The sequence below is a fragment of the Eumetopias jubatus genome, unplaced genomic scaffold, assembly GCF_037043125.1.
Source record: "Eumetopias jubatus isolate StellerSeaLion01/CBP00866 unplaced genomic scaffold, mEumJub1_p1.0 scaffold_8, whole genome shotgun sequence".
Lineage (NCBI taxonomy): Eukaryota > Metazoa > Chordata > Mammalia > Carnivora > Otariidae > Eumetopias > Eumetopias jubatus.
Genome location: NW_028274814.1, coordinates 76,840,587 through 76,943,330, shown reverse-complemented (window position 1 = coordinate 76,943,330; position 102,744 = coordinate 76,840,587). Strand labels below are relative to the sequence as shown.

At 57.3% G+C, this 102,744-nt stretch overlaps 4 protein-coding genes across 9 annotated transcripts in view; 3 read left to right on the top strand and 1 right to left on the bottom strand.

The window, feature by feature from the left end:
* The first annotated feature begins 7,940 nt into the window (after window positions 1-7,940).
* Window positions 7,941-43,795, top strand: HDAC7 (histone deacetylase 7). Of its 3 annotated transcripts, none has more exons than XM_088026024.1 (26): window positions 7,941-8,053; window positions 24,002-24,052; window positions 26,980-27,164; window positions 27,292-27,382; window positions 27,651-27,762; window positions 28,399-28,514; window positions 28,707-28,832; window positions 29,187-29,278; window positions 29,471-29,581; window positions 29,736-29,916; window positions 30,136-30,332; window positions 30,580-30,753; window positions 31,931-32,150; window positions 33,518-33,651; window positions 33,804-33,924; window positions 34,133-34,182; window positions 35,400-35,507; window positions 36,525-36,580; window positions 36,748-36,835; window positions 37,923-38,042; window positions 38,251-38,348; window positions 39,587-39,705; window positions 40,406-40,539; window positions 40,860-40,944; window positions 42,244-42,382; window positions 42,514-43,795. In XM_088026024.1, exons 1-26 carry the CDS (start codon window positions 8,035-8,037, stop codon window positions 42,557-42,559), a joined length of 2,973 nt encoding a protein of 990 aa, XP_087882150.1. In that variant the 5' UTR covers window positions 7,941-8,034; the 3' UTR covers window positions 42,560-43,795. The 3 variants fall into 3 exon arrangements, with proteins under 3 accessions (XP_087882150.1, XP_027978893.1, XP_087882151.1); XM_028123092.2 differs by lacking the exon at window positions 7,941-8,053 and adding an exon at window positions 17,977-18,219; XM_088026025.1 differs by lacking the exons at window positions 7,941-8,053; window positions 29,471-29,581 and adding an exon at window positions 17,977-18,219.
* A 1,041-nt stretch (window positions 43,796-44,836) lies between these two features.
* SLC48A1 (solute carrier family 48 member 1) lies at window positions 44,837-52,772 on the bottom strand. The gene is made up of 3 exons (XM_028123172.2): window positions 52,521-52,772; window positions 46,680-46,847; window positions 44,837-46,062 (listed from the first exon to the last, which is right to left on the bottom strand). Exons 1-3 carry the CDS (start codon window positions 52,654-52,656, stop codon window positions 45,926-45,928), a joined length of 441 nt encoding a protein of 146 aa, XP_027978973.1. The 5' UTR covers window positions 52,657-52,772; the 3' UTR covers window positions 44,837-45,925.
* A 6,522-nt stretch (window positions 52,773-59,294) lies between these two features.
* On the top strand, window positions 59,295-87,954 carry RAPGEF3 (Rap guanine nucleotide exchange factor 3). 4 transcript variants are annotated; one of them, XM_028123139.2, is made up of 30 exons: window positions 59,295-59,399; window positions 65,263-65,310; window positions 66,416-66,575; window positions 67,045-67,257; window positions 72,924-72,977; window positions 73,063-73,169; window positions 73,361-73,482; window positions 73,634-73,802; window positions 74,351-74,435; window positions 74,793-74,853; window positions 74,959-75,035; window positions 75,231-75,377; window positions 75,918-76,030; window positions 76,304-76,392; window positions 76,696-76,774; window positions 76,982-77,132; window positions 77,217-77,299; window positions 78,123-78,162; window positions 80,521-80,602; window positions 80,936-81,082; window positions 83,031-83,128; window positions 83,598-83,723; window positions 83,813-83,994; window positions 84,266-84,356; window positions 84,459-84,509; window positions 85,444-85,531; window positions 85,880-85,944; window positions 86,334-86,388; window positions 86,467-86,538; window positions 87,532-87,954. In XM_028123139.2, exons 3-30 carry the CDS (start codon window positions 66,570-66,572, stop codon window positions 87,648-87,650), a joined length of 2,772 nt encoding a protein of 923 aa, XP_027978940.1. In that variant the 5' UTR covers window positions 59,295-59,399; window positions 65,263-65,310; window positions 66,416-66,569; the 3' UTR covers window positions 87,651-87,954. The 4 variants fall into 4 exon arrangements, with proteins under 4 accessions (XP_027978940.1, XP_027978941.1, XP_087882149.1 ...); XM_088026023.1 differs by lacking the exon at window positions 59,295-59,399 and having other exon boundaries at window positions 65,062-65,310; XM_028123140.2 differs by lacking the exons at window positions 65,263-65,310; window positions 66,416-66,575.
* A 13,591-nt stretch (window positions 87,955-101,545) lies between these two features.
* The window catches only part of ENDOU (endonuclease, poly(U) specific), a 12,470-nt gene continuing 11,271 nt past the window's right edge, over window positions 101,546-102,744 (top strand). Inside the window, exon 1 of the mRNA XM_088025715.1 lies at window positions 101,546-101,666. Coding sequence (XP_087881841.1) covers window positions 101,546-101,666 — 121 coding nt within the window. The remainder of the gene's footprint in view (window positions 101,667-102,744) is intronic.

The window sequence follows — 102,744 nt, the reverse complement described above, 5'->3', positions numbered from 1 at the left end:
CCTCTTCCTGTTTTGCTAAAACTCTGGCTCTGGACCCAAAGGGGTGGGGGAAGTCGCCGGCCGCTCCCGCCCCCCAAAGGTCAACCTCATCCCCCTGGTCTTCTTAGCTAGTTATTTATAGCCCCCTAGGCCCTGGCTGAGGAGCTGGATCTCTCCTCCCTCAAATGTCAGCAGCTGTGAACATTGCCCCAGGGATGCAGCCAGATGTGCCGATCACTCCAGATGCGTGGTGCCAGGATTTGAGAGAGGCAGCAGGGCCTTTTCTGCGGTCTGTTTGGCTGTTCTCTGCAGCCCAGCCCATCCAGATGTCCCTCAACTGAGTCAAGTCGGAGCCCACACCTGTACCTCGGGAGGGTCAGGACAGCTTCCCCAGAGTTCCCCATTCCCACAGCCCTGCCAAGCTACTCTGTGCGCCCCAGAACCGTCAGCTGCTCGAGACTATCTGGATTTCTTTGCATAAATTAGGACAGTATTTATTTTGAGACTGAGTCTGTAGGGGAAAACTGTGGCTTAGAGGGGCAGAGGGGACGGGACACTGTCTTCTATTACTAATGTCCGCATCGGGCTCTGCCCCGAACAGAGCGCAGAGTGGGCAGGCTCTGCACGAAGCGCTTCACTCTCCATGCAGACGGTCCTCACAGGACCCTAAGGAGGCAGGCACGTCGCACCCCTGTTTGAGGATGAGGAAATGAGCTTCCCAGAGGTCAAGTAGCATGCTGAAGGTCACACAGAGGGTAAGCAACAAACTCCAGCCCAAGCCGACTGACTCCAAACTCTTGCCTTGAACCACAATACGACACACCCTCTCTTTAGCTGTTCCTTTACAGGTTTTTAAATGTTTCCTTGGGAAGTTCAGTGTAGAGAAGCGTGGAGCCCAGCGTCCGGGGCCGCCCAAGGGGAGAGGGGCGTCTTCTCTGCCTCCCGTGCCCTCCTACCCCTAGCCGCTCTGGCAGAGCTGGAGTAAGGGATGCGACGGGGGCGGAGACTTCTAGAATCACTGTTTCAGGCACAGTAGGCAGCAGGTCAGAGCAAGACCACTGCCCTAGCCTACCAAGACCCCGTGGCCCATCAGGTCCCTTCAAACACGGAACTTCTGCGACTCTGAACCCAGTGTGTCCTCGACGGCATGGGTGTTGAACACGCAAAGGGGCTCTTGTTCTCTGGCCATACCTTGCTCTCCAGGAGATGATGAATTCCTCAGGGATGGGGATTGTGGCTTCTTCGGCCTCTGTGCCCAAGAACCTGGCACAGAGTAGAGGCGCAATAAATCCAAAATTACGCCGGATGAAAAAGAGGGTAGTGGTGGTCATCTGTGAGCGGGGTACTTCAAGGTCCTAGCAAGGACACCCCGTTCACATCCTGGGGAGCCAGCCTCACCCCATTCACCCCCCCCCTCCGCTCCTCACTTCTTTCTTGCCTCCACTCCCCTGACCTACAGAGACATCATCTAAACCCACCCTGAAAGACACCTCTGGGGAAGATTGGTACAAGCCCCTAGGCCAGGACCTCCTCAAGGTCTTTCTGGAGATTCTGGGGCCAGAGGTAAGTGCTTCCAAAAAGGAATCGTTAAGACCTGTAACCAGGTCAGACCCTGCCCTCCAGCCAATTCAGCCACTGGGGCTACAGAGGGTCCTCCTGGGGGCATGTAGCATGGCTGAAGCCCCCAGCCCACCAGAGGGTGGACCGCAGCGTCCCTGCAGGGGCCCACTGGAGCCAGTAATGTTGAGCTGGCTGCAGAAAGGCATTTTGCAACTCAGACGGATTTCTTCTTGCTCATGATTAGAGTATGGCCCAGTGGCTGCCTCCCTGACCATAATCTCTGCTGGCACAGGCATCTCCAGGGCTGGGCGGTGTAGGCTGTTAGAAGGAGGGCTGATCTAGAAGCTGGGACACCTGAGTTCTCTGCCTGCTCCCCGCCACTGATTAACCATGCCATCTCTGGCAAGTTATTTGCCCCTTGGGCCCCCAGGTTCCTTATCTGTAAAAGGAGTGGTTTGGATTGGATCAGAGCATCCTAAACCCGAGATTACTGTGTATCCCCCCCACTCCCCGCCCCAGAGAGTCTGACTGAGTCTGTGAGAGGGCCCAGAAATCTGTTTTTCACAGATCTTTCTAAGTGATTTTGATATAATGTCAGGTTTGGGGGATCCTACAGATGAGATAATCTTATAAATCTACTTGCAGCTCTTAAAGAGCCAAGATTCTGGTAAACAGAACAATGGTATCAAGATGTTTCAGTGCTGTGGGGTTTATCAGAGGGCAGGTGGGGGGTAGTTTACCTCCCCAGTCCTCCTAGTCATCATCATTACTATTATGGTGATTTTGCCTCTGGTGTTATTGTTATGCAGGAACGTGCCAGGGCCCCCATCTGTTTGTTCCCATCCCTAATGGAAGCTCTGGCTCCAAGGTCCCTGGCTTACCTCAAGGTTGGGAGTGGGCTGGGAGAGAAGGGAAGGGTGGATGGGGCCTCTTGGCAAGGGAACCTTTCTTCCCTTCTCTCCTGGGTGGAGTTTGGCTGGTCGGGCTCTGGCACCGACCTCTGGGGCTTAGCAAGTGTCTTCCCACCCATATCCCTCCCCGACTTTCTGTCTCAGCTGCCGCAGCCCGGCGACTGCCCCCTCTCCTCCTCCTGTCGGGACTTCCTCTCCAGATTCCCTGAGTCCTTACCAACCTCACTCCTGAGCCTCGCTAATCTGTTTGCCACCCCCTCTGCTTCCTTGCCTTGCCTTGCACATGCCATTCTCCCCACCTGGAATGTCACCCCCCTCACCCCACACTGATTCACATTTCTGGGCTCCTCCAAAACCCAGCTCAAAACTCCCTACTTCATTCGGCCCGGATCGGCTCAGTTCATTCCTGTTTGCTGTCTACTCACTGACGCTTGGAATAACAGGATCAGAAAAACTGCTTTAGACTCAGAAAACTAAGTCGACATGGCCTAAACCAGCTCCCTCATTCGATAGACGAGAAAACTGAAGCCCCAGAGAGGTTGTGCCATGGTCAAGGTCACACAGTAGTGAGATGTTCAAAAGAGTTGGCTTCTTCGCAAGAGGCTTTCAAGTATTTTATGTTTTTGTTTCCTCAACACACTGTGATCAATAGGAGGGCAGAGGCTGTGTTTTTGCTTTTGTCTTTAACGTCCTTTATCTTCACTGTGGTATGTGCGCACGCGTGTGCGTGCTCTGTGTATCCAGGGGCTATCAGGACGAGGATTCTAAAACTCACAGTGGTACAGATGTTTGACTATGTACTTCACGTGACCTCAGATCAGCCCTGTGAAGAGGGAGCCCAGACACTGCTATTTTACAGAGCAGAAAACTGAGACTTAGAAAGGTGTGGCCTGGGAAGTTAATGGCCGAACGAGGTCTAGAACTCCAGCCCGCTGCCTCCCAGCCCAGAGCCCTGATTCCCCACAACGTCTTTCTTCTAGCTCTCTCCTGATGGTCCGGGCTGGGGCCCTGGACTAGTCGACGGGGTGACCTCTGCCATCTTTTGCATTCATTCTGCTTTCTTCATCTTGGGCTGAAGGAGACCCCGTCTTTGGCTTCCTGCCCCCCTCCCCATCCTGTCCCACCGCTTTCTCCTTGTGCCCCCCCCCATGTCATTGCTGGTACATAGACACATACACATATACGTAGAACTGCAGGTGTCTAGGGCAACAGACCACAGGGGAAACCACATCACCTTTGTTGACACTGGAGGGAGGCAGGGGCACGGGGTGAGGGACTTGCTTCGTCCCCTCCCCCTGCCTTAGTCCCCACAGTCATCTGGCCTACCAACCTGAGCCACCTGGACTTGTAGCCATGCCCCGGCCTCTTCTGGACTTAGCCATCCAACTCTGGCCCAGGAGGATGTATCCCCTCTTCCCTTACATCTTGAAATCCAAAGCGGGGGTCTGGCTGGCTGCCCCCCCCCAGTCCTAACTGGAATACTTACATAACTCCTCTAATCCTGCCTTGCGATGCCAAGAGAAAGGTGGGAACCAGGGATGAGAGCACATGGTTGGGGCCAGTTAGGAGGTACACTTGGCATCTAGAACATCACACGTAGATCAGCTGAGACCTCAAGCAGCCAGGTTTACACGAGGGCAGCAGCTTCTCCATCGTTCTGACCTGCCACAAGATACTGCAAAGGCTCGGAATCAGACATTCGGGATTAAGTCACTTACTGGCTTTGTGGATTTAGGCAAATCATTTTGCCTTTCTGAGCTTAAGTTTGCTCCCTAAAACAATGGGGATAATAATGAGATATAAGTGAAGGCGCCTTGGGCAGCACATGATACAGAGGAGACGCTCAATAAATCCAAATTATCTTCCCTCCTTCCTTCCTGCCTTCCACGTGTTATATCTGGTCCCACGAGACCCTTTATTTGGAGGTGGAGACCTACCTCCCCTATCAATCTGCAAATCCCGAGCCCTGTGAATTGGCATTTGATCCCAGGTTCAGAAACTGCAGTGCAAGGCCCAACCCAACCCAATGAAAATGGCTGTCCTCCGAGATCTCACGGAGGCCTTAGGGAATGAGCACTTTCTGATTGGCTTTGTGGGGAGTGTGTGGGAAGTGTGGGTTAGGGAGGGATTTTGGCGTCGGCTACCGAATCTAAAAGGCAGGGACAGGAGCCCTGAGTGTCGACCGGTTGACTTTCTGGAGCTTTGAATCCTGGCACAGGGTGGGCACTCAATAATATTTGTTGAATGAGTGAATGGCCCCATCACTTACTAGTTGGGTAACTTTGATCAGATTTCTTAACCTTCGTGGGTCATACTTTAATTGTGAGCATAAGCATAACAAGAATTATTAAGAATAAATGACCTAATGTTTGCCAAGGGGATAGCATAGGGCTGCTACATGGTATATAGTCAGTGAAAAGTAGCCAGGTAAGGGAAGGAGAGGAGAAAGAGAAGGTCAGGTAGGCCCAGAAGCCCAAAGAGAAGCAGAAGGAGTGTGCCCTGGGGCTTGGGACTGGCCAGAGACTCCAGCAAGACTTGAGGGAGTCAAGGCAGGTCCTGCGGGGCTAATGTCTTCTGCAACGTGCTTGGCTGAGTAGCCTGGGAGAGAGGCCTGACTCCAGAGCCTTGCAGAGAAACTTCCCATGGTAGCCAGGATAGAGGAGAGACAGGCAGCCTGCACTTTCCTGCCTCATGTCTCTCAGGGTTCCTGGAGGCTCTTTGACATATCCCAACAAGGGGCACGGGACTTAGAAACTGGCTTAAGACCCTGCCTCGGGTGGGAGGGTGGCGGTGCTGGAGTGAGAAGTTCAGCTGTCCAGGGAAGGAGGGACACTATCCAGCTTCCCGGGTGCAGGTCTCACATGTTGTCTTTCTGTCTATACTTTGGGGACAGGGAGTCCTGGTGTGTGTACAAAGTGCTGGATACTTGGGGGACAGACAGAGGCAGGCGGAGATACCCCTTTTTGCTCCAATCTCTTAGAACTCAGTGATTAGGTCAAAAAGAAAAAGAAGGCTCAGAAACAAATACATGAATGATGCACATGGCAGAAATGAGCCAACAAGTGCCTGATTTCAGTCCAGAAATAACTATAGGAGTCCTGGGGTGTATTGGGGGGGCAGACATTGCAGGGTTAAAAGAGAGAGACAATGTGAGGGAGGGGAGAGGCTAGGAGCCTGACGTAGCCAAGCAATTTTTCTGGAAGCCATGGGCACAGAGGAGGGATCTGGAAGGAGAGTCATCTGGTTTGGAGGTGAGAGCTGGGAAGAATGCACCTGAGGTAGAAGAACATGCGTCTTGCAGAGTCGTCATGGGAAAAATGGGTGTCCAGGTTGGGGGGGGGGATGTCCTTGAAGGCCATGAACATCTGTCTCACTTCAGCAAATAACTCATAGAGAACTTCAGCTCTGTGCAAGCTACTTAGCAAGACACTACAAGAAATGCACCCATGACTAAAGGGCTCGAGGGATGTCCGCTCTTGAACATTCTTGGCAAGGAGAGTTGAGACACGTCGACTAGGTGGATGAAGGTCAAGACTGACAAAGTGCTGGGGTGGGGTCCTTTAAGGGAGGGAGAGAATCCCTCTGGCTATGGGAATCCTGGAGAGGCTGCTGGAGAAGGTGGTTCTAGACCCCAAGGATTGGAAAGATTTCAACAGGAGCAGCAAGGGACTGGAAGGGCATCACATGTGGAGGAAACATGATGAGCCAAAGAAAGGGAGTAGGAAGGCACGGGGGCATGTTGGGGAGCAGACAGCAGCCCAGTTTAGCTGAAATAATCCAAGAAATAACAGCAACTAATATTGAGCACTGCGTACCAGGAGCCACTGGGCAGAATAGCGAGAAAAAAAAAAGGGAGACGGGGGGGGGGGCGGGGGATGTTTGCGAAGTGTGCTGCCATGTTGTAGAAGGGCTTGGATGCCAGGCAAGGAGCTTGTGAGGGTAAGTTAACAAGAGCAGAGGGGTTGGATCTGCCTGCTACGTGGGCCCTGGGACAAGGAAAGGAACTATGGTAGGAAGGCAGCTTCTAAAAATCCCAGGTAGTAACAAGTGGTGAGGCCCGAGCTGTGCTTGTGGGAACAAGGGTCTGTGGTCAGAAGCTGGACCTTGCCATGGCTAAGCCCTCCTAGGCCATTGTGGACTCTTGCTTCCCATGTGGCTCTGCCTCAGTTTCTCCTTCTGTAGAATCGTGAGGCTCTTGGGGTTCCTAGGATAGAGGGAGGGAGGATGGGTAGGAAGTCAGAGGGAAGCTGCATCCTGCCTTCCAGAGGTGATGCCTCCCACCACAGGAGAGTCTAGTGTTTCGGGTTGTGGACCTCTCCCCTTCCCAGAGCCAGCCGCTGTGTCTCCCACCCAGCAGACTGCCAGAGGCCACAGGGCTGATAGGCTAGGCAGGGAAGCACAATGGGGAGGTCCTCAGCCCCTGACCCCTGAGTCTGACCTTCTGGTCCTGTTAAGGGGGGTAGGGGGCGCAGAGAGAACTGCTGGGCAGAGCTGGCCCAGAGCTGAGTTTATTAGCTGAGGGAGGGCTGGAGGCGGCTGCATTCCGACTCACAGACTGGAACATTTCTGTGATCCGCTGTAATGCACTGGGAGACACTGGGCACATTGCTGAAGTTTGACTCATAGGGACCGGGAGGGGGAAAGAAGGGGGGAGGGTTGTGGGGGGGAGAGGAATGGGAGGAAGAGAGGAAGAGGAGAGGAGGGAAGGAAATCCCTTGAGAAATTTCTTTAAAAAAAGAAAACTTTCAAAATCAGCACCACCCCCACCCCCTTTTTCTTTTAATAGGAACAGGCTGGACCCTTCTGTTCCCCTCAGCAGGCGTGGGGGGGGGCAGGGGGGAGGGCTGGGCAGTGATTCAAATCAGATCCTGGAACTTTCCTCAGGCAAGTCGTGTTGGTGAGGGGTATGCGGGGGGGGGGGGCGCGGCGGGGGTGTCCGTCTGGGATTCCTTGCCCGGGACTTGGGACTCCACGAGTGTCCCACGTCCCTATGTGCGGCTGTTGGCCGGTGGGCTGTACGCGCACGCCCTTGCCAGCGCGGGGGTCCCTCCCAGAAGTGTGTCTGTGTGAACGATTCTGCCCCTGTGTAAACAGGGCTGTGCGCTCGTGTACGCTGTGTGTGCAAGGCTGCGTGCGCTCAGGTATCGGGGTTTCCGGGAATTGTGCGCCGGTCGGCGCGCCGCGCCTCGGGCTGGGCGGCAGCGCGGCGGCCGCGCGCGGGTCGGGGCCGCGTCCCGCGTTCCGGGCTCGGCGCTGCCTCCCGGGCCGCGCGGGGTGTCCGCTGGCCGCCCGTGCGCCGCGCCGGGCAGTGTCTGCCGCGGTGGTGTGTCCCCGGGCCGCGAGCGCCTGCCCCCTCCCTCCCCTCCCCCTTGGCCCGCTCTCAGACTCAGATAAAGCATTTCCTTCCATTGTCATCCTACCCGGCCGGCCGGGCTGCCAGGGCCCTCCCCCTCCCGGCCCCCTCCCTTCCTCTCGCCGTCTCTCAGTCGCTCTGCAGCCGCCGGCGACTGGGGGGATGTGAGGCCGGCGCCCCAGCCCCCCCGCCCCGCCATGAGCCCCCCGCTCTGAGGGCCCCGGCCCCTGGATGCACAGCCCCGGCGCTGGTGAGTACTGGGCTGCCGCCCCCCGCCCCGCCCGCCCCGCCCCGCGCGCTGCACCCAGCGCCGCCCGCCCGGGCTCGGGCTCGGCTCCGGCTCCGGCTCGGGCTCCGCGCGGCCCGCGGGCCCGGCCTGGAGGGCGCCCCCCGACCGCGCCCGCCCCGCCCGGCTCCGCAGGGGGTGCGGGGGGTCTCTGGCAGGGCCCCCGGTCGGGGCCGGTTCCGGGGCCGGAGGGCTCGGGCCTCCCGCGGGGCGCCCACATCCGCCCGCCCCGGGGCAGCGACAGGCCCGAGGGAGGGAGTTGGAGGCCCCGGGCCGCTGGCGCGCAGGCCGGGGCGTCCCATCACCCCCAAGCCCGGGGAGGACCGACCGGCGGACCCGGGAGGGAGGGACGGCCGCCGCGGGGCCCGGGAGGGGGCGGTGCTCCGGGGCGGAAGGTTTGGAAGCGCGAGGGCAAAGGGCAGGACCCGCTGAGTTGGGGCCGGCCTCTTGGCGCTGGACATCAGCGCCCCCATCCCGCGGGTCCCGGGAGGGCCGAACTCCGACCCCTCGGCATGGGGGGGGCGGGAAGTGATCCCCTGGAGGGAGGCTCCCGGACCGTGAGGTTTCTCTGAGGACCGTCCCCCGCCCTCGCTCACCCATCAGGACGAAGAGACACCTGTGCCCAAGTGAACTGCTGAGGTGCGGGCAGCGGCGCGGGAGGGTGGGGACCGCAAGACTGTGTACTGAGGGGTGGGGGACGGGATGTGCGCCCCCCAGGCCTCGGGTCTGTTGGTGCTGGGAAACGTGAGCAGGGGGCGAATCCGGCAGCTGGGCCGGGCTCTGATGCCCTGAGTTCCTAGGCCTGTACAGGGCTAGGAGAGAGCCCTCTGGAACTTGCAGGCCACCCAGTTCCCCCAGCCCCATTTCCTTCTCTCTGGCTACCCATTCGGATCTGACCTCTCCAGCCACCGCTGCTACCCTCCTACCCACCCCACCCCCACCACAGTCCTGGCCATTCCCTTGTCTCTGCTGGCTGTCCTGCATACCGAGGCCTCCTGCAGCATCTGGACACTGGCTGTCTTGCTGCTGCCCATCCCTCCCCACACCCAGAGTCAACATCTGCTTGAGGCCCAGCTCTGCCTGCCAGTTTTTAGGTTGAGAATGAGACATTGGCCCTCAACATCTGGACTCAGCCTGTTTCCGAGACTTGCAGCAGGACCCATGGGGACCTTCCTCAAGACCACTGCCCAGCCACTGGGCTGAAGGAAAGGAGACTGTGACTTAGTTCCCTACCCCCTAAAGGGGTATTTTGGCAGCCCATATCTCCCCAACAAGGACCCCATAGGCCAGGTCCCTAAAGTGGTTTGGCTGCCACACACACTTCTCACTCCTCACCCCAGCCCTCTTACACTTCCCAGGCTCCTTTTCTGGCTTCTGCAAACCACTGTCAGCTCCTCATTGCTTATCAGCTCATCCTCCTTACTCTCTGCTCTGTGTTCCCTCTATCCACCTCAGTTTGTAAGTGATTTTCTTCTTCTTCTGTAGTCACTTTAGAGGGAAACTAAGGTACAAAGCAGTCACTGTGTTGTACCCGGTGAACCTAGACTGGAACCGGCTCTGGACGACATACCAGGCCTCCTTCCCTGCCTTTAGTCCCCTGATGTTCCTCCACCCAGGAGGGACAGGCTCAGAGCTGCCTCTTGGTGTTACATGTAGAATGGCCCTGGGGCAGTGTTCTCCTGAGGCCTCTGTGTTCTTTGCTTCGGCCCCTGGGTGGGTGTTTCTCTGGCCACTTGGTCTTAAGCTGGGATCCTGAAGCTGGCAAGGTTGCATTTGGGTCTTGCATTGACCTTCCCAAGAATCTAAACTGGTCACTCTGCTTTGACACTGAAGCTCAGTTTCCCCCTCAATAAAATGGGGACAACATTTCAGGTGCACTTCCCAGAGCACAGAGGAAGAGAGGTTGACTCGAAAGAAATGGACCGGCGTCCACCATAGGGGCTATCATGCTGCCCCCAACTTCCTTCAGGGATGCTGGACAGACCCCAGCTTTCGTCCGTGATGGCTTCTGGGAATGAGCGTTTGGAACTCTTTCTTTCTCCATTCTCTCCCCAACCCTCATTTAAAACACTTGGGAGTGATGAACGCATGTGTGATGGGGTTGGGGACCCTCCTATAGTTGTAGGCATCTTGGCCCAAGGACCTGGAAGGCAGAAGCTGGTGTAACCCCAGCCTCCTGTTGTCTTTCTCCGGGCCTTTCATTAAGAGCTAGTAATTTTGAAGTTGCGGGGGCCCGAAAGAAGATGAGCTAAGGCAAGGTTCAGGGTCACCCAGCCAGGGAATGGTAGGCTGAGTGGGGCCAGAACCAGACCCTCTAACTCTCCTGGTGCCCATTCCCCTGGCCTTCCCCTCCTCTGGCGTGGCTGAGGTCCTGCCCATGCCCACCTTTCACACGTTGGCTCTGGCCTGTCCTTAGTCAGACTTAAGACTGGCTGGGAGGTATTGCTAGAAGCAGGGGCCAGAGTAAGGCCTGGGAGCTGGGGGGAAGGGCATCTGTCCAGGACTATGCATTTGTGTGTGTTGGATTTGTTCACTAGATGGGGCACTTCCTCTGGGGCAGGAAGCTTTGATTTCCTGTGGTGGGGGCGTTGGTAGGATTAGGAGTGGGGGGCTCAGCTCTGGGCCATCCCTGATGTTGTTTAGAACCACAGAGGGGCACTTTCTGTCTAAGGCTGCTTCCCCCAAGCCAGGGGAGGCAGGAGGAAGAGCACTGGTGAGGAGGCCCAAGCTGAGGCCAGAGAAGGAGGCCACGAGGGCAACGAGATGGTGTGTGTGTGTGGGGGGGGGGTAGTGGTGGGCAACACAGCAGGAAGCCTGGTCAGCAGGTGACCCTGCCGGCTATTGTGTTTCCCTGTGCTATTTCCCCCCTGTTTCTGTGGTAACCTTCCCCGGGGGACCCTGGCCTTCGGGCCGCAGGAAGGTGCCCCCAGACAGCCCTTTCCTTAGAAGCCTAAGTATTAGGAGGAGTCCTTAGATCGGGCCACCTCCCTAGCCCTTTTGGCTCCTGAGGACCAGGGCCTGGGAATCCAGGCAAGTGGTTTGAGCGAGTACTGATGGGGGTGGTACCTGGGTGTAGGCCCTCTTGAATCTCCTGGGTGGGGGGTGGGGGGCGGGCAGGGGAAGAGGAGGGTCTGCTGGACTTTGGGGAGGACTCTATCTCCCCTCATTCCATCTCTCCACTGTCGTCCTCCAGCAGCCCGCCCTCTACCAGGGGAAGGTGGACAGCCTGCTGCCTGGCGCACGGGGGCTGGGTGGGGGTGGCGGAGGCGGGAGGGATGTTTTCATCAGCAGAGCATAGCACCTTTGGTCCTGGACCAGTTCCCAGAGGCAAAATACATTCAGGGGAGCGTCTGTTTAGTGGGGGTCACCATGTGATGAGTGTGTGTGCACCCTGGGTTTGTGGCGGGGGTCTGTTTGTGTGCCCCCTGGGCTCGGTATGTACATGTGGTGTTTCCGTGGCAGTTTTTGACCCGTGTGGTGGCTCTGTGTTGGGTGTTTGGAGAGTATGCACACGTGTGCTACAGATGTACGACACCCGTATCGTTGTGTACCTTTGCAGTTTATTGCTCTGTGTGGGATATATGGACATGTTTTGGGAGAACGTATACCTGTGTAAGAGTGGCTTTTTTTTTTTTTAATTTTTTATTTATTTGACAGAGAGAGACACAGCGAGAGAGGGAACACAAGCAGGGGGAGTGGGAGAGGGAGAAGCAGGCTTCCCGCTGAGCAGGGAGCCTGATGCGGGGCTGGATCCCAGGACCCTGGGATCATGACCGGAGCCGAAGGCAGCCGCTTAACGACTGAGCCACCCAGGCGCCCCAAGAGTGGCTTTTTAATAGAAGTCCAGATGTTTGCTGAAAAGCACTGTCTTCCAGTGCCAGTTCCTGCACCATTTGCTTCACCTGGGAGGGTGTTAAAAATAAAGATCCTTGGGCCCCATTCCAGACCAACTCAGAATCTGCAGGGTTGGGGCCTAGGAATCTGGATTATAATACATGCTTCAGGTGATTCTGGTGCAAAGCCGTGTTTGAGGACCACTGATCGGGGCCAGTCTTTTCGTTTTTTTCTTTTGAGAAGACTGAGACCCATAAAGGTGTGTGGTTTGTCCAAGGACACAGGGCTATGAAGAGGAAGATCTAGGAAAACTCAACCCTTTCAAGACCAGTCCTGGACCTACCCAAGCACCGTCTCTGTGTGCATGTGTACACGTGTCCACACTGGGCCAGATGGGGCTGGTGTATACACTAACTGGGCCTTGACCTTTCCCCCCGGGGTGCCAGGCTTCCTGACCTTGCTCTTCCTGTTACATCCTTGCTTTCTCCCCCCTGAGGAAATCCTGGAACTGTTGAGCATCTACTGTAAAGGTGATGTTGGCAGCCGGGAGGCCCCATTTACTGAGCCGGTCGGCCCCATTTACTGAGCCGGTCATTCAGCTAGTCATCCATTCATTGGAGGCTTACTGGCCCTGCCGTGTGCCAGGCACCAGGCACAGATACGCAGTGAACCCATAGGCAGAGCTTCTGACCTCAGGGAACTTCCACTTTAGTGGAGGAGACAGAAACAAGTAGGCAAGTAAAGAAATGAGTGTATATATCTAGTTACACACTGTGATAAGCCCTAAGGAGGAAATGAACTGGGTGCAGCAATAGAGAATAGCAAGGTCGGACTTCCTTCGATAGGGTGGCCAGGGGAGGCCTGCTTGAGAAAGTGACATTGCTGCCTTCTCTCACCTCCCCAGACCAGAAGTGGGCCCTCAGCGCTTCTGAGCATGCTTGGGAACTGCCTGGCTCCCGGTGGGGGCCCTGGGCTGAGTGCTGGCTGAGGACTGGAGCCTCTTTCCTGGCATGGCAGGTAGCAGGGTCTCTGCTCCCCAAGCAGGCCCCCTGAGGTTGGCTGAGGGGGAGAGGAGAAAGGGGAGCTGGACAGGGCTGAAACTGAGGCTGCTCCGTTGCTCTGAGGAGCGGCAACCTTTTCCCTGTGCCAGGCTGAGTCCGGGGCCAGGCTGAGTCCGGGCCCGACGCAGGCATGGTGTGGGGAAGGCAGCAGCCTCTCCCCAGCAGCTCTCAAGCACCACCCCATTCCTGCCGCTCCAGCCTCACCTTCCTCCCGCCTCATCCCCTTCCTCCTCATCTCCCCACCTGGGAACTCCTGTGCCAAGTCCCTCCTCTCTGGGTCCAGCCTGGCTGCCTCGGTAGCCACGGGGGATTTATTTGCCTGGCTCAGGAACCACTGTGGACAGGGTCAAGACTTAGAGAGGACCTGGCCCTGGAAGAGAGGACAGACCAGAGAGAGGCTCTGGGGCAGGAGCCGGAGAAGACCTGGCAAAGGAGAGAGCCGAGGCCGGCCGATCCGGGGTCCCAGCAGGAGAGAAGGCATGAAGGAGTCCTTTGGCTGGGTGCCCCAGAGCCTCTCCTGGGCCCTTGGAGTCTGCTTCCCAAACTGGGTGAGCCTCGCAGCCCAGGGGGCAGACATCAGCTAGTCCCCCTGCAGTCCTACCCCTTCTGCCTCTCAGGAGGCTAACTTTCACATCGGGCAAGGAGCCCTCAGACCCTCTCACCTCCAACCTCTTCTGCAGTGGGGGAGAGGGGGGTGTGTTCCCTGGGCGACATAGAGCTGAGGCTGCGGGGAGCTGCAGCCCTTTCCTTAGAGACCGAAGCATCAGGGGAGCCCCCCCAAGTACGAGAAGAGCCCTCTTCTGCCCCCTCCCCCTACTGCCTCGGCTGGCATTCTACCCGGGGCCTCCTTTAGGCTGCTCAGTGCCCAAGCCCCCTGGACTCCACTCCCAAGCTTAATCCCAGCCCCTCCATAACCCCTGCAGTAGGATGGGGAGGGGACTTTTAGTAAGGAGGGCACAGGGCTAATCTCACCATCCCTACCCCGCCTCCTTCCCACTTCCTATTTTCCCCCATGTTGCCTGCAGGGATTGGAAACCCTGGTGGTCAGAGACCTTGGGCCTGCAGGGAGAGCCTCGGCCCTGGGAAGAGCGAGGACTACCCCATTCCCGCTCAGGAGTACAGCCCAGCTCCCTGCAGAGCCCGTTCCAAGGAGCCCAGCGCTGGCTCCTGCTGTCACTCCCAGCCCAGGAAGTCTCATTCCTGCCTCCTCTCCAGCTCCCAGGAAGGCTGGGAAAGGCGGGGCCGGCTGGGAGCCGCAGGTTCGGAAAGAGTCCGGGGTGGGGGAATTCGGCAACTGGGCTGTAACCGTCCTGTTTTGTTTGCCCCACAAAGCTGCCCGGGCATCCGCTGCGCCGCCGGGGCGTTCAGGTTGGAGAACTGCTCTCAGAATGACAGGCTGGTGGCACCCGGTTGGGGCAGGGGGTGGGGGTGGGGTGCAGGGGGGAGCCCCCAGCGAGGGGGAGCTGGAGGGTTAAAAATAGCAGCAGCCGGGTTTCGGTTAGCAAATGTGGAGGCGGGGAGCTGGAGGCGGGGCAGGAGGCGGGCAATGTTTGCCCGCCGCGCAGGGCTGTGTTTCCCCTGGGTCCCAGGAGTGAGTCACGGTGGAGACGCTGAGGAGGTGCCGGCCCTGCACCCCCACCCCCACCGGGGCGAGGGGCTGAGAGCAGCCTCGTCGCTGTGGTTCTAGAGGATGTGCATCCCCCTTCCAGGCCTTGAGGGCCGTCTCGAGAGTTGGGCCACCGGGATTGTAGGATGGGCGGGGGGGGGGGGGGGGGGTGAGAAGAAACGTACCCTTCTGAGGCCAGACACCTGGCTTGGATTCCGGGTGGCCCTGTGTGAAGCCGCGGAAGGGCCCTGAGTCTTGGTTTCCCAGTCTTTCAAGTGGGAATTTTCTCAGATGCGGAGGCAAACACGGGGTGGACTCTAAAGCACCCTACAGATGTTAATTATCACCTTTGGACCCTCCTGTGCCCCTTGCAAAGCCTGGCATCAGAGCCTTCCAGTAAGGACACAGAGGGAGGGATGGGATGGCCTTGGCAGAGTCCCTGTTTCTCTTCCAGACAGCTAAGTGTAACCTCGGGCACGTGGCTCTCGGTGCCTCAGTTTCTCCATGTCTGTAACCCAAAGAGAACAACAGTTTCAGCCCCATGGAGCTGCTATAAAGATGAAAGTAAATAATGTCAGCGCCAAGCCTGGCATGAAGCCGGTGCACACAGAATATTCATGATTATCGATGTTATTGTTCATATTTTTGAAGGTCAGGGATAGGGACCGTTGAAGACATGAAGAACAGAAACTGGGCCCAGCCCCAGTTCACAGACAAAACCAGGCCAAATTCACTGTTCCAGATTCCTCCACCCATAAGGGCCTGGGATAGCAGGAGTCTGCAGCCAGAAGTCACAGGGTGGACCCTTTCTTCTCTCTTGTAGTCTGCTGCCCCCGGGCTCCCCCAGCGAGGCAGGCTGCCAGCCGACCTCAGGGCCTCCCAGCCAGCTGGCACTGGGGAAGGGTCTGGGATGGGGCCGCCCTGATGGGCCTCATGTGGGGTACCTTACCAGTATCTGCTGGGGTGACCTTTATTTTAGCCCCTCCCTGGCAGCTCTTAAGAGGAGCATAAGGCAGAGGAGGGCTGGGAAGGTCAGTGATGTCAGCAGTGAGTATTCCCAGCACTGTGGCCCTGGAAGAGGCAGGAGGCATTTCTTTCAGGAAATGACCATTATTCAGCCTACAGGCATTCATTAAGTCAGTCCTGATGTGGTGCCCAGCCCTGTGCTAGGCCCTCTGTGTGATTGAGGAGAGGCAGGGGTTGCGAGGTTGTAAATAACGCAGAACCTCAGAGGCTGTCAGCATCCAAGAATACGGTGCATGGAGTCCACGAAAGCCTGCTGTCTTAGTTCTCGTGGGAACCAGAAGCTGAACCTTGACTTCGCGGCCCATTGTGACATCTTTATCCGTGGGGGGTGTGTGTGTGTGTGTGTGTGTGTGTGTGTGTGTGTGTACGTGTGTACATATACATATGTATTCTGTTTTATTATTACAGAGGCAGTTCTTGTGCATTGTAGATGATCAGACAGCACAGACAAGCAAAAATTCAAAAATTGAGAAGCATTCCACTCCCAGCGGTCAGAGGCCACTGCCACAATACCTCTTCGCATCTCCCTGTTTCCCAACATGCCTTTCTAGGTCATAGTTTTTACGAAAATGAGATTACACTGCACATGCTGGTTTTTCAGTGCTTGCCACCTTCCACAACAGTAAATTTTAATCTCATCGAATTCCCACTTGGTCAGAGATCGTCCGTCCCAGCTGGTTTGTCCAAATCAGTACCCGGGACCATGCGTCTGTTTACTGAGTTCCCTGAAGGCTGTGCGAACACGCTGGCTGCGTTTGTGGTCCGGAAAAACCCTGGCCCACCAAATCCCAAGGGCAGCCGCAGAACCCTGGCCGCAGAAGGGAATCCTGTCACCGGGAGAATCTGCCTAGCAGACCTCTGCCATCTTCCAAAAATAATAGGCAAAAGGAGGGGGATGCCCAGGCACAAATGGGATGGGGATCTCTGGGTACTTACTGTCATTAATATTAATGTGGCACCCCGTGAGTGCCAGCATTCATAGCTTATTGCTATTAATGGCCTCCTGTATCTGTGATGGCCTCCTCTATCTGTGATGCCCCCAGGCCTGGGAGCAGGCCCTGGTCTCCACAGTGGCCTCTGCCTTCCCCTGCCCCAGCTCCAAGGGCACTGATGGTCTTTGGCTGTGTTCTTGGTCCCCAGGAGTCTGCCCTCAAGGAGGGTGCTCTCTTCTGCACTGGGGGGTGCCTCCGTCTCTTCCACCTGCCCAAGATCTGCCTGTGTGTCTGAGTCCTGGGGGGAGAGAAGGAGGTGGGGGGGGAGAGGGAGGGAGTGCGAGCTTCTCTTCCCAAGGGAATTCACTCCCAAGTAGCTGCTCCATGGGTGACTTGCTCTGGTTATGCAACCTGCATTTTCTCCAGTGCTTGACAGTTTCCAGAATGCCTGCACACAGCATCTGATCCTCCCTGGCAGCCCTGGGAGGGTTGCTTGTTTGCTTATATCCTGCTGGAGCCTGCTTACAGGAAACAATGAAATAGTAACATGTATGTTTAAAAAACAGGGAAAACAGAAGATGAAAAAGGAAGTGAAGATGGGTTTGGGAGTGCCTCCTGGAGACAAAAGGCCTGTGAAGGACACAGGCGGAGATGACTATCTCTGCTGTTATTTTTGTAGCCGTGGATGTTTTCTGGGTGGAATACTAGCGCGCTGTGGGAACACACCGCCCTTGGGGGGCACACCCAGGCCTTCAGATGCTGAGATTCACTGTGTCCTCTGGCCCCTCGGTGACCTCACCTCACCACCTGGGGAGGTGGGTGGACCTGGGTGCCAGGGTCACGATTGTGAGCTTAGGTCCTGGGGCCCCAGGAGCCCACTTACGAGCTGTGTGGCCTCTGCAAGCTTCTTAAAAACCCCACACCTCAGTTTCTCCCTTTGTATAAGGAGGATGCTTGGAGCATCTACCAGACAGGGTTTTTGCGAGGACGAGGACCAAGTGAGATAGTGCGAGTAAGATGCTTAGCACGGTAACAGGCACACAGTGGGCATTTGGTACAGAGTTGTGGATTGTCACTAATCTCATTCGTTAATAATTATAAGTTACTAATTATTAATAGTACTAATCTGATGGCTTGAACTTCTCCCTGGCAAGTCTCTGGAGTGGGCTGAGTGGCCTCCCGGTGGTACAGGTGGGAGGAGCCAGGGAAGGCACATCTTGTGGCTCATGCGGTTGGCAGAGGGTGGGGGGCGAGCGGGATTGGGGGACGTGGGAGGCAGGACCTGGCTAAGGGGGGCCCAGAAGCCGAGGGAACAAGGAGCAGTGCGAGGGAAGGGATATGAGACCTTGGAGGGGAGAAGGAGCGGCTCGGAGAGGCAGCCCCGGGGCGGGGACTGTGCTTCCTGTTGGGGCAAGCGCTGGCCCTTGAGAAAGACTGTCTGGGGCTGGCTGCTAAGAGGGAGCAGCTGGTCTAAGTGGGGCAGCAGGGGCTGGGGGAGGGGAGAGACAAAGGCAGAAGCTGACGGAACCTCCACTCCTCTCCCCACATTACAGATGGGGCCCCCATCTTGACTGCTCAGGATGTTTTGCTTACGATAGGAAAGATGGTGGTTAGATACCATGGTGAACTTCCTATCTCAGGGATTGGAGCTCCTGGAGCAGGGGAGTGAGGGTAAGTGGGCTCTTAGCCTTTGAGGGCTTTCAGGACCTGAGAAACCCTGGGGCAGTCTGACCAGGGGGCTGGGAGTTGGGGGGAAACGTGCCGGCTCAGGAATTCCCTAGCGCTCAGGGCCGGCCTGGCTGTCCGGAGAGGGTGGTGGGTGACAGGAAGTGGATGCAGGCTCTCTGAGGCCAGCCACCCTGAGCAAGAGGCTCTCTGCCTGCCCCTTTGCACCTCTACCGAGGACAGGCAGGGAAGACGGAGTGGTGGTCTGGGAGGCCCCCGGAGGTGGGCAGGGCTTGGACGAGCCCCTGTTTCTCTTTGCCAGAGGATGGCGAGGCTCCGCCGAGAGTGCCAGTCCCAGGCACCGACAGCTGCACACGACTCGGGATGGCTTGGTTCCCTGGGCCTCAGCGTCCAGCGGGTCCCTGGCTGGGAGGAGAGGCCACGGGCGCCCGGGGGGGGGGCGGGGGAGAGGACCTGGGTTGGGGGGCAAGGAGCCAGGAAGGACGCTTTCCCACCCCCAGAGAGCGCGAGCTGCCGCTGCCATGGTTACATCTGCTTCCTGTTTGATTCATCTCAAACAGCAGAAGGAGGGGTGCCGGCCCCCAGCTCGGGCCACCGCTGCGTGGGGCTGTTTACAACAGCCGCATGTGGGATTCCCAGAAAGAGACTCCAAACCGGACATCCTGCGGCTGCAAAATACCCAGGTGTCAAGAGCTAAAAATAGCTGCCCTAGGGCCCCAGGCAAGGGGCAAGGGGCATGCTCACCGCAGGGGCGGAGAGCCGGCCTGTGGCCTCCCATCCAGGCTGTGTGAGCTGCAGGGCTTCAGTCCCCTCGCTGCTCCCCCTGTCGCCACCCCCCCCCCCCCGAACTTGGGCTGACAGGGGGCCTTTGTCTGGGTGGCCGTGGCCCAGGCCACTCACCTGTGAGGCAGGCCTCTGCCCCAAGGGCAGCTAGCCCCTCTGCCTGCGAGCAGCCCAGCTTGCTTTGGGACGCTAATGAGAGTCTCAGAGGGACTTGGGAGCTTCTAGAGAGGGGACATACGTAGCAGGCAGTGGAGAGCAGGGAGAATGAAGCCGATGCTCTTCCAAGACCACAACCTGTCACCAGCCCCTTGCTCCCACATGCAGTCTGAAATCATTGCTTGGGATCTTCGAAGTCAGCAGTTGCTGTCCATAAGTGATTCTTCAGGACAGTCTTCCTGGGGACCCGGAGATGAAATAGGCAGCTTTTGCTCTCTAACCTCCAGCAGGCCTGGCATCTGCCGCTGAGACTGGTCTCTGCAGGGCTGGGTGCTCTTTCCATCTTTCCCTGTGCTGAGCCAAGTCCTGCATTTGCTCCCTACCTGCCGGCCTGTGGGAGCAGACGCGCCTGGGAGGAGCAGGGGAGGGTATTGGTTGAGAACATGGATTCTGGAGCCCGGGTGCCTGGCTCAAGTCCCAGCTGAGCCACTCCCACGTTATGGGACTTGAGACAAGTTATTTAATCCCGCTGGGCCTCAGTCTACAGATCTATGTAATGGGGATAAAAACTAACTGCCTCTTCTGGTGAGGGTGAGATGACTTAGCACATGTAAGGCACTCAGAACAACTGGCCCACAGTGAAGTGTTTGTTTACAAAAGTTCCGATGGAAGAGAAAGGGAGGGAGTACCGTCATAAGAGGTGGGGCAGGGAATGCATCGGGGAGAAAATGCACTGGGGCAGAAGAGGAGAGGGTGCAGCTGGGACCAGACGCTGAAATGCGTATGCCAGAAGGGAGGCCGCAGCCCAGTTCAGGGACAAATGGTAGTAATGGAGACGATTGAGGGAGCACCTACCGTGTGCTAGGAGCTTCACTCACAGCGTTGCTAATCTCAGATGATCTCTTCCAAGTGCATGTTATTCTTGCCCCTTGGGGCAGCCAAGGCTTGACCAGGTTACACTGTGTCCCTGGCTCTCCCTGTGGGTCACCAGGGGAGCCAGAGTTTGGACCCACGTCCATCTGACCTCAAAGCCAACGTCCTCTATGCTGTGGACCCTCGCTTCCATTACTCTGTGTGGCAGGAGTTTCTAGCCAGCTTGCAGCCCCCTGGGTTCTGGAGAAATCTGAGCAATAAGCAGCTTTGTGCCAAGATAATGAGCAATAGAATTAATAATGAGCAAGAGAATTTCTGGAAGGTGAGGGAGAGATAAGAAACCGTTAGAAAAAGGGTTGATTCTAGGGAAGTTCTTGGGAGTTGGATGACTGAGAAAGTTTTTGTCTTACACTTTTCGAGACTCTGAACTTTTTAGTATCTGCAAGTCGTCTACTTTTTAATTTTTTTAAAAAATTGTGGGCTCTATGTGAAACTCGTTGAAAGTGAGAAGCGATTTCGTTCATATGCCCATGTCTTCAAGGCCTGGAGCAGTGACCTCACATGGGAGTACTGGATGCCTGCATTTGGGATTGCCTTCTTGGCTTTCCCCTGCCCTGGCCTGGCCAGGCGGCTCCCCCGCTGGGGGACCGTGACCTAGCCCCTTTCCCTCGCTCTTGCCTCCTCTTGAAGTGAGAGGGTTGGCCAGAATAGGCACTCGAGCCCCATCAGCTCCTAAGGTTCTCAGATTCTGTGACCGGAATGAGAGAAGAGAAGAGCCTCTCCTTGGTGCTCAGTGCTCAGTCTGTGTCAGGAGGGCCTGGCAACCGTGATTTCTTTCTTTCTCGTGTTTATTTATTCTTGGATCTTCCTGAAGCCGTTTCAGCCCCAGCTTTCATCTTCTCTGCCAGCCCCCATGCAGAGTCAAGCTTTGTCCTGCTTGTGTCAGGGAAACAGAACCAGAGCCGCAATGTGGGGTGTGGAGGGAGCCAGCCCTGAACCCGGGACCTGGCCTCCTGCCGTTGCCTTCTTTCCTCTTGCCCGCTGGGGCCCAGGCCTTCCTGCTACTCTTCTACAGCTGGTTGGGAGATCAGGGAGGTGGGGACAGCCTCAGAAAAGACATCAGAGGCGTGGGCAGGGGGCTTCTGCTCCTAGGGAAGCCCTCTTCCTGACAAAAGGCCTGAAACACCTGGGAGAGCAGGTGAGCAGGCCGGGCTCAGGTCTCCCGCCACCTTGCGCCTGCCTTGGGGCCAAGTCCCATCTGTGGGGGAGGTGAGGCCCAGGCCCACAAAGTAGGAGTGGGAGACCAGCTTGCACAGGGGCTTGGGGGGCCTTCGTGTCTGCTCTGGGGGCTTCTGAGGGCTGCAGTGGACCCACTGGGGCAGTATTTCTGGGGCTCTTTGGTTCTGTGTGAGGTCAGGTACGCTGGCTTGGGAAGGTAACTTGGTAGGCCCAGGTGCCTCGGTGCCAAGTAAACCACCTCTTCAGTCTGACTGTGGCGACTTCCGAAGGTAGAGATCAGGGAGGGAGCCAGGATTCCAAAATGGAGAGCTCTCCACCCTGGCGGGGAGCTGTGTGGAGAAGGGTCCAGGCCTAGGCACGGTTCAGGCCCTCAGGTCCATTCACTCCTGATTTTATTGGTCTGGTCCCAGAGTAGTGGTAACAGCACCCCAAGAGGGGCCAATGAGAAGAAGTGTCCCCCAGATCATGGCCAAGCCTGGTTTGCAGAATGTTCGCTTTCTGGTTTTAGTTCAGCCAGCAGCTGGGTCCCCTTAGACACCTCTCCTCTCTCTGGGACACGGGGGAGCTGTTGCACAGGTCTTACCTTTGTTGCTTTGGGCTCTTCTGAACTTAAAGGCTGTCAGCACAGAACCAGGGCACTGGGGAAGAAGCAGAACTTTTTCCAGGAATTGCTTCTGGAAGCAGCCCCTGTTGGCAACCCGCACACACACAGGCGTGCCTGCTCCCAGCTTTTCCGAACAGAGTTTCTATCATAGATCATCATCACAAAACATCCCTTTGGGCTCAGTAACAAACACTACGGAGTTCAGGGCCATTAGGTTGTCTCCTATCCAGAGAGTGCATGGTGTCCTGACTCCATGGTTACCAGGGGAGCAAGGTTTGGCTCTGCTCCCAAGCGTGATTGCTGCTGACCAGCCCGCGGGCAGGGGCTGAGGGGAGGTAGGGGAGAATTCCCACTAGGCAGGGGCTGGAGGCCCCGGACTGACACACAGGCCTGACTCAGCCTCTGGGAGTATACCTGGGAGCCCAGTTCAGAAACCTCTCTTGGGAGACCAGCAGAAGAAAGAGGAGGTCCTAAGAGAGCCTAGAGAGGGGGTTACCGCATCCTGGGGAGGGGATGCTGCCTGCCGCACCAGTGTTCCTTGGGGCTCACAGAGCTTGAGAAATCTTCATGCCACATCCTAGCCAGGGGGCTGGGGGGGGGGTGCGCGGGGAGCACCATGGCATTTGAGTCACTCCTTCCTGATGGAGCCTGGCATGCGTGCAGCAAGGTGGTAGGTGCAGACGGGCGCAGCTTCCAAATGACACCATGGAGACCACGATTAGTGGAGTGTTGAGGGGGCGGATGCAGAGTGGGTGCTCTGGGGCGGGGAGCGGGAGGGAGGTCGGGGTGAGCTTCATGAGGAAGCCCGTGGGCCTGGGCTGCGCTGACTTTGGGGAGGTAGGGCCGCCCTTCCCTACCCGACGTCAGCAGCTGGAGCATGGAGCACTGGTGTGTGAGGGCAGCCGGCCCGAGGCTCTCTGGGCCTAGAGCTGCCCCCTCCCGTGATGCCTGCCTGCAGGGAGTTCGCCTTTCTTTAGCTTCTGCCCCTTTAACACAGACCCAAAAGAACAGCGCCCAACAGTTGCTCTTCAGAAAATATCCCTTCTGCCCCAAGGTTGGCCTAGGGACGTCTTTGTGTGTCCCTCAGGGCCCCTTCCACGTGGCCTTCCAGTCTCCTGGACTCTTGTCCCCTGGGCCCTGAGCGGGGACAGCAGAAGGGAAAGGGGTCCATCTGGGACAGGTGACCTCAGATTCATCTCCGTCTTTCCCTACCCCAGTGGGCCTCTGGGCAACTTCGTGCCTCTGTTGCTGCCCAGCTCGGGCCCTACCATGGGTTTCATGGGTTCTGAACGGGGTGGGGGCGCTCTGGGCTCGGCTTATGAGCCTGAGAGAAGCGACCCTTTCCAAAAGCAAAGACTTTTATTTCAGGTTATTAAAACAAACAAACAAACAAACAAAAAAAAACAATGCTGCGAGGTTCTTGTCTGTGGGGGCACAGAGGTTGCAGGACCCGGGCTGGGGCGGCAGGAGGAAAGGGATTCCTACCGTGGGGGCCTTGGCTGTGTGCTCCAGACCTGCTACTTCACAGCTCCCACCATTTCTGACTTGGTCTTCAGGCCGTGACCCAGCCGCTCCCCAACTGTGGAAGCTTCCCCATTGCCACCTGCTCCTATCTGCTCCCACCCAGGAAGCCTCTGAGCAGCCCCCAGCTACCCTTCTCTGGGTCCGCTTCTCCCCATCTCCCTCCTGGCAGCCTCACCGGCCATGCTCTCCCACCTCTGGCTGCCTCCCCTCCAGTTCTCTTTCCCTTTGGGTTCTGGGAGCCCGGGCCCTAGGAGGATGGTGTCGGAGCACATCCAGGAGGGCTGAAGGCACCGTTGGGTGAACTGGGGCCTCCTTGGGCCTGCTGTGGACTGGGCTCTGCAGGGCAGGGTGTCTGATTGACTGGCTGAGTTGGGTAAGGAAGAGAGGGCTGGCGAGCGTTCGCATTCAGCATGGGAATTTGAGAGAAGGAATGGGGTGGAATCCTTGCTTTTTGGTTAGCTTCTGATGCAGGTGCCGGGTTTAGGGGTGCTCAAGCTAGAGTGGGGCCTCCCCGCCTGGCCTGGCCCTGTCACCCTTTCCCCGCCCCTTCCCTGCAGCCCCTTCATGCCCCCTCTTTTCTCTCTACAGATGGGACCCAGGTGAGCCCGGGTGCCCGCTGCCCCAGTCCCCCCGGCACAGGTAAGAGACCCTAGGGCTCCCGAGGTGGGGAGGGCAAGCTGAGGGTGGGGAGGACATCAGAGGGGCGACAGAAGCCGGGGAGCTGGCTGATGGACCGGGGGGTTGGGAGGTTGGGGTCCTGGGGGTGGGGGCGGAGTTGAGGTGAGGGTGGGGTGAGGAGAGGGGTGGGGGAGGCAACTCTGGATCTAGGCTGGCCCCACGGCTGCGAAGCACAACAGGAAAAGAAAAGGCAGGACGCTCCTCTTCTTGTTGGCTGCGGTGAAGCAGGAAGGCAAGTAGGACGCTAACGTCTATACTCAGCCCCTGTCTCACATCAGGCTCTGGGCGGGGCGCCTGCTTCTTGTTTGTTGGCTTCAGTCCTCACACTGGCCCCACAAAGTGGGCACAGCACCCCTCGCAGGTGGAGAGATGCCTCTTGCCACTTGGGTGGGGGGGGAGGGACCCCTCTCCTGGGTCCTCTCCCCGCCCCTTGCCTCCTCTGCCGTTTGGCCGTGCTCTGGTTTAGGATGTGCCTACGGGGCTGGGGCTGCAGGGGCTGAGGGCCACCCCTCCTCAGCCTCAGCCCGCGTCCACGGAGGGCCTACCGGTGTCTGATGCCTGTAGGTTACGCAGGGCGGGGAGGAGTGAAGTCCGGGTGTCCTCTCGCCTCCCTCCTGGTTGTCCAGAAGCTTACAGGCAGGTTGGGGAGACAGGACTCACCAAGAGTAGAATGCAGTAGGTGACCAGTGCCAAAGGAGGGCACAGCGGACCGAGTTCATCCCTTCATTCAAGAAACACTAAATTCACACCTGTTGTCACGTAGTCCTCCTAGACATGTAATTTCCAAAAAAAATACAGAAATTGGAAAAAGAAGTATTGATGAACCCCATCTCTGTGCCAGGGCACCTTCCTAGGCATTTTAGGGGGGCAGAGACAGAGGTGTATTCATTGATTCAACCAGCATTTATTGGGTTCTTGTCATGTGCTAGGTACTATTCTAGGTGCTGGGATAGTGAGAAGTAAAAAAAAAAAACAAAACAAATTCCTGCCCTTGGAGCTGGACTCTGATGGTCCCTGCCCGCACTGGGCTTGGGGGGCGCCGAACCACCAACGTGACTGGAATCCAGAGGAGGGAGGAACACGGGCGGTGGGAAGAAGGAAGATTCCAGCGGGACTTGAAAGAAGGGGCGGGATCTGGAAAAGTAGAATCTGAGGGGTGAGGATGGTACCGCCAGGGGGCAGCCCTGTGCTTGGAGGGGGTGGACGGGGCCTCTCGCCTGTGTGAGGCTGAGGCAGCTAGCCCTTTGTCCTGTGGCCTGCCTGGGGTTCTCTGAGGTCCCTCTTACCTCATCAGGGGAGTCACCCCGGGAAACCAGGACACCAGATGTGGAAGACTGAGACCCTTCCTGGCAGGAGACTCAAGCTGAATGAGAATCTGGGTTCCCCGAGTGGATGCTTGAACAGGGGTGGGGGCATGGAGGCCATACTTGCCTGCTGCAGGGCACATCTGGATGCACAGCCATCCCCTCCGGTCTCTTAATATCTGGATAGTCATGGTGGGCACCTCCCTGCCTGGCTCCTCTTGTCTCTCTCTCACGGGCAGAGAACGTTAGAGCAGATGCCCCTTAGCAGCAACCTACTGCAAGCCCACCTTCCTCTGTCCAGTGAGAAACCCCCATGAGGGGTGCTGACTTCCTGAAAGTCCAGGGGAAAATGGAGCCAGAGCACTGGCCTCGGCAGAACCAGAACCCATGCTCACCATGCCTCTCGCTGGGTGGCTTTGGAGAGGTTCCGTCCCCTGAGCCTCAGTTTCCACATTTGGGATAATAGAATAGCAATAACCACCTCTGAGGGCCTATGGGGGTTTCAGGGTGAAAGGGTTTTGCAGGCATGCCCGCACGTGTGCCGTAGATCAAAGGTAATGGTTAGTGATGGTTGAGTTGGGCCTGGAGACTGCGTTCTCTGACTCCCCAGCTGGTGCTGTCACAGTGCCTTCCAGCGCCCCTCAGCCTCTGGCTGCCCTGATGGGGGATGCCGAGCGTTGTTGGCTGAGCCGAAGGAGACCTCTCCAGAAAGCTTTCCCCAATTGTGTGCTCTGTCCTAGGGCCCCTGTTCTCCGCTGCCCCCCCCCCCCAAACCGGCTTCCCCTTCTCCAGGATGATGGCCCTGCAGACACTCTGCCCCTGAGCATCTCCAGCTGCTCAGTCCAGCCTGGCCCAGCTGGCTGTGTGGGCCTAGGACCTGGTCTGGTGGCTGGTTATAAATAGCTCCTGCCCCCACGGCCCTGGGCAGGTACTCCTGGTGTGGCTGCAGAGGACACTTGAAAAGAGGCGGCTGAGCCTGCCGTCCTCACAGTGCCAGGCCCAGAGCTGGCCTGAGGGCGCCGGGAGCAGGCCCCACGGGCATAGGGGCCAGTGAGCCGAGGAAGGTGCCCTGTGGATAGGGCTGTGCAGGCTTAGGGTGGTGGGCCAGGGCTGGCTGTGGGCTCAAGGCTCTGCTTCTTTATCCTCTGGCCTAGGAGAGAGCGTGGGAGGGGGGGCAACTGGGAGAGCCCCTCTGGGGCTGGAGGCTGAACAAAGGGGACTGTCGGATAGCTATCTTTGAGTGCAGTTCATTAGGGGGCATCCTGGCCAAATCTTCTCATCACCTAAATCCTCCCAGCTCCCAGCCCCTGCCCCGGAGGGGCAACACCGTTTAGTGGGAAAGCACAGTGCTCAAGTCAGGAGGCTCCGTTCCGGCACTGCCTCTGTAGACTAACCCTGCGTGGTTCCATGACACCCCCCCTCCCCCGCCCGGGTGAAATGGAGCCGAAGCTGGAAATACCTACCTCGTGGGACCATGGTTACAGAAGTGAGGAAGGGCCCCTTGCAGAGTGTTTCGCTGTGGCCAAGGGAGCCTGCAGGAGGCCAGGGAGGCCCTGACTGCGCCCCCTCTCTGTGTGCCCCCAGGCCACCCCAGGCCCCGTGCAGACACGCCAGGCCCTCAGCCCCAGCCCATGGACCTGCGGGTGGGCCAGCGGCCCCCCGTGGAGCCCCCGCCAGAGCCCGCGCTGTTGGCCCTGCAGCACCCGCAGCGCCTGCACCATCACCTGTTCTTCGCGGGCCTGCCGCAGCGCTCAGCAGAGTCCATGAGGGTAAAGTCCCAGCTCCCCCGACCCGCGGTGGCCTCGAGCTCAGCCCCCCCGCCTTCAGCCTCCCCAGACCCTCGGCTCAATCTTCAACTCCTTGCCCCCCTTCCTGGGCGGCCGGCCCTGCCCACAGCTCCCGATGGACACGCCGGTGCCCCAGTCGCAGGCTGGCCAGCAGGAGCAGGAGCTGCGGCAGCTTCTCCATAAGGACAAGAGCAAGCGGAGTAAGGATGGAGCCTCCTGCCTGGGGTCCATGGCCCGCCCGCGGGGGGGCACGTCGGGCTGGGGCGGGAGCGACGCCAGCCCGGGCCTCCCTCTGCTTGCCCAGCGCTGCGTGCGAATGTGGGTGGGGTCTGGAGGCTTCGCGGAAGGGGCAGGGCCCCAGGCTTGGCTCTTGCCTCCAACTGCGGGTACAGACAGGGCGGTGGGCAGGCTGCGGGCCGGGGAGGCCACACTGCCCACCCCCCCAACCCACTCCTGACCCCCTGCTAGGTGCCGTAGCCAGCAGCGCGGTCAAGCAAAAACTGGCGGAGGTGATCCTAAAGAAACAGCAGGCTGCCCTAGAGAGAACGGTCCATCCTGGTAGCCCCAGCATTCCCTACAGGTAACGCTCCCCTGTGTCCTTGTCATGCCCCCGCCTCCTGAAGTGTCAACCCACAGGCCTTCATCCTCACTCCGCCTGCCTCCCGGGTGCTCATCAGCAGACCTGTACCCCCACCTCTAATTATAATGCTGCCCCAACCTCTCTCCTCCCCGCCCAACACCTGCCCCCTTTTCTCCTTTAATTATCACTCCCTACCCCACCTGAAGCCCTTCCTAGCTGCACCCCTCCCCCACCCCAGCACAGACATACCAGGCTGGCTTTCTTCTTCCTACAAGAGTCCCTTTTCTCTTTAGGACTTCCCCTAAGCACAAAAATATCCTGCTTCCTAGAGCAGTTTCCTCCCACAGGGGACAGAGTCCCCAGTGTGACTGGCCCTCACCCAAGTCCCGGGACCCTGGCTCCTATGCCAAGATCCCAGCCTGCCTTGCAGGCTGCCGGGAGGGAGAGTGGCCCGGTGCTGCCACCTGGAGATGGCCCCTGTTCTTGGTGGCCATACGACGCCTGGCCCTGTCAGCGACTGCCTCCCCCGGCAGGTCCTGGGGCCCCGTGCTCAGGAAGAGCCCTCACAGAGCCCTTGGCCGCCGGGTCCCTGGGCATCCCTGCCCCTCTGAAGCTGCCTTGGACTTCCCTCCACAGAACTCTCGAGCCCTTGGAGACGGAAGGAGCTGCTCGCTCTATGCTCAGCAGCTTTCTGCCTCCTGTTCCCAGCCTGCCCAGTGACCCCCCAGAACACTTCCCTCTCCGAAAGACAGGTGAGTGGGACGGGCAGGTGGGGGACCCTCCAGGGGAGGGTCAGGAGCGTGGAGGAGCAGGAGGGCCTGGCAGGGCAGCAGCAGGTCAGCCCACGGTGCTTTTGTCCCAGACGCTGCCCTCTCTTGCCTTCACCCAGAGGTGACGGAGGGAGGAGGGTAGTGTGGGGCCATGTAACACCGGTGCTCCCACAGTCTCTGAGCCCAACCTGAAGCTGCGCTACAAGCCCAAGAAGTCCCTGGAGCGGAGGAAGAATCCACTGCTCAGAAAGGAGAGCGCCCCACCCAGTCTCCGGCGACGGCCTGCGGAAACCCTTGGAGGTGAGGGTCCACAGGGTGGGTAGGGGTGGCTGGTGTTGTCACTCTGGGTCAGGTCCTGCCCAGACAGGGTGGCTGTGCATGGTTATACGGGATGTGTCCTACACGCTCGCCAGGGGGTGGGGTTGAGGCTGAAAGCCAGCCCCTGCTTGGTTGGCTAAGCTGACATCTGCCCAGAGAAAGGGACACCTTAAAAACGTGTGCAAAGGCACCAGAGGCGAGTGGTGGCCTGCCTTCTTCCTGCCCTTCTGGGAAGAAAGCGGGAAGCAGAGGCCACCCCCTGGGGAAGGGGGACTGGCCCCGTTGTCCTGGTCACAATGGGCCGCTGACGGTGCCCCCCCGCCCCCGCCACCCCAGACTCCTCCCCGAGTAGCAGCAGCACGCCGGCGTCGGGCTGCAGTTCCCCTAATGACAGCGAGCACGGCCCCAACCCCGTCCTGGGCTCCGAGGTAAGGCCGTGCTGGGCCAGGCTCTTCGGGGGCGGTTCTGAGGCTCAGCCTTCTTCTCAGCAAGCAGCCCTGACCGAGCTGGGGCCGCAGGGTCTGGGCAGCCCGGAACTGAGCCTCCTGGGGGTTCTGGGGAAGGCAGGCCCAGGGGTAGAGGTCTGGGACCGGTGACCCCTGCCCTGCTCCCCACGGCAGGCGCTCTTGGGCCCGCGGCTGCGGCTGCAGGAGACCTCTCTGGCCCCGTTCGCCTTGCCGACAGTGTCCTTGCTGCCCGCAATCACGCTGGGGCTACCCGCCCCTGCCAGGGTGAGTGGCTGAGGCGCCCTCTCCCCGCCGCCAGCCCCCAGCTTCTGTCGCTCCCTTCTCCTACCACCTCACCCCAACACCTTCACTGCTCTCTCTCGGCGAGGGGTCGTCCCCCCCCACCCCGCCCCCGTGACTTCTCCCTACCTCTCCCCAGGCTGATGCTGACCGCAGGGCCCATCCGACTCTGGGCCCTCGGGGGCCGGTCCTGGGGAGCCCCCATGCTCCCCTCTTCCTGCCCCATGGCCTGGAGTCTGAGGCTGGAGGCCCCTTGCCCTCTCGACTACAGCCCATCCTCCTCTTGGATCCCTCAGTGTCTCACGCCCCTCTGCTGACTGGTGAGTTCCAAGGCTTCTCCAGGGGAGGGGCTGGTCCCTGCATCCTGCTAAGGGCCAAGCTCGGGAAGGGTCCCTTCCTTCCTGCCCCCCTCTGCAGTGCCCCCATCCTGCGTGTCTCCCCGCTGAGCCCATGCCCCCTTGCCACCCCGTGCCTTTGCTTCCTTCCGTTCCTCCCTTGGGTTCCCTCCTTATGCCCCACCCCCACCCCATTCTTTCCAGTGCCCCGGCTTGGGCCCCTGCCCTTCCACTTTGCCCAGTCCTTACTGACCACCGAGCGGCTCTCTGGGTCAGGCCTCCACCGGCCACTAAGCCGGACCCGCTCAGAGCCCCTGCCCCCAAGCGCCACCGCCCCCCCACCGCTGGGCCCCCTGCAGCCCCGCCTGGAACGGCTCAAACCTCACGTCCAGCTGATCAAGGTGAGGGGAACTGGGTAGGGGAGGTAATGAGGGGTTGCTTCACTGGGCCCCTGGGGGCTGAAAGAAGGGAGGCTCAGGAAGGGCTGGGACCTGGAGAGCCAGAGACAGGATATGGCTCCTGAGGGCCCAGAGCCACGTGGCCGCTCAAGTCCCATCAAGATGAGTGGCCACGCAGCCCAGCCCACCATGGCCCATCACACAGCCTGCACCCCGGCATGTCTTCTCAGTGGGCATCTCCCTTCCCCAGAGGCCAGCCAAGCCAAGTGAGAAGCCCCGACTGCGGCAGATACCCTCCGCTGAGGACCTAGAGACGGATGGTGGGGGAGTGGGGCCAGTGGGGGATGATGGCCTGGAACACAGGGAGTCAAGCCACGGGCAGCATGAAGCCAGAGGCCCTGTTCCTCTCCAGCAGCACCAGCAGGTATGGCACGCCCACATCCCTGGGAAGGTATAGTCAGGAGACTCTGGGGCCTGGCATAGATGGAAGGGAGGGCTCTAGCTCATCAGTGCAGGAGACAAGTCTGGGACCCAGGCTGCCCTACCAGATCGGCACCAAGGTGCAGACACGCGTCCCCCGCCATGCACACGTTTGCATACGTGCATGCATGCACGCGTGTGCACGCACACATACACGCACACTCCGGCAGCCTGCCCGTCTTGGGAGGAAGCCATGTCCCTTGTCCGGCGCTGAGGCTGGCCTCTCACAGAGCTGGGCATGTCCCTGCCCTGGCCCGTCTGCCCTGTGACCGGTTGTCCCGCGTCCAGAACGGGGGCTGGGACCGGAAACGGGGCACAGCCAGGCGTGAGCGTTTCAGCCAAGGCGCTCTCACAGCCTGAGTCCAGCAAGCCGTGGGGGATTAGTTTGCTGGGGCTGCTGGAACAAGTACCACAGACCCAGCCCCTCAGAGGACAGAAATACGTCGTCTCACGGTTCTGGAGGCCTGGAGGCTGACATCAGGGTTCGTTCTTTCCAAGGGCTGTGAAGGAAGGGCTGCTCCCGGCCTCTCTCCTCCGCTGTAGATGGCTATCTTCTCCCTGGGTCCTCATGTCGTCTTTCCCCCGCCTGCCTGTGTCTCACCTTTCCCTTCTTATAAGGACAAAAGTCATATTAGATTAAGGCTCTAATGACCTCACTTCAACTCGATTACTGCTGTAATTACCTATCTCCAAATAAGGGCACATGCTGAGGTCCTAGGGCGGGGCTTAGGACTTAGGCTTTCACGAATGGGAAGTGGCAGGGCCACAACTCAGCCCACAGCACGTGGCAACAGTCCACGTACCTGCAGTGGCTCACGCACGTCCCTGTGTCCTTGGGCAGTTGGCCCGAGGCCCCTTACCTGGGTTCTGGCTTTGCAGTCCCAAGGGTCTGAGGAGCTCTGGTGGCACAGGGTGGTCATTCTGGGCTACAGACCTTTGGGGGTGGTGTAGGGGGCCGAAGGTTCAGAGATCAAAGGCCAGAGCCCCACCAGGAGGCTGGACTAGAGACATCCTGGACTCTCTCCCAAAAGGGGCCTGCCTGGAGGTTTCCAAGGCCTTGGGCAGCAGGAGGCGGAGCAGAATCCTGAGACCTGGAGACTGAGGCCCCCTGTGTCCCTCAGGTGTTTCTCTGGGAGCAGCAGCGACTGGCTGGGCGGCTCCCCCGGGGAGGAACGGGGGACTCTGTGCTGCTTCCCCTGGCCCAGGGCAGTCACCGGCCCCTGTCCAGGGCTCAGTCGTCCCCAGCTGCACCTGCCTCACTGCCAACTCCAGAGTCCGCCAGTCAGGCCCGTGTCCTGCCCAGCTCAGAGACCCCTGCCAGGACCCTGCCATTCACCACAGGTGAGGCCTACATTAGACTGGGGCAGGAGAAGGGGCTGGGGGCCTACAGGGGCTTAGGCACAAGTCCATGTCGTGTCATGCTGTTACTCGGGACATTTTTCGAGGCCACAGAGCACTTTCTTGGCCTTGTCAGATCCACACGGGGCATCCCACGAAGCAGGTGGAGCGGGTGGTAGTTCTCCTTTTGCAGATGAGGAGGCCTGGGCTCGGGAAACTAAGGTGACAAGCTTGTCAAAGAGCAAGCTGATGGTCAAGCCAGATTAAGAATCCGGGTCTCCTGACAACTCGTTCAGACCTTTCAAAAATGATATTTACTATGGTTTCTCTGTTGGTAAAAAAAAGAGCTCAAAAGCATTTTAGAAATTTTGAGAAATACAGAAAAACGTAAGAACACAATAAAAATCACCAACCGGTGTCCCAACACCCCGAGGCACCTCTCCTAAATGCTGCTCTAGCTTGTCACCATCTTTGCGGCAGCTGTATTCAGATACCATACACATGCTGGTTGGGTGTTGAGCCCCGCTTATTCTGTTAACGTCTTATGAATACACCCTGATACAATTAATGTTTAAAAATGAGATTTTTATAGTATTTCATCACAGTATTTTTTTTTTTTGAAGATTTCTTATTGGTTGGGCAGTAGGTGGTTACTCGTTTTTCCTCATGTGAATTTCCTTGTCCATGAATCTTTACCCATCCCTGGCGTTGTTTACCAAGGGCTACTTTTTAAGGAGTGTGGCATCCCTGGGTCAAGTGGGGTGAACATTTTGAGGCTCCCGATGTCCTGAGGCGTGCTGAAAGTGACCCACCCACCGATAGCGTGCAGGGCCCTCTAGGCGGCCCGCTTGTCAGGCCGAAACAGTCACTTCCCCAAAACTGCATCTGTCTTGTCACATGGCCCAGTGTCACTGTGGGCTTCTCAGCTCTTAGCTTGGGGGTTTCTGAGGAATTCTTTCTTCTCTCACGCCCCCGTGGCAGCCTGTCTGGGTCGTGACATCCAGTGTGAGACCCCCGACATTAGGCCTCCTTTTGTCAGGCTCTGGGCTCTTGAGGTCTTGGTAACCATAGGGAGCCTTGTGGGGAGGGTCAGAGGGCAGGAAGGCAGTGGCTCTATGGCCATGGTATTGGCTGGGGCCGTGCTGGTGTGTGCGGGGGGCACCTGAGGCTGCCCGTGGAAGAGGCTGGGGTGTGTGTGTATGTGCGTGAAGGGCTGAGGGGCCGGATGGGGGATGCGGGGCTGTGTGAGTAGTGGTGGGGGGCTGTCAGGTCTGGCTCCATGTGGGTGTGGGCATCTGCAGCCATGGGGGGGCGGTGGGCGGGGGCTCCCTCGGGCCTGGGCCCTGAGCCCTGAGCCCCGCTCTCGGCAGGGCTGGTCTATGACTCGGTCATGCTGAAGCACCAGTGCTCCTGCGGAGACAACAGCAGGCACCCGGAGCATGCAGGCCGGATCCAGAGCATCTGGTCCCGGCTGCAGGAGCGGGGTCTCCGGAGCCAGTGTGAGGTGAGGCGGCAGCGTGGGCGCATGCGAAACCCAAGGAGGCAGGGGTTGCGGGCAGGAGGGGCCCAGCGGGCGGTGGTCGCGGCAGGGAGGAGGTGAGCAGCGGCAGGGTGGGGGTGAGCCGGGGCTGAGGAGCTCTGCGGGCCCTCCCTCAGTGTCTCCGGGGCCGGAAGGCCTCCCTGGAGGAGCTGCAGTCAGTGCACTCGGAGCGGCATGTGCTCCTCTATGGCACCAACCCGCTCAGCCGCCTCAAACTGGACAACGGGAAGCTGGCAGGTAGGGGCCCAGGGGCGCCTGGGATCCCCGTACCTCCCCTGACTCACCCAGCCGCTGCGTTCCCAGCTCTGCCCAGCTTGTCCCTCCAGCATCCTGGGCGTCCCCACGCCGAGGCCCACTTCCCCCTTGCCCTGGGCAGCCGGCCCCAGCCCTCTTCAGGCCAGAGCTGAGAGGCTTCAGCTCACACACCCTGGGCCTCTCCCCACAGGGCTCCTGGCACAGCGGATGTTTGTGATGCTGCCCTGTGGTGGGGTAGGGGTAAGTGTGCCCGGCGTGGGGGGGGGCTTGAGCAGCCATTGCCATGGGCTCTCGGAGCGCCTCCCTTCTGTTCTCCCAGGCCCAGCCCCTACCTGCTTGTTCTTGTGGTTCTGCCAGACCTGTTGGGCCAGGGGCTCTCCCATAATGCTCCTCTGCCGGCTAGAAGCTCCTTGTGGACAGGTGTGTCCTCCACCCGTCAGTGTCTCCTGAGTGGGGAGCCCTTTGCCTTGCACTTAGAAGGTGTTTGGTAAATGTGGAGTGAGGCTCAAAGAGCAGGGGATCGTCTCCCTTCGTAAGACCCTGGTGGTGGTCGGGATTCGCCCTTCCACACCGGCCTCCAGGTGGAGTCGGTCTGCTCAGCCTGGGGCTGTGGGGGCGCCTGCAGGGTCCTTGGTGACCCAGGCAGTTCTCTCCCACGGCCCAGCTTCCCCTCCTCCCAGTTCACCCTGCTTCCTCTGGTGGTGTCCCAGACAGGAGTGTGGAGGCAGGGGATGGAGGCCTAGTTCCGGAGGGAAGTGGGAGCTGTAGCTGGGGGGCTGTTGGGGAGCCGGTCAGCGCCCTGTTCACAACTTCCCATTTCTTGCCACTTTCTGATTTTTCCAACTGTTGTTGCTTCTGTTTTCTCCTCCCTCCTCTCCCTCTCTGTCTGTCTCTCTCTCTCTCTTTCTCCAGCCTCTTGCGACTCTCTCTGCCTTCCTCGCCTCTCTTGGTCCGCCTCGCCCTCCCCATCTCCCCATCATGCCCCCCGGCCCCTCCCTAGCCTTGAGGCCCAGGGACTGGGTTTGGGGGGCCTCCCAGCCTGGGCTAGGGGCCCTGAGTGGAAGACAGTGGTGCAGACGGCCCCTCGAGCTCCGACCGTCCCGCAGGGCCTGAGCAGAGTCAGCTGGGGCTTAAAACCCCCTCCCGGTCCAAACCCCAAGTCCCGCCCAGGTAACGCCATGCCCCCTCCTCTGAGCGGGGAGGCAGGCGCGATGCTGCCGGCAGAGTGCTGGCCAGATACGGGCTGGTGATATGGACTGAAGCTGGGAAGGAGAAGTCATGCTGGGATTGGGGGACACAGGAGGCCTTGCCTTTGGGTGGTGGGGCACTGGGGAGGCAGCACTGTCTGCCCAGCTCCCTGCCCCTGGGGTCCTGGCCGTGGGGTGGGCACCGCCCAAGTGGGCCCTGGCTCCTAGGGGGGCCTTGGATGATGCGGGCCCTGACTCTGGCCCCCACAGGTGGATACTGATACCATCTGGAACGAGCTGCACTCGTCCAATGCAGCCCGCTGGGCTGCTGGCAGCGTCACCGACCTTGCCTTCAAAGTAGCTTCCCGTGAGCTAAAGGTAGGAGCTTTGAGTGCGAGGTGGGTAAGCCGCAGAGGAGGTGGCAGGACGGGGCAGCAGGGAAGGCCAGACCCAGAGCCCCAGACCTCTCACTCCTCTTGGATATCTGCCGCAGGGTGGGAAGGGAAGGGAAATCGAGAGCTCTGGGGACAAAGCTGAGATTCGAACCTTACGCTCATGCTATTTGGTGGGGAGTCAAGCCGCTGGTCTCTAAGAGACCCATGGTCGTAATTATTCAGGATCATTTCACACACAGACCTGCTGTGTGACCACCGGCACGTTGCAGAGCATCTCTGGACCTTTCCCATTGGCAAATTGGTTCTTTGCAATACCGAGGTTTTATAGACTGGGTTGGTGCCTGTGCTTGTTTGCTCTGGGCTGGGCACCTTCCAGGGGCTCGTGCTGAGGTCCGCACCCCCAGCTGTTGAAGAGCTCACAGCCCAAGGTGGTCACACGTTCAGTGTCCTAGCTCCTCCTCGGGGGATAGGGGCATGCAGTGAAGAGCTCAGCACTGGGCTTTGCATTCTGGCTTCACCCTTTGACAAAGGGGGCAACTTCCCACAAGCTGTTTAACTTGCCCAAGCTTCAGATTTCTCCTCAGCTGTGAACTAGAGAGAATCCTGTTTATCTCATGGAGATGTTGTGAGGATTAGATGACATTTACCTCAGAGAGATGTCAGGATGAAGTCCCGCGTTTATAGAGTGCTGGGGCACAGTGCCGGGCATGTAGCTTCTGCCCGACAAACAGTTAACTGTGGTTATAAAGTGGTAAGAGTCCAGACACACCAGGGTGGGGGGGTTGTGTTCACGGCCAGCCTAAAGGCAGAGGATGCCTGGCCTGGCCTGGTGGCCAAGCCCCAGGGCACCTCAGATCCAGCCTGGCCACCGTCAGATCTGCTGACAGCTATTGTCTGATGGCCCCTCCTCAAGGGATGAGCCTGGGGTTGGGGGCAGCTTCAGGGAGTTGTGGGTCTGAGTGCTGGGCCCTTGGTTGACAATCATTCTTTCTGTTTCCAGAATGGTTTTGCTGTGGTTCGGCCCCCAGGACACCATGCAGACCATTCCACAGCCATGTAAGGCTGGGGGGAAGCCTGGGAGGGGGTGAGATGGGGGGGCATTCCCCCTCCGTCCCCTGAGCCTTCTGGGGCCAGGCCGGGCCAGGGGTGGGCAGAGGATGGAGGCTGGATAGGTGGAGACCCGGGGGGAATGGGCGGGCAGAGCCTCTCTCTCCTCCTCCCAGGGGCTTCTGCTTCTTCAACTCTGTGGCCATCGCCTGCCGGCAGCTTCAACAACAGGGCAAGGCCAACAAGATCCTCATCATGGACTGGGTAGGTCCCGGTTCCTAGCCCCTTCAGATCTGAGAGCCCCGTGGAAAGAGCCCTGAGCCTGGCATCAGAGGATCTGGCTTCCTGTCCGAGTTCCACATGAGCCTCCTGGGCCCTCTGTATAAAATGTGGGCGAAGATAAGAGCCACATCGGGGGGCTGCCAGGAGGCCTGGGGGTGATGGCGTGTGGGAAGGTCCTCAGTCATCTCGAACTCCCTCGGCGGGAGGAGCCACTTGAGTGCTCTTTGGCCTCCAGGGGCTTCTTTCTGCAGGTGTCACAATTGCTACATTGCCCCTACAGTCACAGTGTGATAGCAGGTCACCTCAATGTGCCCCTAATCACATCCAGACCCTGTGGTTTGACCTGTGATGGGTTTTGAGCCTGACTGTTACCTGGTTTCAGATGAGGAATGTGAGCCCCGAGAGGTTAAGTAACTTGCACATAGCCACACATCTAGTAAGTCCTGAGACTGGGATTTGAACCCAGGCCAGTTAGCTCTGGAGTCCATGCATCTAACGAAGCTGTATACTCTGCATGAGCGTCTGTGAATGGGACATGCCTCTGCAGCAGTTGAGGACAGTGGAGGAACTTTCCACCCTTGTGCCCACGTGTGGCCCTCTGACTTACCGAGTGTCAGGCCACAGCTCTTCCTAGCCGTCGTGGCCCCGGGCCTCATGGACCTGCCCCTCTGTAACTGAGGTTGGTTTCCCATCACCTATCACTCCTTGACCTTGGGCAAGACACAGCAGTGAAGGTTCCTGACACGTGTAAGCCCAGACCCCTCCCTCTTCTGCCGTACGTGTCTTGCTCTCGCGGGCCGGCTGGCCCTTGGCACGCCTCCTCCCCTTCAGGGTCTCGTGGTTTATCCACCCTGGTCCAGGGCTGTGCGCACGTCTGTGCGCACATGGAGAGGGCCAGCGGACTACTTGGGACCACTGAGCAGTGTCGCTCTAGGAACCCCAGTCTCTCTACTCCCAGTCTAGGATCCTGACCCTCAGAAGAGGGACGCTCACAGCCCTTTTGAGCAGCGCCAGCCCCCATCTGTGTGCTTTCAGGCCTTCCCTAATCATTGTCCATCTCCCTGCCCAGGACGTTCACCATGGCAACGGCACTCAGCAGACCTTCTACCAGGACCCCAGTGTCCTCTACATCTCCCTGCATCGCCATGATGACGGCAACTTCTTCCCCGGCAGCGGGGCCGTGGATGAGGTAACGACATGCTCCCTCCCAGCCCCGTGGACTCTGCCTCTGTCACAGCTAGCTGTGGGATCCGGGCCAGGTTGGTTAGCCTCTCTGATGCTCCACTTCTCTATTGGGAAGTGAAGAGGTCGGACGAGCTGGTCTCGCAGCACTAGCATCCTGGGATTCCTCTCCTGGGACTCTGCTCTCCTCTTGTCTCTTGCTTCCTGTTTTCCAGGTGGGAGCTGGTAGCGGTGAGGGCTTCAATGTCAACGTGGCCTGGGCCGGAGGTCTGGACCCCCCAATGGGGGATCCTGAGTATCTGGCTGCCTTCAGGTAAGTGCTCTGGGGGCCCAGGGGAGGTCTGCCCAGCAAGGCCACTCTTTCCTGCCCCTTTTCCCAACAGCACCAGGCCGGAGGTGATGGATTGGCTTGGCAGCCCGTCCTCATCCAATTACTGGACATTATAAGCCAGTCCTGGGGTGGGCCTTCCAGACTGAGACAAACAAAAGGAAAGGCACTATTACACTGGTCTCTAGGAGCCTCCAGTCCCCATGAGAAGACAGGAAACACAGAATGAAAAAGTCAAGGGTGCTTTATAAAGTCACACGTTACCCAAAGCCAATGTTGAATTGAGTGCCGGAAGAGAGGCAGGGTGTAGTGAGCATAGCTGCCACGTTCAGTCAAAGAAGGCTGCCTGGAGGAGGTGGGCTTTGCATAGGAGATAAGAAATTTAAAATTGTGGAGAAAGACAGAAAGCAGATGATGTTCATATTGGGGAAGTTGCTTAAGAAAGGGCATTCTAGAAGAGGGGCTTTGGGCTCTGTTTAGGAGCCCTTATATGTTTCATTCCGGCGTGCCTATACTCTGGGAAAAGAGAACCCTGGAAGTAGGTCTCAAATACTTTTCTGGAAATATTCACCCTGAGAGCTAATTCTGTAAGAGCCCTGGACTGGGCTTCCTAGTGTCTGTGTGCCCTGACCCCGGGGCTTTGAAACACATCAAAATGGACCCCAGAGTTGGGTGAGGGATGGAGGGAGGCAGCTGTGGGGGGCCGGGAGGGGCAGAGGATGAGAGAATGGATCTGGGTGGCACGGGACCTCAAGAGAGTCAGCTCTCAGGTAGCAAGTGGTGAGGTGTGGTCAACTCAGTCCAAAGCGGGTGACAGCTGAGGACCAATAGTTTCAGCCCCCGAGGCTTAGTGACCTGCCCCCACTGTGGTCCTGCCCAACTGCACCCCACAGACACACATGGACACACACACACGTGCGCACACATACACACACACAGACGCGCACCCATGCGTGCATGCACCCTCTTCTTTCTTTCCCTTTGGTGCCCCTTCCTTGACTCCTTCCTGCCTCGGTTCTGGGTGGCTGAGTCCTTAGGCTGTGCTAGGGATATGGGTGGCCAGCCAGGTCAAGGAGGTCAGAGGGATCCATTTATCCTGCTGGGAGGTTGGGTGTCTTGGAGTTCTAAGAGCAGGGTACCCACAGTAAAGCTGGCGGGCAGGGGCGTCTGCCCCTGGCAGCCCTGCACAGAGTGCTGAGCCCCTGCCTCTGGCACCCACACAGGATGGTTGTGATGCCCATCGCCCGAGAGTTCTCTCCGGACCTGGTCCTGGTGTCAGCTGGGTTTGATGCCGCCGAGGGTCACCCAGCCCCACTGGGTGGCTACCATGTTTCTGCTAAATGTAAGGAGGGTCCAGCCCAGGAGGCGATGTAGGGAATGAGGGCTAGGCTGGGAGGAGAGGCACTGCCCAAGTCCAGAGGAAGGTAGCAATGGCCGGCCCAGGGCCATGAGTGAGGACTGGGGGGTGACAGCTGGCCCTGGCGTTCCCTAGGCCCTCCTCGCCTAGCCCTGCCCAGAGCCCTTTCTCATGACAGGGGCATCACCATGGGAGGCCTAAGCCACAATCCGGGGGTGAAGTCTGGTAGCCCAGAAGCTCAGCCATGGGATGCCCCTCCCAATGCATACCCCAGTTGTGCATCCCCGGCTGGGCTGGCAGCTCCTCCCGGAGGAGGATGGGGAGGAGCATGTTCTCAGAACAGAGGGAGCCCACTCAGCCTGCTGGGCCCCAGGGCTTGGGGGACAGAAAGAGAAGATGGTGTGGCTTAGTGGAAAAGACGGGCTGGAGTCCAAGCCCCGGGTTCCAGTCCCAGCCCTGCCATTTACTAGCTGTGGGCCTCATGCAAGTCCTTCAAGCTCCACAAGCCTTGACTGGGGCATACGAATAGGTTTGGCCTGGGAGTCCGTGTGAAAGGCCTGGAAGAAAGAGAGATGTATGCATCTGATCATTATTTATAAAGGAGGATGGCAGCAGGGAAATCACAGAGAGGGTCCACCTCCCCTCCAGCCCTGCCTCTCCTCTCCCTCCCTACCCAACCATCTAGGTTTTGGGTACATGACACAGCAGCTGATGAGCTTGGCGGGAGGTGCAGTGGTGCTGGCCTTGGAAGGTGGTCATGACCTCACAGCCATCTGTGATGCTTCTGAGGCCTGTGTGGCTGCTCTTCTGGGCAACAAGGTGAGCAGCCCGCCCCCGGTCTGTGCATCCCTAGGGCAGGAAGCCCAGCTCCCCGAGGATGGCCCCAGCAAGCAGGAAGATGGGGTGTCCCCAGAGGGCTCGCAGATAGGGCCGGGGTAGCAGGCCTAGAATGAGGGGGGATAGAGTGGGTACCCCTTCCCCAGGTCAGGTCTAGGACCAGTGTTTCCAGCCCTAGGCCGGAAGCACATGCATATTTGGGGAATACATGCATATTTGTTCCTGGAAAGCCAGGGCCCTAGGGGTGGGAGAGAGCTGGGCCTGTGGGTCCCCAAGAGCTGACGTGCTGTTTTCTCTTACAGGTGGATCCTCTCTCAGAAGAGGGCTGGAAACAGAAACCCAACCTCAATGCCATCCGCTCTTTGGAAGCCGTGATCCGGGTGCACAGTGAGTACGGAGAGAGGGCACCTGCTGGCCCCAGACTTGGGAGAACCTCAGGGCATCTCCTGCCCTCAGTAACCTGGGCCCCATGGCTTCCAGGGCCCGCCAGGCGAGGGGCTCCGCTGCTGTGCCAGAGTAGGCCTCCTATGAATTACCCCAACGGTAATGGTGGGACTGCCTCCCTCCCTGCAAATGGGTACTCTCAGAGCCCTCCAGATGGATCCAGTGGGGACCACCAGTCAGTGGGGACCACCTGCCTCCTCAAGGCAGAACGGGCCTCCCATCCCCAGCTGCAGCCCTAGGCCAGGGCCAGGCCAATAGCAATAGGCCTTTTGCCAAAAGCCCTGGTTCTACCTTGACCCTCAGTCCTGTCCACAGGGATCTTGGGAGCTCTGCCTGCTTTGGGGGCTGGTCTTAGAATAACCCCACATCTGGGGGTGCCTGGGTGGCTCAGAAGGTTAAGCATCCAACTGTTGATTTTGGCTCAGGTTTTGATCCTCAGGGTCATGAGTTCAAATCCTGCATTGGACTCTACGCCCAGCGTGGAGTCTACTTAAAAAAAAAAAATAAATAACCCTACATTTGGAAAGCACTTTAAATTTTCCCCTGCAACTTAGCATCTGTGGAGCACTTTATGTAAAGACCCGTGTTCAAGGGGTTCAATGCTAGGGATACAAAAACGGAATAAAAGTAGATTTCCCCACATCCAGTAGAGGAAGTGCGCGTAACAGTAGCGATGCTGCTGGTCCTTTGTATGGCGTCTTCATGCTGGGCCAGGCTCTGGGCTGGGCGTGTGCCATGGACATTATTTCTGACAACAGTGGGCAGGATGGTCGTGTCCATGGCTTGGCGGGGGCGGTGGAAGCCCGGGGCCGTGAGTGACCCGCTGACGGCCACACAGAGCAGCGTGGTGGGGGTCAGCTCTCTGGGTCGCGTCCTTCGCGCCTCCCATGCTGTCCTGGCCTTACGTGCTGGACCCCATTTGGGGAAGAGTGAACCCCACACTGTGGGAATGGCTCAGGGGTGGGGGAATAGCTTGGGCACCTGCTAGGGCCCCCCAGTAGCCACAGCGAATCAGCTCTGCTCACCCTGGCAGGGCTGCGGGGGGCCGAGGGGGCAGGTGAGGGGACGTGTTATGTTGAGGGTAGAGGCGGGTGAGAACGCTGACCCCAAACTGAGGGTGTGCCTGCCGCTGTCGGGCCCTCGGCCTGAGAGGTCCAGCCTTATATCAGTCTAGGACGCGTGGTGTGGCAGGGTGGGGGGGCTCGTTTCTCCAACCCTGCCTGAGTTGGCTTCTTGCCCCAGGTAAATACTGGGGCTGCATGCAGCGCCTGGCTTCCTGTCCAGACTCCTGGGCGCCCAGGGTGCCCGGGGCCGACACAGAAGAAGTGGAGGCAGTGACGGCACTGGCGTCCCTCTCCGTGGGCATCCTGGCTGAAGAGCGGTAACGCCCGCCCCCTGGCCCCCAGCCTCTCCACCCCTCGGACCCTCCCAACTCGAGGACCCCAGATCCCAGCACAGCCGCCCCAGCCTCCTGAGGTCTGCCAGCAGCCCCCACCCTTGTCTCTCCCCCAGGCCCTCAGAACAGCTGGTGGAGGAGGAAGAACCCATGAATCTCTAAGGCTCCAGAACGGATCTGCCTGCCCACCCTGCCCTTTGGACCTGGTTCTCTTCTAACCTCTGGCAACAGTACCCGTTCCCAGGGTCTTCAGAGAGCCTTCGGGCAGGTAGTTGGGGCCAGAGAACAGCCCCTTGCAGTCACCCCAAGGAGCCTGAGAAGGGCCCTGGGTCTAGGATAGGGACCAAAGAGGACCCGGAGAGGAGGCAGGCTGGGCAGCCAGGCAGGCCTCAGTAGGGCTCTCTCAAGAACAGAGTCTACCCCTTTGGGGTCCGGGCCCCTGGCTGGGCCCCCATTCCTCAGGACTGCACAGAGGAGGACTAGCTCAGTCGGGCCCACCGATAACCACTATTCTTGGCTCTGTAGACCCTGGGCTTTGCACACAGCCCCAGGCTCCACACAGAAATGTGAACTTGGCCTCAGCCAGGGTGGTCCTTCCTAGGCTCTGAGGGCTGGGCTGGAGTGGGGGAGAGGGGGCTGGGTAGGAGGAGCCAGGGGGTCTGCCATCCCTGAGGGCAGGGGGCATCCCTCTTGCCTGCTTCCTCAGATGACTCTGGAAGCTTCCCCTCCACCCCCACCCCGCCCCGCCACTGTGCAGGGAGACAAAGCTCCTTCCAGGAGCAGCCATCAGCAGGCCTCCCATCTGGTCCCTGGCCCCACCAGAGGCCACCCTACGTCAGCCATCTCAGTGCCCTGGTGGAGCAGACAGGTGCTCTGGGAGTCCCGTGCTTCCTAAGCCAATGGTGCCAAACTCTTCATCTCTCCTCAGCGGCACGGCATGACCACCAGGGGCCCCTCAGTCACTGCCCCCCTCCGTGAGACTTCTCTCTTTCTGGGGTCTCCCTCACCCAGCTCTGACTCCTGCCCTACATAGGACTAGCTTGGCTGAGGGGAAAGGGGGTGGGAGAGTGGACGCAAGACCTGGGGGAGGGGAGGCTGCCCTGGCAAAGTCTTCAAGGCTTCTGGGGTCCGGGCCTGGGGCCAAGAAGGAAAGTGTTGGGGTGTGTGTGTGTGTGTGTGAGAGAGAGAGAGAACGTGTGTGTGTGTGTGTGTGTGTGTGTGTGTGTGTGTGAGAGAGAGAGAACGTGTGTGTGTGTGTGTGTGTGTGTGTGTGTGTGTGTGTGTGTGTGTGTGTCTTCCCCAGGACCACCATACCCTGTGTATGTATGCATGTTTTTGTAAAAAAGAAAAAAAAAATGGAAAAAAAATCTGAACAATAAATGTTTTATTTGCTTTAAAGGTGCCTGTGAAAGGGCCTCTGGGGATGCGGGGTGAACCGCGGGCGGACAGCAGCGCGGGGGTGGGCGGCGGGCGTTCGGCCACACAGCACAGTGTGCGTCTCCTTTGATGTGGGGAAAAAAAGGGACCAGGCTGGGCTGCAGGCCAGCCCCCCTCTAGCTCCTTGCCCTTCTGTGGGTAGCTCCCTTGCAGGAAGAACCCATTCTGAACACACCCTAGCTGGCCCCCACTCGCCCCACCTTGGGGTAATAAAGAGGCAGCAGCTCTGGGCTGGGTCCAGAGTCAGAAGGCCCACTGAGCGGGCGGGGCTAGAGATACGCGGACCCAGAAGGCATCCCCAGAGAGTGGTGAATCAGACCTACCTGGGTTCAGGTCCCAGCTGGGAGCTCAGGTAAGTCACGTCACCTCCTGGGGCCCCTGTTTATCAGTTAAAGGCTCCAGGAATAGACACTGTTTCTGGTCCCTTCCCGCTCGACTGCACCATGGCTTCTTAACATATACTGAGCCTAGAAGAGACAATGCATGAGGCAGCAGGCTGGGACAAGCTCATCCAACCACCGGAGAGGAAGGTGCCAGGCTGCCGGCGCCTGTCTTTACAGCTCTGAGCCAGCCAGGCTTCTCCAGCCTGTAGGAGGAGCAGCCTCATCCCCTCAGACCGGGCCCCAAGCCCTCAGCCCGGGAGAATATGAAGGGAAGCAAGTTCAGCCCCTTTCCATCTGTCCTAGCCCCTTGGGTGACAGACACTACATGCCACCAGTGGTGCTGAGGCCGTGCCTCCGAGCATCCTCCCCCTGGCCGGCGTGGCCTGAGAGCCAGGCTGCTGGGCTCCCCTGTGCCAAGAGGGGCCAGAGGGGGAGGGCCTCCAGCCCCTGAGACAGTGATCCCTCCTCTGCCCTGCAGGGCACAAGGTGAGCTAAGGAGATGGCTTCCTGAGACACCTTGAGACCCGCCGCCACCCCCACCCGTCCCGCTTACCACTCCTACAGCACCCCCCTCCCCACTCCCCGCAAGATTCCCGCCCCACAAGAAACCACCAGAGGCTGTGGGATACAAAGGGCCAATGTATTTCCGCTAAAGTGACAGTGACACAGATAAGGCAAAAGAGCTGAAGGGCAGGACACATCAGGTGGGAAAAGGGTAGACCGTGCAAAATGGCAACCTAACATAAAAAGATATCCGTCACAATAGCTCCTTCCCTCCCGAGTTAGTGAGCCCTTGTGCCCATGTACAGGCAGAAAAGCAGATTTTGTCCTTCAGAAGGGAGATTTAAAAAGATGAACGCTCTAGGCAAAGGGCAGTGAGCGGGGGAGTGGGGGGGACGTCTCGTGGCCAGGGGTGATACGTGTGAGAAGTGACGGAAATACAGGGCTGCAGGTGCACAGGCACAGATCTGTGGGGTTCCCTCCAGCCTGCACCATGCTGCCCCCTTGCCTGGAGCCCTTTTGGGGGCATGGCACCTTCCCCAGACACCTCGTCTGGCCTCGCTTGGGGAGCCCTCTTTGGGGGGGTGTGGTGTGTGGTATGGTGAAGGAGATGACTGGCTCTAGCACTCATGGGAGACCGGCTCTGGCGGGGAGAGGGACACTCACCTCTCCACTCAGGTCCCCAGGCCTTGGGAAAAGAGAGCCAAGTGTTGCCATCCCTGGGATTGAGGAGTTAAGCTACCTGACCCTCAAAGGACAAGAGGATGGGGTGCTGGGATCGGGGCTGGGAGGTCTCCCGTAGAGATCCCTCACTTGACCTGACCTCCCAGGTTCTCAGCCTGGCCCGAGGGAGAGTGCCCCCAGGCAGAGGTCCAGGCTCACTGCCCTACCCCTTGACTCACTGCCCTGGCCCCGCTTATGAAGATTCCTCACTGAGTGCTAAGAAAATAGATCCATCTGAAAAGGTCTAAAACTGCCCTCCAGCCAGGCCGATGAGAAGCAACATGGCAGGAAGGACCCCTTTCCACTGCACCCAGGTGTCCCGCAAAGGGGACAAGACAGCTTCCTAGGAGACCGCAGTCTTCTTGCTGTGTTTCTTCTGCCACAGATCCAGGGTTTCCAGGGGGTGTGGCAGGCCTGCCCAGTGTCTCAGAGGCTGAGTCCAGGTCCTGAGGACCCCCAGGGTACAGAGGCCTCACCCCTTGGGTCAGAAATCGCTGAGGATGCTGATGTCGGCGAAGTCAGCCCGGTAGCGGTGGGCATAAAGGCTGAGCAGGAAGGCCCACTTGAAGGAAATGAAGCTCCAGACACAGGAGAGGTAGTAGCTGTTGGGGTCTGTGAGGCCTGCAGGGGAGAGGAACCCCACGGTGACTTGAGAGGGCTTTGCCCTGGACCCCAGCCACCATGCCACAAGTGCAGGGCCACCCCTCCCCACCAGGAGAGGTGGAATGTGATAAGCACTTTTAGAGCATTCAGGGTTTGCAGGCAGGAGGCCCTGGGGCTGAGGGAAGGTCAGGGCTGGCCAGTCCCAGGTCTGTATCATCTACTCTGCCTTTCTACATTTACCCCGGGCCACTTGCAACTTGCAACTTGCTTTGAACATTAGACTCCTCAGGGGCAGGAAGGGCCTTTGCCTACTTGCTGGCCGTGGCCACCAGGGGGCGCTCCCATCCCAGAGCTGGGCAGAAGGACTAACCCCGTAGGGCCAGTAAGAGCACTCCGGGCTGAGGACCTGCAGAGCACACCCTGCTCAACACCTCCCACGCATTTCATTGAACCCTTCCGACCCGAGGGGCGGCTGGGGACTCCTTTCTCCTCACAGAAAACCCGGGCACGGGCAGGTTAAGTGATCTGCCCAAGCTCCTTGGACACAAGCTTTGGAACCAGGACCCGAATCCCGCGTCTACTCCTAAGTCCCCCAGGGGCCCTCCCCCGCCCTTCCCTCCCTGACCGGCCCTCACTCTGGTGTCGGGTGACGGCCAGCACAAGGAAGGTGCAGAAAGCGGCGATGGACACTGCCGAGAAGAGGACGCCCACGAAGAAGAAGCCACGCAGTCCCTTGAGCCAGGTCCTCCAGTAATCCTGCATGTACATCACGTGCGTCACCAGCACCCACAGCGCCAGCGCACCTGCCGGGACAGACCCGTCAGCCCACGGAGCCGCCTCTCCCCTCTCCGCCTCCCCCGGCCTCCAGCCCGGGGACCCCGCGGACCCTCCGGCCCCAGAGGCCAGGGCTGTCTGCATAGCAATACTAAGATCATGTTGGCCTTCCACTTTCATTACTCTCTGACTGTGGAGTGGAATGTTCTGGAGGCTACGAGGCCTCTGGCATCACCAGGACAGGGATGCAAAAGCAGATAAGAGAATCTACTGTCTTCTGTTAAGCCCGATGTTAAAGTGATTTGCAAAGATAGGAAACCATGCCATTCTTTTCCCTCATTTTTTTGTTTTAAAAAACATGACTTTCTTACACAGACATGTTATTTACGCTAACGCAGTGTTATTTTTAATATTACTTTAAAATGCTTGTAATGAGCACTGGGTATTCTATAAGACTGATGAATCACAGACCTGTACCCCTGAAACAAATAATACATTATATGCTAATTAATTGAATTTAAATTTTTAAAAAATTTAAAAAGACTTTTTTAAATGTTATGAAACAAGTGGAAAAATTAGGACACTGGATATTTGATGACAATAAACAACAATCGATATTTTTAGATTAAAAAAATAAAATGCTTGAAATGTTCTCAGTCTTAATTTCTAGTGTGGTACAGCTCGAGATCTATAACCCACATACGCAAGATTTCCTCGGGGCTTCACTAGTTTGCAAGCGTGTGAAGAAGTCCTGACATCGGAAGGTTTGGGAATCCTGCAGTCTGGCCTGCTTTCCGGGACCTGCGACCACCTGGGGCGGGGGTGGGGGGCTGACGCTCCAGCTCCACCTGGCCCTCAGAGGCCTGTGGCTGAGCTCTAGGCCGGCGGGGCCCTTTCAGAACTCCGCGGATTGCTCTTGCAGAGCGAAGACGCCCAGCAGTGAGACCCCCCACAAGGCCACCCAGCACCCACATGGCCGTCTTGCTCTTGACCAGACTCCATGTGACTCCCGCTAGCTTGCTGAGAGGGCAGGCCAGATGCCCCCAGCCTCTGCAAGGCCTGCCCTCCAGGCCTGGCTGGGCACTTCCCCTGGAAGCCAGCTACCACTCGGCCGACACAGTCAGTGCTCTCTGTGCCAGGCCATGCCTGCCGGCGCAGCCCTGGGAGTGGAACAACTATCTGTCCCACTGGCAAGGGTCTGGAGCAGGGCCACAGGGTCCCGGCAAGGAAGGACAGACGAAAGAGGCAGAGCCGGCTGCGAGTTCTGTCCGTGTGTGGGGGTGACACACACGACTAGGTGACTCCTAGGCTGCTGGGTCCTAGGAGTCGGGGGACGTTTCCAGCAGGCCACCGCACACACTACACACAGGGGAGCATCTGTGCTTAGGGAGGGCGGGCATCTAGTCGGGGGAGAGTGGTTATCTTGAGCGAGGGAGAGAAGGAAGGGAAGTGGACGGGAGATTGGGGGAGGCAGTGTGCTTTGACTGGCTCTGTGGTATTTTTATTTCTTAGGCTGGGTGCTAAGTATAAGGGAGTTCATGAAATCATCTATCCTTTTTTATATGCCCAAGATATTTCTCTCTCTTTCTTTTTTTAAGTTAGGAGGGGAGAAGAGGCTGGTGGCGGCGGTGGGGGGGGGGGGCATTGTCACAGAACTATGCTCTGGTTGTCAGCTCAGCAGTTGTCACAACTCCGGGCAGCCTGGCACGGGACGCAAAGCCACGGGACTGTGAGCCAGGAAGTCTGGGGCCTGGCACTGCTGTGCTGCCCGTGACCTCGCAGAGCCTTGGTGTTTCCACGTCTAGAACCGAGTGAGCCCAAAGGTCCTGCCAGCCCGGAAACTTGGCCACCCCAGGGTTCCTCCCTAGTGAGGGCTCAGCCCTGCCAGCCAACACACTCCCCCCCCCCCGCCCCCAGCCTCCCGTCCCACCCTGTTTGACCCCCGCTCTCCCAGCTCTGCCCCTCCCCACCGCAACCTTCTGCGGGGCTCTGGGGCCTGGAACATGGCTCCCTCCACCCCTGAGATCAGGGTGAGCCAGAACAAGCGTCTCTCCATCCCCGCCCAGACAGAAAGCTGGAGCAGGCCAGAGGTGGACAGAATGATAATCTCATGGCTTTTCCGCTGACATCTCACACGATCTGCAGCATATGCCAGAAGCATTTCCCAAACCTCTCACATGCATCCTAAGTGTTCGTCTGGGGATGCCGTGTGGGTCCTTAGGAAGAAGGCGTATTGTTACTGAGCGCATCCAAGGAACGGTCAGATGGGCATCTGTCTGGGACAGCTCCACCTGCCCTCTGTCTCCTCAGTATGCCATGTGGGGGGGGTTGCTGGAGGAGATGAGCTCTAAGATCCGTCACCACTCAAAGACCCTGGAGCCAGCTCAGGAGAAAAATAAGGTCAGAGTAATTCCTCTGTGACTCAGCAATTTCTGGGTTAGGAAATGCTGAAATAGGGGCCTGTGGAAATGCCATGTGTTAGTCCACTGGGCGCGCTGCAGGAGTGCCCCCAGACAGCTCCCCACCGCCGCCGCCGCCGCCGCCATACATCCACGTACCGAAAAGGAAGATGGCCATTTTGGGTGTCCCATGTACTAGTTCTTTGTTAATAAGCAGGCACAACCTTAACACCTCTCACTTCCCGCTGTGCACAGGCCTTGCCTCCAGATAAGACAAGCCACTTCTGGAAGCAGGCCCATTCCTACCCACCCAGGCTCCCACCGCTGTCCTTGGAACAGGGAGCTCCCCCAAGGTGGTCAGTGAATGAGCAGGAGCCCTGACTGGTCCCCTCCCACACCTCAAGCAGGAAGCAATTGTCCCTCAGCTTTGCTCTCTTCCTGAGGACACTCTGGACTCTAGGAAGCCTGGTCTGTACAATTCAGGGCAGGATGGTCAGTTCCCCAGGCCCACCCGGCTGCGTGCTCACCCTCACCCCCCACCCCACCCCACCCCACCGCTTCAACGAGCAGAGCCCCTGCTCCACTGGGGGCTCGCAGCTGACAAACCAAGGGCAAGGAAGGGTCGGAGTTGGTCAGTGAGAGTATCACTAGGGTCTGGGTTGGAGGTGAGGAGCCGGGAGGAGGCCAGAGGAGCCCACAGAGAAACTCAGACAAGTGGGACCCTGGGCCAGTGCACCCCTACCCTCTATACCAGCCCTGGGGAAAAGCCAGGCCCGAGCCCCAGGGCTCCTCTCCCTCCCAGCTCAGGTGGGAAGAACACAAAGCCATTTAGACTCCTGGGGCAACTTTTCCATTCTTTTCACCTTTTCTTGGTCTACCAGACCCGGAACAAGAGTCTCTGTTTTCCCCAGGATTCCCCCAGCAAAGCCATTTTCTCTACAACGGCTTTTCCTCCAAGCCGCTTCTTCCCAGACACCCGTCAGGATGGGAGACAGTGGGTCTCCGCCCATGAACAGGCTTCCCGCTGGGCCCAGGGGCCCCTGGGGGCTAGCCCTGTCTCAGAAACCAGCACCCCCATCAGCCCCTGCCTGTTAGGCAGGGGAGAAGGAGCATGTTGGGGCTGCCCTCTGGTGACTCAGCAGTTTCTGGGCTGGAAAATGCTGAGTCAGAAGTGGGGTGCTCACAAGTTAGTAAATCTGCTGATGCTTTACCCCCTCCAAAAAGGAAGGAGGCTGACTGACTACAGACTTTCTCAGAACACACTCGGGGTGGAGAGGGCTGGTGGCTCTGACCTGGTCAGCCCTCCGCCCGCCCGCCCCTGGCACCACCACTACCAAGTGGCTTTGCCTGTCCATTGCCACCTCCTGGTTGTCTGCAAGGCCAGACTGTCAGGGAGGCACCAGGCCCTGCTCCAGCTGCTTGCTGCCCTTGCACCCCTCCCCGCAGGCGACTCCACAGCTGGCCTGCCTGAGGGAAGCATTCAAGGAGGGAGAGAGGGCAGGGTTTGGGTCAGAGGGAAAGCCCACACTCCCTGGAGCTCGAGGTACGGTGCCTTTTCCACGGCCTCCTAAGACTGTGGGATGAATGCTATGGAGCCTTCTAAGCTGTCCTACTGCCAACCGGGAGGGGGTGTCCAAGATCACCCCTTTCAGTGGTATCTCTTCCCACTCCTTACAGATGAGGAAACAGGTCCAGGAGGCATCGGCTCAGCTCAGCTTCACCGGGCTCAGCTCCCCAGGACCAGACTCTTAACAACACCAGCTCAGATCCCAGGGATGGACTCCCCTCCCTCCTCCACACAACCAGTCCCTTCACCTCAGGTGTCACTCAGCCACAGGCCTGACGACACCTCCTTCCCAGGAACAAACACACAAAACTGCAAGGAGAGAACCTTGAGGAACAGAGCAGCTCGTGGGGGTGCAGAGGGGGAGCCAGGGGTCTGTAGAGAACTAAGCAATGCCGGGCTGGCTGCCTCCAGGGAGGACAGGAACCCACAGGTGGGGGAGGGGGCATCTAGGCAGGCATGAGAGCATCCCAGCCAGGGGGCTTCCCAGAGGGCTCTGTTTGGCCTTGCTCAGGCTGTCACTCTGTATGCCCCTCGATTAAGGCAGAACCCAACCCCCCCGCCCCGTTCCTTCTCTGCCCAGGGATGGCACTTAGTAGGCTTGGTGGCAATGACTAAATCTAGTTACTTTCAGTGAGTACACTCAGGACTCTCTCGGGCAGAGGATTTTAGGAATGGAATGTGATCACCATATGTAAAAGTAATATCCTTACATGTATTTTTTTCTCCAAAGTTCTTTTTCCACACACAGTGTTTCGTGTAGCTGTGTAACCCTGGGGAAGCTACTTACTTACTCTAAGTCTCAGTTCAAGCCTTATCTGTGAAATGGACACAATAATAATGCCCACTGCATAGGACTAAGGTAGAGATGAAACAAGATGATGGAAACGCCGCTTAACACGGTGACTGACACACAGAAAGTATTAGAAAAAAGTGTTAGCGAGTAGGAAGAATATGTTTTGTCTTCACACCAATGCTACATACAACACAGAGAGGTTCATCGGGTGTCCGCAGGTGCACAGGGAAGACACAGCATTGGTGCGGATCCCGCCTCCCAGCACCCTGACGCTCGCCCTCTAGCACTTGGCTCCCCTCTGCTCTTTAAAGCACAGAAAAGGCACCCAGCACAGGCTTCTGCAGACCTTGGCAGAGGAGCCACAGCGGAGGTGTGGCAAAGAGACACCGACGCGGTAGGAAGAAAATGTCCAGTTTCCGTCAGATCCCTAGCGCGGTCCCCCGGGTTCGGCTGAGGACTCTGCGGGGGGTGGGGTCCGCCCTGGCGGGAGGAGACGGGTTCCCTGAGGAACCCCTCCGCCCTCCTTTCCACTTACTCCTCCTCTGCCTCACCCAGACCCCAGGGAAGGGGCGCTTGAGGAGCGGAGGTCCCCGGGCAGAAGCGCGCGCGCGGTTGGGGGGCCGAACGAAGGGTGGCAGGCAAGCAGGCGCGCAGCGAGGACGCTGTCACCGGGCGGCTGGGCCGGCGGCGCGGCAGGAGGGTGCCAAGGGCAGAGGCGGCGGGCGGGGGGGAGGGCATCGGCTCCCGCAGGCGCCCGGGCCCTCGCGGGGCCTGCGCTGCCCACGGACGGTTTTGGGTAAACAGCCTCTCCCGCCCCGGTCCCCGGGGAAGCGCCGCCCGCGAGGAGCCTCCCGGAGCAGCAGACAGCGCCTCCCGCCGCCGCGCGCCCGCAGCCGTGACCCCGCGCCCCCCCCACCCCCGGCCCCCGCGCGCCCCGGGGTACCTGCGAGCCCCCCCATGGCCGCCGTCCCCGGCTGTCTGTACACCACGGTCCAGACGAGGAAGATGGAGAAGCCGGCAGCAGAGCTGAGGCCGGAGTAGGCGGCGCGGAGGCCGAGCTGCAGGCGGGACGGGGCCATGGGGCTGCGGGCGCCGGGCGGGGAGGGCGAGCGCCGCGACAGTCACAGGTGCAGGGCCGGGGCCGGGGCGGCGAGCCGGGAGCCGGGAGCCGGGAGCCGGGAGCCGGGAGCCGACGGCCGCCCCGCGCTCCGCCCCCGGCCCGCCCCCCGAGCCTCCGGCATAGCGCCCTCCCCGGCCGGAGGCCGCCCGCGCCCGGAACCGCGCCGCGCGGCCGGAGCTTCGCCAAGTGAGGGCCTGGGGCCGCGGGGCGTTTGGGGGTGCCTGGTAAAAAAAAAAAAAAAAAAAAAGGAACGTTCGGGGGCTCATCCTCATTACCCTGTCGGGATATTCGGGGTGGGCGGGGCCCGGCAATCTACAGGTACACAAGCCAGCTGCGGCCAAGACTTAACATTTTTCTCTCTGAATAAAATTCTCGCTTAAAATTTAAATTTCTCGTTAAAATTAAGATATAAAAATGGAGAAACATGTAAGTACACAGTGAATAGATTCCCTCCACCCTGTCCCTATGAACCAGATGCCCTCCCCTAGACGTTATGCGCATTTCAGAAGATTCTTCACACCAAGGTTTGAGAACCCGGGCACTGTGACCATCACCTCATAACCTCAAACACTTCACCCACGCTGACAGCTTCCCCTTCCTTTCATCCCCAAAAGCTTCACCCCCCACCCCAAATCCCTAGCAAACATCACCCCGACTCTCAGAATCTATAGCAGGAGTATGTTGAGCTTCCACTGTGAGCCCGGCTTCCTCCTGGGAGCTGGGAGGGAAAACCAAACTTAACACAGAGCCCTCAAGCACAGATAATCTAGTTGGGGAGGCCCATCACATCCCTGCACAGAATAAGTAGCCAGTATCCCTATTAGTTTCCTTAAAAAAAAAAAAAAGATTTATTTATTTATTTGACAGAGAGAGAGAGAGGAGAGAAGGAGAACCGACTCCAGCTGAGCAGGGAGCCTAATGCAGGTCTTGATCCCAGGACCCCAGGGTCATGACCTGAGCCAAAGGCAGATGCTTAATTCACGGAGCCACTCAGGTGCCCTTGGCTATTAGTTTCCTTTTGCTGCTATAGCAAATCACCACAAATCTAATGGCTTAAAGCAACAAATACTTATTCTCCCGCAGTTCTGCAGGTCAGGAGTCCCACAGTGGGTCTCACTGGGCTAAAATCAAGGCGATGGCAGGCCTGCCCTGCTTCTGGAGGCTGGAGGGGAGAATCTGCTTCCTTGCCTTTTCCAGCTTCTATAACCACCCACATTCCTTGACTCATGGCCCTCTCCCTTCATCTTCAAAGCTAACAATCACATTACTCTGATCTCTGCTACTGTTGTCACATGTCCACTGATGACTCTGCAGCCTCCCTCTTCCCTCGTAAGGACACTGTGACTAAGAACCTGGATAATCTGGGGCACCTGGGTGGCTCAGTCAGTTAAGCGTCCGACTCTTGGTTTCGGCTCAGGCCATCATCTCAGGTCAGGGTCTTGAGATTAAGCCCCGAATGGGGCTCTGGGCTTGAGATCCTCTCTCCCTGCCTCTCCCGCCTAAGTGCTCTCTCTCTCTCTCTCTCTCTCTCTCAAATAAATAAATAAAATCTCAAAAAAAAAAAGAACCTGGATAATCCAAGCTAATTTTTCCACTTCCTTACCTTAATCGCATCAGCAAAATCTCCTTTGCCATGTAAAGTAACATATTCACAAATTTTGGAGATTAGGACGTGGACATCTTAGGGATGCATTATTCTGCCTACCACAACCTTCCAGAATGTAAACTCTATGAATAAGGACTGTGCCACTTTCATTCACATGAACACCTAGAAGAGTGCCTGGCACCTAGTAGCCCCTTAATGAACATTGTTGAATAGGTAAAGGCAGTGAATGAGGTAAGCATTAAATAATGATAAAGGTGATCGTCATAAGAAGTCCAGGCAGGGCATGATGAATTGCCCAGGGAGTGATATAAACCAGTGTAAACCACACTTGCCTCACTTAAGAATAGTCTGGGAGCTTCTTAAAAAATTAAAGAGGGCACGTACTGCATGGAGCACTGGGTGTTATAGGCAAACAATGAATCATGGAACATTACATCAAAAACTAATGATGTAATGTATGGTGATTAACATAACATAATAGAAATAAATAAATAAAAGCTCAATCAAGACAAAAACAAAAACAAACAAAAAAACAGGCTCCCATCCATCCATGGCTTATTAAATTTGAATCTTGGGAAGTGTATTTTTTTATTTTTTTAGAGATTTTATTTATTTATTTGACAGAGAGAGAGAAAGCACAAGCAGGGGGAGCTAAAGGCAGAGGGAGAGGGAGAAGCAGGCTCCCCGCTGAGCAGGGAGCCTGACACAGGGCTGGATCCCAGGACCCTGGGATCATGACCTGAGCTGAAGGCAGACGCTTAACGACTGAGCCACCCAGGTGCCCTGGAAGTGTATTTTTTAATAAGAAGTAATTTTCATGTGGTAAGCTCAGCACTCAGCCCTTCTTTGGGAGCCAGTGATGCAGTCAGAGAAGAGAGCGAGCCCCATGGTCCAGAGTACACTGCCATGGATGGCTTCAGCCCTGGCTGGCTGGGTAACACTCCAGGCGGTGGGAACAGCATGTGTGTGGCCCGGAGGGAAGAAATAACCTGGCAGATTTGGGGAAACTGTAAATAGTTTGTGGTCTGTGGGTGGAGTGGTGGGTTTTGAAGTTAGAAATATTATGAACATAAAGGGCCTTTGTGCTCTGCTAAGGGGAGGGAAGTAAGAGCTCCGTGTTCTAGAAATGTGGCCAGGGTAAGAGCATGAGGACCAGCTGCCTGTGCAAAGACTGGAAGCGGAGAGCTCATTTGGACAAGTCCATCCCCTCGCTGTGCCTTAGTGACCTCATCTGCAAAATGGGGACAGCAGGGATAGATACTTCCAGTGTTGTGACGAGGAGTCGGTGTTTAGAAGAGTGCCTAACACATAGTAGGTGCTCAGTAACTATGATTAGCTATAGTAGTGCAGTACAGAGGCCCTGGCAAGAGATGAGGGGAAGCTGAAAGGTGGTTCTGGCTGAAAGAATGAGAAGGGAAAAGTGGGAACTGATTTGACAGATATTGAAGCTATTTGAACCTTAAAGGTCATTTAGGAATTCATTATCTGGGCAGACAGAAATGAGGAGGGTGAAAATATTCTGAGTGGACATAGTGGGAGTGTTGGAGAGTAGTGAGCAAATGTGTCGCTCCGAAGTATGAGATCGTACAAGAAATTAATGAGAAAAAAATTATCTAACTGTAGCTGGCCCAGGTCATACAGAAAGGTTAAAAGCAGGCTGAACCTTCTTCTTTTAAGATTCTATTTAAGAGAGAGAGAGAGAGCGAGAGAGAGCACAAGTCAGAGTTGGGGTGAGGGGAGAGACAGAGGGAGAAGCAGACTCCCTGATGAGCAGGGAGCCCGATGCGGGGCTTGATCCCAGGACCCTGAGATCATGACCTGAGCCAAGGCAGACTGAGTCACCCAGGGGCCCCTGAATCTTCCTCTTGATTGTAGAGGTAATATGGAGCTGTTGAAAGATTTCATACTCAGATGGGGTCACCACTTAAAGTGTGACCCTAGGCAGGTTCCCATAACTCAACAGAACTTTCTAACTTTCTGCCAAGAAAATACTCTATGTCTCTGCTCTTCAAAATGGTAGCTACTACACACATGTGGCTATTGAGTACTTGGTATGTGGCTAGTGTGACGGAGGAGCTGAGTGTTTAATTGTTTTTAATTTTAAATTTAAATAGCCACAGGTGGCTAGTGGCTACTGTGATAGCCCAGGAAGCTCTCGGGAGCCCTGTTGCTCTGCTCGTATAATGGGGAGGATGATGATGCTTAGTAGGCTTGTTACAACAATTGAGATATATTGACATACTGCAGTTAGGGCCCTCAACACAGTAATCCAACAAGTTATTTTCGCTGTTCTTAAGATTGTTGCTATTGTCCTCATTGAATAGGAGTAGCAGGACATAAGCCATGTCTTAGGAAGATTATTGAGACTGTGATGTCTAATTTAGATTCGACGGGAAAAGAAAATTGTAGAAGAGAAAGCAGTCACGAGACTATTTCAGTGGTAAGGTGTGGGATAATTAAGGTCTTATCTGGAGAAAGGCCATGACAATGGGAAAGAATGAAAGGATTCTGTTGTGTTCTGCAAAGCACATGAGTGTGTCCACACATACACGTCTTTCCACGTTAGCTTCCTTTCCAAGGTGCTTTCAGAGAGCACACTCCCATCCCAACCCAAGACAAGACACCGCTGCCTGCTCCCTCCAACAAGACAGATAGCCACTCTCCCTGCTCACTAATGCTCACCATTAGGGACTCTTCTGGCACATCACCCACTAAATTTGAACTTGGAACCCTTCCCAGTGTCCTTGCAGTGAAACTGATGCCATGGGATTGAGTTCTGAACAACAGAATCTAATCGGAAGCAATGCGTGCCGTTTCCAGGCAGGACCCATACACACCCTTGTCCCTTCTCAATTCCCTATTTCCCTTCTGTCATAATTTGGGAGGCCACATGTTGACGATGGTGGCACCACATGATGGAAGGAGCTTGGGACCCCTGAATGAATGAATGGAACAAAACCTCTCACTCTGTCCTCATGCAACTGTAACAAAAAACCCACCTTTGTTGTACTAAACCACTGAGATTTGCAGGTTGTTTGTTACAATTACCCGATTACCATCCCTAAGACACCATCCCTCATCCCATTTCAGGTTGTGTAAACACAGCCCATGTGGCTAACCGGTTTGAACTCTCAATCCCTCAGGAGTCACTTTTAAATTGGGCTCCACCAATATTAAGACAGGCTCTAACTCCCACCTGCAGGCATCTTGCCTCCCAAGACATTCCTTCCTCACTCCCCCAAAGCAGGCACATTCCAGACACATCTCTCGCCCCACAGTGCTGCGTCAAGGATAACCCCACTGAGCTGTACTCGGCTTGCCTGAGTTTATTGGACTTGCCAGGGCTTCCTCCTCTCTGCTCCTTACTCCCCACACACAGGGATCTTGCATGCCTTCCGGGGCATGTCCTTGCTTACTGGGGCTCCAGCCCTAAACCCCAGCGTCATTTCAGAGTCCTTGCTTTCCTTCCTCCCCACATCCAGTTCATTAGCAAGTGCAGTGGAGTCTGCCCTGTCGTTCTTCTCCTTCTCCCTGTCACCACCCTCGTCCAGCCCCTGCCCCCTGGCAAGGGTCTCCGAACTGGTCTTCCTCTGCTTGTCCCTTCCCTTCCAGTCCATTCTCCAGCCAGCGGCTGGCACGGTCTTTTAAAAATAACAAGCCGAAACGTGGTACTCTCCTGATTAATCCCTCCGTGAGCTTCCCGTCTCTCGTGGAGTAAAGTGACCGGGGCCTTGCCGGCTGCAGCTATTCTCACCATTCATTCCAATTCCGGTGCACGGGCCTTCTTTCTGTTTCTCGAACGTGCCACACTTGTTCCTGCCCCAGGGATTTTGGACTTCGGGCCTGGAAATCTCTTCTCTGAGTGCCTAGAAGATTGATTCCTCCTCATCGTTCGTCAGCGCAGACTCTACTTCCTCAGAGAGGCAATGCTGTCCTCCCTATATCAAGCACGATCTGCCACCCGGTTATATGTTTTCATGGCACCTATCACTATGTGAAATTGTGTTTGTTTACCTTTAGCCCCCACTTCTCCTATCCCTTCAGAATATAACCTCCATGAAGGCAGGGGCTTTATGTGATAGGGTCTGACTCCTCTTGGTTTGCCCAGGACCGTCCTGGTTTTACCACTAGAAGTCCCGCCCCCCGGGAAGTCCCTTGGTCTAGAGCAAACCGTGGTACCGCTATTGCCTGTCTTGATTGCTTCCGCATTCCCAGCACCTAGTCTAAGGCCAGGTGCACAGGGAGGAACTCAATAAAATTTGTATGCTCAGTGTAACAATGGCTGGCTGTCCATAAAGAATTCCTTGATCCTAGCTCTAGGGGGCAGCCTTCTCCAACCTTGGGCCTCTAGGCCCAGCTTTCCGAAGTTGGGCTAAAAATCTCCTGTGCTTGAATTTAGGTGGTGAGTTCCACAAGATTCTCCCCAGACATCGCATGGCCCCCTTGCCCACCCCCAGCTCTTGTGGAGTTCGAGGCCGAGGACCCTGAATAAGATCACCCCCTCACTCCAGTCCCACCTCCTGAAGCTTCGTCTTGCTCCTGAGGCCAGACTGATAGACCAGAGCAGAAAGGACTGTTCTAAGAGGTGGAGCAGGTGCCTCACTGAAGGGAGGATCTGGCCCCATCATAAGCATCCCAGCTGCCCAGGTTGTAGAAAAACATCCTGAGTTGAGGGTTCCTTGGGGGTCACCTCGCCCCCCTGGTCCCTGGGCTCCTCCCCAGGGCTGTGGCTGCCTTCTGCCCCTAGAAGGGGATGTCTTTGCTTCTTAGGGTGAGAGTGAAACTGCTCAGAGTCTGCCTTTTCACTGAGACCCCACTTCCTCTGCCTGCCCACTGAAGGCCTAGAAGTCCCCAGAGTGGGCAGGATGCAGGGTGAGAAGTGCTAAGTGAGCATCGGAGGCAAAGCCAGAGGCAGCAGGCGGGGAGGGGGGCAGTGTGTGTGTGTGTGTGTGTGTGTGTGTGTGTGTGTGTGTGTGTGTGTGTGTGTGATCACAGCCACAGTACTGTTTGGGAGGGCAGCGTGGGGCCCAGGCCTGCTTGCTTCTCCTGGTGTGTCCTGGTGACCTCCATCTTCTGACCAGAACCCTCCATCACAGGTACCTACTCCAACTCTCTTTCTCTTTCCCTGTGGGCTTGCTTTTGGAGGAAGAGGGAGGGAGGGAGAGAGGGAAAGAGAGGGGGGAGGGAGAGAGAGACTGCTCTTCACCTCCACGTGGAGGTGGACCTACTCCGGAGCTGTGGGGAGTGAGAGACCAGCGGGGCTGAGGGCAGGAGGGGAGGCTGCTGACGTTTCCTGCAGGACACAGCCTGGCTCAGGGAGGTGCACAGCTTGTCCCGTTGTTTTGAGTTTGGTAATTGGATTGATTGAATGAGAAAGTCATCACAGAGGTTTAATCGATACATGTGGGTCCTGCCCTAGTCCAGCTGCAGGGACACTGGGTGAGGTAAAGAGACTAGAAATAAGGCTGACACCTGTGCTTGGTCCAGAGCAGGGGAGAGCATGGGACCCAAGAAAAGTGGCCTGGAGAGTGGCCGCATCTGAGGGTGCTTTCTGGAGGAGGGAGGGCTGTTCTTGAGATGGCCTGCCACAGGGTGAGGAGTGGAGAGTGGTCAAGAGTGGGTGGAAAGGTACCAGGAAGGAAGGCAGATGTGGGGGAGCCACGAGGAAGGTGAAAAGGACCCATGCAGGAGAAGGGGAAGGTCGTTTACCTGCCGAACTCAAGAAACCTCCCTTGAGGACCTTCTGTGCACAAGGCCCTGACTGGGCGGGGCATGCAGCCTTGGCCATGCAGAGCCCGGTCTTTGGAGCTCACCTTCTCTCGAAGGAGGAATCATTGACCATAACTAGGAAGTGATTTAATGTTGGCTGCGGTGAGTGTCAGGTGTGTGGCCCCAGTAGGCCTCTGTGGAATGAGAACAGAAAAGCTGAGGTGGCCTCTCTACCTGCCCCTGCATCATGTTTAAGTGGAGGTGACTCTCCATTTCTCCGGAGGTGAGGCCTCTAGAGGAGGAGGCACCAAGGCTAAGGGCAGGAAGGACTTCCTGAGGCCCAGGCCTGGGGTGGAGGTCTGAGCAGCTGGTGCTGTCTCCCTGTCCTGGAGGTACAAACTGATACTGGGAGCGGAGGGAATGACCTACGGCTCTCTCTCTCAGTCAGAACTGCAGACCCCTCTCTTTTCTGTTTTCCTCTCTGGACTCCATCTCTGCAACCTCCTCTGGGCTGTTCCCAGGTCCTCTCAGGAGAGAGGAAATGGGCAGTGGTTCTGGTGCCAGGAAGTCTTTGGACTCTTCAGCTTCTTCTCTGGCCCCAACACTTCCTGACTGGGATTTGGGGGCAGGTTGAGGTCTGCTCTGAGGCTAGGAAGGGGCTTCTATCCCTGGCCTGCTTGCCTGATTACACACCCTTGTCCCTTCTCAGCCCATGCTCTAGATCCAGAGAGAATGGGGCATCTCACGAGCAGGGCTGGGGCCCTCCTAGGAGCCCTCCCTCAGGCTCCCGCAGCTGCTCCTGCCAGGGGCCTAAAACATGAGGGTCATGTGGGTGCAGAGTCTGAATCCTGAACAAAGGCCATGAGCCTAGGATGGGCTGGGAGATTGGAGCACTTGAGACTGGGCTTCTGGGAAGGCCGGGAATGTTGGGAGGAGGCAAGGGGGAGGAGGGGGTGGGGGTGGTGAGCCTCAGGGAAAGGCTAGGAGTGGTGTGCTCTGGGGTAAAGGCAAGTGTAGGCTGAAGTTCCGACAGAGCTGCAGGAGTGAGGGAGAAGGAGAGGCGCTCTGAGCCTGACGGACAGTGGCTACAACTGGCCTGGAGCTGCCACTTCCCAGCACTGATCACTCAAGGTCAGATGCAGTGTCTCCTGAGTATTTAGGATACACACACGCGAGCGTGCAAACACACACACACGTGCGCACACACACACACACACAGAGCCCTTGAGAAACAAAAGCAGCTCCTTATTTATGCACGTTCATAGAAGAGCACATTTGCCTGCTAGGCAGGCCTGTTCCCTCCCACACAGCTCCAGACCTGCCCCTGCCTTCCCTCCTGCTCTCCCCGCCTCTCCTCACCCTCCAGCCACTACCGTCACCACCACGGGCCAGCTCAGTGACTGTTTCCTTGCCCCTGTCGCACATGACTAGTCTGAGCACCAGCCAGGAGAATGTGCCTCCCGGAAAGTATGGGGTCAGATCCCCAGCGGCCCCCAGCCCTGTCCAGCCTTCCCTCCCAGCTCGCTGACCTCCCCCACCTGGAGAAGGCAGGAGCCCGTCCCCGTCGCTCTTCTCCTCCCGCGCCACTGCTGTCAGAGTGGCCCCTGAGCGCCTGCCTGGGACCTGCTTGTCCTGAGAAGGTTTGGCTTGGTGCGCATTAGCATGCCGGCTCCCTGCCTCTGCCCCCCACCCCAGGAATGGGCAGGGAGGGGAGCCGGGAACTGAACTGGAACCACCCTCAGGGCAAGGTACCTGGGCAAGTACGGGAGGACTTGAAACCTTCCAGGGCCAGGAGGCAGAGCCCCCATGAGGGTACTGGGCTCAAGTTCCTCTCCCTTGTCAATTGGCCCCGGCCCAGGGAGAATCCCAGGGATGCTAAGGGAGGCTGCAGCAGGCTGGGGCTCCCAGGCAGAGCCCTTCCAACCTCTGGTCTCCAAGCCGGCCCATTAGTTAAACCTTCCTCTAACCTCCCACCATGCATCCCACCAACAAACCTCAGATGCCAGAGCTGAGCCTGTGAGCAAAGTCTGCAGCACAAGACAGGAGAACCGAGTAGGTGGCAGGGAAGCAGCGAGGAGGGAGGGAGATGGAAGCAGATGCCTCGGAAGCTGGACCACGGAGAGCTGGAAAAGCAGCCCCTCTCCCTCCCCTGGCCCTGGGGGACAGCCCTTGGTGGGCAAGCTGGTCTCCCACAGTTCCCACTCATTTCATTTCCACCGCTAATCTCTACATCAGACACTGTGCTGGGCAGGGAGGCCTGACCAGATGTGTGTGTTAAGGAGATAAGGAAAATTCCACTTGGCCCTGTGCCCGTGCAGCCTGGGGTCTGCTCAGTTCTAGGATCCCAGTTGAGAGGAGCGCTGCCCGGGTATATGCGGGGGAATGACCTGAGGATTGTGCAGCAGGGCACAGGATAGAGTGAGGAGGGCGAGGAGGGCAAGGCTGAGAGCAGCAATGGGGAGGCAGTCCCCAAGAGTGGTGGTGTGTGCACCCTGCAGTCGGGCTGCCTGGGTCTGGCTCTACCAAACTCCATGGTGGGCCTTCCGGCAGCTTACTTCACCTCTCTGTGCCTCAGTGTCCTCACCTGCAAGTGGAGAGTGTTCTCTCAGACAAAATCTATGAAGTGACCTAGCACCCTGCACGTAGTAAGTGCTGGAAGAGGCCACCTCTGGGGCCAGAGCAGTTGCAGCAGGCAGGGTGTAAGGGCTGAATGTAACAGATTATTACTCGTTGACTCGGCCAGAGCTGGTGGCATGACTGATTGGATGTGGGAGGAGAGAGGGAGGAATCTAGTTGGTGGCTTAGGCAGTGTGTGTGTGTGGGGAGGGGGCTCCTGGAGCAGGGAGCAGGCAGGGAGGGGAGGCAGGGCAGGAGGAGGGAGTCCAGACAACCACCCCCCCACCCCCCCCCACACCCCCGCCTGTGAGGCACCTGGGAGGATCCAGGAAGCTCGTGAGTGGACAGCTTCACCGAGAGGCCTCTCCTTACCCATGCACCCTCCTCCACTATTCTCTGGGGGTCTCTGTAGTCCCCTGCCATCTGCCTGAAGGGAACGGGCAGGGTTGGCGGAGAGTTCCTTGTATGGGGAGACTGCATCAAGGGGCCCTGCCCTTCAGCTTCCATCATCTGCCTCTCCCTTCCCTTCCCTCTGGAGCCTGTGCATCCAGCTGTGGGGGAAATGACTCTGGATAAGGGCGTTTTCCCCTTCATGGGAACTGTTGATGTATTTGAGAGGCAGGATTGCAGAATGGAAAAGCACACAGGACTCCTGACGGCTTGGGTAGAACCCACTGCTCTACATCTTCCTAGTTAGGGGAACTTGGGTAGGCCATCCAACCTTCTTGTGTCTCAACTTCCTCATCTGTGAAATGGGATGACAATTAGACCTATCTCATAGGATTGCTGTAATGATTAAAAACATGCATGTATGTAACGAATCAAGAGCAGGGCCTGAGGCAGGGTAACTCTTGTTTTTATTTATCTGTCCTAACACATCTCCAGGCATCTAATGACAGTCAGGGGAGGGTGAAGGTTGCACTGGGGCAAGGCATGATTGTTTTGGAGATGCCTCACCATCTGTCTTGGGATGTCTTCCTCAGACACACTCCCCTTGTCCCCTGCCACCTGCAGGCCTCAGCCCTGATTAAACATCTGTTGAGTGGTCGTTCTACGACGACGACGCAGCCCTCACTCAGGAATGCCAAGAAGGAAAAACCCAGGCCCATCATCTGCCTGGGAAGTGGGAGTGGGGGGGTTGGGGGGAAGGCAGGAGGCTTTGCCTGTCAGTAATGAGAACGAGACCAGTGGGAGGTCCAATGCCCTGGCTGCCAGTGAACAGGCAATCACCCCAGCTATCTTCTCTGTCTCCCAGGAGAGGGGGAATGAGAAAGAGCCCCGAGAAAAGGAAAGAGTAGTGTTGAACTACTCTTTCTGAACATAGGTGGGGGGAAAGTAGGTCTGAGACACTTCCATTTGCACCGATTTGAATGGCTTTCTTTGGACCCTCGCACCCCCCACCCCAATCCCTGCGGTAATGCTCAATTTCCCTTTCCATAGCTTTCTCCTTTAGGCATAGAGTCCAGAGGAGAATGAATATGGTGGATGCACAGTGCTGTACAGCATGGGGGTTGAGTAGAGCCTGGCAACCTGGTTGAAGCCCCAGCTCATCATTTGCTAGCTATGTGACCTTGGCCAGTCACTTAATACCTTGGAGCCTCAGTTTCCCCATGCATATAAAGTGGGAATAAGGGTAGTGCGGCTTCACAGGGTAGCGAGTGGCAGAGATTACATACATGAAGCACTTGGAACAGTGCCAGGCACATACAGGCTCTCATGGCTTGCTGAGAAGTCTGCAGGTATGCAGATGCCCTGCTTCATTTCCCAGCTCCTTTTCCACCTGCCTGAGCAAGGGCAGGTATAAAGACGAAATGGGGGACCTCTTTCTGACCCCACTGCCCATCCCTTGAAACTCCGCTGTAAGATCTTCTAGATCAGGTCACTAGCCCCAGCAACCTAAAACCTTAACTCCCCTCAACTCTCTTCTGCATGCACCCTTGTGCCCCTAGCCTGTTACTCTTTTCTGCCAACAACTAAGCTGTTCTCGCTTCTTCCAAATTCCCAGAATGTGGGTGGGTGGGTGGGTTTGGGCCTGGGGCCAAATTTATTCCCAGGCTCCCCTCCTTCCCTGAAGGGGCATTTCTCAAAATGTGAACCCAGCAGATAACCTTGTGTATTTGCTCAAAATACGGATTTTCAGTTACATGCCAATAGAACTGAATCTGAATTTTGGGGGGTGGGGAGGATAAAACTTTCATTTTGATAAGCTCCCGGGTGGATTTTTAAATACACATTAAAACGAGATTTTGGGGTGCCTGGGTGGCTCGGTTGGTTAAGCGACTGCCTTCGGCTCAGGTCATGATCCTGGAGTCTCGGGATCGAGTCCCACATCGGGCTCCCTGCTCAGCAGGGAGTCTGCTTCTCCCTCTGACCCTCTTCCCTCTCATGGTCTCTCTCTCTCTCATTCTCTCTCTTTGAAAGAAAGAAAGAAAGAAAGAAAGAAAGAAAGAAAGAAAGAAAGAAAGAAAGAAAGAAAGAAAGAAAGAAAGAAAGAAAGAAATTCTCTAAAAAAACAAAAACAAAAACAGATTTTGATCACCGTTAAAAACTGTCTCCGAGAAAATAATCATCGGTGGGAGATGGGGGCTCAGCGTCCCAAAGCTGGCAGGATGCTTAGTGTTTTCTCCAATTCAGGCAGGCTCAGCAGCAAAGGGAAAGGGACAGAGACTGGGCCAAAAAAAAGTGAGTCCTAGAAAGCTGGGGGGCGGGGCGTGCGACTCCTTTCCAAACCCCCATCCCCGTCCTGACCAATTACTGGGCTCTGCGGGTGTGGCGGTGAGGAGCCGCTGTCTCTCCACCCTCTCCGAAGCAGGAGTGGGGCGAGGAGGGCGGCTCTGGCCCATCTGCGCGGTGGGGGGAACTGAAGCTCAGGAAGGCGACCGGCCTATGGTACAGAGCCTGCAGAGGACTCTGGAATCCCGAGTCTCTGCCGACAGCCGCCCGGCAGCCGCGGAGCGCGCTGGGGGCGTGGTTCTCGAAACCCTCCTCTCTTCCGCAGCTCCGCCCCAACTCCGGCCCCCATCCCTCCTGGAGAGCAGTCCTTCTTCCCCAGCCTCAATTTCCCCACCCGCGCCCGTATGTGTGTGTGTCCTGCGGGGGGCGGGGAGGGAAGGCTCCGCAGTGGGATTCCCCACAGGAAAGCAGCCCAGTCCCTCCCCCGGGCTGTTCGAGACCCTGAACCGAAGCAGGAGGCAGGACGCCCTCGGCCGGGAAGCGGCCCCAGCCCGGATTTCCCTCCCGGGTGGGGCCGCAATGACTCACCGCCCCCCGCCCCCGTCCCCCTCCCCCCGGTTTCCTTGTTTGCATTTCTCCTCCCGGCCACGTGGCGGCTGGTGCCGCCACTCACCACCCCTACCCCGACACCCCGGCCGCCGCGGCCCTGGCACACAACGCCGGGCCGCTCCTGCCCCTGGGGTTTCTCAGGCCTTGGGCTGGCGCCGGCCCTGCTACCCCCGAGTCCGGACTCCACCCCCCTGCCCAAGCCCGCCCCCTTCCCTGCGCCCTCCCCCTTCCCTGCGCCCTCCCCCACCGTCCGGCCGGGCGCCTCCTCCCCGCCCTCTCAGTGCGTCCCGGGGAGGGGAAGGGGGCGGGGAGCGCAGGGGGTGTGACAGCTCCCGCCCGGACCAGTGCCAGCGGCAGCCTCGCTTCGGTGCCCGGTGCCAGCTGGCTCATTCGCCTGGGACGGAGGCGGAGGCCTGGGGCTCCTTGCCGCTGGGGGGGGGGTGACTCCCCCCCACGCCCCCTGCCCTCTACCCACCCAAAAGAAGCCTCTCCACCCAACGCTTAGCCCTGGCAGCGGGTCCAGCTAGGAATTACCCTGGTCACTTCGCCTGGGGCTTCCAGCCCACACCCCTCCGGGAGCAGTCGGGGTCTCGCGGAGGGTTTCCCCCGCCCCAGCCTTTTGCTTGAGCCTGCAGGGCTGCGCACACTTGCGAAGGAACATGAAGGTGGGTAAGGTGGGGTCAGGGCCGGGAGGAGCAGGAGAGGAAGCTGACATGGTGGGTGGGGTGTTTGGGTGGGAGAGAGAAGGCTGGTCAGGGGTGAAGGAGAAGGGGAGAAGAGGGGTTTGAGCTGGAGCTGCATTTCTGGGGGTTTCAGTGAGTCCACAGCCTCACTGGGAGGTGGCAGAGATCCCTTCAGGGGCATGGACAGTGGGGTGGGGCAGAAGTCCAAAGGAGACCGGGAAGAAAGGCCCGATCTCCGGTCCACCAGCTGGAGACCCCGAAGTACGCCAGACCGGCAGGCCCCAGTGAAGGTCTTCCTGTCCCTCCCCCGGGCTCCTGGCAGGGTTGCAGCACCTCCGCCTGACCAGTCCAGAGGACTCAAAGGAAGTGGTTCTGCCTCGGGCGGTTGTGCCGTGGTCCAGCTGCCCCAGCCCCAGCCCCATGGCTCTCTGCCTTCCTCCCTGCGTCACAGGTGGGCTGGCCAGGTGAGAGCCCCTGGCGGGTGGGCCTGGCTGCGGACGGCAGCCCAGCTCTAGGAGCAGCACAGGTGGGAGGCCTCCCGGACGTGGTGCCAGAGGGGACCCTGCTCAACATGGTGCTGAAGAGGATGCACCGGCCCCGAAGCTGCTCTTACCAGCTGCTGCTTGAGCACCAGCGCCCCAGCCGCATCCAGGGGCTCCGCTGGGTGAGTGCCCATCAGCTGCCCGGGCTAGGGCCAGCCACCGGGGCTGGAGGAGGGCCTGGACTGGGAGACAGAGTATGCTGCTGGGGGCGTAGGGGCCACTGCTGGGCTGCACAATGGGTCGAGCAGCTTGGCAGCTGTGTGGGTGGGTGGCACACACAGCCGCACCACGTGTGTCTGTGTGCATGCGGTACTCACATCTGCCCATGCTGGTGTGGGGGAAGGGGAAAGGGATTTGTCACGGATCTGTCACCTGTGTGCGCCCTGTTAGGTGCTTGTGTGTCCTCTGGGTGGTGGTGGGAGGCATGTGTGAAATACTGGGGGCCAGGTCAAGGTGGAGGGTGAGGTAAGCTTGGTTGCTGTTCTGGATCTATCACCGTGGCAACATTCTCCTTTAGCGAGCCACTGAACTGCGCCAATTCTTCTTGATCTTGGGGTGAGGTGGTCATGTGAACACTGCTTGGCATCTGGCTCTGGGGGGCTCAGGGGAGAATTTTGAGAAGTTTGGAGCCTGGAGCTGGAGTCTCCCTTTGCTAGTGAGGAAGCTCCTGGTGCTGTAAGAATGAAGGAGAGGGCAGGAGGGGAAGAGCGGTGGGGTGCGGGGTGGGGGACAGGATCCGGATCAGCAGAGAGGCTCTCTCTGACCACCCAGACTTCCCTGAGATTCAGCATGTGTCTATTCTGTGGGCCATGGGGACAGCATTGGCAGGGGGTGTGGGGTGCCAGGAGGGTACTTGGGCAAAGGGGTAGAGGGAAAGCAGGAGCAGGTGACAGAATTGGGAGAGCTTGTCACCTATGTCTCTTATCAGCAAGTCCCTTTGAGTAGGAGGACCACCACCTTCTGCCTCTTTCCTCCTACCTCTTGCCCAACTGCCATTTATATTTATCAGAATAGGAGGCTGAGTGAGAAAAACGAGGTCTGCTAAGGTGATGGGGGCCTCCCCAAAATCGGAGTTGAGAGGATAATTTAGGTGTCAGTCCCTAGCTCTCCCCCAACGCCTCCCTCCCTCCCTGGATCTTCCTGATCAGGGGCCAAGCCATCTCCCCCACCCCTCCAGCTCACTGGCAGGAGCTACTGCTCGGAGCCTGTGGGCTGGAACCCTCCCTCCCTCCTTCCCTCACAGACTATAATTACTTGTGTATTTCCTGTCCCCTTCCCAGCTTGTAGAGGCAAGGTGGGGAGTGGGGGAAAGGGCAGGTGCCGGGACAATGAGGTCACTGGAGGATCCCCTGGGACCCAAAGACTTGGCGGGGGAGTGGAAGAGGCCGCCTGGCTGTCTCCTGACCCCTCCGGCCCCCAGAATTGAAGAGCTGGGGTGTGTGGGGAGGCCAGAAGGGTGGCGTAAGGGTTGCTGGAGTGGAAATGGGCTGAAAGTCACTGAAACACAGCCCCCCGCCCAGCCGGTTGTGTGTGGGGGTAGGTGGGAATGGGTGATTAAAGGGAACTTAGATTTTTAGGGCTAGGGGCAAGGGCCACACCCTCTCCTGATGACCACCTCTGGGGAATGGGGTGGGGGTGGTTTCAGCCCGCTGCAGCCGGTATCCAGGAGGCTCTTGGTACCCAGGAAGTTGCACCTCTCACCTGCAGTGATGCATTTGGCCTAGGAGGGGCTCACCTGAGGGAACGAGGGGCTGGCAGGGAGTGTGTACGCATCGGGTAAAGGGTGGATGTTGTAAAGGGGTGGAAGCTAGGAGGACAGTGCGGACAGTTATTTAGGCCACGACAGCCTCTTAGAAAACCAGGGGGAACCCATCAACCTCCTGAGGCCTGAAGAGGGCACTTTCTGTTGCGACTAGATCAGGACAAGAGAAAATGAAAGCAAGTGCCAGCAGGACGGCCAGAGGTTAGATAGAGAGAAATTTACCAACTCTGGCAAAAATGACACTGGAAGGGGATGGAAGGACAGCTCCTTTGGAAAATGCGAGAGAGAGAGAGAGGAGATCTTGTCTGCTGTCTGGAAGCCAGAGAAGGATCAGTTTATCCAGGGGCAGGGGCAAGATCAGGATACCTCTGGTGGTTCTTACAAGCTCAGAGAAGCTTCCCTTTGAGGGATTGTTTTGGGGGAGGAGGCTCTATTCTCTAACTCAGAAAACATGCTTTCATCCAGCCTGTCCAAACAATGGTAGTAGCTGAGAGTTGTCTGATACTTAGGTCCCAGGCACTATTATTTTTTAAGATTTTATTTATTTATTTGACAGAGAGAGAGCATACGCCAGGGGGAGAGGCAGAGGGAGAAGCAGGGTCCCCGCGGAGCAGGGAGCCCGATGCGGGGCTCGATCCCAGGACCCTGGGATCCTGACCTGAGCCGAAGGCAGACGCTTAACGACTGAGCCACCCAGGCGCCCCAGTCCCAGGCACTATTATAAGACCTTTACTTTTAACATATCAAATAATCTGACAATAGCCCTGTGAGATAGATACTAATGTCATCATCTCATTTTATAGATGGGAAAATAGAGGTACGGGGTGGCTAAGTGACAGGTCCAGGGTTACACACCTGCTAAGAGACAAAGTGAGGCTTCTGTCCAGGTGATCTGGCTATGGAGGCCGAGCTCATGGTGTTATTTCTTTTGCTGCAGATGGTAACACTGACCGCCCCCCCCGCCCCCGCCTCGAAGCATCACCCCTCCCCTTGTGTCCTCTCCCTGTCCCAACACACACAGCCCTGGCCTGAGACCCTAGCCATGGCCTAAGGGAACTGGTCTGACAGGTCCCCACGAGGCTCTCTGGCTCAGTGCCGGCCCCTCCAGTGTGGCTCTGACACCGAGTGACAGGGAGGGAGGGTGGGGCAGGCTTCTGGTGCTGGTGCCAGGGAAGCTGGCTACCACCTCCTCTTCTACGCTGAGTCCTTCCTGTCTGGGCAGGAGGGGACGCAGTGGGCAAGGGCCTTCACCCCCCATACCAGCCACTTCTTTCCAACTGAGAACCCCTATGGTGACACTCAGGGTTATCAGATGAGGGATAGGTTTAGCGAAGGTACTACGTTTTTTGCATTATGTCCGAGTAATAGGCACCCATCATAAAATAATGAAGTTTAATCAAAGTTACTTAATATTTACTAAGTGGTTACCACAAGCCAAGCATCGCTTCAAGTGCCTTATGTTATTAACTCATTTGACCCTCATAATTGCCTCATAAGATAGGTACTATTATCCTGAACCCCATTTTACAGGCGAGGAAACTGAAGCACACGGAGGTTAATGAGCAGCCAAGGTCACACAACCGGCTGGTAATGGGGAGCCGAGATTTGACCTGGGCATCTGGCTCGGGAGCCCCCAACCTTGACCGGATCTCCTGAATAGCACCCTCGCCCCCATCCTAGGACATTCCCAGTGCACATGCACATGGTAGGGACCCAGAGGGACTATGAAAACAAACCTGTGCAACTTTGTTTAATGCAATGTTTTCCAAACTTACTTGCCCATGGAACATTCCTGAGGGCAAAATTTATCTGTCCAGAGCACAAAGTGGGGGGAACACGAGGCCATGGAAGTGCCTGGGAGACCCTAGTGCCTAGTGGTTAAGGGCCTGTGCTTTGGAATAGGACAGGCACAGTGTGAATCCCGGCGCCCCTCTTCACCAACTCTCAGGACAGGTTATATAACCTCTGAGCCTTCTTCTCTCCAGCTGCGAGGTAGGAGACAAACAGGGCCTTCCAGGGCCAGCGCTGGTTATTCAGCAGGCTCTAGAATTTCTGAGTAGTTGTGTGACTGTGGGTCAGTTACTTCATCTCTCTGGGCTCCCGTTTTCCTTGGCAGATGGAGAGAGAGGGCTTCAGGAAACTTCTTCAGCTCTGACGGGCCAGAGCCCCCTTCCCCTGACCCTCCTGCTTATTCCCTGGGGCAGGGCAGGAAACGGTTTCACCAAGGCCTGGGGATCTGGGATCTGGGCTGTACCCAGCCTGGCCGCAGAAGCGGGCACCAACCCTCCTGATGTGCCCTCCAGGGTCAGAATAATACCAGGAAGGGAGCATAGGCTGGAGCCTGGGTCGTGGGCACCAGGGAGAGTTGGGGCAGGGACAAGGCCACCTGGGCGTTTTGACATGAACAACAACAAGTCGTTAGCACTGTTTGTTCTGACACAGGGGGCTGGCTGGGTAGCATTCCTGCCCTTCCTCCTTCCCCGGCTCCTCCTCCTCCTCCTCCTCCTCCTCATTTCCTGTTGCTAAGTCTCCAGGGCTCTGTGTCTGGCACCAGGCTGGGCCCCATGACCCGGGCAGGGATACCCTAGGGACACCTAGCGACTTCCGCCCAGCCCCGGGCCAAGCGCCTGTGCATACCCGACCTCAGGCCTCTGCCTGGCACACAGGGGGAAGATGCCAGGACCAGGGGAGGGGGTTCTGGCCCCGGGCCTGCTTGCACCCCAGCTCCCCAGCCAGGTCCTTTTCAGGGCCCTGACTGCAGCTGGAAAAGCAGGAGAGAGAGCTCGTGAGAAGGGGGCAGGAACCAGGCAGGTGCAGTGGGTGGGGTAAGACCAAGAATGTGAGCACTTCTGGAGTTTATGCACGGCTGTCTGGTTATCCCAAGTACGTGTGACTGAGTTACACGGGCTCTTCACCCCAAGACTTCTGTTTCCTAAGTCAGAGAGGACAGACGATCCCTGCTCTGCCTACTTTACATCTGGTCCTCTTCTGTCTAGGATCAGAGGAAATCATGGAGCGAGACATGCTTTGTAAACTGTAAAGTACTCTGCCTTTGGGAGGGCCCATGGGGGGTCGGGCATGCTGTCCAGAGATGTCCACAAATTCCAGGTGGCAGAGAAAGAAGGGTCGTAAGGGGCTGTTTTGGGCAACATCCCAGGACATACAGGCCCTGGGGGCCTGGATGGCTCAGTTGATACCAAGGGCCCGGAAGCCTTGTTAACCAGGGTTTCTACATAAATCCTGTCTTCCAGAGCCAGTCCTGGGTGCTGTCAAGACTTACTCACTCTTGCAGGGTTATGGGCTAGCAGCAGCATCTCAGAGAGGACAGGGGCTTTCCAGCAGGCAGCCCGCCCTCTGCTTCACTGATGAGTAATAATAGCTAACATGTACACACAGCTCTATGCTAAGCTGTGCTTTAAACATTTAATACACATTAACTCGCAGAACCCTTCCCAAAGCCTCTGTATTGGTATTATGAGGGTTTTATAGATTTTATAGACAAGGAAACTGAGACAGGGAGAAGTTAAACCATATATTTAGGGTCACACTGCTAGTAAATGGAGGAATAGGGATTTGAATCCAGGAGTCCCCAGGTCTCGTGGCTGGGGATGAACCCCGGCTCGGGATTAGGCTTTGTGACCCCAGGCCGGGAGCAAAGATGCTCATTTCCTGGCCCGACATGGGCCTTTCTTACCTCCCAGCCTCAGGGTCTTTCAGTTCTCTTCCCTGCACAGGTGTGGTTTACCTGGGGGCCTGGGCACACCTGGGCCCTGAGTAAGCAGAATGGGGATCTCATCTGTTGGGGTGCAGTGCTCATGTCTCGAAGGAAGACAAGGGTCTGGTGATAGGGTGGGAAGAGGTGGATGCCTGGCGCACAGGGGTGCTTGGGGAGCATTAGTTTATTTGTTGACCAAGTAGCTAAGTGTATGTGTTTGGTGCTGGGGACTGGGCAAGAGGTGAGGGAAAGGGGGAGGGCTGAGGTCCAAGAGCTGGCACTAACGTGCAGACCCTCCCCCCTGCCCTTAGACGCCACTCACTGACAGTGAGGAGTCCCTGGATTTCAGCGTGAGCCTGGAGCAGGTACCAGCTGGGAGGGGTGGAGCCGGGAGGGGACAGCAAGCCAGGGGTTCAGGGCCTGAGCCCACTGGGACGCTCCCTGTCCTAGGCCTCCATGGAGCGGGTGCTCAGGGCTGGGAAGCAGCTGCATCGGCAACTCCTGGCCACCTGCCCGACGCTTATCCGAGACCGGAAGTACCACCTTCGGCTCTATCGGTGAGCAGAGCCCTGGGCTGCCCCCTTGCCCACTCCCATCTTCTCTCCCTTTTGCTCTCCTTCAGGCCTCTGGGCCTCGCCCTGCTGCTAGCCTAGAAAGGCACCGTTCTGACCCAAAGTTCCCCCTTCTGCCCTCCACCCTCCTGCCTTTTAATTCTCCCTCTTCTTCCCTGTCCCCTTACCTCTCGTAGGCAATGCTGCTCCGGCCGGGAGCTGGTGGATGGCATCTTGGCCCTGGGCCTTGGGGTCCATTCCCGGAGCCAGGCCGTGGGAATCTGCCAGGTGCTGCTGGACGAAGGTGCCCTTTGCCATGGTGAGCCTGAGCCCAGGGTGGGACCCCCGGGCCTGGAAGTCCTGGGGAGCAGGCATCTGGGGGCGAGGCGTCAGTGGGCATTACGTGGGGACCTCGTACCCACACGGCCTCAGTTTGTCGCCTCCCTCACCCCTGGGCCTCTGCCCTGCAGTGAAACACGACTGGACCTTCCAGGACCGAGACACCCAATTCTACCGTTTCCCTGGGCCGGAGCCAGAGCCCGTGGGCATCCACGAGCTGGAGGAGGAGCTGGTCGAGGCTGTGGCCCTGCTCTCCCAGCGGGGGCCTGATGCCCTGCTCACCGTGGCACTCCGAAAGCCGTGAGTTGGGTGCCCTGCAGCCCGCAATCCCAGGCCTCGCATGGCTCTCAGACTCTGTAGTCTCTCAGTTTCATCTCTGAGAGGTTCCCTTTCTTTCGCTGTGTCATCTGGAGCCCCCTTCCCCACCTCTGAACCTGTTTCTTCCTTTGTAACTGTGGGTGGAAGGCACGGGGCTTACGAAGACCCCGCGTGCTCATGTGCAGCGGTGGCTGGGAAGGGGCGGGCGGGCAGGTCTGGGTTCAGGTTCCAGTTCCATGGGTGACTCCCTGGCTGGCCTTGGGCCTCACCATGCCAGTTTCCTCTTCTGTCAAAGGAGGAGAGCCATGCCCACATCATGGGGTGGTCATGAGGGCAGGTTGAAATAACTCGTGTGAAACCCTGGGCCTTAGGCCGGCACGCAGTGCGCACGCGGTAGTGGCTGGCCCGTTACCGGTCACCATCACTGCTGAGGCCGGCTGGCCCCAGGCCCCAGCGTGGCAGGCGGTGTGGCTCCCATGCCCTCAGGCCCAAAGTGCATTGTTTGCCTCCCGGCCGCCCTGCGCCCACAGCCCAGGTCAGCGCACAGATGAGGAGCTGGACCTCATCTTTGAGGAGTTGCTACACATCAAGGCTGTGGCCCACCTCTCCAACTCGGTCAGTCCGCCCGCCTCCACCCCTTCCCCAGGACCTCCTCTCCCTGTGAACCCCTGAGGCCCCGACTGCTGGGCCAGAAGACGTTTCCCCGCCTCTTCGGCCTCTGGCTTGGAAATGTCCATCTCTGGTTCCCAGCACCCTTGTCCAAAAATCCTCTCCCCCGCCGCCCCGTGCCGGCACATTTCCTCCCCGTGCATTGTCTCCTGCTGAATCCCAGGCACCTGAGCTAGCCGCGTCTATTCTGCGCACCCCCACCCTCCCGCCGGGGTGCTTCTGTCCTTGGACCTAACCTCCCCGCTGGCCTGGCCCCTCTTACCCCGGGCTTGCCCCACTGACCCTCCGCTCCCCGCCTCACAGGTGAAGCGGGAATTAGCGGCTGTTCTGCTCTTTGAACCACACAGCAAAGCAGGCACCGTGTGTAAGTCAGACGGGGGGCAGGACGCCGGGCGCCAGGGGTCTGGGTGCGGCAGAGGCCACGGAGAAGTGCAGGTGACACCAGGTGTCTGATCGGCGCTTCTCTCAGTGTTCAGCCAGGGAGACAAGGGCACCTCATGGTACATCATCTGGAAGGGGTCTGTCAATGTGGTGACCCATGGCAAGGTGAGTTCTCCCTCTCTCCCCGGCCCTCTCGGTGGTACCCGCTTCCCTGGTCCAAGCCCGTGTGGGCAGGACCTCGATGGACCCAGGATTGCCAATCTCCCAGGTCTCCTCCTGCCCAGGGGCTCTCCTGACATGGATCTGCTCTGATGAGGGTTGGGGGGGCCTGGCTGGGCTATGACTGAGACCCGGCTGCAGGGGCTGGTGACCACACTGCACGAGGGAGATGACTTTGGACAGTTGGCACTGGTGAATGATGCACCCCGGGCAGCCACCATCATCCTACGAGAAGACAACTGTCATTTCCTCCGCGTGGACAAGCAGGACTTCAACCGTATCATCAAGGTGCCATTACTGGGGGTGGGGAGGGCAGGGGACATGGCCAGGACCCTTTTCTGGAGAAGTGTCAGGGGGTAAGCGGCAGGGACCAGAGAGGGTCTATAAGGAGCATGGCGAGGTAGGAGCTGGAGAAGCTTGGAGGTGATGGCTGGGGCATGGGCATGTGGGGAGGTCCCTAGCACACTGAGGAGGTTCAGTGAAACTGGAGAACCCCAGCTCAGTGTGGGAGACCATGGGGGTGGGGGGTTCCGGAAGGGTGGGGGGGACTAGGGTGTGAGGGGAGGCAGAGTAATGGAGAGTGGGAGCCACAGAAGGAGGTGGGGGAGGGATGGGTGGAGGAGGGGGCGCTCAGGCTGCATGATGGACAGGACTGGGAGTAGGGCAGATCCAAGGTCACGGGCATTGAACGGGGTGGGAGAAGGGCTGAATGTCCTTGTGGGAGCCTTGTGGGGCCCAGGGTCTGGCATGGAGGTGGAGGGAGATGCCCTGGAAAGGGGGAAAGGACCCGTGGTGTGTAGTGAGCACAGGGTGTGGCTTGTTCTCCAGGATGTGGAAGCAAAGACCATGAGACTAGAAGAACATGGCAAAGTGGTGTTGGTGCTGGAGAGAGCCTCTCAAGGCGCTGGCCCTTCTCGCCCCCCAACCCCAGGCAGGAACCGGTAACACACCTGCCACGCTCCTTCTGCACACCTTCTCTCTTGCCCACCTTCTCTCCTTCCGTTTCCCAGGCTTTACTCCCTTCCCGCATGTCTTACCCCTGCTCGCTGGCCTCCCGGGGTGGGGGGAAAGGGCTTCCAGGGATCAGATGCACCCCCAGAGTGAGCTTCCCTCCAACCCTGAGGTGGGACAGAGCTGGCAGATAGGGAAGGGTGATGTGATTCTTGCTGTCTGTCCAGATGTGGGAAGGGCTATGGATCGGCTGTTTCTGCTAGGTATACAGTGATGTCTGGCACCCCAGAGAAGATCCTAGAACTGCTGTTGGAGGCCATGCGACCTGACTCCAGTGCTCATGACCCAACAGGTAGGGGCAAGAGATACCCTGCCTGCTGTGTGACTCGTTGGGTGGTCAGCGTAGTCTGGGAGAGGGCCAGGCACCCCGAGTGTGACGTCACTGGGTGCTGGGTTGGGCCATTTGGCCGGTGGGCAGGAAGTCCTCATTCCTGTGCCCTTGGCTTGGGTGGGGAGTGCCGTCACGGGGGCTGGGCCTTTCTGGGACACTGCCCACCACAGGACTGGGAGAAGGGAACTCCAGCCACGTATACATCTGTGCTCGGCAGACTTGACCTCTGAGGCTTCCTCCTATTCCCCTGTCCCTGCCCTACAGAGACATTCCTCAGTGACTTCCTCCTGACCTACAGTGTCTTCATGCCCAGTGCCCAGCTCTGTGCTGCCCTCCTGCACCAATATCCTTCCAGCCCCAGGGGGCCAAGGAGGTTGTATGGAACAGGGAGAAGGGGTCTCTCAGAGCAGGGCTGCGCTGAACCCTCCGAAGTACCAGCCTCGTGCCGAGGCCAGCTTGTCAGCGGGCCCCGGGCATCCTTGCCCCTCCTTTGCCTGAGGTGTGGTGGGTGGCCCGGTTGGCCACTGTGGTTCCCTTGACTGGCGCCCACCTTCCATGCGGAGCCTTCAGGGGGCAGTGAGCAGGAGCACAGCACCTACATTTGCAACAAGAGGCAGCAGATCCTGCGGCTGGTCAGCCAGTGGGTGGCCCTCTATGGGCCCATGCTCTACACTGACCCTGTGGCCACCAGCTTTCTCCAGGTACCTGGGAGAGAGGCAGGGCTGGACTGGGCTGCCAGGAGAGGCGCATCTACCTCTGGGTCAATGAATCTTGGCTCTTCCCAGAAACTCTCAGACCTGGTGAGCAGAGACGCCCGGCTTTGCATCCTGCTGCGGGAGCAGTGGCCGGAGAGGCGGCGACACCACAGGTGATGCTTCGGCTCTACGTTCCCTTTTCACATGCATGGTGGGCGGTGCATCGGGAACGGAGAACCCTGCACCCACGCTGAACACCAACACCAACACCAACACACGGCTGGGAGTCCAGGCTGCACCACCTATGGCTCTGCGGCTCTGGGCACGGCCCCCCTCTCAGGGCTTCGGGCTCTCGTCCCTAGCATCGGGAGAGCACCCATCTTGCGAGGTTGGGGTGTTACGGTGCCTTCAGAGCACAGAGCTGTGCCTTGCAGGCGCTGTGAGCTACGGGAGTGTTGGCTGTGGTTGCTCATTTGTCTAGTTCTGTTCTTACCAGTCATCTTGCTGTTCCCCCTCACGCCACGCTCACGCACTCTCTTGTGCCGCGCAGGCACTCATGTGTCCTTCTCCCGAGCGCACCTGCCATTCCCACTTTCTCCATTCTGCACATACTTGCTCCGAGCATCCTCGGCGCCCTGTCCTGCCGGCCCAGCCCGGTGAATTCCCTAGAGCTTCTCTTGGCCTTCCCAGACATTCCCATGGGGCCAGGTGAGGTTCAGGGAGAGCTCACCTGCCCAGCCTGACACCTGGGGCACATTACTTCCTGGAACTCTCTTTCCTTCCCCCCTGCTGGCCTGTGGAAATCCCAGAAGGCAGGGGCTGAGTTTTGAGCCCCGGCTTTGCCCCCTCTAGCTGCTATTTAGCAAGTCTGCAAAGCTCTGAGCCTCTGCTGAGGGTAGATGGAATCCGGAGCCAGGCCCCCCACCCCCTGCCCCGTCCTGCCCGAAGGGGTCCCTGGATCACCGCATCTCATTGCCCTTCTTGCTTGCTCCCCAGGTTGGAAAATGGCTGTGGGAATGCATCTCCTCTGATGAAGGTGCCTGCGCAGACCAGCTCCTCTCCTCTCTGTCTGGCCCCAGCTTCTTCCCTCTGCCCCCACTTCAGCCCCCACCCCAGGGGCTCAGCCTGGAAAGGATCCCCACGCACAGACACACCCCTGGGGCTGGGATAGGTTGTTCACAGAGCAGGGGCTGGGTGTGGCGTGGGGGCCAGGCCTAGTGGGGGAGACACAGAGGTCTAGGGTCACCCCTCCATCCCTACTCACCCCAAGGGGCTTCTATCGCATGTGGGAGGTAATCCATGTTCACAGAGCCAGTTAGCAGTTCCCCAGGGGTGGGGGGAGGGGATGGTGCCTGGAGGCAGCCTCTGAAGCCCAGGGGTCCTGGGAGTCAGAGGTGGCCGGTACCATTCCTGTCAGGGGCCCACAGGGAGCAAAGGGGGATGAGAACGTGTGGCTGGAACAGAGATTTCTTGAGGAATGGTGGGAGAAAGGGCTGGAAACGTAGGAGGGGGCTGATTGTAGGGAGTGCTGCCCTGGGAATAAACACCAGGCTCTCTGTGCCCAGCGGCCTGTGTCCCCTCCCCACCCCCTCCCGGCTAGAGACTCTCACAGGCTCCTTCTCTTCTACAGGCAAAGCTTGTTTCCACTTCAGGGCCTGGAACTTTCTTTCTCTGGCTCTTTGCCCCCTCAGATCCTTATCTTTCTGATTTCAGCCAAAATGTTGTGTTCTCAGAGAGGGCCCCTTCCCATCTCCCCGTCCAGAGCACCCCTCACGCCCCTCCCCTGACAAGGTGTCTTCTATGACTCTCCTCAAAGCCTCAGGCCATGTGGGGTGGTTTTGTTTATCATCTGTTAGGACCTGCCCCACCCCACTAGAGTACTGGCTTCCAGAGTGAGGGGCCTGCACCTCTGTGGCTCGGGGCGGACACTCAGGAACTAGTACGGAATCGCCCTCACGTGCTGGGCACTCTGCTAGGCGCTGGTGCTGCAGTAGCAGGAGCGAGCCACCCCGGGCCTCATGGGGCTCACAGACAGGCGAGGGACAGAGCTGCTGAACGGCGTCGTGATGCATAACGGCAAAGGCAGGAGTCTCTGAAGACAGAGAAGGGAAGGGTTGACTCGGGGTCAGGATCAGGGAGAGTGACCGCAAGAGCTGAGGGCTACAGGGTGGGAGGGTCAGGGCAGAAGAGGCCCGCAGTGAGGTTCAGCAGGACAGGGAGTCCACCTGTTCGGGACCCTGCCGGAGGGGGTGTGAGAGGGAGCCACCAGAGGGGGCTGGGGAGGCAGGCAGGGCCCACAGCATGTAGAGCATGTACAGCGCTGTGGGCCATGCTGAGGGAAATTGGGCTTTGTCCGCTGAACGATGCGATTCCTCGGAGATGTTGGGGCCATCGGTGGACAAGGTTGAATGTGTGTTTTGAGGAGGTCAGCCAAGGACCCCGTGCTTTATCCAGCAGACAATGATGGCCTTGAAGCTGCATTAGGAAGCTTAATCTGGCTCTGGTCAGGCAGACTGGAAGGGGGGTGCTGGAGGCACCCGAGGGCCGACAGTGGAGAATAGTCCGGCCATTGTAGCACATGAGGGGGGAGGCAACTGGGCGAGTGTAACTGGGGGTTGGCTTGGGCTGGGAGGAGGGGCTCAGAGGAACCCCTAGAACAAGGTGATAAGCTTTGCGGAAATGGGGGGACAGGGGGGTGGGGAGAGGCGGGCGCCAAGCCCAGGACAACAGCTGGGAGGCAGGATGAAGGGGTCTGAGGGAGGTGTTGAGTCTGGGGGGATAGAGCCCAGATATGGAAGGATCCCAGAGGTGCTTGGAAGAGAGGGTGATGCTGCGACTTCCCCATACAGGTGGTGTGAGGCTGTGGGGAAGTCTGGGGAGAGCTCTGAGACGTGGAGTAGAGAAGGCCTGTGGCTGGGGTCTGAACTCGGAGGATCGGCCCCATTCAGATCTGGGAGTGGGCAGAGGAGTTGTGTTATGGAGGCCTTTGCCCGGCATGGCTGCCCCATCAGCCTTGAAGGGCTATTGTGAATATTTAGATACTTAGAATAAGCCTGTACTGAGCCTGGCACACAGCAAATGGCCAATAGCAAACGGTAGCCAGAGGAGGAAAAGGAAGACAAAACCAGGCCCAACGGCTGAGGTGTGTCTGTATTAGGACAGCTCCGGGCCTATTTGGCAAAGGGGGTGACACGCACGCACAGGGGCACTGGCTTGTCTCAGCTCGGGGAGCCTTGGTGCTGGACGCCTTCCCCGGCTCAGGTCCACACAGCAAGCAGGCCCCGCTGGTGGTGTGTGCGCCATGTGGGCCCCATGCTCCCGGGGACAGAGGCCTCTGCCTGGCTCTGTGTGCTCTCCCCTGTGCCCCCGGGGCCTTACTTTCTCTCCCTCTCAGGCCAGGAACATGCCTGTTTGGCTCCCGGGCCAGGACCAGCCCCTCCCCAGCAGCAACTGTGCCATTCGAGTTGGGGACAAAGGTTGGTGGTCCGGGCCAGCCAGGGCAGAGGCTGCACCCTGAGGTCATCACCCTTGACTTTAGTATGCTTGGCCGAGGAGGGTGCGCCGGACTCCTCGGGGTCTCTGTTCCAGGCTGCCAGATGGGGTGTGCCCCCCCCCCCACCCCGTACCTCCCTCCCTCCCCGGCTCAGGACCTCCCCCCCACTCTGGGCAGCGGGTCCACCCAGGCTTCCCCTCACCACCCCTCCTGCCTCCTCGGGCCCCTCCCTCTGCTGCACTTGCTGCATGCTCACTTCTGGCTGGGGGGGACCAAGAAGCCCCTTCCTGCAGCTCGGCCTGGTCTTCCTCTGCAGTCCCCTATGACATTTGCCGGCCCGACCACTCGGTGCTGACCCTGAAGCTGCCGGTGACGGCCTCCGTGAGAGAGGTGATGGCTGCCTTGGCCCAGGAGGATGGCTGGACCAAGGGGCAGGTGCTGGTGAAGGTCAACTCTACAGGCCGTGAGTTGTATCTCTGTGGGGGGTGGCCCCGAGGGAGGTGGGCCCCTCAGTCCGTGCCCAGATCCCCGCCCCCAAATTAAGATCAGCGTTTTGATCATTTTCATCAGTGTTAATGATGGTTAGCGTTTAAGGGTGGTTTATTATGTCTCTCCAAAGTGCTTTGTGTGTAGTGCTTGAGAGCATGAGCTCTGGAGCCTGCTGTCGGCAGTTGAGCCCAGCCCTTTAGTTCCCGGTCTGTGTGCCCTTGGGCAGGATACTTGATCTCTCTGTGCCCTTTACAGCATCTGTACAGTGGGGCTGGTAAGAGTGCCGTCTTCGCAGAGGAACTGTGAGGATTGAATGGGCGTATCTATTTTAGGGTTTAGAACGGTGCCTGGCACAGCACTTTGTACATTAGTTTTATTATTATCATCCTCATCTATTCATTGAGTCCTGGCAACCACCTTATGAGATAGGTACTTTCAACCTATTTTAATTCAAGGAAACTGAAGCTCAAGGGGATGAGGCAATTGTCTCGAGTTCATACAGTAAATGAGTGTCTGGCTTTTGAATTTAGGTAGTCTTCATTCATTTTGTCAGTTGACAAACATGCTTGAGAGTCAGCTATGGGCCAGCAATGTGTTAGGAGCTGGAGGCACCATGGCAAGTAAGATAGAGAAGCTTGGTGGTTAAGAGCATGCACGGGATCCCCTAACCTTGGCTGGATCTCAGGACCCACTGCTGACGAGCTGTGAGATCCTGATCTGAGCAGAGTGCTTAACCTTGCTGAGCCTCCAATTCCTCATCGGTCGCATGAGCACTAACACTGTATCCATCACACAGGACTGGTGTGGCCATAAAAGAGGTCACGTATATAAAACACTTAGCACAGGGCTTGCACAAAGTTAGTGCTCAGAACATGGCAGCATGAGAATTATTTAGACCTGCTTTCAGGGAACCTGGGCCATCAGAAACCACTCTTCATTCTCTGTGGAGGACGCAGCCCGGGGCCAACAGCTGGAGCCTAGGGTAGACAGGAATTAGGGGCACCCAGGGAATAATGGCAAGGAGTGGAAGCCAGAATAGGAAACCCTTCTCCTGCTTCAGGAAGTGGGGAGACTGGTTGCAATCACGTGGTCCTGTGCTCTGCTCTGGGAAGCACCGTCCTCTGGTGGCCATTCGGAGAGTTGCAGCTGCCCCAGGACCAGAGACTCTGCGGCAGGACAGGAACTGTTGAGAGAGTACTGAACTTCCTTCCCCGATTGTTTAGATCACCTCCCATGTCAGTAACCAATAGTTTTACTACAAACCCCCCGTTATGTGTATACTTGCTTAGATGTCATATACATACACTCCCACACCAACATTATATAATTCTAAAGCTACCCACAAGGTAAACATGCAAAAACAGATGAGAAAAAAAAACAAATAGAAGAGCTGATAGTTTTTGGACATAGGATGGTCTTGCTTTGGAGGCTACTGGTCTAGAGAGTAGGGATTCACACATGACTAAGAACACGGTCTCGGTCGGTAGTTGCTGATGAAAATCAACACTAAGCCCCATGTGAGGCACTTCCCAGTTTTCAAAGGGCCGTTATATGCATCGTCTACTTATTGCCACTGCTTACATAAATTAACTTGTTAGACTTGCGAGTAGTCAGGGTTGGTCTTGCTGTCTCCATTTGACAAAGAAGGAAACTCAGGGAGGCTCCGCCATTGCCCGAGTATTGTCTCTCACTAACAATCCTTTTTCGTCTTCCTCGGTGCGCTGACCTGGGCAGTGTGGATGTTGGGGGCACAGGCACCTGTGCATTTAGAGCACCTGCCTAGGACTCCAGCCTGGCTACTGGGAGAAGGGACCTCCCAGCCTCCCGACTGGGGCCTCGACCCTGCCCTTGGTGGCTCCCTGGCCTCCCTAATTGCCCACCACTGCCCCCAGTCCCCCCGCTAGCCTCTGCTCTCTTTGCAGATGCCATTGGCCTGCAGCCAGAGGCCCGCGGTGTGGCCACATCCCTGGGGCTCAACGAGCGGCTCTTTGTTGTCAACCCACAGGAAGTGCACGAACTGGTAGGAACAGGCAGGGGGCCAGGGAGGAGCTGTGTTTTGGGGGTGGCAGAGGTGGGTGCAGGGTAGGGTCACAGAGAGGAGAGAGGAGGGCCTGGCTCTGACTGCTTCTGGGTTTTAAGGGTGAAGTGGAAGGAGTGGGCCTCAACTGATGGAAGGTTCCAGATGCTGGGGAAGGGCGAGAGCTGGTTGAGAGCTCTCAAGGAGAAAGAAGACCTCCCCCTCATTGGGGGTTCTCCAGGAGACAGGAGCCCTACGAGGAGGGGGTCTCAGCATTGGGGAGCTGGCAAGAGGATAGACACCTCCTTGGGGAGTCTTATCCTTCAGAGGCTTACTCCTGGTAGCACCCTTACCCTCCCCGACATCCCTTGGACCGTGGGCGTGGAGTCTCTGCCCCAAACTCTCTCCTCCTACCCCGCACGTGCCCCCTGGATTCCTCAGGTACCCCTCCTGAGCTCTCTTGCACCTACAGACCCCACACCCCGAGCAGCTGGGGCCCACTGTGGGCTCTGCTGAGGGGCTGGACCTGGTGAGTGCCAAGGACCTGGCGGGCCAGCTGACGGACCACGACTGGAGCCTCTTCAACAGTGTCCACCAGGTGCAGGGAGCAGAGCTGAGGGGAGGGGCACTGATGGCAGGGGCACCCCGCCTGGTGTGGGCTCATCTCTCCTGCTGCCCCCTCCCCAGGTGGAGCTGATCCACTACGTGCTGGGCCCCCAGCATCTGCGGGACGTCACCACCGCCAACCTGGAGCGTTTCATGCGCCGCTTCAACGAGCTCCAGTACTGGGTGGCCACAGAGCTGTGTCTCTGCCCCGTGCCGGGCCTGCGGGCCCAGCTGCTCAGGAAGTTCATCAAGCTGGCTGCCCAGTGAGTGCCTGTGGGCTGGGTGGGTGTGTGGCAGAGTCCCGAGGCCGCCTTACCTCATGTCCCCGTCCCTGGTCAGTGTGTTGCCAAATCTGCCTTCCCCTTGCTTCCCTGGGTCTCCTAGAGTCTCTGCCTCCCTACCCCATCTCGCCCAGCCCCCGCAGACGCAGCGCTGGCTACACCTGATCCTGGGCCCCAGGCCGGCTGTTGTCTGGGTAGGAACTCTGAGGGTGTGGCTGTTTCCCCTAAGATCCTCTGGGTCTTCCACTCATAGCCTCAAGGAGCAAAAAAATCTCAATTCCTTCTTTGCTGTCATGTTTGGCCTCAGCAACTCGGCCATCAGCCGCCTGGCCCACACGTGGGAGGTAGGTGTGATCTGGATGGCCCGTGCCCATGCAGGGAATGCTGGCTGGGGATGGGGCTCCCATCCCAGAGCAGTGAGAGCGCCATCTGCCTCTGCTTCACAGCGGCTGCCCCACAAAGTCCGGAAGCTGTACTCGGCCCTCGAGAGGTTGCTGGTGAGTGCTGGGCCTTGGCTCCTCCTTCCAGAAACCCCAATTCTGGGCTTCCCGGGGCAGCCTCTCTACCTGTCTCTGGCCACTTCCAGGGTTTGCAGCCCTGGGCCAGAGTGGAATTCCCTCTGGGCTGTGCGTTTGGGAAGCTGGTGAGGCGTGGAGTGTTAGTGGTATGAGGGGGGTGCCCAGCGGGTTATGTCCCGTATGGTGGGGGTGGGGGTGGGGCTGGGGGTGGGGGAGCCTTGGCTGTGGCTGTGAGGTCCTGTGTGAAGACCAGGACAGGGCACATGTGGTGTCTGGCCTTGGGCTCCGAAGCGCCAGGGAAACATCCGGGGAACACTGGTCTCCAGCTGACCTGCCTCAGGCCCAAGAAGCAAGGCCTGGCGCCAGACCCACAGTGTGCCGGGACCTGTCAGTGGCCCCTCAGGAGATGCTAGAGGACGCTAGAGGAGGCCATAGATGAGGGAAAAGCTGACGAGCTGGCTTCCCCTTCCACCCCCTGCCAGGAATTGTTGGGGGGGGGGCACGGTTAAGAGGTTTTGAGAGTGTTCAGGAGAGAACTCACACGAAAGTGCTTTTATCAGCCTGGCTCTGAGCTCTTGGGAAAAAAATTTACCTTGCAGGCTCAAGAGGTTCAAAGGAATTTACCCACTAGAGAGGGAAGAACAGAGACAGAAACAAGAACAGGGACAGAGACAGAAGGGGAGGGTGGTTTCCATGAAACCTCAGGGCCCCTGAAGTGTGCTTGGGGGGTTAGCCAGAGGCCAGGAAGCCGTAGGCGCAGATGGCCGGTCTGGTCCCCTCCCGCCTGCTGCGGAGCCCGCCTCAGGGAGACCTGGGGCCCAGAGGAAGATGAGCTCTGAGCAGATGGTGTTTGGTTGTGTCGTGGTGCATGGTGGGTCATGTCCCTCCCTCACTGAGGCTTCTTCCCTCTCAGGACCCCTCATGGAACCACCGAGTCTATCGACTGCTCCTCACCAAGCTCTCCCCCCCCATCATCCCCTTCATGCCTCTTCTTCTCAAAGGTGATTGGACCAGTGCTTACCTTCCTGCCTCTACCCGTCCATTCCTGCGTCTGTCCGTATGTCCATCTGACCCTTGGGGTGCCGACGCCTTGGGGGACACAAAGATGAATTAGGAGTTCACAGGCTAGAAGCAGTGTTGACACAAGTGCTGGCGACATCAGATGGCCTCTGATATGAGGCCTAAGAGATAGAAGGAAATTGCTCCGGGAGGTCAGAGGGGAGCCAGAGGAAGAGGGTAGTGTGGGCCTGGGACAGGCCCAAGGCTCCCATTATTGGCCCTTCGCCTTTCCTGGGCTGCAGGAAGGGAAGGAGTTTAGGGACCTTTAAGCAAAACCCATCTCTCTGCAGACATGACCTTCATCCATGAAGGAAACCACACACTGGTAGAGAATCTCATCAACTTTGAGAAGATGGTGAGTTCAAGGAGAGTTGGGCGTCTGCCCCTAGAGTGGGTTAGAGATATGACTGTGTCCTTGCAAGCGAGTGGGGGGTGGGAGATGCCCGAAAGTTGTTATTAATAATACAAATATGAATACTTCTTTTTAAGTATTCACTCCCTTGCGTGCTGGGGAAGACAGCCTTCATTGTCTCACCCAGCAAGCTGAGCCCTAAGCCCTTCCTGACCTCTGTTCTTTCTCCCACCACCTGGTCCCCCCTGGGTGTGCTGGGGCAAAGCAGACATGGCCCCATCTAGTCCCTAAGAGCACCCGCACTCAAAGGGGGCTTGCTTCCCAGCTGCCCCACGGGCCATGCCAGGGTCCTGCCCTTCAGGCCTGCTCTTCTGTCCTTACTTTGCCCACAGAGAATGCTGGCCAGAGCCGTGCGGATGCTGCACCACTGCCGAAGCCACAGCAACGGTGAGAGGGCTGGTCCCGCCCCCCAGGAGCCCCCCCCCCACTTTCCAGGCTCTGACTCCCGCCTCTTGCCCCGCACAGTGCCACTGTCACCACTCAGAAGCCGCGTGTCCCATCTCCACGAGGACAGCCAGGCCGCGAGGACATCCACGTGTAAGTCGGGCAGGGCTGGGTGCCGACAGAGCAGCCACGGCTGGCGTTTACCGCCACCTGCATGTAGGATGCTGTGGACTCTTCACGACACCTCTCTGAGGAAGCTAGAATGTTCTCCCAACTTAAAGACACACAAATAGGCTTGAGCCCGGAAGTAACTGTGGAAGGCTGGGACAGAGTGACAGAGCTGGGACCCAGGCACTCTTACTCCAGACCTGATTTTGTTTAATCGGCCTTCAGTCGCATGAAGCGGATTAATCGTAGTCCACAGTTCAGCCAACACTGTCACCATTGGCCCTTTGTTTTACGTATGTACCGACGGTGATAATATACCAAACACCGCTGGACCCAAGCCAAGTAGGGTCACATTGACAGGAGCCTCCTCTCCCCAAGCACTCTTCCCTCCTCCTGTGCTGCTATGATATATTGATGTAGATATATTTATATGGACTTACATACATACACCTACAGCTTTAAAACGCTTCATACGCTTATTATGACGACAAAATTCTTTTTTTTAAAGATTTTATTTATTTATTTGAGAGAGAGAGAATGAGAGACAGAGAGCACAAGAGGGAAGAGGGTCAGAGGGAGAAGCAGACTCCCCGCTGAGCAGGGAGCCCGATGCGGGACTCGATCCGGGGACTCCAGGATCATGACCTGAGCCGAAGGCAGTCGCTTAACCAACTGAGCCACCCAGGCGCCCATGACGACAAAATTCTTGAGCTGTAGTTGTTTTTGAATTTAGTGAAAGGGGTATTATGCAGTATGTAGTCTCGGGGACCTGTTTTTCAGAGTCTGAGCTCTTCACTGCACTTCTGCTCCAGACTGGAGGGCTAGACAGTCTTCTAGCTCGGCTGTGGGAAGTGGCAAGGTGGGGGGTGGAGGGCGGCAAGGCTGATTTGCTCCTTGACGGGGAAGGGATGGGCTCTACAGAGTGGCAGGGCTGCCCGCCCCTGACCCCTGTTCCCCAACTCCCCCCCCCCCCCGCAGGCTCCGAGCAGTCCCTGGGCACCCGCAGTCCGGCCAGCACCTGGGCTTATGTCCAGCAGCTGAAGGTCATCGACAACCAGCGGGAGCTCTCCCGCCTCTCCCGGGAGCTGGAGCCGTGAGGCGGCTGGGGCTGGAGCAGGCACTTCCGGGCAGGAAAGCCAGGGCACGCCCGGGCCAAGGGGCCCCCAGGCCGGCCGCAGCTGGGCAGGGCTCTCCGTGGACTGGACTCGCGGCCCTGGAGTGGGCAGCGTGGCGGCGGCCGTCCCCCGTGATGACGGGCGCCCGAGGAGGACCTCGAGTGGAATGAGCCAGGGCCCAAGGCCAAGGAATGGGGGACAGAGAGGCCCTGGAGCGGGCGGGAGAGCAGGGCAGGCGCTGGGACTCTGTTCAATAGAGAGCTCTCCACACCAGGTTCTTCCCCCAGGTTCTGTGCCTCTGTGGCTTTGTTGTCCGGCCATCTCCGGGTGGTTTCTCGGTGGACAGAGGGAGCAGGTCACATCCTTGTGGTGGGTGTGTGGCCGGGGCAGGGCTGGCGGCCTGGGGTGGGGGTGGGGGCTGGGGAGGAGCAGTGGGGCTTTTCTTCCCCAAGCACGGGAACAGGCAATGAACAGTCCGTGCGGCCGCGGCCGTGGGAGGCAGAGGGCTGGTCCCCGAGGAGCCCTTCCGTTACCATCAGTGACCAGGGATGCTGTGTTCTGAGGCCAGCCCTGCTGGGGTGTGTCAGTGAAGGCCGAGACCTCCCAACCCCAAGAGCTGGGGAGGGGGTGTTGTGTCGAGGGTGGACGCAGGGAGGCTGACAAGCAGTCCCACTGCTGCACGGGGTCTCTGGGTCCCAGGTGGAGCTCCAAGACGGCTGCCACTGCTGTCCAGACCTAAGCCCCTGGGCTCGGCAGCTGCCGGAGCCTGGAGCCCCTATCGGTGGCCAGTGGGGGTCACCCTCGGCTGTCCGCTGTGGTCTGAGAGCACTGTTCCAGCCCAGCTGCAACTAGCTCCTTCCACCCACCCCCTCCTGGCTGCAGCACGCCTCAGCCTGGTGGGTGGTCCTCTCAGGAACCGAGGCCTCCGAGGACAAGTGGCCTGTGATAGAAAGAACACTGAGGCAGAGGCTTCTGAGGGGAGCCCATCCCTTTCTGAGGCCTGGCAGGCTCCCAGGAAATCCACTTTCTTGAGACTGGTGCCAGCCAGCTCTGTCAGCGTTCTCTCCTCCCTCCCCCGCCCCTTCAGCACTCCCCTCCCACCCAGGGGGCTCCTGGGAGGAAGTCCCAGGCAGGAGCCTCCCTCCTCTCTCCGCTTCCTATGGCCCTGAACCTGGTAGGGGGAGGTACACTGTCTGGCCTGGAGAGGGACCTCTCGGCCTTGGGGGTGACACCAGAGTAGGCATGGAGCAGCAGGGCCCATACCTGGAGGCCGAGGAGGCAGCTGGTGTGGCCCCGTACTGGCTCAAGTCCACCTCCCCTCACCCCTGCCCTGCCAGACCTCTTATCCCTCTGGTCAGGGACACACATACAAACTGCTTCCGGAGAGGGTTAGAGCCTTTCGCAGGAAGCAGCACAGCTGGGATTATACCTCAGGTTTCTGAGAGAATCCCAGCAAGTTAAGGAACAGTTTCCTGCCTCCATTTCTCCATCTGTAAAATGGGTATGATGACCTCAGTCCGGCCCTTAGTGACAAACAAGTCAAACAGTAGTTCTGCCTCCAGAGCCACAGAGACAGCCTTGGCAGTCCGCTGTCCTCGGCCTGACGCCGTGGGTGGGCAGCAACGCCTTGAATGAAGATGGGCAGAGCCCAGTCCTCCCGGGAGAGCCTGGGTAGAGCAGGTGACAGGGTAACCAAGCCAGTTCCTTTGCCTGTGGGTGGAGATGCAGGACCACGGGGCACAGAAGCTTCCAGAGCTGAGCAATCATGACATGAGGCCCAAGTCTTGGTGAGTCAGGACTCCCAGGGGCTCTCTTCCATCCTAAACCCATTGTCTGATGGGGTTTTGGCCAAGGCCAGACCAGCCTGCCCCTCACAGCCCTTCACCATCCTTTCAGACTCCAGAGTGAGACAAGCCTTCCAACAACAGAACGGAAGCCAAGCGTGGTCAGGGCCGGTGTCCTCCATCAGCATGCCCATTTTTCTTCTCTGTGGTCACACCTATGTCCTGAAGGAACTTTGGCAGCATACAAATCTCCCTTCTGCCCTGGACTGCCCTGCAACTTCCCAGCTGCCTTAATCTCCGGGGTACGCCTTTTGAGCCTGTTGGGAGAGGCTTGGCCAGGAAAACAGTGCCCAGGATGGGCAGGAGGACGCAGACTGGGTGCTGGAGATGCTGCTGACTGGGCTGGCTCACCATGGAGGAGGGAAAGGCTCTAGGTCATGGTGGCTTCTTGCTCTGAGGGCCACGTCATCTTTTGTCTCCCTGACTGCCGAGGCATGGGGTAGGCGGGAGGCATCTTCCCGTGCCGTGTCCTAGCAGCCCGGGCCGCGTGTAGGGGACTCCCAGTTAGTGTCCCGGCTTCAGGACAGCCATGATGGGAGAAGGAACTCATGGGACTGCTGAGAGAAGGAAGTATAAGAGGCCTTCAAAAAATCTCTTACCTAGAAGGAGGTAAAGCAGGGAAGAAAGTGTGTGTGTGCGCCCGCGCGCCCGCGTGCCCCATGAGGGAGAACAGAATGGAGCAGACAATTCCTCCTCTCAGATACACACATATACTCACTCCTCCCTTATCCCCTCTCCTTAGCTTCCCCGGGAAGGCCGGGACGCTAATTGTGGGGTATACACCGGGGAGGGTCACGCCTCTCCAGCAGGCTGAGCAGGATCTGGTGAAAGGGTAGGGCAGTCTGGGAGCCTGACTGTCTGACCCCTGGCTGCCCCAGATGTTCTCCCTGGGGGCCAGCCAGCCCCCCCCCCCCCTCCACAAGCCCTGGGCCTCTGGCCGCTAAGCTTCCCAAGCTGCAAAGATTAATCTTTTTAATATTGCCGTTATTCATAGTATTTATCATGCGGATAGACTTAGATGTGACTAGTTTTCATCTTTTCCAGTATTCTTTAACCTGTATTATTTTTATACCGAGAGTAGGGCACATCCTTTTACCCCCCCACCCCCATTTTACAGTCAGACTGAGGCACAAAATGATTTGCCTGAGGTCACATAGCTGGCTAATAAGCAGGTGGACTGGTGAGGAGCCTGGGTGTGTATCCGCTGAACCCGAGCCATGGACCTACACTCACCCCTGCCCTTTCCTCGTGCCCCCGGCAGTCCAGATGCAATCTCCCTGAACCCTAGCATTTTCTTCTCTTAGAGGAATAGGCCCAGGCATGTACATCCCTCCCTCCCTCCCTCCCTCCCTCCCTTCATTCTTGAAATCTTACGTAGCAGGGGCTCTGTGAATGAGACGGGGTCCTGCCGAGGGTGGTCCTGCAGAGCGCCCCGCCCCACAGACAGACCCGGAGCAAGGCTGTTAGAGGGAGAGGGTGTGCAGAGCGCAAGTCCAGGGAGGAGTGGATGCCCAGGGCCGCGGGGTCTCACTGCTCACCCCCAAGCATTTAGGCATCACTCTGCCTCCCGGCGTTGGGGCTGCTCTCCACTTAGCATGGGTACAAGCCCCTGAGGATCCTGAGGGTCAGACAGCTAGTGTGGCTGGTGGCTGGTGGCTGGTGGCTGGGGCAGACTCTGACCCGGCGGTTGGCTCCTCCTTCTTTTCCATGGACTGATAGGCCAGAACATAAACGCATTTCCAAAATGCATCCTCGTACCCTGCCACATACAGGAGTGCTAGACTTCTCACACAGCTGCCAGGGCCCTGGGCCTGACCCAAGGCCCCAGCGTGTCCAGTTGCCCTGCTCCGATGCCCCAGCCAATCCAGGCCCCCTGTCTGAGATTCTGGACGCTCCAAGCCCCAAGCCCCACCCTCCTGCAGCCGGGCAGGGCAGGGCACCCGAGGACGAAGGGGCTTACAGCCTCGGTGATGAGCGACTGTTGTTCCTCCCAGTGATGATGAAAGCAGATCCTCTGAGAAGCTGAGTCTGACTCAGCTGTGTGCTTTGAGAGCATCTTCTTGGTCATGCCTGGGGCCTTCCTGGAGCAGGGGGCCTTGCTGGGGCCAGCAGGGCTGCTGCTGGTGGTAGGTAGAACACCCGGGGAGGAGGTTGGGCCCAGGGACTCCCAGAGGAAGAGGAAGGCTGGGCTCAGAGCCCAGATCCACTTTTTATGGGAAAGTGTGGGATTCAAGTTCTCGAGTCTGTTTAGACTTTGACCCGCGTGGACCCTGGGTGAAGGAGCCCTACGCTTAGGGCCTCGTCTGACTCTGCCCCGCATGTTCTTGGCCCTTGGGGAGAACTCAGGGTCTCAGGTTTCTTGCTGGGGTGTGAGTTGTGGGCAGCCAGAGCCATCTCTGGGTTGCTGAGCGGAGGAGAATGCAGGCTTTTCTGGCACTGCGGGGACTGTAGCCAGCAGAGGGGTGGAGAGTCATGAGGTGGGGTCATGAGGCAAGGCATTTTCAGCTAACCCTGCCTCCCAGAAAAGAGCCCGGTCACCCCGAGCTGGAGGCGCGCAGGTGTGCGTCAGGGTGGCCTCTGCAAGGGGCAGTTGCGGGGAGCCAGAGGAGCCTGGGCCTCAGCAGCCACGTGGCCTCGGCCTCGGGCGGGTGTCTTCCTCTCTCTCGGTTTCCTTATTTATAAACAGGGATTTTGACTAGAAGGGTTTGGGATGTTTTCCCACTCTCAGTGTCTTGGCATAGGCCTCTCAAGTCAACCCAAGAGATGAGGGGGCACCGACCTCTCTTGGTCATAAAGCTGCCGACTCTCTGAGCATTTTCCCAGGGGTGGCCTCCGGCCAGGACCACCCAAGGGAGGGATGTCAGCTGCAAGCCATTTTATTAGAAGGATTTTCAGAGAGTCCCCTACCCCTAAATATTACCGCCTGCAGCCCCCCTGAATTCTAGTTGTCTGTACGAGGCCCCTGTTTTGTAGATACGTAACTTGGAAGATTCTAATGGTCTAATGGTCAGGATCCTCGTCCTAACGGCCAGAAATAGGAGAGGAAGAGCTCGAGGTAATGCATTAGGGGAGTTTTGTTCCCCTCTGAAGCTCCTAGCGCCCCCCCCAGATCAAGCTTAGTCCTCTAGGCTGCGGCCCCGCCCCCCGAAAATAAGTGGTCCCCTTTGGCAACCAAACCATGTGAGCTAGAGACAGTGTGACCCACTGAGAGTCATCGCCCCAGACTGGGAAATACTCAAAAGTGAAATGCTTGAACATACTCAAAAGCACATCATAGTCTTAAAATAAAATTTGGTTTTGGAATTATAAAAAGGAATCACATTATGAAGAGTTTAGAGAAACTACCACTTTCTCATGCTTCATGTCTGTCTTAAATGTCATTTTTTTCACAGAGGCTTCACTAACCATCTTATCCAAATTAGGTCTTTTGTGGCTCTGCTTTTTTTTTAATTGAAGTATAATTAATATACAGTGTTACATTAGTTTCAAGTGCGCAGTGTTATATTAGTTTCAATGATTCAGCAAGCCCATACATTACTCAGTGCTCCTTATAGTAAGGGCACTCTTTAATCCCCGTCCCCCAAACCCCCTTTCCCCCACCCACCTCCCCTCTGGTAGCCAGCCGTTTGTTCTCTGTATTTAAGAGTCTGTTTTTTGTTTGTCTCTTTTTTCTTTGTTCATTTGTTTTGTTTCTTAAATTCCACACATGAGTGAAATCATATGGTATTTGTCTTTCTCTGTCTGACTTATTTCAATTAGCATTATACCCTCTAGAGCCATCCACGTTGTTGCAAATAGCAAGACTTCATTCCTTTTTGGTGGCTGAGCGATAGTCTGAGATATATATAGATATCTATAGATATAACTTGAAACATACATATATATATAACTATAAATATATATATAGTACCTCTTTTTTCTTTATCCATTCATCTATTGATGGACACTTGCTTCCATATGTTGACTATTATAAATAATGCTGCAATAAGCCCATGGGTACATATATCTTTTTGAGTTAGTTTTTGTTTTCTTTGTGTAGGAGCCCAGTCGTGGAGTTACTAGAGCATGTGGTAATTTTATTCTAAAAATTATGAAGACCCTCCATACTGTTTTCCATAGTGGCTGCACCAGATTGCATTCCTACCAACAGTGTATTAAGTTTCCTTTTTTCTGCACAATCTTCACCAACACTTGTTATTTCTTGTCATTTTGAGTCTAGCCATTCTGACAGGTGTGAGGTGATATCTCACTATGGTTTCTTTTTTTTTTTTTTTAAGATTTTATTTATTTATTTGACAGAGAGAGAACACAAGCAGGGGGAGCGACAGGCAGAGGGAGACAGAGAAGCAGGCTTCCCACTGAGCAAGGAGCCCAATGTGGGGCTCGATCCCAGAACCCTGGGATCATGACCTGAACCAAAGGCAGATGCTCAACTGACTGAGCCGAACAGGCGCCCCTCACTGTGGTTTCAATATGCATTTCCCTGATGATGAGTGATGCTGAGCATCTTTTCATGTGTCTGTTGGCCATTCTTATGTCTTCTTTGGAAATATGTCTAGTCAGGCTCTGCCCATTTTTTGATTGGATTATTTGTTTTTACGGTGTTGAGTTGTAGAAGTTCTTTATATGGTTTGGATATTAACCCTTTATCAGACATATCATTTGCAAATATCTTCTCCGATGGTTTCCTTTGCTGTGCAAAAGCTTTTTATTTTGGTTTGGTCCCAACAGTTTAATTTTGCTTTTGTATCCCTTGCCAAAGAAAAAATATCTGGAAAAGTGTTCCTATGGCTGATGTCAAAGAGATTACTGCCTATGTTTTCTTCTAAGAATTTTGTGGTTTCAGGTCTCACATTTAGGTCCTTAATCCATTATGAACTTATTTTTGTGTATGGTGTAAGAAAGGGGTCCAGTTTCATTCTTTTGCATGTAGTTGTCTAATTTGTCCCAATACCATTTATTGAAGAGATGGTCTTTTCCCCATTGTATATTCTTGCCTTTTTTGTCATAGATTAATTGACCATAGATTTCTGGGCTCTCTATTCTGTTCCCTTGATCTATGTGTCTGTTTTTGTGCCAGTACCATACTGTTTTGATTACCACAGCTTTGTAGTATATCTTGAAATCTGGGAGTGTGGTACCTCTGGCTTTGGTCTTCTTTCTCAAGATTGCCTTGGCTGCCCCCCCCCCGCCACCTTTTTTTTTAAACACACACTATTCTGGTCTTGTTATGTGCCAGGCACTGTTTTAAGAGCTTTGCAAGTATTAACTCATTCAATCTGCACAAGAGCCTTGTCAGGTACTCTTACTTGCTCTATTTTTACAGCTCTGGGGGGAAACTGAGGCACAGAAAGGTCAGGAAACCTGCCCGGGGTTGTACACCTGGTGAGGGGCCGAATTGGGATTCGAACCCAGGCAGCTTGGCTCTAGAGCCAGTAGTCTCAGCATTGGGTTCTGCTCCCCCAAGCACAGCTTTCAATGTGCTCTGCCCATTGTTTCCCTCCGCCTTTGGAGGCTGCGTTCCTCGTCCTCACATCCATTTTGCTTAGCAGTCAGGCAGATGAACAAATGCTGAGAAAGGGGGAAATTGGCCGTAACCCGGCTACCTTCGACACTAATTAGGACAGTTTTCAAAGACGGTAGATCTTCACACCCTGGGTAGGAAGCGCTCCTGCCAGTTCCTCTGTCGTCTTTGGGAGGGCAGAGCCTGTGCTGACACACCGGGGCCAAGAGGTGGCAAGGTGCCTGGTGCCCGTGCCCGGCTCCTGCTCGGCTGCTCCCCACCCCCCTCCTGACCTTGCCCTTACTCACTCCCTTGCTGTCTCTCTGAACCTCCTTCTCTCTGGCTGCCTGTCTCATCTGCTTCCCTTTGTTCCCGGCTGTGCCTCCAGACCCTCCCCGAAACTACTGGGGCTTGAGGACATGAGACAGAAATTTTATTTTATAAACTCTATTAGGCAGTGTAAACCAAACATTAGCAGAGTTGGCAAAAAAATCTAGGCAGGTGGTTACTTTGGGTTCCTAAAAGGTGGGATTAGGTTGAGTTATCCGTCACATTGTGGATTCAGAAGCTGCTGGAATCCTGGGTCCTGTCTGATCCCTGCGTTGGCTGCCTCTGGCAGTGGTGGTGCCAAGGGGGTGCTTTGGGGGGGTTAGATGCCCCTACATTTCCATTAGTTCCGAACAAACCTGAAATATTGCCACAAACGGTGTGTTCGCTAACTACACAATGAATGCCTAGACCCCGTTTCCACCCACTGCCCATAAGCCCCCGTCGGAAGCCTCCAAATCTCAAAGAGGGCCCCGTCTGCTCTCTCTGTTTGGCTCATCATCTTCCCTTGAGCCTTTATAACGAGTGGGGCTGGAAGGCTCAGTTCGCTCACTCATTCATTCTTGGTCCCTTTACATGTTGACGGTTGTTTAACACCTTCATTGACAATACAAGACAGTAGAGGAGACCCAGGAAGCAGAGGTGAAGAACAGCCTGTATGGATGAAAAGTTAAATGGCACTGCAGGGGTTAACCAACACCACGTTGGCAAACACACGCCAGAAATGCTGTGATATGTCAAAGGCGCCCAGGACAAATATCAAGAACTGAGTCCACAGGCAGGAGCCATTCCTCTGGCTGGAGGGCTGAAGTCAGGCTTCTTGGAAGGGTGGGTTTGCCCTGGGCCTGGAGGTGAGTCGGAGATGGACAGTCCAGGGGAGGGCATTGCAGGCAGAGGACCAGCCTGGGGTTTGGCCAGCAGAACCAGAAGCGCAGCCCGGGACTCTTGTGAGTGGCCTCGGTGGCACGTGTGACTCATGCATCCACAGGGCAGGGGGTGAGTGCAACGTTGAATATCAGGGCTGCCCACAAACACAAAAAGAAATGCCTGGAAACCCAACTGTGGTACACAACATACAAACCAATGTGAAAGAAAACCACCCATGGAGCCATTCTAAAACACATTCAACAAGAGGGAGCCACAGACAGAGGTGGGTCACAAGTGACCAGTTGTGGGCGACTGTCCCAGGTCTCTATCCTGGGGCAATTCCGAGCCACGGTGGGACGGAGCCTGGAGGTCTAGCATCTTCAGGTGCCAGGGGTCCCCTTAGGAGGGGACTCTAGGACTCTCCTGTGCTGAGCCTGTCCTGTTCTGGTCTGGTGCTGAAGTGACTCAGCCTTAGTTTCAGAGGATAGGCTGGTGGGTAGGCTGGCCTTGGCATATGTCCCCTGGGCCAGTCTCTCCCAGAGCCTGTGGGTCCTGACAGACCCCTCACCACCCTGGTAGCTCAGAGATATGTGGGATCTACTTCAAATAGCCGTCTAATGCTGAGGCTTCTCTGTCCTCTGTTCCACAAGAAACCAATAGGTTCTAAGAACTGTTTTCCAGCCCGGCCTGAATCCTGCCAGTCCAGTAACAGCAGAGCACCAGGCTTACTAGTAAATATTTGCTCATAGAATTCCCATTCTCCACGCTGCTCATGGCCTGATTGCCTCCAGCATCCTTGCCCACGTGCCCTCACCCTCCACAGCTGCACCCTGTTCTCACTTCCTGATCAGAGGAGGCATCTCTGTTTGGTGTTCTCGTCATGGGAATGCCATCTGCCACGCACCTGTCACCACCCCCTCCCAGCCCCAAGTCTCCAGGACTCAGCCTCCCGGGACTCCCACCTTGCTGGCTGGCTCCCTAGGAAGAGCTTTTAATCAAGGGTGGAAAGTCCATGTGAAAACCTAACTGGGGGAAAACTTGGAAAGAGGAGCAGCAGTTTTCTGTCCAGACCAGGCCAGCCGCTGTCTGAAATGCCCTTTCATGCATTTATCTCTACAAACGCCTACATGCATCTAATTCATCTATGAAGCATCTTTGCAGGAGTGTACAGAGGTGTGTTCATACCTTGGCTCTCTGGATTGTTTCCTACTGTCCTATCTACTTTCCTCCATGTCAGCATGTCTTGGGTTATGCAGTCCTGGGCTTTGGGAATCAGATCTGGGAAGCAGGGATGAGCAGCTCTGAGAGGCATGGAGGCATTCAAGTGGTGGCAGGACAGCCTCCTAGGATCGTGCCGGGCTTGCAATTTCGTATGAGAAGTGGAGCCAGGTGACTGCTGAGGTCCCTTTAATTCCACAGAATCTGAGCGCAGACCACTTTGCCTGGTAACCCAGATGTGATTAAGTGGTTGTTGATGCATTCTGTGGGACAACGTGGCATCAGTGCCCATCAGGACGGCATCTGGTTGGAAGTCCTGCCGCATAACTTACTGATGTGCCCCTGGGTGTGCCTGCCAACCTTTCTGTGCCTCAGTTTCCTCCTCTGTGAATGAGGATAACAATAGTACTATTAAGGGTTGTAGTGAGAGTGAAGGAGAGAATGCATAGGAGGTTCTTCGTGTGTGACACCCTAGCACATGCTCAGTCAGTGTTGGTGGTTGTCCTTAAAGTTGGCTTTGTGGTTCTTGTTGGTTGGTTCTTGTTGGAGGACCCAGTCGGATCCTCAGATGTGCCCTCTGGCTCTATGGGGTAAGTGTCAACCCTCCCCCAGCTCCCAGCCTTGCTCCTGACCTAAAATTCCCCTGATGGAGGGAGGCGCTCCTGCCCAGAAGCTCCACCCCACAGGCTGCTCAGCCGGACAGTAGGGTCAACCGGGCCGGACGGACTCCACACCTTTGGCCTCAGTGGGGTCCCCCAGCAGGGCCCTTGGAAGGCACCGTCCACCCCAAATTCTGAGGTGTTGTTCTCCTGGCCCAGCCATTGACTGTCTCCTTTAGCCCCTAAGCTAACCGGAGTCCGAGATCCGGGCGTGGGCCACCAGCCCTCCAGAGGCTGTGGGCTCCCGCTGGCTGTGGTTGCAGCCCACTCTCCGCTTGGACTTGGCCGCTGGAGCAGGCCAAGCAGCCTTTCTGCTCCTACTCCTTCAACCACCCTCCCTCCTCTGCGAAAGGGCCAGGCTGACGCTGTGGTTGTGCTTCTGCTGTGAGTCTCTTGCAAGGGGGCTTGCTCCAGGCTGTTCTGTGCACTCCAGAGCCCCACGTGGGGTCTCATCTCCGCACAGCGAGGCAGGGGCATTCTTCCCAACCCACGGTGGCGGCTCACCCCGGGCTTGGCAGGAAGCCCTGGAATGACCTTGGCAGGGATTGTCAGGTTCAAGCCCGTCATTTTGGAGATGGGGAAACTGAGGTCAGAGAGAGGAAGGATCCCACATTTCAAGCACACCGGCTGAGGAGGACAGGCCCCCCTACTTCACCCTGGGAAAAAAGTCACTACAGAGTAATCTCAACGGTTCATCCATTTTGCCTTTTTATATGAAAGTTTTCTTTTGAGAGGGCAGAATCTCCATGCAGCGCTCTTTCTGGAAAGGGCAATTTACTTAGCAGATTTTACCTTTAATAGGAGGGGGAATTTGGCAGCCCCACGTTGCTGCACTTCTGCTCTCGGACCTGGGGAGGAAGGAGTGCCAAGAAGCCTCACCTCCCTGGGGAGGGTCCTCGGGAAGACAAGTGTAAGCAGGGGATGAAGGGAGCGGGCTTCTGGGCCCCCAGAAGAGCAAGGGTATGTCCTCTGGCTGTCTCTTAAGGCCTCTCGCCCACCGCTGGCCTCGTAAAGCTGGAACCTGTGAGAACCTGAACCATGAAAAGCTGAGACGCTGACTCAGTAAGTTAGAGACTATTTGCATACTATTTCTGGGGTGCTTTAGCTGTGTGTGGTTTGATGCTAATAAGAGCAGCCCTTGTTTCTGACCCACACGTCCTATATCTCTCCTTGCGCTGACCCTAACGCTTGCTTGAGCACTTCACTGATGGTCAAATCTGGAATGATCACTTTACTATGTCCCTCATATTAGCACCGGGAACTCAAAGATGAAGCCAGCCTGTAGCTCCTTGGAAGGTCAGAGCAGTGGTTTGCTGGTAGGTGGGTGTTTGGAGGACATCACCCAGAGACAAGCCCATTGGTGCTCCCCACTTGGGACAGAGAAGCCCCCCAAACCAGGCCTATTTTGCTGTACCTGCCTACATGACCTATTTTCTGGCTACAGCTAATATTACCTGTTCTAAACATCTGGAATTACCTGCCTGCTTAGTCACCTTCCCTCTGGCTTCAAACAGCTGTAGGGCCCCACCTCCTCTCCACATACATCCTATCCATCTAGGGTCCCTCCCCCTTTTCCTCCTGGAAGGATCTGGAGGTACCAGATCCACAAGTTCTGATGTCTTTAAAAGGATCAGCCTGGGCAATAAGGCTCATTTGAGAGCTGTGACATTCACCTTGACTCTAGTGAAAGTCCAACAGCCAATCCCCTTTTGGCTTCCAACTGGGCACCATGAGGCCCTGTGTGCCCCTGATAGTGGCCATACTCTGCAGCCTGGCCTGGGCTGGTAAGTCATCAACTGGTGGGGGTGAAAGGGTCCTACGTAAAGAAGCAGAGAGTTGGGGAACTTGGTAGAGGGTGAGCCGAGTGGGACAAGGGAGGGTCAGCTCTGTCCTAAAGCCAAGGAGCACCTTAGACCTATCCCTGTCAGAGTATAGTAGTTGTCTCTGGGGTGGAGGGGACGGTGTGAAGGGGGCTGCAGGGCTGATGGACTAATGTCATGGAAGTCCCTTCCAGAGTCCTTGGCAGACCAGACCCAGACATCCCTTAGTCCAACCCGACTTTTGATCTCACCAAGGTTTGTCGGCAGGACTGTTGTATGATGCAAAGCCGGGGCTGTGTCCTGCTGGGTTTGAGTGACCTGGCTGGTGGATGAGGTTGTCTGGGGTGGGACCTTGCTCTGGGTAAAAGCCTCAGGAGACGGGCAGGCTCAGGGGGAAACCGGAAAAGCCCCTGGCCAAGAGGTAGGCCGTGTATGCTCTAGACTGTACAGTGGTCAGGGGAACGGGCCTTCGACCCAGTGTTCGAGGAACTAGAGCACCGAGAAGGGTCCGGGCCTACAGTTACTTAGGGGTGCAGGGGATGGGGCCTGCAGAAGGACAGCAGTAGCCGTGCAAAGTGCTGATGCTGAGGTGTTCATTGGTAGTTGGTTATTGGGTGTGGAGGAAGGAGTGCTAAGGGAGGGGGCTGAGCTGAGGGGTGTGGGGAGAATCCTCCTCTGCCCAGAGGAGAAAGAATCAGAGCTTGATACCCACCCCACCCAACCCAGGTTGTTCCCGAATAGGACTGTTGTAAGGACGAATTAAGATAATGTATAAAAAGCACCTTACATGGTGTGAGATCTCAATGAGCTGGGGTTTGGGTTACGAGTATGTTTATACATATTCCTGGGAGAAACTTCCTCATTTCCAGCCGTAATGGGATTCCCAAATGGAAGTCCTTTGGAGGAAAAGGCAGCTCCCAGGCCCCCCTGCTCTGGGAGGGACCGGGGACCTCTATTCTGGCACCTGCTGCCGAGCAGCTGGGAGTCAGCTCTGCCGGGGCCCTGGGGCGTGGACAGCCATTGGGGAGGGCATGAGAACTTCTAGCTTAGTGTGAGCCAGCGGCCGCTGGGTTGGCACATCCCACTCTCAGGAGAGGAGAGCGACTTGAGACACTGGGTCTCTGGGCAGCCATGCCCGAGGACAGAGGTAACAGTACCTTCAGAAGTGCATGTGAAGCCCTTGCGCCTGCGGGGGGGTGATCTAGCCTGGCTGTGGGATGGATGGGGAGTTGTGGGTCCAGTGGGCAATGCCCCCTTCTTTCCTAAGGTGGGTGGGAAGAGGCTCGGCTCTTGTCCATCCTAGTTCCAACTTCTCAGAACTTACATGCAAGACTATGGATCATATGGAGGAGTCCCGGCCAGTCTTAGGACCCTGGTTGTTTTGGGTGAACCGGGGCAGGAAGCTGGTCCTGGAAATGAATCTTCTTGGTTGACTAGGTCTCCAGGGAAACAGCATCTGGGGCTCCTGGGCAGGCACAGATGTAGGATGATGCCCCGACCCTCAGAGTGGCTGAGTGCTGGTGTAATAGGGATACCCAGTAGGCAGCATGGATAAGGAGTGGGCCTTCTGGCATATTGGAGAGTGCAGAGAAATTCAGCATCTCATGAGACAGGGGAGGCCCTAAGCTTTTCAAGGGGAATGGAGGGAAACCCTGAGTCTGAGACAGGCAAGGCCAAAATGAAGAAGGCTGAGGCCCAGAGAGATGAGGCAGAGGCCAAGGGGCAGATGGTTGCTGAAGCAGTGACTCAGCACCTGGCCCGTGAGCAAGGCTCACACTGAGCCCTGTGTGGCTCGCAGGCACAGGGTGGGGACACCAGAGTGGGGAGTCGGGGTGACTTGTCCACTGAGTGTCCCGAGGACAGCACAGCGAGGCGCCTATGAGGAAAAGTCCCTCCTACCTCTCCCCTCCACCCTCAAATCCCAAGGTCGTCTTGAAGCAGACCAACTTTACAGGGAACCCCTGGACGGGGGTTCTTACTGGGGACAAAGTTCTTGAACAGAGATGAAAAAGTCCACTCAGCCAGGGCCATGGGGGCTGCTGTCCCAAGCTCCAGAGAGCTGACTATTCACTCACAGCCCTTCTCAACCGGTGCCAGCTACTGGAATGAAGTGAGTTCTTTCCTGGGACTCTGCTGATCTGGCCCATTGTGAACATTGCCTTGAATTGTCTGAATTTTCTCCCTTTGGATTCTGGGTGTTCTGCCAGGCTGACCTGGCAGGCAGCTGACCAAGCCTTCTTCATGGCCTAAAAATTTCTCCTTAAGGTCTTTGCATTCAGGTTCCAAGGGAGCATCATTTAAGATTCAGGAGGAGTTCCCTCAAAGGACAAGCAGCCTTGGGTCTGGTTGTTTTTTAAGGACAATCCACTGGATGAAAGGCCTGCCTCCCTGGCCGTGTTGGGAGGCCCTGGACACAACTTGAGGCTGCCTCAGGACCTGGTTAACCCTGACCTGACACCTCTTTAATGTAAAGAATACAGGCTCGCAGCAATGACGTCAGCTGGGAAACAGCCAGCAACATTAATGTCCTGACACCCCAGTCTGAGGGATGGCCCAGCTGAAACCCAGGGAGGGAGTCAGCTAGATGAAGTCTGTCCACGGGGAAGACTGCTCCAACCAGTCTGAGCGCTTGCCACATTGGAGGTGGGCATGGAGTGTTATCACTGTTTATTTATCTAAGCAGCACATGTTGCTACTAAGTATCACGCGCTGTACTAAGTGCTTTACAAATATTAACTCATTTAATTCTTATGAATATTCTATGAGATGGACTCCATTGTCATGCCACTTTCACAGATAAGGAAACCGAGGCACAGAAGGTCAAATAACTTGCCCAAG

Coding starts and splice junctions, on each gene's coding strand:
- SLC48A1 (XM_028123172.2), bottom strand. CDS start 52,656: ATGGCCCCGTCCCGCCTGCAGCTCGGCCTCCGCGCCGCCTACTCCGGC. Junction 46,848..52,520: donor GGCCATGGGGGGGCTCGCAG/GTACCCCGGGGC, acceptor CTGTCCCGGCAG/GTGCGCTGGCGCTGTGGGTG. Junction 46,063..46,679: donor GGCCGTCACCCGACACCAGA/GTGAGGGCCGGT, acceptor TCTCCCCTGCAG/GCCTCACAGACCCCAACAGC.
- RAPGEF3 (XM_028123139.2), top strand. Junction 80,603..80,935: donor CATTCGAGTTGGGGACAAAG/GTTGGTGGTCCG, acceptor CTTCCTCTGCAG/TCCCCTATGACATTTGCCGG. Junction 84,357..84,458: donor GCCTGGCCCACACGTGGGAG/GTAGGTGTGATC, acceptor TCTGCTTCACAG/CGGCTGCCCCACAAAGTCCG.
- HDAC7 (XM_028123092.2), top strand. CDS start 18,168: ATGGTGAACTTCCTATCTCAGGGATTGGAGCTCCTGGAGCAGGGGAGT. Junction 34,183..35,399: donor TGCCCTGTGGTGGGGTAGGG/GTAAGTGTGCCC, acceptor TGGCCCCCACAG/GTGGATACTGATACCATCTG. Junction 36,581..36,747: donor GCAGACCATTCCACAGCCAT/GTAAGGCTGGGG, acceptor TCCTCCTCCCAG/GGGCTTCTGCTTCTTCAACT.